At 39.9% G+C, this 142,984-nt stretch overlaps 2 protein-coding genes, 3 long non-coding RNA genes and 34 other non-coding genes across 40 annotated transcripts in view; 28 read left to right on the top strand and 11 right to left on the bottom strand.

Annotated features, from left to right (window-relative positions):
- Positions 1-16,431, top strand: part of caln1 (calneuron 1) — a 174,644-nt gene extending 158,213 nt beyond the window's left edge. For both annotated transcript variants that reach the window (XM_087283872.1, XM_087283871.1), the window contains 2 exons: positions 3,796-3,952; positions 14,254-16,431. In XM_087283872.1, coding sequence (XP_087139998.1) covers positions 3,796-3,952; positions 14,254-14,381 — 285 coding nt within the window. In that variant the 3' untranslated portion in view covers positions 14,382-16,431. The remainder of the gene's footprint in view (positions 1-3,795; positions 3,953-14,253) is intronic.
- A 17,315-nt stretch (positions 16,432-33,746) lies between these two features.
- On the bottom strand, positions 33,747-58,139 carry galnt17 (polypeptide N-acetylgalactosaminyltransferase 17). The gene is made up of 12 exons (XM_087283837.1): positions 57,577-58,139; positions 54,575-54,854; positions 52,503-52,686; positions 51,044-51,210; positions 47,074-47,248; positions 44,829-45,026; positions 41,477-41,594; positions 41,128-41,313; positions 39,628-39,765; positions 36,548-36,643; positions 34,313-34,474; positions 33,747-34,208 (listed from the first exon to the last, which is right to left on the bottom strand). Exons 1-12 carry the CDS (start codon positions 57,577-57,579, stop codon positions 34,062-34,064), a joined length of 1,854 nt encoding a protein of 617 aa, XP_087139963.1. The 5' UTR covers positions 57,580-58,139; the 3' UTR covers positions 33,747-34,061.
- LOC147833630 (uncharacterized) lies at positions 45,728-49,197 on the top strand. Its single transcript, XR_015509232.1, has 2 exons — positions 45,728-46,233; positions 46,345-49,197. It is a non-coding gene; the product is annotated as an uncharacterized LOC147833630 (long non-coding RNA).
- A 14,346-nt stretch (positions 58,140-72,485) lies between the features above and the next one.
- On the top strand, positions 72,486-72,557 carry trnae-uuc (transfer RNA glutamic acid (anticodon UUC)). Its single transcript has one exon. It is a non-coding gene; the product is annotated as a tRNA-Glu (tRNA).
- An 88-nt stretch (positions 72,558-72,645) lies between these two features.
- On the top strand, positions 72,646-72,732 carry trnay-gua (transfer RNA tyrosine (anticodon GUA)). Its single transcript is given in 2 exon segments — positions 72,646-72,682; positions 72,697-72,732. It is a non-coding gene; the product is annotated as a tRNA-Tyr (tRNA).
- An 89-nt stretch (positions 72,733-72,821) lies between these two features.
- trnae-cuc (transfer RNA glutamic acid (anticodon CUC)) lies at positions 72,822-72,893 on the bottom strand. Its single transcript has one exon. It is a non-coding gene; the product is annotated as a tRNA-Glu (tRNA).
- A 262-nt stretch (positions 72,894-73,155) lies between these two features.
- On the top strand, positions 73,156-73,228 carry trnar-acg (transfer RNA arginine (anticodon ACG)). Its single transcript has one exon. It is a non-coding gene; the product is annotated as a tRNA-Arg (tRNA).
- A 1,491-nt stretch (positions 73,229-74,719) lies between these two features.
- trnae-uuc (transfer RNA glutamic acid (anticodon UUC)) lies at positions 74,720-74,791 on the top strand. Its single transcript has one exon. It is a non-coding gene; the product is annotated as a tRNA-Glu (tRNA).
- Positions 74,792-74,879: 88 nt separating this feature from the next.
- trnay-gua (transfer RNA tyrosine (anticodon GUA)) lies at positions 74,880-74,966 on the top strand. The gene is given in 2 exon segments: positions 74,880-74,916; positions 74,931-74,966. It is a non-coding gene; the product is annotated as a tRNA-Tyr (tRNA).
- Positions 74,967-75,055: 89 nt separating this feature from the next.
- trnae-cuc (transfer RNA glutamic acid (anticodon CUC)) lies at positions 75,056-75,127 on the bottom strand. The gene has a single exon. It is a non-coding gene; the product is annotated as a tRNA-Glu (tRNA).
- Positions 75,128-75,834: 707 nt separating this feature from the next.
- LOC147840586 (uncharacterized) lies at positions 75,835-83,924 on the bottom strand. The gene is made up of 4 exons (XR_015509209.1): positions 80,100-83,924; positions 76,834-78,481; positions 76,638-76,768; positions 75,835-76,572 (listed from the first exon to the last, which is right to left on the bottom strand). It is a non-coding gene; the product is annotated as an uncharacterized LOC147840586 (long non-coding RNA).
- A 1,532-nt stretch (positions 83,925-85,456) lies between these two features.
- On the top strand, positions 85,457-85,528 carry trnae-uuc (transfer RNA glutamic acid (anticodon UUC)). The gene has a single exon. It is a non-coding gene; the product is annotated as a tRNA-Glu (tRNA).
- Positions 85,529-85,616: 88 nt separating this feature from the next.
- trnay-gua (transfer RNA tyrosine (anticodon GUA)) lies at positions 85,617-85,703 on the top strand. The gene is given in 2 exon segments: positions 85,617-85,653; positions 85,668-85,703. It is a non-coding gene; the product is annotated as a tRNA-Tyr (tRNA).
- Positions 85,704-85,792: 89 nt separating this feature from the next.
- Positions 85,793-85,864, bottom strand: trnae-cuc (transfer RNA glutamic acid (anticodon CUC)). Its single transcript has one exon. It is a non-coding gene; the product is annotated as a tRNA-Glu (tRNA).
- Positions 85,865-86,126: 262 nt separating this feature from the next.
- Positions 86,127-86,199, top strand: trnar-acg (transfer RNA arginine (anticodon ACG)). The gene has a single exon. It is a non-coding gene; the product is annotated as a tRNA-Arg (tRNA).
- A 1,651-nt stretch (positions 86,200-87,850) lies between these two features.
- trnay-gua (transfer RNA tyrosine (anticodon GUA)) lies at positions 87,851-87,937 on the top strand. Its single transcript is given in 2 exon segments — positions 87,851-87,887; positions 87,902-87,937. It is a non-coding gene; the product is annotated as a tRNA-Tyr (tRNA).
- Positions 87,938-88,360: 423 nt separating this feature from the next.
- On the top strand, positions 88,361-88,433 carry trnar-acg (transfer RNA arginine (anticodon ACG)). The gene has a single exon. It is a non-coding gene; the product is annotated as a tRNA-Arg (tRNA).
- Positions 88,434-89,923: 1,490 nt separating this feature from the next.
- trnae-uuc (transfer RNA glutamic acid (anticodon UUC)) lies at positions 89,924-89,995 on the top strand. The gene has a single exon. It is a non-coding gene; the product is annotated as a tRNA-Glu (tRNA).
- An 88-nt stretch (positions 89,996-90,083) lies between these two features.
- Positions 90,084-90,170, top strand: trnay-gua (transfer RNA tyrosine (anticodon GUA)). Its single transcript is given in 2 exon segments — positions 90,084-90,120; positions 90,135-90,170. It is a non-coding gene; the product is annotated as a tRNA-Tyr (tRNA).
- Positions 90,171-90,259: 89 nt separating this feature from the next.
- Positions 90,260-90,331, bottom strand: trnae-cuc (transfer RNA glutamic acid (anticodon CUC)). Its single transcript has one exon. It is a non-coding gene; the product is annotated as a tRNA-Glu (tRNA).
- A 262-nt stretch (positions 90,332-90,593) lies between these two features.
- trnar-acg (transfer RNA arginine (anticodon ACG)) lies at positions 90,594-90,666 on the top strand. Its single transcript has one exon. It is a non-coding gene; the product is annotated as a tRNA-Arg (tRNA).
- A 1,651-nt stretch (positions 90,667-92,317) lies between these two features.
- trnay-gua (transfer RNA tyrosine (anticodon GUA)) lies at positions 92,318-92,404 on the top strand. Its single transcript is given in 2 exon segments — positions 92,318-92,354; positions 92,369-92,404. It is a non-coding gene; the product is annotated as a tRNA-Tyr (tRNA).
- An 89-nt stretch (positions 92,405-92,493) lies between these two features.
- Positions 92,494-92,565, bottom strand: trnae-cuc (transfer RNA glutamic acid (anticodon CUC)). Its single transcript has one exon. It is a non-coding gene; the product is annotated as a tRNA-Glu (tRNA).
- Positions 92,566-92,827: 262 nt separating this feature from the next.
- On the top strand, positions 92,828-92,900 carry trnar-acg (transfer RNA arginine (anticodon ACG)). Its single transcript has one exon. It is a non-coding gene; the product is annotated as a tRNA-Arg (tRNA).
- Positions 92,901-94,551: 1,651 nt separating this feature from the next.
- On the top strand, positions 94,552-94,638 carry trnay-gua (transfer RNA tyrosine (anticodon GUA)). Its single transcript is given in 2 exon segments — positions 94,552-94,588; positions 94,603-94,638. It is a non-coding gene; the product is annotated as a tRNA-Tyr (tRNA).
- Positions 94,639-94,727: 89 nt separating this feature from the next.
- Positions 94,728-94,799, bottom strand: trnae-cuc (transfer RNA glutamic acid (anticodon CUC)). The gene has a single exon. It is a non-coding gene; the product is annotated as a tRNA-Glu (tRNA).
- Positions 94,800-95,061: 262 nt separating this feature from the next.
- trnar-acg (transfer RNA arginine (anticodon ACG)) lies at positions 95,062-95,134 on the top strand. The gene has a single exon. It is a non-coding gene; the product is annotated as a tRNA-Arg (tRNA).
- Positions 95,135-96,785: 1,651 nt separating this feature from the next.
- On the top strand, positions 96,786-96,872 carry trnay-gua (transfer RNA tyrosine (anticodon GUA)). Its single transcript is given in 2 exon segments — positions 96,786-96,822; positions 96,837-96,872. It is a non-coding gene; the product is annotated as a tRNA-Tyr (tRNA).
- Positions 96,873-96,961: 89 nt separating this feature from the next.
- Positions 96,962-97,033, bottom strand: trnae-cuc (transfer RNA glutamic acid (anticodon CUC)). The gene has a single exon. It is a non-coding gene; the product is annotated as a tRNA-Glu (tRNA).
- A 262-nt stretch (positions 97,034-97,295) lies between these two features.
- trnar-acg (transfer RNA arginine (anticodon ACG)) lies at positions 97,296-97,368 on the top strand. The gene has a single exon. It is a non-coding gene; the product is annotated as a tRNA-Arg (tRNA).
- A 1,653-nt stretch (positions 97,369-99,021) lies between these two features.
- Positions 99,022-99,108, top strand: trnay-gua (transfer RNA tyrosine (anticodon GUA)). The gene is given in 2 exon segments: positions 99,022-99,058; positions 99,073-99,108. It is a non-coding gene; the product is annotated as a tRNA-Tyr (tRNA).
- Positions 99,109-99,197: 89 nt separating this feature from the next.
- Positions 99,198-99,269, bottom strand: trnae-cuc (transfer RNA glutamic acid (anticodon CUC)). The gene has a single exon. It is a non-coding gene; the product is annotated as a tRNA-Glu (tRNA).
- Positions 99,270-99,531: 262 nt separating this feature from the next.
- Positions 99,532-99,604, top strand: trnar-acg (transfer RNA arginine (anticodon ACG)). Its single transcript has one exon. It is a non-coding gene; the product is annotated as a tRNA-Arg (tRNA).
- A 1,491-nt stretch (positions 99,605-101,095) lies between these two features.
- On the top strand, positions 101,096-101,167 carry trnae-uuc (transfer RNA glutamic acid (anticodon UUC)). Its single transcript has one exon. It is a non-coding gene; the product is annotated as a tRNA-Glu (tRNA).
- An 88-nt stretch (positions 101,168-101,255) lies between these two features.
- Positions 101,256-101,342, top strand: trnay-aua (transfer RNA tyrosine (anticodon AUA)). The gene is given in 2 exon segments: positions 101,256-101,292; positions 101,307-101,342. It is a non-coding gene; the product is annotated as a tRNA-Tyr (tRNA).
- Positions 101,343-110,248: 8,906 nt separating this feature from the next.
- On the bottom strand, positions 110,249-110,320 carry trnae-cuc (transfer RNA glutamic acid (anticodon CUC)). Its single transcript has one exon. It is a non-coding gene; the product is annotated as a tRNA-Glu (tRNA).
- Positions 110,321-110,582: 262 nt separating this feature from the next.
- Positions 110,583-110,655, top strand: trnar-acg (transfer RNA arginine (anticodon ACG)). Its single transcript has one exon. It is a non-coding gene; the product is annotated as a tRNA-Arg (tRNA).
- A 1,492-nt stretch (positions 110,656-112,147) lies between these two features.
- On the top strand, positions 112,148-112,219 carry trnae-uuc (transfer RNA glutamic acid (anticodon UUC)). Its single transcript has one exon. It is a non-coding gene; the product is annotated as a tRNA-Glu (tRNA).
- A 17,299-nt stretch (positions 112,220-129,518) lies between these two features.
- LOC147840579 (uncharacterized) lies at positions 129,519-130,817 on the top strand. The gene is made up of 3 exons (XR_015509224.1): positions 129,519-129,674; positions 129,804-129,888; positions 130,379-130,817. It is a non-coding gene; the product is annotated as an uncharacterized LOC147840579 (long non-coding RNA).
- The last annotated feature ends 12,167 nt before the right edge of the window (positions 130,818-142,984 follow it).

The raw sequence follows: 142,984 nt of genomic DNA, 5'->3' as shown, positions 1-142,984 counted from the left end.
TAAACTCCTGAATCTGATTAGACCATTTGCATATCGCTCAAAATTGATCAAAGGAAGAGTTTGAATAATTTTCCAATTTAAAGCTAAACTTTTCTGTTTTTATATTGTGTACTAAGACTGACAGAAAATTAAAAGTTTCTATTTTCTAGGTCAATATGGCTAGGAACTATACTCTCATTCTGGCATAATAATCAAGGACCTTTGCTTTACCATGACTGTAGCAGGCACAATGATATTATGGAGCACTGTTACCTATTATTATCTAAAAATGAAAATTTACTCAGCACTTACTCCGCCTCAGGTGGTTTCAAACATTTTGTGTTTCTTTTTTCATATTGTGAAGAAAGCTGTAAACCTGTTACTATTAACTATTAGGTTACAGGTTTGGAACTTAATAAAGAAAGTGAAACATGTTTGGAACAAGTAATGGGTGAGTAAATATTGACAATTTTCATTTCGGGATGAACAATCCTTTTTAACACCTCCAATTACTACAGGTTTACTCACTTTTTTTAAAGTAAAGTGTAAGGTCCAGCCAGTTATTCCAACGATGGTGTCTACTGGTGGATGAAGGTTCATTGTGTGTTTGAGCTTTTGCACTGTCCTAATGACTGAATTAGTTTGATCAGGTGTGTTTAATTAGGATTGGAACTAAATTGTACAGAGCTGCGGCCCTCCAGGAACTAATTTTGACACCGGTGAATTAGAACAATCTTAAAATAGCAATTTACTATTCAGGTAAATGCGTATTATGCCAAATTGTTCAGTCAATTTATAATGCAATGCAAGACAGCAAATTTTCAGATACATCCAAGATCAAACGATGCATATCTGACCTTCAATAATATGCATAGTATAGTGTGTGAGAGCTCTATACTGTACTGTACAAGCTAATCTGTTTACAGAATTGTTCCATACTTCTTGACACTTTTTCTTAAACAGGAAGGGGTGTGTGAAACAAAGATAGACATTTGCATTTAGTGACATGTTAAATCCCATATGTTACTACCTATAGACAACAAATCATTTGTTCTCTAAATGGTAATTTAAATAGAAGCCCTCTAGATAGGGGCACACCCTTAGCAGTAGGTCAATAGATACCAGAAGTTATAAATCTATTATTTTGATTATGTCCATTTGTGAGGGAATGATACCGTTGTACCAGTTGCATTGAGGCATTTCAAGTGATATCAAACATGATGGATAAAGCCACTTGCATTAATATCGAACATTAATACTTTGATTCATTCTTTGTGAGTTGGGTGAGGAGTGTGGGTGAAGGGAAGGCAGTGCAGGAGAGAAACGAAGGAATGAGCTTTTCCTGCATTCTCACTCCATAGTGTGCAGGCAAATGTCTCTGTGTTTATACACTCTGTTTGTATTATTCACATGTGAATGCATCAAAGTATCTGAGATTTCTTAAATCTTAGAAAAGTAAATTATTAATTTTTTATAGTCTAAATTCCCAACTTCTTTTTTGTCTTATCAAATAGGCCTGATTCAGAATAACCATGTTCAGAATAAACCATAAGCCGCTGGCTGCAGTTCGTTTAACAGCCACAGATATCGCTAATAACAACACTTTCTACTACATTCTATCCAACATTTATGAACATATTTTTGCAATATAATATTTTCTCACTATGGTCAGCTTCCTCATTCTCAGGTTTAGACACAAACATAAACTGATTTATGTGCCTATTCCACATCTTTACTACATCTTGAAACCTGAGTTGCAAAGTATTTTGCACTTCTTACTGGCTTGCTAAAATGGACTGAAATGACACGTTAGTGTGGAGGTGAGCATACTGAGGCTGTAATACTTAATGGCTTGTCAGATTTATTAGCTTGCCAGCTATTGTAATATCCTGCTGTCTCTCCGCATGAGCCTCAAAAGCAGCACATCCTGTCAAGTGTCTTTCTCCAGAGCCGCAGAACCTTAGTGAGAGCTTCCTGTTGCAAAGCTGGAGCTTTCCATTCTGTATTTCATCACTGTGCTTATGAATGTTTTAATGAAAAGTGAAAATCTGAGCTACTCGTTTTTCTTACTTTAGGAGATAGTTCATCCAAAAATGAAAATCTGCTGTTAATCTGCTGATCCTCAGGCTATCCAAGATTTAGGAGACATTTTGTTCTGTAGTAGAACATTAAGGAAGATTTTCAATTAAACTGTGGTTTATAGTGGTTCATAAAATCCGAGTCAGCATATTGGCAGAGTTTTAACATATAATTCTCATTCACATTACAACTCTTGTCCTTGTATAAACTTACCGGCCACTTTATTAGGGTGTCCTTACTAGTACTGGGTTGGACCCTCTTTTGCCTTCAGAATTGCCTTAATCCTTTGTGGCATATATTCCACAAGGTACTGGAAATATTCTTCAGAGATTTTGGTCCATATTGACATGATAGCATCATGCAGTTGCTGCAGATTTGTCAGCTGCACATCCATGATGTGAATCTCCTCTTACATCACATCCCAAAGGTGCTCTGTTGGATTGAGATCTGGTGACTGTGAAGGCCATTTGAGTACAGTTCACTCATTAGCTGTCTAATTTTTAGGGGCTGCATCCTCCGAAGGATGCAGACTTCAAATGTGAGTAGAATTATTGTTGTTGTCAGTTATTATTACTGTTGTCCTTTCTTGTTACTGTCATTATTATTATCATATATTACAAGCATTGTTGTCACTCCTTTTAAAAAAAGAAGAATGGGAAGATGGGATGTACCAAAGCATTTGCAACTTGTTCAAAGAAATGAGAAACTGCTTTTTTAATAATGTTATAACGATGTGAAGATTAAATCGGTAGTTTTGAGAATTTGAATTCTGATCTGTGATCTGAGAAAAACTTTAAAAGAATAAACTGTAAATAATTAAATGCTAGTTTAAGTTAAAATACAGTAAAAATACTGTATGCTAATATCTAAAAAATAAACACTATCAGCATTATTAACAACATTACCATTAATCCACATTTTTGAGTGAAGTTTGACTTCAAAAAATTCTGTGTTTAATTTGATCACATTTGTATCTTTATCTATAAGTATATGAATCAGATTGCTACAGTATTCACTGTACTGTTTGATTAGAGAACGCTGAATGATTTAGTGGCATATTAACATGTAACCGACTGCAACCGCACTGTACCTAATGACTGTTTGTTCTCTAACCCGACAGCTTTGCAAATAAGGCATTAAGCCGCTGCGCCACAGTTTCATTTACATTCTCCTGAAAAATCGATCTTGTGGGCTCGGGTAATTAAAGGGATGGAGCTCATAAACGCCCTCTGGATACGAGTAATAAAAATCAACTTTCAATAGTGAACATGAGTTACGGTCCTCATGACAGTTTTCCTCAGATGTCCTTCGAGTTTCTTGCAGTTAATTGTGTTATGTCCTCTTATTAAATGCCATGCGAAACTCTTCAGACTGATCAATGCACTTTTTCTCCTCAGTTACAAAGACTGTATTGATTTTTTTCTCTGCTGTTTATATCTAAGCATCGAACTGCAAAATGAATTTTAATGTAGCATTTGAAAAGTGAACATGGTTCATTAAAAAAACCCAAACCAAAATAAACATCATCAAGATCCCTGAGGTTTTGGAATTCAAAGTTGATCGAAAACTCAATAGATTCTATGTTAAAAAAAAAAAAAACAGAACAATACAATAAAATTATGCAATGAAACAGCAGTTAATATACAAATTTAATTGAGCAAAACTGAAACACAAATGCATTTTGTTCTGAGTTTGAGTTTGGTTGAGTAACTCCTGCTGTGTGATTTGTGTCTGCAGTTTGACATGCAGCGAATAACACTGGAGGAGCTGAAGCACATCCTTTTCCATGCCTTCCGAGACCACCTGACGATGAAGGACATCGAGAACATCATCATCAATGAGGAGGAGAGTCTGAACGAGAACTCCGGCAACTGTCAGACAGAGTTTGAGGGAGGTGAGCGTCAGCACTGCTTCCTTTACTTTAGCGTGTGTGTGCCAGTGTGTGTCAGTGATGCTGGAGTTATTTTAGAGTACACTGGGTTATGATGTCATCATATATGGAAGTTTCTGATATATGGAGTTCATGAATCCTATTTAACCCATCTTGAAAGGTCTCAAACTCCTTGACTACCCAGTCATACTGCATAATTTAACTGTTTAAATTCAGTTAAAATACAGTTTACAGTTTTACAAGGTGAGAGCGCAGTACTATTTGTACGGAGCCAGAGTCTTAAAAAATATTACATTTACAAAATAAATTTATGAATGCACAGCACAACTCACATTTACAAAATACAGTTTGTAATTTCAAAACACAATTCATAAATTCAACACACAATCTGTGAATTCACTAGTAAAAATCATAAATATTTTTGCCAAATTATTTGGATTTTTGTATTAAGAATCACATTTTGAATTGACGAATTTGAATTGTGTATTTGTGAAGCGCATTTTGAATTAACAAATTTGGTTTGTGTATTTGTGAATTGTGTTTTGAATTCACAAACTGGATTTGGTTATTTTTGAATCGCGTTTTAAATTTACAAATTGGATTTGCATATGTATGAATTGTGTTTTGAATTCACAAAATAAATTTGTGTATTTGTGAATAATGTTTTGAATTCATGAACTGGATTTGGTTATTTTTCAATCGCGTTTTGAATTTACGAGTTTAATTTGCATATTCATGTATTGTGTTTTGAATTCACAAATTGGATTTGTGTATTTATGAATTTACGAATTGAATTAACATATTTATGAGTTGTTTTGAATTCACAAATTGGATTTGTGTACTTTTGAATTGTGTTTTGAATTTGTGCATTGAATGTTGAAAATGTGACTTCTGTTGTGGAAGGATGAAATATATTTTGTAAATGTAATATTTTTGAGACTGATCTGGCACCATATATTTCAAGTTGTCACAAGTTACAAATATTCTAAAGCACAATATTGTTAAAAATTAAATTACAAGACCAACTCAATTTAGCAAACAGCAATGATTGCAAAGTTAATGATTAGAAAGATTACATCTGAAACCTTTCACACACACATCACTAGGCACTTTTGCCTTTCTTGCTCTTCTTCAGTCTTTTCCGTTGTTCTCTGGTTGTAGAGTTTCTTTGATATACCTCAACCCCCCAATGGATTGTCCAGAGATGTTCAATTAGGTTTGGATCAGGACTCTGGGCTGCCATTTTATTATTCTAATGTTTGTTTTCAGCTTGAAGGAGCTACTTTAGCGTTTTCTGTGTAACAAGGGCCTAATTGTCCCAAGTAAATATCGCTGCAGCCCAGAGACCTCCAAGTGGGAGGGACTTACACCACAAGTGGAATGGGTTGAGACTTGGTGTAGTAGACATTAATAAAGTACAACTTTTACTCTGTTGTGCTCGATGTAGACTATACCTATCAACACTCCCATTTTTCCTGCGAGTCTCCTGTATTTCACACCCGTATCTCCCACCACTCTGCCGTTTTGTTATTTCTCCCGGAAAACTCCCATCATTCCAATACCCCCAACCCTCAGTCTCCAAAACCCAGAAGTTGCCAACTTAGGTATAGTTTCCCATTGCCGCTTCCGCCTGCAACCTGGTCCTTGGTAGAGTTATTACTTAGTTACTTAGTTATTCTGTGTCGTGTACAAGACATTAAAAAATGAAACTTTTAGGAGGTTTGTACAGTGCAATTTGAGGTCAGGTCTTGGAGCTGGCTCCAACCTTTGTTTATGAATGTTGAAGAAGCTTTTGATTAACTTTTACAAGCACTTTGTCATGTAGCATTTTAAAAGGCATGGCTTTCAGTCCAAATTCTCTTCAATGTTCAGACACTGTTTGATGAACAGATCTTTACCTAGTTTGACACTGAACTAATGATCAATTTCTACAGGAGTGTTATACTTATTTACCATTTAGATTCTTAGCATTGTAATTGTGCACTTTTGCATTTGTCTTTTTGTGGATGGCCAACATTTTGAGGTGGCTTGAATGAGTAACTGAACTTGTAAAAAGGCAATATTCTAGAAATTAGATATAGATTCAGGGCCCTATCATACACCCGTCGCAATGTGGCGCAAGGCGCGACGCAATTGTTATTTGCTAGTTTCAGTTCGCCGCAAGAGTCGTTTTGACATTTTGACATTTTAGCTGTTTAAATAGCAATTGCATTTGCGCTCATATGTGCACTCATAGGCGTTCTGGTCTCAAAAAGCAGGCGTGTTTTGACGCGTTGCTATTTTGAAAAACTGTAATAGTCTCTTCTTTAGACCAGAACAAAGCTGGTCTAAAGTCCAGTGCAGAGTGTGCCTCGCTTACACACTGCTTAATACACACAAGATGTAGAGCAATACCCAAATATCTTTACATATGAAAAAGAATTAAAATATTAAGGATATATAAAGGATATAAATATAAAGGATAAAAAATATTACAAAACATATTATTTTCTAGCCTACATCAATTTAAAAACCACTGCCTTGAATCCTTCTTCATCTCGGGAGGCTTTTTCAGTTCATTCAATTTGCTTTTGTATAATGTTATTATTATTAGCAGTATTATTTATTATATCCATATTTATATTTGTTTAATTAAAAACAAGCTTAGATTTGTACACCTATCAGGTTTTAGACCATATGGGGCATAGCATGTGTATTAGAATATAACTCAGGTTTTTGACCACACTTCGTTATTATTGTTCATTTATTCATTTGCTGGAAATTAGAACTAAATTTAGAAATAGTTTTGAAACAAATCTTTGCGCTTAACAAGCGAAATTAATTATTTATAGGCTAATTGATGTCTGTGCATACAAGGTTTCCCTATCCATGATAGGGCGAAAGTAAAAGTGAATTATGAGATGTCTTATCTCTCATTCTCGCGATGTAGATGCTCTGCCTTTAACTGTTTTCTTGCTAGTGAAATGCTCAGTTTTTCCTCTTACACTTACTTATGTAATGTAAATAGCAAATGTGCTTATGGTGCGAAGCAACTGGCTCTTAAAGGGAATAGGGGATGAGACTCTGATTGGTTTATTCTCAAAACACACTTATAACTCATTAAGAAAATAAACTCAACCCATTTAGACCATGCACCACTTCGCAAAGTAGATTTTCCCGTCCTTAAAATAGCAAAAGTGAATTCTGACACGCCCTGAAAGCGTTTGCGCCCTGCGCTTTCCGCTTTGCGCATGGACAAATATAGAGCCCTCAGAATGGGTGACTTCTCTTGCTATGACGAAAAGGGTCTCTATTTAGCCTTCATTTGAACAACTGTTGGAGGGTTTCAGTCACTGTAGAACAGCTCACCATCCTAAAACTGTGTGAGGAATTTTGAATGTGGAAAGTGAGTTACCTTGAAAATTAGGAAATATTTTGATCTCCTCAGTATTGTAAATTATGATATATGAAGATGATGTAAAACACATGGAATATCTAATAAGATAGTATAGCATCTGAATCATTATAATCAGCCAAACATAGGCAGCTAATTTTAAAAACAGTGTTTGTACGAATGCGTAGGTGCCCTGGGCTCCTTAAGATGCACTGAGATCTAATGAAGACCGATCATTTCACTTCATAAGACCTCAGTGTATCATCAGGAGCAATGGATATTCATTTTAGATGGCCCGAGGGTAAGTAAATTAAGAGCAAATGATTTTAGGGTGAACTATTCCTTTGATGCTCTTTTACAAAATGTGACATTCACAGCCACTTGACATGAGGTGCCATTTTTAGAGGCTTATTTGGTGAATTCGAGATGCTGGTTTGAGTTTTGTGTGGGTAGCTCATCTGCAGATACAGCACGAGTGGGTGTCATCACCACATCTATAGGGTCAGCAGAGCTCGCTCTTGCATATGCTGCTTCGCATTGAGACAAACTCATAATTATCATGTGAAACTTAAGAAAATTTGTTTTTAAATGAAGCCTGTTTGATGCTTTGAGTGATCTAAAAGGTCTGTTTTCCCTTATAAAACATTCAGAATGTACAAACTGTTGCAAATAAACAAACCGTCAGAAGAATTAATGAGAAACTGGAACATAAGATTCTGGTTTTATTGGTTTAATGCATGTTATGCCCAAATTACCCATAACTCCTTAAGAGAATAAGGGTAACCCTTTTAAACCATGCGCCTGGCTCACAGAGTAAAATTGCAAAAGTGGATAGCACTCGGTGAACTATCCACTTTAGACTTTGTACTTAGATCATTAAAACAGAGCCTATGATCATTGTTCTTGTGTGACATCATTTATAGGACTTGTTCAATGGATTACAAATGGTTTAAACCACTGCTTACAGCACTGAAAAAATTATGTCAACAATTTATATAGACTGATTTTAAATGAACAAATTAAATTTAGTAATGTTCAACTCAATTTGTTTGTTTAAATTCAGCCCAAATGAATTGTTTACAACCACTTAACTTTAAAATAAAAGTTGTAAATTCAAGGAGTCACCTTTAAATATTTTTTTTCAGTGAGTCTGAATGTAAACTACTCTGATTATTGTGGTACAGGTAAATGCAACTGTTGTTTTTTATCATGCATTGTTGTGTTGTAGTTGAATGTATATATATGTAGTTGAGTCTAATGTATGCCCAGAAGTTACTTAGTGGGCATAGTGAGTTATTTCAGTGTTTAAATGTTTTAGTATGTTGGTGTATGATCCATCCTAGCACACTTTTACCATTGGGGTCAAGCAGATCCTATATGCCAAGAGTGTTAGTCTCTGTTCTACCAGCAGTAACAGATGTCCACAGCGCTAAAAAAACACTCATCCACACCTTATGTTGAGCCCTCCGTGTCTTCATGAATCATTTATGATAGCACCTGGGCCGAGCTTTAGTGTTGTCAACAGACCACACGCTGCGGCTATGTTAATGTGTCCAGAGACACAAGTAGACACTACAGTTTCTGTAGCACAACAGCTACAATACACGATGCGTACTGGAAACAGTCAGTTAAGATTAACAAGACTAACAGATTTAGCATTTGGCAATCTAACACACAGCCTAATCTTTATGCAGCTTCTCTATGGCTGATCAAAATTACATTATATTATACTAAAATTGTAATGCTGCATGGAAACCAAATTAAAGCTGCAAGCAGCACTAAAAGGGCACTTGCACATGGGGCCACGGCAACCCATTAGGAAAGCAGTGAACACTATATGCATTTCTGCAGATAAAAATAGGAGGAATATATATGTGCCACAAGTTCTGTAGCCAGCAGGTGTTAACCTGCAGATTTTGCTATGAATGTAGCCAAATATTAGTATGTAGACATGCAGTATATTGCTCAGCATAATTGAGTACACCCCATTTTGAAAATGAATAATTGTATCCATTTCTCAGTGAATTTAGGCAATGCATTTTGGTGCATTTAAACAAAACAGATTCATTAAACATATATATAAAATAACATTTTAGTGACTAAACATATTTAGACATAGAAAGATAATAAAATTTAAATCAAGCAAAATATTGAAAAAAGTACAACCTACAAATTTTCAACTAAATTTTTCTTTCTTACTTTTTCTTTTTTTTTTGTTGCTTCTTTTGATTTTTCCTCTTTTTTTTTAAATTTGTCATATTTTCTCTAACATATACATTTGGATGCACTAGTTTTTGGGCCAGTGATAAGTTATTTTGTTAGATAAGCTCCAGATTTGGCTTTAGTCCTGACTAATCTAATCTAATGTATATGCACAAATCTAATATTGTAATTCCTATCAAAACAATAATTTAAAAGATAGATTTGTGAGGGGTGTAATTATATATGCTGAGCACTGTATACAGGCCAGTTTTGGGACAAATCAGACACTAAAGATTTTTTCAACGAATTTAACATTGCAAAAGCCTTTAGATTAAACTGACCAAATTTGTTGTGGATGTAATTAAATCTATTAGAGAAATTTGAAAATTGCACAAAAATGCATTTTTAACTACTTCTAAAAGTGGTCGAAAGAAGTCAAGAACAAAACATTTCAAACCTGTTTACTTCTGTTTTCAGTATAAGCTATAAACAAGGCCTACACTTCAGAAGGACTTCTGTGCCAACATGACAGTGTAAACAGAGTAAATTTAGCAATAGTGAAGCACAAATGACAGACTTAAAGTACAAAACTTTAAAATTCATGTTAACTATGGTTTAATGGAAATGTTTTATAGTTAAAATAGTATTAAGCATAACTACACACACACACACACACACACACATATATATATATATATATATATATATATATATATATATATATATATATATATATATATATATATATATATATATATATATATATATATATATATATATATATATATATATATATATATATATATTTTTTTTTTTCTAATTAATTAAAAGAAAATAAAAAAATTAAAAGAATAAATGCCTAATGCATTAAACTAAAATAATGTGATTTCTAATCACTAATTTATCAGTGAACGCATATTTAGGCCTAATCCCAATTCTATTCCTTAGCCCTTCCCCTTACCCCTCTACCCCTCGTTTTGCACGTTCACATAAAGGGGTAGGGGTGTCCCAATTCTCTTTAGCATGAAGGAGTAGGGCTAAGGGGAAGGGCTAGACACCCCTTGAAACAGATTTTTCAGGCCCACACTTAAACCATAGGGTAAGAAAATTTCCCAGAATACACCGCCTACAACAGCAGCATGGCTGCACACGGAAGTAAAGAGATGCACAAATGAGTATTTTTTGACATTGTTACTTATTTTTACAACTAACAAGCTTATGTATTATTACATTCATAACCACATTCATGTTTTACTTTCAATGCTTAAAAAAAATAAAAACAGCTAAAATAAAAACTATTTCTAATCTATAATCCATAATCATAATTCCTGTGCAGCTGTCCCACAACATTCTGACACTCGATGACGCTACAATACCCTGTCAGAAAAGTCGAAATGGCTGGGCCTTTTTACAGTTTCTGGTATAATGTTAATGTTGTTTAGTGTGTTTACATAAAATTAGATAAATATGGCCACATTGTAAATACACAGTACAGTACAGTACAGTTACGATCTTATTTTTATATCTTTCATATCTTTTCCTTCTGTGATTTCCAGAAGATAAATACCAAAAAATAATGCAACTGGAATAACTAGCTGTCACGATCGTTGATCTCATATGAAGCAAGAGATCTTGATGACATGTTGACGTGTGCTGGAGCTGTAGTGCTGTCCCATTTCTTAGGGGTAAATCTTAAAGCCCTTCACACTCTGTTTCAAGAGCCAAGTGGAAGGGGTACAAAAATAGAATTGAGATTGGGCCTTACAATAATGGGGTTTTAAATTAGTGCTTATGTACAAGTATGTAAACTTTAAATTATACAAAATATATTCAAATACCTTCATATTTGCTTTGGTTTTATAATCAGTGCCTCACAATTAGTGTACTGTATAAAATATAACTAAAACATACTACTAATGGTTAATATACTTTAAATTTTAACTTTCGATTAAACATAAAAATCTCATACTTTATTCATACTAATTGGCCATTTGAATAAATAATGTCTGTAAGTACAGTTTTATAAATACACTAATAATTCTGCATTTGAAGTACACAACAGTGCAGATGCAAAACACTTCTTTTTACAAATGTGCTGCAGTGCTGAGACTTTTTAAAGTTCAAAACATGCTGAGCCCACTGTGAGACATTTTATCTTGACTTTTATCTTCTGCCATTTGAAAAGGCGGGAGTGAGGCAAAAATGAAAGTTCTCCTCAGCAACACACACTCAGTCAAAAGAGTACCTACGTCTGCTTATTATCCCAGCATAACCAGGCCAGAGATTGGCTGCAGGAGGCAGGACTTGCTGACTGGTGCTCTGTGCCGGAAGGAAGACTGGAGCGGAAAATGATATCATGGGGTGAGGCTGGCACACAATCTGTCTCGCTGTGTGCTCCAGAAGCACCTAATAACTAACTCTATTCTCAGCCCAGACCCCACTGTCACCCCGGACGAGCCACATGTGCTCAGGTGAACCTTCATCTCCTCTTCGCAGCTGCTCAAGAAACATTGCTTTCTTTAGATGGGTCAGATTGACAGATGAAAGGTGGTCGGCTGGAATGCAAATTGACACCTACGCATTCAGACATCAGTAGAAAATGCATTCAGATTAGCATATATGCTAATCACTGGCTTGTTTTTCTGAAGTTCTCAGGGAATAAAGCCCTGTTGGCACCGAGGATGGCAACTATTAGGATAACAATATTAGCATCTGAACAATTGCACAGTGTTGTTGCTTATTATACTGTATGCAGGATGCAGTTAAGACAAAAAAAGCGTCGGAGTGAACAAAATATTACCACCGCTCAATATTGCCTGCTTAAGCTGGATGGATGTTCGCTGTAAGGACTGGTGGGAGATGCTAGTCTTGATTAAATTCACAGATAATTATTGAAAGGAAATAGTTTTTGCGAGCACCTCACATGCACAATCAGACATGTGCACATGATTAAACTGCCAGAACACTGATAAATGCCTTTACATGCAATGCTAAATCATGGTTTCTGAAATAATCAGATGTTTGTTAGTTCTCAACTTATTTTGGCATGTAAATTCACTCAATGATTTTTAAATTCTAGTACAGTAGTTATTATCTGCCACATTGAAGGTAGATCCTGATTCATCAGCTAAAAAAATGTTCTGGAGGCCATAGGGCTCTATTTAAATGATCTAGGGCGCAAAGTCTAAAGTGTTTGGCGCAAAAGCATTAAGGGTGTGTATGAACCCACTTTTGCTATTTTAAGGATGGAAAAATACTGTCTGCACTGTGACACATGGTCTAACAGGGTTGTGCTTATTCTCTTAATGAGTTACATGTTTTGAGCACAACGTGCATTATACCAATCAGAGTTTCATCTCACATTCCCTTTAAGAGTCAGTTGTGTCATGCCTTTACTTTCACTAATAAGTAAAATGGTGTTGTATGCACTGCACTAAAGTCATCCATTATCCTACATATTGCATTTAGTTGGTATAGTGCAAAGATTTGTTTCAAAACTATTTCTAAATTCAGTTCTCATTTCCAGCAAATAAATAATTGAAGAATAATAACAAAATGTGGTAAAAAAATTTAGTTTCCTATTCTAATGCCCCATATGGTCTAAAACCCGACAGGTGGACAAATCCAGAACACCCATGAGTCCACAAAGTAGTGCAAATGGATTTGCTATTTAAAAAAACATGGCGCAAAACACGAAAATTACGGTTTCACTGGTCTAAAAATAACAACAAATTGCATCAAACACATCTTGTGCCTTACTGCACCAGATATATGAAAGGGCCCATTGTGTTTCTCCATGCCATTATTATTATTTTTATTGTTAAAGTTTGGACGCTTTTGAGCTATTTGTTATCATTATAGTCATCACCTTTGGTGTAAACAAGCTTAAAACGGAAAGTTGACCCAGAAGTTAATATTTACTCACTATTTACTTATCCACAAGTGGTTCCAAATCTTTATGAGTTTCTTTCTTCTTCTCATATTTTGAAGAAAACTGAACTAAACAAATATTATGGAAGTCAATGGTGACAGGTTTTCAGAATTCTTCAGAATATCTCAACCTCTAATTCTGAAAATGTAGCCCTATATACATGTCTGGAGGTTGCGAATTATGTAGCCAGAGGAACGTACGGCTGCATTTCGTCTTTAAAACAAACACTTCAGGGCGGTGTGATGGCGTTTCTTTTCACAACTTCCCTTTAAGCTGATTGCTTACCTCAACATGGATAAATTTTCCGCTGTTACCAGTTTGTCCAGTAGCTCACTGCGTGGATTTGAGACATGATGACGGGGTTTGAGCTGCTTTGCGAAAACAAAAACTGCAAAAAGTTGTAGCTCCTGGGACGTATGTGGCGCTCTCCAGAAATAAATATAGGGGTACACAATCAGAATGAGCCTGGATTGAAATATCTTTTTTTGTGTTCAACTGAAGAAAGAAATTCAAAAATGTTTGAAAGGAAGAGTAAATTATTTTAATTTCAGTTTATTTTTCCAATTTTTCAATTTGACCCCAAATACCAGAAACTTTTTTACATACCAGAATTTTATTTTTTTTTACATACCTTCAGAACAACCAAATGAAGTCCAGATTTTGAAGAAAAGTCACAAAATCTTGTTTCAATAAAATGAAAAGAGCCATTTTTGAAAAAAGGGAACAGTTGATTAGGGCCAAATACTATATACTCTAAACTCAAATTAAGGGTTAAACCTCTTTGCTTTTGTGTTGCAGTTCATCCCAAAAAGAAGAACCGTCAGACGTGTGTGCGCAAGAGTCTGATATGCGCCTTCGCCATGGCCTTCATCATCAGCGTCATGCTCATCGCAGCCAATCAGATGCTGCGCAACGGCATGGAGTAGCGACACCACTGTGAGCAGGGCGGAGCCTGCATGTGCATGTCTGTCCATGAAGTTTCTGGAAACTAACAAACAAAAACCAAACACCTCACTACTGAAAAAAGAGGAGCTTTTTATTCTTTTTTTATTCCTGTTCTCTCGTTACTTTTTTCATGCGGACCAAGTGACACAGGAAACGTACGGCCAGCCAAGCCAGCATGTTCTACACGGGGTCTCATCTCTCAGGCAGGGACTTTAAAGGGCTGACTTTCTGCTTTTCGTGCCACCTCTGTTCCCTAATGCAATAACACGCAGGAGTTCATAAGCACCTCTTAGACGACGTGGCTATCTCCTCCATGCTTTTTTTTCCAGCAGGGATTCGCTGATGAGCTTCTGCTTGGTTCGGGCCTGCTGTCGATGTAGGAAGGCAAAAGTAATTGGCAACTCATTACACCTTTGTGGAGGGAGAGCTACAGCATCCACTCCGGAGACTATTTATGTCTGCTCTTGTCAGAGTGCTTTTCAGGCTCTTTGGTTGGTGGGAGGCCAGGGAAGGAAGAAAGGAAGGAACGGGCGCTCGTTGTAGTCCATAATTAAATCCACAGTCATCTGCTCCAAAAAATCTATAAGCCCGACTCATAGTTTTAATCATTCTGAATGTGTTTCTGCGCTTTGATTGTGCGATCTTCCCATGTCTAATGCTTTTTTTTCTAAATTGGTTTGTAAATGAGCACAGCAATGCAACAGAAAGGAAAGTTTTGCACATTATATTATATTATATTATATTATATTATATTATATATTGGTTCTATTAAGTTGAACATTTTTATTAATCCCACTGGGGGCAATTAACATAGGGCAGTAGCATCATTACACAAAAAACACATTCAAACAAAATCACTCAAAAACAATAATAAAAAACATCCTAGAATGCTTCATAATATATATATATTTTTTTGCAGGTTAATTTGGAGAAATGTGTCTGCCAAGTGATGTAATCTAACTGTCAAAATATTACTTTCATTAGTATTTCTGTCTTGTTACTCAGTATAAATTTCACACTTCACTCTTAAAAGATACTGATCACACTTTACAATAAGATTCATTAGTTAATGTATTTACTAACATGAACTAAAAGTAAACAATACTTGTACAACATTTATTAATCACAGATGAACATTTACTAATGCATTTTTAACATCTAAATTCATGCTTGTTAACATTAATGCACCATGAGTTAACGTGAATTACCAATAAACAGCAGTATTTTCTTTAACTAATGTTAACTAACATGAACAAATACTGTAATAAATGTGTTGTTCATTGTATGTTCATGTTAATAAATGCATGAACTAACATTAACTAATACAAACTTATTGTTAAGTGTTACCAAAATATTTAGCGATTAATAAATACTTTAATAAATTTCAAATTATGTAAAGGATTATGTATTTTATTATGAATCGTAAATGTAGTGGTGTAGAAGGTGAAAATGTTATTTTAATTGTAATACTATCTAAAATCAAACAAAAGACATTGACCAAAAATAAGATGTAGCTGACATCATGTTTCTTATTTAAGTAGTTTCTTTAACAGCAATTCATTGAACACTTGCACAATTTAGGAAAACATGTGACATTATTATGAAGAACTATAATAAAAATAACTTTTCTTTCTAGTTGTCGAACTTCAAATATTTTATTGGGTAAATAAGAAATTAGAAATCATCAAAACAATCACAAGAAACCTGAAAAGTCATGTGAATTCATTGCTAATAAACAAAAAAGTGCCAAAAAGTGAAGAACACTAAGGCTGCGTCCAAAACCACCTACTACTAAGTAGATACTGCATTTAAATTTAAACGTACTACTTGGCCGTTAGAAAAGTATGTTTAATATAGTATGAATGTGAGAAGTATGAATGGAATTCAGACATACTACATCCGCCATTTTGTCACCACCTGCGTCAATTGCGTTGCTTCACTCCCATTCATGGGATAGAGCAGCGTGCATGGGATGTGCACTTCAGAATCTCATCGAAAGTAGTAAGTCATCTGGGTACTTATCGCATACTGATTTTAGCATACTATATAGTATGGAAGTATGCGGTTTCGGATGCAGCGTAAAGCTGGTCGCACATCAGAAGTGCCGTTCCACAGCGTCGCACTATGCAGCGCCATGCATTTCAGAATTCTAAACATAGGTTTCTATTAGGGTACACACACCGGCGCCGCAAGTTGGCGGCTGTTGGCGGCTGTCCATGGTTCCCAGCCACAACTCAGGACCCTGATCATATTTCTGCTGCGCCACAGAGTGCCATCTGATTAGTTTCATTTTAAATAGCATGCGAATGTGCACGTCTGGTGTGCGATACTTTCAAAAGTCATGTGCGCGCCATGTCGCGGAGCTGAGCGGCGCATCCGGTGTGTGACGCCCTTATGACATCATGTACACTCACCGGTAACTTTATTAGGTACACCTGTCCAACTGCTTGTTAACGCAAATTTCTAATCAGCCAACCACATGGCAGCAACTCAATGACATGGTGATGGTGGTGTATTACATATTATTTACTTGGCATATTATTTTCGTATTTTTTTGGCCCACTTTGGGCCCCTTAGTATCAATTGAGCATCGTGTCAACACAACTGCCTACCTGAGTGTTGTTGCTGACCATGTCCATCCCTTTATGACCACAGTGTATGCATCTTTTCATGGATACTTCCTGTAGGATAATGCGCCATGTCATAAAGCGTGAATCATCTCAGACTGGTTTCTTGAACATGAAAATGAGTTTTCTGAACTCAAATGTCCTCCACAGTCACCAGAGCTCAATCTAATAGAGCACCTGGATGGGATGTGGTGAAACGGGAGATTCGCATCTTGAATGTGCAACTGACAAATCTGCATTAACTGCGTGATGCCAATATGGGCAAAATCTCTGAGAAATATTTTCAGTACCTTGTTGAATCTATGCCATGAAGGATTAAGGCAGTTCTGAAGGTAAAAGGGGGTCCAACTAGTAGTATGGTGTATCTAACAATGTGGCCAGTGAGCGTATAACATTACATGTAACAGTAATAAAACCTCTGGAATAATAGAACATGGTCAGTTTAAATGAACTGCCACTTCTTTTTAAAATACAAAAATAAAAATTATCATTAACAGCAAAAAGAAATGCTGTACATACATCTGAAACAACATCTGACAAAAAAAAACTTTCAGTAGTATTTAAGAAAAAAGTGAAAGAACAACTGTTCTACAGTACATTTTTAACATGTTTGGCTAACAAGCTAATAATAAAGAATAAAAAATATTTTAGCTAAATTGATGACTTTTTTTGACACAACCGTAGTAGTACTCTCAGGTCTGTTAAACTTATTTTATCATAATAAAACCTACACCAAATATTTTCTGGTAAAATTAGAACAGAAAATGTCTTCATGATCAATCTGGGCCTGCTGAGTGAAGAACAAGAAGTGTTTGCTTGAGGTTTGCGCCAAAGGCTTCAAGGGTTAATCCTGCTGAAATGCACATTTTCAGCATTTCTGGCTCATATGTTTCTTAGTGGATGAGCTTGAGTTGTCTTGCTGTGTTTATATCAACAGCCATTTTACCCCCCCCCCCCCCCTCAAAAATATATATATTAATTTTACTTTACCTGGCCAATCTCTTTTTTAAACAGCGTTGAGAATGTCCTTCACTTTACCTTGAATCACAATCATGTTTATAGTTATGCATGTAGTACATATTGCATCCAACACAATATTATAGCAGTTCGTATCTTTTTTAATTTAGTGGCTAATTTGTGTATTTGTTGGATCTCATTCGTACACTTTAGTTTGATTTGCTCATCTCCAAATGATTTGGGCACACACCTCCTTTTAAAAAACTTGCAAATTAAATCGTATGAATGCATGCGAATTAGCCATTTTTCTGACAATACACAAAATAGTTACATTTCCTTGTGAATTCAGCCTAATTGCATCGTGGTCTGCAGAACATGCCTGCCCAAAAATTACAATGTGCTAATTTACTCACCCTCTGCCCATTTTTGTTGATCATTAAAGAAATATTCCAGCTGAAACTGTGGTTCATAATGATTTGTTTAATGCAAGTCAACAGCTGCTGGCGCGTTGAGAGTCAAAAAAAGAAAAACGTATACAGGCAAAATTAAATAAATATGTGACGAAACATTTATGTCTTATGAAATGAACTAAACATCCCACGAAAGAAATTGCATACAACACTGGTATAAACACTCTTGAGCTTGTTAAATGCAATCTCACGCAATTAAACATTTTGGTTTAGTGGCTTGAATTCATGTGAATTTTTACAATCTCATTCATTCATTTTGGTACAATTTGTTCACTCCCCATTAATAAAAAGGTTAGAGGTGGGATTTGGATTCTTGCTTCCTTTTAAAAAAGTTTTTTTGCCAAGATAAAACCATATGAATTTGTATGAATCAGCCACTTTTCCAACAATATGCTAAATAGTTACGTAAACCATTTCCTTGTGAAATCAGGCCTGGCAGGTTAGACCAAATGTGTTGTCTCACTGTAGAAAATGCAGGGCTCCACACAACTCAGGGTGCTTTCACACTAGCACTTTTGGTCCGCATCCGGATTTGTTTGATGCCAGAGTATGGTACATGTACCTAGTGTGAACGTTGTCTTCTGAACTCGGGTGCGCACACATGAACCGTACCCGAGTCCACCTGAAAGAGGTGGTCTTGGGGTATGATTCGTACAAACTCTGGAACGGTTCACCTCTAATATGAATGCAATCGCACAACAAACTTTAGTTTTCATAACGTTCATTCGTGTGCTTGTCTGTGTATACCTACTTTGGCGACAAGCGGGACTGACTCAGTGCAGTGATAATGTCTGCTTGTCTCCCATGCACGCTGTGCTATCCCATGATGGGATGTAGTCACGGAAGAAAGTGAACTGCTGACGGGGGGAGGAGGGTGGTTGAGGAGGGGGATCAGTAAAATGAGGTGCCGAATCAGATTTCAGAAGTTCCGGCACAAATTAAGCCCTGGTTGCAACACAAATGGAATAAGATAAGGTTACAAATTTCAGTAGATCGCACATAAAACAATCATGTTGTCCCAAACAAATCAAGAATTGTGTTGTTTCAGCTCATTTTAAATAAGTAGTTTGAGCAATCAGCAAAAATATTTTTTTGAGCCAAAGGTTTTAATTTTGTGTTATCTTGTTAACTTGTGTTTGTTTATTTCTTAACTCTCAAAATGCTAGTAACTGTTGACCTGCATTTTACAAATCACAAATGACCCCCTTTTGAAACTATATGCTCTATTAAACAAAAAGGCAGGTCATTTGTATATTGAAGAAAACAAACAATGTTTGTGATTGAGTTAAATTTAAAATTTTAAACTTTAAATTTTCATTGGCATGCATCACAGACTCAAGTCTTCAAAAAAAAAAAAAAAAAAAAAAAAAACGCCATTTATAAAATACAAAGGAATACTGGAAGACGATTGAAACTCTGTGCCTGATGCAGTTCTTCTCTTTGCGTTTCATGAATGTCAGTCTCCTCTAGACACCTGCATACGTTCTTCACCTGTTTCCCGAGGTCTGCTTCAACTTTATTATGCATGTGAATGAGCGGAAACCTGTAAATAGAGCTTTACATGTGTGTTTTCTGTTAGCATGATAGTTTTAAACAGTACATTCTGCACAGATCGCGTCAGGGCTACCGAGAGGGCGAGCGATATCAACACACCTCTGCCAGCTAGCTCTTCGTTCGCCCCCGAAAACCCTGACTAAAGCCATATTTGTCTGCACAGGTGTACTAAAGAGAACAGAGGTGCATATTCTGAAATTACAAAGGTATAATGTTAGTACGACAACCCCTTTTTCTCACTGGAATGTTGATTGACGAGTGGATATATTTCATTCTGGTACAATGGCGACACCTGGTGGCTAGTGTGTGAAAACGATTAATTCATTCATTTTGTTTGTCCTCATACTGTCCTTGTCTGATCCAGAATGTAACATAAGATTGTAGCATTCAGCTAGAGATTAAGGTGGGTTAATGAAATGATGTGTTGAATGTGAAATCTAAATATATTACTATATTTTGCGGTTGGGGGAGATTTTAGCAGTTAAAGAATGGCGTTTCAATACAGTATTATGTAATACATTCATACACAACAAATGATTTCAGATTACTTTAAAGACAATATTGTTAATGGCCTTTTAAATAATTAGGACTGCAATGTTGTGAACAAAATGTCCCAAGAATACAGATTAAACACGAGAAGGGTCTGTATGTAAAGTGGGTTGTATTTCAAATAAAGAGTTTGGTAAATAAGGGAGATACTGTATGGTGGTACATCGGATTTGACTGTAAGAAACTAAATGTATATATTTGCAGTTATTCACTTAATGACAGATCTGTACACTTTGCATGCAGAATATTTAGCTATATGTAGTTGAGATTAGCTTGTTGCAAGCTAGCCATAGGACATTTTAATATACATATTCAAATATGTACAGGACAAATGCATAAGGTTTATGCAATAAAGGATTTTTTTTAATGTTTGTGTTTTTACTGACTCCCTAGTGTAAATGTAAGACATGTTACGCCCCATTATTTATTACTGTTTTTTGTTGTTGTTACGTGTGTAAACTAAAAACCGGTGTGATTTCATGATTTAAATGGATATTATATTAATATAATATTATAATATTATTGCAACCTTAAGTTGCAATAATAAGAAATATTAAGCAAAGCTAATGTTGTTTCTGTCACATGGATGCAGGTTAAGTTATTGCTTATACACTTTGGTATATTAAAATGTCTGCTGTCAACTTCTAAAGGAGGCCACAGCAAAATGAACCACTGAGCCTCCTGGGCGAGTCATCGTACGTATGATTTTTGGTTTTAAAATTTCAACAAATTTTTTTTGGCGAAAAAAATTGCTTTTGGGCATAACAATGTAGCCTCCATAAAATGTAATTGATAAACCCCCTCCTGTCATGTAAAGCACAGATTGAGAAGCATTTACAGTACATTTACACAACACACTTTTCTTTTTACCTCATTGTGAAATTCACATGATTAAATTTTCTATAAAATTACTGTGTGCATGGAAATCTGTTGAACAATGTAGATGTTACAAATGCTCAATCAGTTCCCAAAAGTAAACGACTAATAGTGCTTATGTAAACTCCTGATGTGCTCTAATACTAAAGGAAAATCATGATCTTAAACTGTAGAATCACTATTGTTAAATCACAGTTCGTTTTTAAAACAAAATTTTTGTGTATTCGCATTCAGGATCCACATGAGGTTAAAGAACTCCCCCTTGCTTAATATTCTTGTTTTCAGTTTTAGTGAAACCAATTGACAGACTGTGGCTTTGTTTCACAGTGTGCTTTAAACATCAATACGTTTTTGGTTGAGGTCTGAATTACACATTCTTGCTGATTTTAGTATCATGACATTACCAACCTAAGTGGAATATAGAACAGAAGATGTGGTTTAATTGTTTATTATGACATTTCTCACTTGCAGTAAACAGCTTAAGGGTATGGGAGACCACTGGGGCCAAAGTGTCTCCATACCATTAGATAGTGCAACAGCTATGATGCAATACAGTTTTCAATATGACATGTCAACTTTAGCATGTTCAATTCAATTAAATTCATCTTTATTTCTATAGTGCTTTTACAATGTAGATTGTGTCAAAGCAACTTAACATAGAAGCTCTAGTTAATCAAAACTGTGTCAGTCTAGTTTTTAGAGTAAAGTTCAGTTTATTTCAGTTCAGTGTGCTTTAATTTTTACTGCTGAAAGTCCAAGGTACAAAAAGTACAAATCCATCAATGCACAGCTCTACAAGTCCCAAACCAAGCAAGCCAGCCCAGTGGTGAGGTACAAACTTTGCCTATTGACAAAAGCGAAGGAATAAACCTAGAGAGAAACCAAGCTCAGTTGGGCACGACCATTTCTCCTCTGGCCAAACTTCCTGTGCAGAGCTGCTGTCTAGGCGCCGGAGGCTGAAGAAGGTTGGAGGTCCTTTGTGGAGAAGCTTCAGGTCTCTTTAAGACTTGTCTGTTACTGGGGTTTTTCAGAAATCAGTCTCATACTCTCCACTCCTCCTTGACCGCCACAGCATCTGCTTAGGATACGGCCTGGTCTAAGTTAATGGAAAACTTGGGATACTAAAAATTCAGAAGAGCTTACCTGACAGCTTTCTAGTGATTAGGGCATAGAGATGAGCCCTTGAATGGAATGAGCTTTCTGACACCAAACAACTACCTTACATAAAGAATCATGGGTGCCTGAAGTGCCCATGAGTTATACCCTTGGAAATCCTTCATTCTCAGGGGGCCTTCCAAATGGCTAGGTTTGAGCACTTAGAATTGGAAGGACACTTCAATATAATAACCATGATTGTTTTCATGCTAAAGTGCTTTTCAGAGGGTAATGTATTGTTTTGATGTTTTTGCCCCAGTGGTCTTTTATATGAGGGTAGTGGTATAAGGATATTCTGCCTAAGCCATCAAACATCTTACACTCTCAGAAATAAAGGTAAATAAATAAAGCTGTCACTAGGGTTTTACCTTTTCAAAAGATACAAATTTGTACCTAAAAGGTCTATATTGATACTGTACCTCAAAGGTACATATTAGTACCTAAAAAGTACAAATGTGTTCCTTTTAAAATTTGTAGGTACTATTAAATACTTTTGAGGTACCAATATGGACCCTTCAAGTACAAATGTGTACCTTTTTAAAGGTACCACCCCAGTGACAGCATACCTTTATTTTTTGAGAGTGCAGGACTTTAACAACCATAAAAGATTGGAACAGAAAAAAAACATAAAAAATAAAAAAATAAAAAAGTAGTGATTTGCAAATTTACTTTGACTTACTATGAACAAACTATTTCATGTTTCATCTCGTCAACTTAATTTAATTTGTAAATATAAATTTTTTTCTGTCAGTCAGACCTGCAAAACTCCTGCAAAAAAAGTTGAGACAGGAGCAATTTAGGGCTAGTAATCAGGTAAATTTGTTAAAGTGTGATGTGATTTGAAACAGGTGATGTCAACAGGTGATTGTAATTATAATTTGGTAAAAAAGCAACATCCAAGAAAGGTCTAGTGCTTTAGGAGCAATGATGGGCAGAGGACAGTCGGCCAACAAATACAAGAGAAAATTAATGAAATGTTTAAAAAAAACAATGTTCATCAAAAAAAGATATAAAGACATTTGAATATTTCACCTTCAACAGTGCAAAACATAATTTAAAGATTCAAGTAACCTGGAGGAATTTTAGTGTATAAAGGACAAAGGCCCAAGCCTAAGCTGAACAACTGTGATCTCCGATCCCTCAGGCGGCACTGGATCAAGAATCGTCATTTATCTTTAAGCCATATCAGCACATGGGCTTAGGACTACTTTGCAAACCTTTGTCAAGTACCACAATACATAGTTACATCCACAAATGCCAGTAAAAACTGTCCAAAAGGAAGCCCTATGTTAACAGTGTCCAGAAGTGCCATTGACTTTTCTTGGCTTGAAGGCATCTGGGACGGACCCTCACACACTGGAAATGTGAACTGTGGTCAGAAGAATCAGTATTTCACATATTTTGGGGAGAAATAGATGCGGTGTGCTCCAGATCAAAGAAGAAAAGGATCATCAAGACTTTTACCAGAAACAAGTCCAAAATTCAGGGTCTATCATGGTTTGGGGTTGTGTCAAAGCCTTTGGCAAAGCACCATTAATGCTGAAAAGTACATAGAGATTTTGGAGTTTAATGGAATTTAATAATGGAAATGTATCTTAACATTCTAGTATAGACTGTACCACAAACCTGAAGCCAATATAATTTGAGTTCGGAAACTTTTAACGAGATGCAAAGCCTGGTTGTCTCGATTTTTTCTGAAAATATGAAGCCACTGCACTCAGTCACAGACATCAGCCAAATCAGAGCTCTGAGGGTGAATCACTAAGTTAATGAGCCAGTAATGAATCATGATGATCAATATTAACTGTGATGAACTATGGAGGCGTATCATCTGTTTTAATTATTTACTCCTGTACTATAAACTACAAAGTCATTATGTGTATTTGAGAGCAACGAACTGCTACAATTACTTGCTGCCTCACAGCTTACTATAAAATAATGCAAGCCTCCTATAAAACGTGCAATCTTCTACCACAAAAAAAAAATGCATAAGCCGGTGGGTCCACAGAGCAGAGCTGCCTATACCAGAGTTCTTTAATATGGAAAGATGAAAAAGAATATTTGCCCTAATTCGAGTTGTAAATGCATAATAAACAGCAGCTGAATATTTAGCAGGCTTCAAACATGTGGCGCGGCTCACATGACTGGGAGCTGTCATTCACACTGAGCCTGAAGCGGCGCAGCAGGAAAGGTTCGACTTAGAAGTGGGAGGCGCTCAAAGACTTGATTAGTATGCACAGTTGATGTCCTTTTAAGTTAGAACAGCTTTACCGTTGCTGAAGGAAGGACTGTTGTGTGCACAAGCTCAGCTGGTGCTTTTTGACACGTCAAACCACCCTCTTAGTAACCCATCAACCTTCTGTCACTGGAACAGCAGGGTTTGACACTAATCTTCAAATGACAACCTAAAATTGTTTGTGGAGAGTTGCTTTATTCTTGGGATATGCTGCTGCGTTATTGCCAACAGGTAAAGTAGTTGGTGAGGTTCTTACATTGGTGATTGTTCACTCAAAAAATGATGGTTTGTTCAAACCACTTACTTGAAATGAGCGGAAACAATACACTTCTTAATGTTTTTTAGGACAATTTAATTGTTTTGTTTAATCCACTCAAATGTGCAAAAACCCAGGAGGGATGCAAAGTCATAAGACATTAATTAAGGACGTTATTTTGACATCCAATATTGATGCCAAATGATATTGATATTTGGTTGATTTTACAACCCAGGCTCATTCTGAAAATGTATCGACATTTCTGGAGACTGCAAAATACGTTTTAGGAGGTTTAGGAGTTTTTGTTTTCGCAAATCCATGAGAGGCTGCTGTGTATGCTTTTTCAGATCTCAAATTTCTCCTGCGATTGCCATTCGTGCCTGCTGTTCTTGCGTAAATCCACCAGAGGCTACTGTTGAGTGACTGTTTGAACGACTGACTGACTGACTGGCTGACCGACCAATCAACTGACCCACCCTTCTCTTTCCCTCCTTCCACCAACATACATGGCAAGCTAACTGGACAGACTGGTTACAGCGGGAAAGCCATCCATACGGAGGTAAGCGGTCAGCTGGTAAACATGAAAAGGTCATGTCGTCATACCGCACCATATCGTTCGTTTAAAAATTGAAATGCAGCCATACGTACCTCTGAATACACAATTCGCGGTCTCCAGAAAATGTATATAGGACTACGTTTTCAGAATAAACCTATGTTGTGATTTTAGGTTCTGTTGAAAAGTGACCAAAATCCAACGTCTTAAAATTCAAATACCGACATTTATTTGTCAAGTATGGCAACGAAAATCCATGTCTGATAGACGTCATAGTGGTAACATCCACACTACCTCAAGCTGTACCATCCTGAGTCATTGATATTTTGTTGTTTTTAGGTTGGATGTTGGACATTAATGTTGGGCTGACATTGGTTTCTGACGTCAACACGATTTTCATTTCCAAACAAAATGCAACATACCCTGACACTGAGGTACAACATCAATTTGACATCATGATGATGACCTGTGCCTGCTGGGAACTAATAAGTTAACTTAATTTCAACACAAATGAATTGTGTGGAGCACAGGATTTTCTACAGTGTTATTTTTGAAGCACTGCTTAGTGAATTTTTTTACCCTTTACATTTGTTTCGTTTTTGAATGTGTGCAGCTCCAAAGTCACATGATTGCAGCTTTGTTACATCATAAGAGTTTCAAAACATTGCAAAACTCCAGTGGTTCTCAGCTGGGGGTGATCAGTGTGATCCCATGAATTATGCAGGTGTATTAAGGCTCTCTATACATGAACACGGGTCTTTTTAAAGCCGCACATTTTCGAAGTTTATCTACACACAATTGCAGTATCATGTGAACAAAACCAGAACTTTTTCAAAGGTCCTGCCAAGGTGAAGGTTTTGAGCTCAATACCAGTGTAGCTGGTGAAACTTGAAATTTTGCCTCATGATATTTTGACATCTGATTGAACCGCTTTTGCAGGCTTCTGATTGGCTAACATGTCTTTATGCTTAGGGTTATGTCACCCCCTGTTGGTTTGTTGTGTTTTGGATATTACATCATAGCATTCATTCATTCATTCATTTTCTTTTCGGCTTAGTCCCTTTATTAGTCAGGGGTCGCCATAGCAGAATGAACCACCAAATTATCCAGCACGTGTTTTACGCAAAGGATGCCCTTCCAACTGCAACCCATCTCTGCGAAACATCCATACACACTCATACACACACACAGGACAATTTAGCCGACCCAATTCACCTGTACCGCATGTCTTTGGACTGTGGGGGAAACCGGAGCACCCGGAGGAAACCCACACAGGGAAAACATGCAAACTCCACACAGAAACGCCAACTGACCCAGCCGAGGCTCGAACCAGCGACCCAGTGACCTTCTTGCTGTGAGGCGACAGCACCACCTACAGTGCCATTGATTTTTTTTTTTGAGCCTGTTTATGTGTTGACATGGCCTAAGATTGCCACCCTGGAGATAACCATAGTATTGCTGTCTTTGGTAGGGGTGTCAAACTCCAGTCCCGGAGGGCACAATTTAGCTTCAACCTTAATTAAACACACCTGATACTTCAGTCCCTCAGGCTTGTGTGAAACCTATATGTAAGTTGTTGGAGCAGGGCTGGCACTAATCTCTGCAGGACTGTAGTCCTCTAGGAACTGGAGCTTGACAGTTTAAGTTTATACCTGATCGGTTTTAGGTATTGTAAATTTCTAGGCATTTCAAAAAGACATTTGTATAATTAAAAATAAATACAGTCACCAGTTTTTACTCTTCAAAAAAAAAAAAAGAGTTTTGATCATTTTCCTAGTTAAAGCTTAAGTTCTCTGTAGTTACATTGTGTAATAAAACTGTCAGAAAATAAAAAAAATACTATTTTATAGGAAAATATAGCAAGGAACTATACTCTCATTTTGTCGCAATAGTCATAAAATGCTGCTGCTGTTTTATGTCCACACCAGGTGGAGTGATATTACGCAGTGATATTATGTTATCAAAATTCTTTTTATAAAAATTCTGAACAAAATGCTAATGCTCAAATCAATTCAATTCATCATTTTACGCTAGGCTAAAGGTGAAGATTGGCTGAACAGTGAAAATGGCTGAACGTATTAAAAAAATTTCTTCTTTATGACAAGAATGGCTGTTGTTTAATAGTTTTAGAAGAAGTTAAATGTCTCCCATCATTAACTTAAAGAATATAATAGTACCTAATATATAGTTTTTTTATATAGATATATTAAGTCTTAGATGTCTCTTGAGTGGGCGGCGTGGTGACACAGTGGGTAGCACTGTTGCCTCACAGCAAGTGAGTTCAAGCCTCGGCTGGGTCAGTTGACATTTCTGTATGGAGTTTGAATGTTCTCCCCGTTTTCGCGTGGGTTTCCTCCATGTGCTCTAATTTCCCTCACAAGTCCAAAGACATGCAATATAGGTGAATAGGGTAAGCTAAATTGTGTATGTGTGTGAATGAGAGTGTATGGGTGGTTCCCAGTGATGGGTTACAGCTGGAAGGGCATCCGCTGTGTAAAACATGTGCTGGATAAGTTGGCGGTTCATTCTGCTGTGGCAATGCCTGATTATTAAAGGGACTAAGCCGAAAAGAAAATTAATGTCTCTAGAATGTGTCTGTAAAGTTTATCCCAACCCCGTCAAAGATTGTTTATTTATTTATTTATGTATTTTTATTTTTTATTATTTTAACATGCTATAATTTCATATTTTTGAGTGGAACCAAACACTGCATGTTTCTTCAAATGTAAGTGAGCTGCAGTCCCTGAACACCTTTGCAGGTGAAAGTGGAGCTTTAACAATTGCAAGAATGAATATTTTCATATACATTTGTTTATATGGCAAAACATTTTTCTCACAAAAGAACTGAAAACTGACTCCAAAGTCACATAATAATAAGATCAGGGCCTGGTATGTGGACTTTAGGGTTTTACGATGTGAGAATAAAACGAACTCTGGAGCGGATCGATTGCAGTGAGAAAGCGAGACAATCCGAGCCCGGTTTTATTACAGTGTTTTATGGATATGTATAGGCATACGGCTATGAAGAGAGAATTATGAGTAGGGTTGGAGGTCATTCAACAGACATCCCAAGTCTCCTGGAAGTTTTGTAAGTCACCCGCAAATGCACAGAGACTCCCGGATGCCCGCAAGCGAGTGATAATCTCCTGGAAATCGCACGTCTCCCTCCCGGTCCTCAAATACGTAGCACACCCTTCTCACCCTCCCCACCGCATCCCTCTTCGCTCTTCAGACAAGTCACGCACCTTGTCAAACACCACCAAACCACCACCCCCTTTGACAGCTGTGTGGGACTCTGCAAAATAAACCGTGAAACTCTGACCAATGTGAGGAGAGTTTACTCACACTTGACTTGTTTTAGCTCTTTTGGTCCATTTAGAAACTTTGCCGTGTAAAAGCGAACCACACCAAGAGCAAAGACCAATAATGTAACAATTTTAATCAATACTAGGGAACAACTGAATTGATTCACAGTTGTGAAAGCACCCTCAGTATTTAGGCTCCCATGGTCAAGAAAGATACAAAATAGCTGGTAAACTTTTTTCCTGCTCTGCTCCTCTCCTGCTTTGGAGGCTATCTTCTCTAGCTCTACTGCTATCAGGCTATCTGTGAGGCCTACTTACTCTTTTTGTCTCTCTTTTCTCCCCCTGTCTCTCCCTCTTTCTGAGGTAACTTTATTTTATATTTATGCTGGGTACAATTATTATCATGTTTTTTATCATTTAATATTTTATCATTTTATACAGTTATTTGTAACTAATTCTGTTGTAACCATTAAGAATTATTGTCATTAAATCATCTCATTTTCAAGTATTTGGGAATTACTTTTGATTTAACACCAACACTTAATTGCTCCATATTGCAATACAATACAATCACAAAATAGCAACAATCTGCAACATATTTAGCTATTATTACAGCCCTTATTTCCACGTTTGGTATAAGATTGCAGAGGGATTGTTTGGTTAGAAATGTAGTTTTTTTTTACCATCATATTGATAAGTTTTAGTAATTCAGCAAAAACCTATTCTCAGCTGACTTGTGATTTGACTCAAATACTCTCAAAACAAAATATCTGATTGTTTCATCATGCCTATAACACTGCAAATCTTTTATTCAACATGAAAGTTCATTATTACTATTTTTAAAGTCAACTTGACATTATATACTATTTTCTGAGCTTACACTTCTGAACAAAGAGGAATCAATCTATTAGACACCTGTCTGTGAGTACTTAACATACTCTTACCGGCCACTTTGTTAGGTACACCTTTCCAACTGCTCTGAGTATATCAGTATGTGCGTATCTACTGAGATTTTCACGCACAACCATCTCTAGGGTTTACAGAGAATGGTCAAAAAATATCCAATGAGAATTTTGCGGTGACATTAAGATGGTAGGGTCAGAATTTGGCGTCAACAACAACAAAGCATGGATTCATCCTACCTTGTATCAACAGTTCAGGCTGGTGGTGGTGGTGTAATGGTGTGGGGGATATTTTCTTGGCACACTTTGGGCCCATTAGAACCAATTGAGCAATGTGTCAATGTCACAGCCTGCCTGAGTATTGTTGCTGACCATGTCCACCCCTATATGACCACAGTGTACCCATATTCTGATGGCTACTTCCAGCAGGATAACACGCCATGTCATAAAGCACAAATCATCACAGTGACATCACATGACAATGAGCTCACTGTATTCAAATGGCCTCTACAGTCACCATATCTCAATCCAATAGAACACAAGTATGGGATGTGGTGGAATGGGTGTGCAGTCAACAAATCTGCAACAACTGCGTGATGCCATTATATCAATATGGACCAAAATCTCTGAGGAATATTTCCAGTGTCTTGTTGAATCTATGCCCCTATGGAATAAAGCAGTTCTGAACACAAAAGAGGGTCCTTCCGGGACTAGTAAGGTATACCTAATAAAGTGGCTTGTGGGTTTCTATTTAGCCTCTTTAAAGCTCTATTTTGCATCCTATAAATTCAAATAGACACAAGATTATATAGCAAACACACAAAAAGTTTGCATAGTTTTGTTGTATGTAAACTTCTAGGAGGGTAATACTAAGTTTATGTCAAAGCTGTTTAAAATGCCAGCAGAGTATAAGACAGAAACTAACGCTGTCTGTTTTGTTAATATGAATTTAACTACAGAAGAAATGCTGCAAAATATGTTCAGTAATGCAATAATAATAATGCAGTAATAGCTCACTGATAGATTTTCTTTACATGAATGCATTTTTTTGCTTAAATAGGTTGAAATCTGGACTTGCAGATTTTGGCATTACTTCTCATTTATGCAGATTATATTAAAAGAAGCGGGTGAATTTTACCCTTATATTTTAAACATCATGTACATAAATGTGAATAACGTGTATTATAAGCCTCTTTGAGATATTCTGTTTATATATAAGAAACTGAGCAGCTGCAGTTCCCCATTTTATTCAAATCAGCTCTATTCAAAATGGAAGACGATATGGGTGCAACAACATCTGAGGACACCGTAGTTACATGTACAGTTTATGAGTCATTTCATGTGTTCTTATGTAACGTATGTTGACAATCCCTGACGATCCTCTCCCATATGCCTACATACTGGCCTTGTTGCTTTAGAGTGTGGTTCAAAGTAACAGTATGACTACTACAGGATCCATTTAACAGCAGAGCTCAGTTACCATAGTTACTGTTAAACTGCATATCATATAATGTCATTCTGGTGAAGGGCTACTGTAGAAAAAATATAATGCACTGACATATTTCCAGTGCAGACGGCTTATTTAAACAGAGAACAACTGACAGTGGCAACCTGAAAACAAGAAAATGGTAGAAGAAATACATTGTATAATTTAATAATAGAACGAAGTCTAAGTAAATCCATCATGATCCTGTTCTTTGAGACAGAAATTATGTTTTAGACGTTTAATTAAGGAGCAGGCTCTTGTATACATTTCTGGAGAGCTCAAATTATGTCCCCGGAGATACGTTTATTTATTTTTTTTCACAGTTTTTGTTTTTTTCACCAGAGGCTGCTGTGTATGCTTTTTCAGATCTCAAATTTTTTTCACGAGTGCCATTAGCGACTGCTGTTTTTGCATAAATTCGACAGGCTGCTGTCGACTGACTGACTGACCGACCGATACCCCAACCACCCTCATCCCTAAACCCCAAACGACAATGTTTTCAAAAACAATCCAGAAAAAGAAAAGCTCTCACGGCTGCCTGATGTTTACCACGTTTTCAGATCTTAGCATGTTCTCACTTTGCTATTTACTTTTTTTTTTTGCCTTTTGTTTTATCTGCTTTCTGGACCCATTGTTTGCCAGACTCGAACCTCGTCATCACAGTCAACTGAGTCAGCTGTTTCGAATGTTATCACTTGATTGAATGGTTATCAACTGATGGATATGGGCCATATGAGCCTTCTGCACCTTCTGATTACCTATGTGGATTGATAATAACAGCTTCTCAGTCTACCAGTAGGCACAGAAGGCCCCCTACTGGCCCATATCTAACTGCTGATAACCACTGATAACACTCATTTAATCGAGTGATACATTCGAACATTCGAAGCGGGTACACAAGTCCACCTATTTACATGACGAGCTACTAGACAAACTGGTAACAGTGGAAAAGCCCTTCACAGTTGGAAGTGTGAAAAGAGATAAACGTCATTGTCGGCATCGTAGCAGTGCGATATGGCTGTATATCGGCACTGGTGGGGGCACTAAATAATGTAAGGCCTGCGGCCTTGTGCCATCGCACGCCTCCCACCAGTGCCGATATACAGCCATATCGCACTGCTACTCGTGTGATATTGCTCATATATATAAAATGTAATACCTACGGCTCCCAATGGTACATTGAGGTCTTATGAATTGAAACCATTGGTCTGCATGTGCAAGAAACTGAACATTGTTAACAACATTATTACCGTTAATCCACAAATTTCCCGTCACATGATTTCCAGGCATATATTTTAATCCAGACGGTCATGAATGTTTTCAGTTTGCTGAGGCTTTTTGTTAAAGATAATAATGTTGTAAATAATTTTCTTTTTGGCTTAGTCTCTTTATTAATCTTGGGTAGCCACAGCAGAATGAACCGCCAACTTATCCACCATAACTTTTACACAGCAGATAATCTTCCAACTGCAACCCGTCACTGGGAAACATCCATACACACTCATTCACACACACTACGGTCAATTTTAGCATAACCAATTCACCTGTACCGCATGTCTTTGGACTTGTGGAGGACACAGGAGCACCCGCAGGAAACCCAAGCGAACACAGGGAGAACATGCAAACTTTATACAAAAATGTCAGCTGACCCAGCTGAGACTCGAAAAAGTGGCCATCTTGCTGTGAGGCAAATGTGCTGCCCATTGTGCCACTGCGTCGCCCAATTTAAGATTATTATTACTGTTTTTAATTGTATTAAGCTTTTTTTACATTTAAAGTGTCACTGAATTACATTTAATGAAGGATCGCTAAGGATCTTTCTGTTAAAAAAAATCTTTAAATGGAGTTAACTTGTTAGCAATGGTTCGGCAGCAGGACCACCCCCTCACTTCGCCTTAACCAATCACCTTCCTAAAACTTATTTAAGGCAGATCAGCCCTCTAGCACTGTTCTTCTAGTTCTCTCAAACCCACCCTCCCCCTATTTCCATGCTTACCATTAACAATCCTTATAACCCTCTCTTCCCGCTCAGGGTTAAACTGGGGGGTCCAATCACTCTACCAAAAATATTACAGAGTCAGTACCCCCACTCTGAGTCTCTGAGCATCATTATAGGACACTCGATTATCCTGCCTACCCGTTCACTATTTATAGTTTATATTTTTCGTTGCCCTTCATCCCACTGTTGTCTTACCATCCGTGTGTATTCCTACAATAAAGTCCAGCTCAACGTGTGGCATGTTCCATGCTGGTGAAAGTTCTACTAAAGGAAAATAAAACACCTACAGTACATCTTTGATGGCTTCAGGGTGAGTAAATTTAGCAGTACATTTTTTTTTGAGAACTAAAATTAATAATAGAAGCACAATAATAATAGAACAATACGATGATACATTAATGTATATTTTCAATACAACAGCTGATCATCTACAATGTTTAATGGTCATTTTGGTTTCAAAACTTCACAAGAGTCACACGATTAAACCCCGAATATCCTACTCAGCCTACAGTTAATATTCCAAATTCTTGTTAATATGATGAGCTTACTGGAGGAACTTCTTTAATGTTCTTGTAGGAACTGTCAATTTTGAAAAGATGTCTTGAGCTTCTCCAGATCTTAAATGGTGCGTCTTGTTTTTGTAACATGGAACGTAGTAAGACAGAAACTCAACAAACGCAAAAATGATCAGTACCCCTTCGGCTTGAGTTCTTCGAAACTGCTTCCACTTTCTGATTCACTGCCCTTGGTCTTGTTTCATCAGATTCTTGATGTTCCACTTCTGGCCAGTACATGAGCGCAGGATTAGAGCGTAGCCAAAGTAGACATTAGCCGGCACTACCTCGAGGCAGCGTCCTGTAGCTCGGCTGATGATTGATTCATTCTTCAGGGAACAAAAATGAAAAGAATGGTTTTACTGACTAAAAAGAATGGTTTTTACTGACTTTTTTTTTCCAACATGCTCCATTAAAAATGTAATCCTTTTACCTGTGCAAAGTGCCAAGTTTTTTGCCGTACGCTTGAGACTTTCTCGCAGTTGAGGAGCTGTGGATAGCTGCTGATTTTATCGTCCACCACACACCGAGTATCTTCGCCAGTGCTTCCCAGAGGACCCAGGAAAAGATAACCCTCCTTAGTGTAGCGACCCAGCTACAAAATAAACCACAGAGGGATAATCTGAATTTATTTCATTCAGTGATTTGGTAACTGGGTCACAGAGTCATTCAGGGGCATTTTGGCACCCTGCTCTGATGATGTTTGCCAGATCCATAATGACAATTAATGAATTTTAATTATTAGCTGGGTTGAGCTCCAGTCACATGAACTGGTCAAGATTCAATCTAAAAGTTCTGATGTCCAAGTTGACATTAAAGGGATAGTTCACCTCTGAAAAATTATTTATTACTATTTACTAACCTTTGTTCGGTTTTAAAACTTTATACATTTCTTTATTTAGAAGTTATTTGACATGTGCACTTTTTATTTGATGTTTGACGTAATCTAAACTGAAACACAAAAAGTGAGCGGTACATAGAGCCCCCTTTTTACCCAAAAGCATTTTGTTTTTATCACAGCTTTGCCAGTTAAGGTCTGCACACTGGTCCGACAGTTTCATATTCATTTTTTTAATATTCATATCCAAAAAGATTGCATATTAATGCTTTTGCTTATTAATTAATGTGAAAAAAATGCTAAATATTTCGTAGTCAATTAAAGCAGTGATGCCTTGTTCTCCTCTCTCTCTTTAAAGTAGAAAAAGAAAGAGGAATAGGCTACATCTTTTGTTCACTCAATTCTCCATTGAGGAAAAAAGAGTTCTCCTCTATATCCAAGGGCTGTGCTGGATTATTCCAAAATTTGTTATTTTTGTTATTACTTCAAGCTTTAGATGTCTATAACAGTTTATATCCTCTAAATGGGAGTTTTGTAATTGTTCAATTGTTCAGTTGTAAATATATATGTTTTATTATAATTGTTGTTAGTTATTATTACTGTTGTCCTTTCTTTATTTTTACTGTCATCATTACTATCATGACATTACTAGCATTGTTTACACTCCTTACCACTGACTGATTTCTTTTTATTTATTTATATCCATGTTACTTGCTTCATTTATTGACTGTTATTGTCACTTTTGTATGTACTCTGACCTGTACTTTGAGGTTTCTGATCTTTGACTTGTAACCCTTACCAGAACTTTGTATGGCAGGACCTGATCAAATAAATACTTATGAATGTAAATAAGATTGTATCCAGTGACCCTGATACTTATATAGTATGCCTTTTTGTTTTTACGTTGTCATTCGAAAGTGTTTTATGTTCAGATTTGAAAATCTGAAAATAAAAAATTTCAAAAGCAAGACAGTTGCTGTGTCCTATTTGCATTCAATTTATCCTTAATAGTATTGGAAAATAGAATCAGCATGTCGCAAATCATAGTATGTTGAAAAGAGTATGCCAAAGGTTCCCGTATGGTTTACTATTTCCAGTAAAATCTCAAAGTGTAGAAGCGTTCATACTCTAACCGCTAATCTTGCCTACAATACATTGCCTGTCAGACGTGAAATTGTTTAGAACTACAAGCTCGGTTAAAAAGTAAAAACAAACTACAAACATGGTGAAGTAGAGAGGCTTCGGTAAGTTGTTTGAATGACTGTTGATTAATATCTAGCCAACTGGAACATGTTTATATTGCTTTTCAGTGTTATATTTCATCTGCAACAACAATGTGAACTTATATAAAGATATGTTTGGACATTTTACTTCTGAACTACCCAAAGAGCTGAGAAGATTTCTCTAAATGAAAGACTCCCGAATGGCAGATTATTCTGCTGCTGCTTCTCGAATACGGTAGGTAATTAAATATGAAAGAAATGTGGATGATGTCGAGATGATTGACAGGTGACATAACTAAGCACCATAACAGTCTGTTAATGAGGAATTAGTATGTCATACTTTTACATTCATACTTTTAGGGCATAGTATAAGAATGTGAATTCGGACGGGCTACCTTGTTGTCATATAAACGTAGCCCAAAAATGTAAATAAAGCTGTTGTTGCTTCTTGTCGTGTCATTGCTTACTTGCAGCTGATGAACAGAATGCGGAGAACTGTGTCATGCATAAAGTCCCTCTAGACATAACCTATTTGCTGTGCGCAGACTAGAGTGGAGGTTTAGTGGAGGTCAGGTCTGTGGAGATCAGTGTATCTGTGAGGCTTTACCTGAGGGCCCCAGCCATGGCACGGGTGCAGAGTTGCTGTGTGGTTTTCCTTTATGCCCTGGTCCACACACAGATGGGTCACATTGGTATTGCGAATCTAGAACACGTTGAAAGGGTTAATCAACTTATGGCTTGTCGCACTTTTTGTTTGTTAAAAAGTTCTCACTTTGAAACCTGTTTTGATGAGCCATTTTTAACATGAGACCTAAATAACGATGCTATGCCACCTCAAAATTTGCACAACAAATTTAAATAGTGCCATACCTAATGACTTTCTGTTCACACTTTATGGTGATGGTCTGTTTGTTGAATTTTAGTTACATTGCAACTACATGCCAACTAATTCTCCTTAGATTATTAGTAGACTGGTTGGGGTTAGGGGTACTTGTACTTGCAAAGGTTCTTACAGACAGTTAAATGTCTGCTGAAGGATCAGAATCAGCAGATATAAGGCAGACAGTCTAATAATACTCAAATGGACCATCAAAGTAAATGTTACTGACTTTCTTTTTGGTTAGAATTACACGAGTAGACAGTTTGAAGAATGTTTACAGTTTTCTCTTGTATTCAGACAATAAAGGTGTTATATGTATGAATTTACATGGGCTTTTTTTAAGACAATGCTAAAAAAGAGTTCTTTCCAGAATTACTATGATTTCAAGATAGCAAGATTGGGTTCACACGAACAAGACAAGATGAGAATTTAACAAAATTTTTAAGAAGTCTTTAATCATGAAATATATAAATGGAAAAATAGTTTTCTATTTAACTTAAAAAATAACAAAATGCAAAACTGCTTAGGTGCTTTTTTTTTAATGTAATGAATGGTATATATTTTTTTCCAATTTTAATGAATTATATGCTGTAAAGGACATGCAAACACTGCTAAATATTTAAAGTTGAAGTCAAAGTTAATAAACCCCCTTAATTATTAGCCCACCTGTTAATGTTTTTCTCCAACTTCTGGTTAACAGAAAGAGGATTTTTTTCAACACATTTTTAAACATAAAAATTTTAATAACTCATTTATAATAAATGATTTATTTTATCTATGCCATGATGACATTACATAATACTTGACTAGATATTTTTCAAGACACTTCTATAAAGCTTAAAGTGACATTTAAAGGCTCAAATAGGTTAATTATGTTAACTAGGCAGGTTAGGGTAATTAAGCAAGTTATGGTATAACGATGGTTTATTCTGTGGACCAAGAGTCACCAATCTCGGTCCTGGATGGCCGGAATACAACTTGCCTCAATACACTTGCGTGGGTGTTTCAAGTATACCTAGTAAGACCTCGATTGGCTTGTTCACATGTGTTTGATTAGGGTTGGAGCTAAAACCAGCAGGACACTGGCACTCTACGAACAAGTTTGGTGACTTCTGCTGTAGACTATTGAAAAAAAAAACTAGCTTAAAGGGGCTAATAATGTTGACCTTAAAATGGTTTTTAAAAATTAAAAACTGCTTTTATTCTAACCGAAATAAAACAAACAAGATTTTTTTCCAGAAGAAAAAATAATATCAGACATACTGTGAAAAATTCCTTGCTCTGTTGCGCCCCATTCATACGGGGCTTCAGCGTCAACGCTTGACAGAAAGCGTGTCTAAAGTTGGGGCTGACACAATCCACATAGCAGCGTCAGCCAATAAAAATAGTGAGCAATAATACACTGTCTGAGCATACAGCGATCTGATTGGCTGACACTTCCGTCGGCGCTTAGTTGAGCAAGTCCCAACTTTTGCAGTGAGTAACGTTTCTGAAGCAGGCGGACAGATCCACAATGCAGTTCGGCAACGCCTGACATTACCCATTAAAAGTGAATGGGAAGTGTTGAAGCTGACGCCCGGTGTGAATGGGGCGTTAAACACTTAAAAAATAAAAGAAAATTCAAAGGGGGGGCTAATATTCTGACTTCAACTGTAGCTATAAACTTTATTGACTGGCTTCTCCCCTGTACCATTTCAACTGAGAATTCGAAACAAAAAAAAATCATGTAATTTTATTTAAAAATTTAATTTTTAATTTTTTTTTAGCAGTTCCACTTTCATTCAGCAACTTTTCACTGATTCCCTGTGACAAACTCTGAGCTACTGAAAGCAAATATGAAGTAGACCCGATAAGAGAGAGTTGTTTTAATGTAATTTGGTACCGCACGCCAAATAAAAAACTTCAGCTTTTCCCAGACAGTATAAACGTGTGTTTGGTGATGATGATGTGACGAATCTCCAGGAGTTCAGTGTGCGTGTGGTTGATTTATACTCTACAATATTTATATTAATGAAATAGGAATACTCCATGTCTTAATTCCATTTGCATTTACGATTATGACTTTAAGGATATCTGAAGTGCTATTCCATTGCATGGTTATGAACCATAATGTGTGCGGCTGCAGTTAGTCTTTGTTCTAAGTAAGACAGTCATACTGGTTTTGGTAGGACATGAGGGTGTGCAAATGATTTTTGGATGAACTAACCGTCTAACAATATAAAAGCAATTATGCGCTTCCAAAACAACCCCTTCAACAAGTGCCAGCTGTGCTATTTAGAGACGCAGCATTAGGCCCAAAGTATACTCTGGTCATCTGCATTCAGTGATGGTCCACACATTGGCCTCATGATGCAGCTTTTGTTAATAGGAGTGTCCCACACACAGATCCACATGCAATCTAATTTTACAGTCTGCATGATGGTGTGTGTGAATAGCTCAGGCTCAAGGTGAATGCCAAAACATCAAAAGATCCACCAGGTGGTACTACACATTTTAAACTATACCCTGGAGTTGAGTATAGACTGAAAACTGTGTGGACATGGCTGTCTGTGAGACCAAAAGCAGTAAAAACAGGCCTTTAGGGTGCAGACATATTAGCAAAATGTGCAGGCAAAAAAAGTGTAGTGGTCTATTGTCAGTGTTTTGACATCTGTGAACCACAGCTTAAACAGAAATCACATTAAAACAATGGTTGGTCAGCACAGCAAATCCACATGATCAAAACTATTGTAAAATCTGTGCTTTCAAAACAAATAACATCTACTTCAGAACAATGATAAACTTTAGTCATTTAATATGGCACTTACTTCTCCATAAAAGACAGTGTTGTTGTATCTTCTCATTTCTGGATAGATATTGTCGAGGTACCAGTCAAAGCTTTTGCACTGGAGTCTTTTCCTGAGTGCAAGTCTCTCCGATACATCTCCATAGTCAATGCCATGGTTCTACAGGGATAAAAAAGGTAAGTATTAAAATCTTTATTATTATGACTTGGATAAACTGTTAAAGGTGTCATACAATTCATTGATGCACTATATTAGTTTAACTTTTTATTGATGCATTTTAGTAAGTTAGTCTCTAACATGGTCGCCCATTGAAGCTAAGAAGGGCTACCCCTGGTCAGTATGTGGATGGGACACCCCATGGGAAAGCTAGGATTTTGCTGGAAGTGATGTTAGCGAGACCAGCAGGGGACGCTCAACCTGCGGTCTGTGTGGGTCCTAATGCCCTGGGTATATTGATGAGGACTCTTTACTACTCAGCGTGAGACGTCAGATTGACTTCCTGACTCTATGTGGTTGTTAAAAATCTCAGCAAAAAAAAAAAAGAGTAGGGGTTTAACCCTGGCGTCCTGGCCGACTTTGCCCACTGGCCTATGTTCATCATGCCCTCCTAACCATCCCCATATCATAATTGGCTCCTTTCCACCAATCAGCTTTGTGTGGTGTGCAGACTGGTGCATTATGACTGCCGTCGCATCATCAAGGAGGATGCTGCATGTTGGTGGTGGATGAGGAGATTCACCAAAAAAAAAAAATGTAAAAGTGCTTTGAGAGTCCAGAAAAGTGCTATTTAAATGTAAGGAATTACAGTTTTTTTATTATTTCTCACCCTGTTATTTACTTGTTTATTTTATTTTTTGGCTTTTGTCTTTGCTACGGGGCACACTGGTAACAGAGGAAAAGCTGTACATACAGAGGTAAGCGGTAGAAGGACCACTGTCATACTATCTGTAGCTTTCATTTTAAAGATGAAATGCAGCCATACCTAGCTCTGGCTACATAATTTGTGATCTCCAGAAATGTATATAGGGCTATGTTTTTTTAGAATGAGCCTATGTTGCAGAGATATATTTAAAGTATTTTGTGGGTTTAATGTATATGAAAACACAGGCAGTTATTAACATCAACTTAGGCATAAACAGACAAGTTTTAATCGAATATTTTCACTCCAGAGAAATCACGGTAAAAGCTAAGTTATATGTGCGGTTTTCAAAATAAAAGTCAGACATACGAAGTAAGTATAATAGATTAAATAAAAAATAATGGAAACATTATAATCACTGCAATCTCAGGAAAAGTTGTGGCCAATCAAACAGTCTATGGCATGCATATTCATGATTCTGTATTTTGTTCTGATCTGCCTGTTTAACATCAGGATTTTACAATTACAGGATTTGGAAGTGAACAAGAAAACAATGATGTTTAAGACTTACAGTATGTCATTTTCTATGTACTGAACTCTTATTATCAAGCTGTGCCTAGATATATCCAGAGTTTCATTCTTTGCCACCTTTTATTGCTTACCTTCATCGGTAGGTTCCATGCCAAATAGACATTAGATTTGTACTGGTCCATCCACACTTCCGCAACTCGAAGAGCATTGCGTCTTGTGTGAAAGGCAATGTTACTGTGGTAGGGCTTCTTTGTTCGAGCAATATGAGCCACTCTGGAACAAGGCAGGACTTCCATGCTGCCCCCACACAACCAAACCTGGGTTTCAAAACATATGCCAGTAAAAAAAATCAGTTCTGGCATAATTTTAAACATAAAAAGTCAAAAATACCTATCAAATGAAGGTTGTATGGAGTGAGCGTAGGTGAGGCTAAGTTGCGAATGCTCTACTTTAGCAGTGGGATGTGGGTGGCATACTAACCCTGATTCCCAGCTCTATATTTTCGCCTCCATACACATCCATCCCTGCGTCCAGTAGGCCCAAATCCCCAAAGTATTCCCGGTTTACCACAAAAGAGCAGCCTATCATTGCAGGCGTCCTAAAAAATAAACATTTTTAGCATTTTCTAATGCTGCTTTATATTTTATTGAATAATTCATAAACAAATAATGAATGTCAATACTGACAAATCTGTATAACTAAATGAAAATATTAAATATTGACAACAGTTAAAATATGTTATATCTTGTATTATTTTTGTAACCCGGTGCTACTGCACGAAACCCAGTCTGAGCAGAGATCGAACCAGCAATTCTTTTTTATGGAAGTCGGTTGCTCTAACAAGGAAGCTAAAGACCAATAGCCTCTAGCGTCTGTCGCTGGAGCACCTTTAGAGGTCGGAGGAGTGAGGTTTACCTGCACAGCACTTCACTAGCTAGCCTCTGTTACATTTTAATGCTGTATTTATATGTAAATGTGTTTACTGTTTGATGGAGAAATTACTGATATTTTATTCATCGTGTTTTTACTTCTTTATTTATTGATTTTAGTTGATGTGATATTAATTTAGATGCCACATTGATTCTTAATAGTAAGATTTTTTTAGGGTTTGTGTTTTTAGAGAATATTGTTAGCAAATTTACTTTTAAGATAATTTAACCAGTAACATGTTCATTTGAAAGTATTATTTCTGCTTTTAACTATGAGATCTGAAACTGTGGTGCTAAAACGCAGTACCAAAGCTACACAATGAGAAACAATGTTGTTGTAGAATATTGGCAAGCTGTTTGGCAGCAGAAAACCAATCAAAATCTGAACAATGCTAACCTCATTAAATATTAATATGCTTTGAACCGTTGCTGCTTTCAGCATGCACTGTATATTTTCAGCCTTACAGTGAAACTCTCTGGTGTACTTTTAGCTATTATTTTATGTTTTAATATTTTCTATAGTTTGTAAAATGACCAGTGCAGATACAGTAACCAGTCACTTTATTAGGTACACCCATTCAACTGCCTGTTAGCACAAATATCTAATCAGCCAATCACATTTAGACTCAATGCATATAAGCAGTTCGATGCATTTAGTGAGTAAACATGGTTATGGCAATCTTCTAAACGTTATATTTACAAACAAAAGTAATTTCTAAGTGCCGTTCAACATGTCAAGGTTGTTCCATTCAGACAAGTTGGTCTGAGTTTTTCAGAAACTGCTGATCTACTAGGATTTTCACACAAAGAAAATGGCTCAAATAGAGATTAACCAGTGAACAGTGGTCCCATGGGTAAAAAAGCCTTGTCGATCAGAGGTGATTAGAGGAAAATGACCAGGCTGGTTCAGCAGATAGAAAGACAGCATTTACTCAAATTACCATCTGTAGGTCTGTAGAACAACACATCAAACCTTGAAGCAGATGATCTACATCAGCGGAAGATCTGTCAAATAAGAACAGCCGATTGAGGCTACAATTCATATTTAATTCATTATCAAAGGCTGAATGTTGGAAAATGTTGGCTTGCTCTGATGAGTCTCAGTTTCTCCTGTGAAACAGCTGGTACACGGTCAGAACTTATACAACACAAAAACATGGATCAGTTATGCCTTGTGTCAGTCTTTGTACCAATTAAGCACTGTTTAAAAGCCAGAGTCTCTCTGAGTGTTTTTTTCTGTCAATAGTTATGTTTTCATCCATCTAATTTAATGCGCATTTTGAAATATTGCATAAAAAATGAAAATACCAAGATGCTCATAAATTTTGATAATGTATATAAAAACTTTTGTGCACAACTGACTAGGATAAACTTTTTGAAAAAATGTGCATAATTTACAATGGAAACACATTTACTGAATAAATTCAAGCATGCACATTAAAAAACATGTGATTTTGTTTTAATAGATTATGTCTATTATACACAATTTCCACTCATTCATTTTCCTTCGGCTTAGTCCCTTATTTATCAGGGGTCACCACAGCAGAATGAACCGCCTATTAGCTAAAATACATCATCAAATGGTTTGCTATAATTATTATTATTAATAATAATAAAATATTATTACCTCTCAGAACTGTCTTGTGTGTCTGCTCCCACAAAGTGCCACCCTCTGTTCATTGCGTTTCGTCTTCATATGAGACGCAAGTTATATATTATATAAAGGAAAAAAGCCAACAGTGGCTTCTCCTACTGCGGCAAATTCCATTTTTCTTTTCAATATTTGGCAGCTGTTTATCATGACGTGACGATTTTGTTCTCGTTGACTCATTGGATGGAAAAGACAGTTCATTTGCATAATGATTTATGTGATATACCAGCTTTGTGCATAAGTTTAATTCGTATCTCTGGATGGAAACATAGGTACTGTATATTCTTTTGACCACAGTTAATCTATCTTGTTATGGCTAGTTCCAACAGGATATCGAGGCATGTCACAAAGCTCAAATCATGGATAATTTGGATAATTAAATGCTTAATGGCTGCCACAGTCATTAGATCTCAATTCAAAAAAGCACATTTAGGATGTGGTGGTGGAACAGCAGATTTGCATGATGGATATGTATGATGCTACAATGTCAATATAGACCAAAATCTCTCTAATGAATGTTTCCAGCACTTTGTTGAATCTGTCATGATTATTTAAGGCAGTACTGAAGGCAAAAATGGATCCAATCTAATACTAGCAAGGTGTATCTAATAAAGTGGCTGGTGAATGTATATACTGTAATGGGATTTTCCACAGCTGGTCCTTCAAGTTCTGTTATTCAAACAGTAAGTTTGCAGGCTCTGAGCACTGTACTTTTCCAGCCATTATAATTATGTAAATAAAAACACAAAGGCCCAATTCCAATTCTACCCCTTAGCCCTTCCCCTTACCCCTGCCACTCGTTTTGCGCATTCACAAGAAGTGGTAGGGGTGTCCTAATTCACTTTAGCTTGAAGGCGTATGGTTAAGGAGAAGGATTAGATAGCCCTTGAAACAGAAATTTTCCAGGACCACACTCGAAACCAAGGGGTACAAAAATTTCCAAGAATACACTAGCTATAACGGCAACATGGCTGCCCACGGAAGTCAAGAGATGCACAAATTATAATCTTTGTCATTATTACCAATTTTTACAAAAACAGGCACATGTTTTAATATATTCAAAATGGTGTTCATGTTCATGCTTTTTTAAAAATACGATGGGATTGGGCCAAAAGCTAATGTTCATAAACATACAATGTGAAACCTTGCCACCTGGTCACCCATGACAAATTACTAAACCAAAGTATGAATAATGTGAATTGCAAGCGTTCAGAACGAAAGATCTAACATAATAGGTTCAGTAGGACCATACCTGATAGGTGCAGAAGTGTCCCCTTCATCCCACCACTGTTTGGGTGGGCTGATATACATACACCAGAGCTCCCAGTTATAGCCGTGGCCTGAGTTCTCATAGCGTTCCAGTTCAAACGTCTCATCTTTGATGTTATCTATGGAGGGCAAGATGATCCTCTTGTGGTTCTCCTTGATTCTAGACAGAACTGGTTCAGCCCTGACAAGGGGATGCAGAGGTTAGATCATTATAAGCAAAACTGTATAGCACACTTCTAATAACACTTCTTCAACTGTGCTGTGAAGCTAAATCTAATCCTGGCTTCAGAATGTGTTGGCTGGTTTCTCGCCTCACATCAGCCAATTAGATGGACCTACAGAGGGTACATGCATCAAGACCCTGTTTACACGTGCCATTAAAATCTGTTTCATCTGAACAGCACTAAATATAGATATTAGTGTGCATGATTCATGATCTGATTAGAGAAACTACATTAGTGGTCAGATATATACAACTTGGGCTCATTCTGAAAACGTAGCCCTATTTATATTTCTGAAGATCGCGAATGATGTAGCCAAAAGTGTGTATGGCTGCATTTTGTCTTTAAACGAATGCTATGGGGCGGTATGATGCCGTTCCTCTCCGCGCTTATCAGCTGACCGCTCACGGACGGCTTTTCCACTGTAACTAGTTTGCCCAGTAGCTCGCCATGTACGACGGCAGACTTGAGATGCAGAGAGGGGTTGACCACAACGGGCTTTGAGTGTGGCAAAGAACGGTTCCAGAAAGAAGGTGAGGTAAAAACTGAAGCCAAAAAATAAAATAAACATGTAAATAACAGAGTGAGAATGTGGTAAAATCTGAAAAACGTGGTAGAAATCAGACGAGGGCTTTTCTTTTTCTAAATTGTTTTGTTTTTTCAAAAACTGTCACTGGGTTTAGGGAAGTGGGTGCGTCAATCAGTGCTTCTGAAAACACAATTGATTGGGTTTGTAGAAGAAGAAGCAGGGTGGGTCACTCGATTGATCGGTTAGTCAGTTAGTCTCTGGTGGCCTCTGGTGGAATAAAATGAGAACAGCAGGTGAGAATGGCACTCGCGAGGGAAATTGGAGATCTAAAAAAAGCCCACACAGCGGCCTCTAGTGGATTTGCAAAAAACACAGTTCCTGGGACGTACTTGGAACTCTCCAAAAATTTATATAGCAATACGTTTTCAGATTGAGCCTGAGCTCGAAATATATGTACAACATTCTTTTAAAAGGGTTTAACCACTATTAGATGGAAATTAACCAGCTAAGCACCAGTTTTGCAAGGTGATGTCTTTAACCGGTTGTTTCCGTGAGCCAGATTAAACCAGTTTAATCCATAAAAACAAAGTATTTTTCATCAATAATCATGTCATTATTTAAAAAATAAATGAATAAATGTCCATCAGGAATGTCTAATACAGGGGTGTCCAAATTTGGTCCTGGATGGCCGATGTCCTGCATATTTTAGTTCCAACCTCAATTAAACACACCAAAACCAGCTAATCAAGCTCTTTCTATGTATACTAGAAACTTCCAGGAAGGTGTGTTGAAGCAAGTTGAAGCTAAACTATGCAGGACACCGGCCCTCCAGGACCGAGTTTGGACACCCCTGGTCTAATATAACCAATAATAAGGCATTTATCATACTAATTTTAGTTTGACACTTTTCTCTTACAGTACGTGAGGGTTTGAAAGAAAATATGTTATAATAGTGATGCATCGATTGAAAATCCTGAATGTTTTTACAAGCAAATGGGCTGATTCAGATATTGTTGATTTTGTAATTTATTTTACTTTAAGCAAGAGACCAGAATGAAAATATTAGTAGAAGAAGAACAAAATGTTTATTTGGTTAGCGCTGTAAACAAAGCAGGGCTGTGCTTATGATTGGTCAATCAGTGCATCAATAGTTTATAATTTTAGAATACTGCATACACAAAAGTAAAATTTGTTAGTATACTGGGAAGAAATCCCTTTCGTTTTCTTAATCTGACTTCCACTGACATACTTGATTAATGCACTTAAAATGTTATAGTTAAAAGCCAATCACAAGGGATAAACTTAAACATGTTACTACTAGTTGTAAACATCTACAATATCTGTCTCAGCTAAGCACTTCAGTTTAGATCACCCAAGATGGATGTTAGTACCAGTTATAAACAGTCTTGAGGAGTCGAGATGAAAATGAGACCATCTATAAGATCAGCAGCATATTGTGGCAAGTGCTCAATTCTCACCATGCAGGCGTGAATTCAACATGGGCATCAAAGAAGCCGGTCACCTCCCCAGTGGCCACTTTCCAGCCCTCGATGCGAGCCCGTATGAGCCCCTCTCTCTTCTGATTGCGCACTATTTTGATAAGACCCGGGTAGCGTTTGTTGACGTACTCCTCCAGTGGGCCTTTCAGTTGCACTGTCATGCACACGCACACACACACATGCACACACACACACACGCACACACAAATGGTAAAGAGGGGGAAATCTTGTTTCATGGTACTTGAGTGTTTGTTGCTGTGTTTAAACCACACCAGAGGGAATGTGTCTCCTACGCCAAAACTCTTCCTGTGCCTTTGATCTGTGCAATGGGGATCCACATCAACCCCCTGGAAAGCACGTTCTTGGAAAGCGATCTCTTTCCCCACGTTAAACACTGTCATCTGCATTCCAAGTGACAAACCGTGAATCACTGACATTATGAGGACAGAATTGGGTGTGCTGCTCGCCTGCCGCCTCATCTCAGCAAACGCAGGCTTTTCCCTCCGCGTTGATGGACGGCTGGCCCTCTGCCACCAGCTCATGCTAACAATGCGATGGAAATTGAACTGTCTCTCTGGGAAGGCCTGAGCACACACTTTGATACAATAGACAAGCGTGGTCATGTGCAGCGTGAGCAAAGGGTGCTTGACAAACAACTCCAGATTATCAGTGTTGACACTGCCCGCCGAATGCAACACAACGGATTAGACTCAGTCAGAATGGTTTACAAAAAATGTTTCTAGGAAACTGTTTCTATGTCTGCTAATGGTTTCAAATATGTTCAGGGTGATTTTGCAGTGCTTTTCTATGGATTTGGTTTAGTCATTTTTTTCAGATCCGTTTGAACAGGGATTCAATTCAATTCGATTCATGTTTATTTATATAGCACTTTTTACAATGTAGATTGTGTCAGCTTAACATAGTTCTAGTAAAGTCCAGATTTCAGGGATCATTTAAACAGTGCTGTCATCTGTTTGTAGTACATTTGTTGCAATGTAAACATACCCTAACACCTGGTCCTAGCTGCACACAATGCTACGATGTAATATAAGGTGATAAACGTACTCTTTACACTATGTCCTCTTAACCATCTGTGACAGCAGCATCCAAAATTTAATTTTAGAAACTATTTATGCAACACTGAGGTTGAACAACAGCATAAAATGATTACCTCAGAATAAATTTCTTGCTATACTGAAAGCATGAGTAGATATTTTACCTCAGATTGTGAAAATAAAATAATTTGCACACACAGTGCTTAATTTGAGGTGGATCTTGTTGGATCCTGTTCGGGGAAATGTCAGATATTTGTGTTTTGCTCTCCGGTATTTATTTTATTTGATCCGGCATAACTTTTGCATGGTAAATACTTGCATGTGTGTGTTTGTGTGTGTATGAGAGAGAGAGATAGAGAGAGAGAATTTGAATGAGTCCGAATGTAAAACAGCGAGCAAAGCTGTGTGGATTTTGAGCACGTAGGACCAATTGTGACCAATGGGCTTCTTACGTTTATGATTACTCTCATTGGTCGGTGATTATTGTGAGCAGCGAAAATTAATAAAGGCATAGTGGCCTATATAAATTATATTTGTATTTTTAAAAATCCAGAGGCAATCAAGCATATACTATTTTTTTAAACCACGAGTAAATTTGATATTGAGCCTGATCAAAAGAGATCTTGAGAAGATAAACTGGGCAAATGGATCAGGAAAGCGGGAGACAGAAGCAAAGCAATCTCATGTCAGCCGGAAAACATGATGGAAGAGCTAACTGTGGGCTCTTCTTGAAGATTGGACTGAGTTATTTTCACTTGGCACATAATAGTGAACTGAATGTTGTAATGATGTAAGTAAACAGTATATTGATGTTTCATACAATTTATGTTTTTAGCTACATGTTTGTTTGTTGGGGCGATGCAGTGGCGCAGTGGGTAGCACGATCATCTTACAGCAAGAAGGTCACTGGTTCGAGCCTCAGCTGGGTCAGTTGGCATTTCTGTATGGAGTTTGCATGTTCTCCTCCGGGTATCTTGGTTTTGTTCTGTTGATTTGTTATTTCAAATCTTCGTAGCTTGATATAGATAGAAATATGAAGTTCAGTAAAGTTAGCAACAGATTTTCTGATTCGTATTTTCCGGATCACTAACTCATGTCACTATTCGGTATAAGACTAGCGTTACTATTGCGAAGGCTTAAACGGAGCATTACTCATAATTTTGAGCAAAAAAAAAGACAGCTGTTAAACATAACCTGCTTTGTATTTCTGTAGACAACACAGTTTAGATCTGTTTAGGGTAAGAGGTGTGTGAATTATTGCCGTCAGTCTATCACTGAATGTGTCAGGAATATCAAAAAAAAAAACTTATCTCCGCTCCCTTAGCGCCCCTCGCACAGCTTGATCCACGCTGGCATTTCTCCTCTTGGGTTTTTGGTTTTGAAAAGGGAAAAAATTCCACCATCCCATTCAAATTTTACAGATACCAGGTGTCAGATTTGCACAATCCATATGCACAGCGCTCTGGTCTGTTTCCCCCACTCGAAAGCTTGACAGAGCCCCTGCACGTAGCTACGGTTGCTAAGCCAAGATTATTAGATGGTGGTTTTTGGGTGTGGCTTAGAGAAGGGTCAACTGTCCAAAATGTATGACTGTGACTGGATGTGCATGGATGTTTCCCAGTGATGGGTTGCAGTTGGAAGGGCATCCGCTGTGTAAAACATATGTTGGATAAGTTGGCGATCATTTCGCCATGGTGACCCCTGATTAATAAAGGGACTAAGCCGAAAAGAAAATGAATAAATTAATAAATGAATGTTTGTTTGTTTTAGTTTTTTACCCATTGTTGACCCATAACCTAATATTATAAATATACAAAATAATTAAAGGCCGTTTAAATTTGATGCTCTTTTTTGTGGTATATTTGCTTAATGACGTCATGTTCCCATAAAACTGAAATTGTGTGGCAGACGTCGGTAACAGTAACTTTTTTTTCCGTTCTGGAAAAAAACTAGTTATTTACAAGTTAAGCACTGAGCACACATACTGTATACAGCTGTCAACGTTTGAAGTGGATCAAAACCTTTCATCAAAGTTGTCCTAAAACTATTGAGCAACACGCATTCTTGTCTTTAGACTAATTTAAAATAAAGCTTTTTTGATCCACTTCAAATGTTGACTACTGTAATTGAAAATGACTCAATCCAACATATATCAATCACTCAGCATTTGCTTTTAATAATGTTAGAGAGGTTTAATATGTATCAATTAGATTATAAACCTGACCATTTTGTTGGGAGTGCAGTGCACTGTTCTGCACTTTTGAATGTCTCTGGTATTTAAATGTTTCTGCCGAGTTATTAAAACCAGGGTTTCTGCAGGTTTCACCAAGTTAAATTGAAAACTTTTTAAGACCATTATAAATAAAATTTTAGACTTATACTGGGCTAAATGCTAGAGATATTTTTCAAAGATACCAGTTAGAAAAGATTTTCAAATATATCCATTCACAAAAGCTACACCCCTTATCAAGAATATAACAAAACATAGCGGTCAATTACTTCAGTCTACAGTAATAATAATTTAATAATAAAAAAATAAAGGTCAGTATTCTCAGCAGTAACAAAATGGAGATCTTTTAAGCAAGTGTTACTCTAAGTAATTAAATGCTCTTTTTAAAAAAAAAGTTCAAATTTTATTGAGATGGATTGTTGGTGATTGTATGGGTGGTAATTGCCAGATTGGGTAGCTATACATGAACAAAGAAAAATTAAGTCCTGTTTAAAAAAAAGATTTAAAACCTATACCCCACATTTCAGTAAATTTAGGACTTTTTTAAGGCCTAAAATTTAGATTTTGAGATTTAAGAAATGTTAAGACTCAGCGGATACCCTGTAATACACGGTGTAAGACTTGCAAAATATTGTAAGTATGAAATTCTCTTGTCATTTCTCACCATCATCACTGTTGTCATCCACCAAGATGATCTCCTTTAGAAGATGTGCTGGTGTGTGGTTGACAGCTGAATGGACTGAACGCAGTATAACAGACAACGCCTCATTAACGAAGATAAAAATGATGGAAATCTGTGGCAGGTCACGGGGAAAAAAGGCCTTTTTGCATCTATAAAAACACACACAAGGACACACAGAATATCCCATTATCTGTGAAACAAACAAGCTTCTTGAATCTCCTTTGCTACACAAACAGGTGTGAAACCTTTAACTTCCTAACAGAAGGAAAGCCAATTTGCTCGCTTGGCTTATTTGCACATTTTCACCATAACAATTACATAGCCTAGTGGGGCACAAATATGACGCTTATTTATAGAACCTCGCTTGAACTCAGAAACAGTAAATGCCATTTTTCTCTGCTCAGCAAACTTGGTATATAGAAAATCTTAAGCACATTCTACTTAATGATGTTTTATTAACAATGTTCATAAGGAGCACGTTCAGATAATTAACCTAACACAAGGCAGACCACATTTAGTAATCAGCCTAATTAATCAAGGAGTAAATACATGTGCAAAAATGACTCAGCTCTGTCCCTTGACAGTTGACAGCATCCCTCCACCAACTCACTTATGCCGAGTTCAGACTGCAATATTTTAGCCCAGATTTTGACTCGTTAACAGGTTTTGACACAAATGCCTAAAAATCACAGTCAAATCGGTGCTCGTTCACGTGAGTAACACGTGATCACGTATCACACAGTGTGAATTATCATAGACCGATCTGAGAGAATTGCAAATGAGTCAATGAGAACACCCGTGAGATATTTGGCACACTAAATAACTGGAATCTCTCAGCGATTTAAAATCATGTTGTGTGAAATTTATTCCGATTAAAAATAACATAACCTACAGCCAATGAGAGAGCACCATCTACTAGTATGGGTATCTGTATGGGTGTCAGGCCAGCGGGAGGTTGGGGAGAAGTTAAAAGAGCTTATTTTTGGTCTATTTGGACAAAAAGAAATGGAGGAAAAACTAGTGTAAATTTGGCAGGTGAGCAAAATAAGTACATTTTCTACCCCACTAAAGGCTTCTTTCTCATTATGTAGTTAATAACAGAAGATATACTACGTGACCTCACGTTGTTTTCATGTCACTTCTCACATTTGTTTGGTTGAGAGACGTAGTTTGCAGACCGAGACAAAGTTTTCGGCAATTCTCCTATTGTAAAATCATGCATTATATCATTACATCTTATCTTCACCAAGAGTTACATCGGATGCAGTTAAAATTCTAAGCTTAGTGCCCTCCCTTTTGACAGCCCACCAAATACCATAACTTTCTATCTAATTAGTGTGAGCAAGTCTCATCTTTGCCCTTCAGGTAAATCAATCATAATACATCAAGAGTAACTGTAAGGTATCTAAAGGTTAAATTAAAAAAGGTCAGTGGCACTAACTTGCTGGGACGGTAGTCTGGAAGTGATCTATCCAGAGAGATTTTGTCACTCAGAAATGCATTATAGCCATATTTCTCCCTCAGGAATTTGGCCTCCTTTTCTTCCGCTGGTGTAAGTGTGGCTGGTATACCTCCTCTACCCCGGCCTCCAAAACCTTCGATGAGTCCAAGAGATTTGGACAAACCTATTCAACATAAATGACTTAGTTAGTTAAATGATTTTAATGGAACAGTTCACCCAAATAAATCTACTTACTAATTCTCCACTTGTTCAAAACCTGTTTGAGTTTCTTTCTTCTGTCGAACACAAATAAAGATTTTTTTTTAAAGAATGTTGGAAAGCAGCAGCTATGGTAGTATGTTTTATTTTTACTATAGATGTTGATTGCTGCTGGTATAGCAGAGGCCAGCCAGTGAACTGCTGTGCAGGTAAACCTCACTCCTCTGATCTCTAAAGGTGCTCTAACGACAGATGCTAGGAGCCATGGTCTTTAGCCTCCTTGTTAGAGCAACTTACTTCCATGTGGAAGGTCGCCAGTTTGATTCCAGCTTCAAGCGGGTTGGGTGGTGTAGGATCGGCAGGGTTACACTGGTGCCGTGACCCATATGGGAGAGATGTTTAGGGGGGTGAGTGTAGCAGAGGCCACCTAGTGAAGTGCTGTGCAAGTAAACCTCACTCCTCTGACCTCTAAAGGTCCTCTAGCGATTGATACTATAGGTCATGGTCGTTAGCCTCCTTGGTAGAGCACCTGACTCCCATGTGGAAGGTTGCCAGTTTGATTCCAGCTTCAAGCGGGTTGGGTGCTGTAGGATTGGCAGGCTTACACTGGTTTCCAATTATCTTCAGAATATCTTAATCACAGAATATATTTGTGTTCAACAAAAGAAATAAATGAGGAGGAATTTTACTTTTTTGGGGGGTGAACTACACATTTAATTCTATAAAAGGTCATTTTTGCGAAGAATATTGTTACATTTTCCAATATAACAGTATTTGCTGCTTTGTGCTCATTTAAAATACTTGGGTTAAAAATACCCCAACATATAACCCAACTATAACTTATTTTAGCACATAGCACATTTTGAGTTCCAAACACTTAAGCATTTTTATCCACTTAATATAGATCAGCTATGAAGTGCGCATGTGTATCTTCAAAAATGAAGTGCTGGTGAAATGGATATAAAAACACAACAGGAAGAGGTAATTTGATTAAAAAAGTAACAACAATATTATTGCCTTAGAGCTTAAATAAACATTATAACGCAAAACAACATAACATATTAACAATATAATCGCCGTGGGGTCAATTTTAACCATCACTGTTATTCAAATGTACATAACAAACCTTCAATAAAACATTCAAGCCTCCCAGTCAATGACTTTCACTAAAAATGCCTTATTTAGAATTCCCAGATATTAAAATTTGTTTAGATAAAAATAGATTAGAAAGTGGGACGTTTATACCTATAAGCGCCAGTGTGGGTCAAATTTACCCACTATAAAAAATACTTGTATTTATGAAATGCTTATGTTTGAAATTACTTACTTTTACTTTCATTTTCACTCACTGAATTAGTGGTTATAATAAATGAATAAAGTCACAATGACTAAAAGAAGGCTATTTGTAGAGCTATTAAAAACACAAAATGCATTAAATGGAGAGTCTGGAGAAATAAGTTATGTATCAGAGTATGATGGCTAAAGTTTATCCTACTAATCTAATCTTGTTATTTAAACTTGTTATCCTGAAATAACAATTTCATACGTCTAGACACATTTTGTAAACAGTGGCAAAAAACAGTGATATAGTATGTTTGTTTGTTTTTTTATCAACTTCTAAACAAAATTTGTGCCGGGTAAAATTTACCCGCACTGGCGATTTTAGGTATACAGCGACCTCCGGCAGTTGTAGTGTTAATACGGCTGCTCTGTGTCATGTAAATCATTTGACTGTTGAAATTCAAATTTTTAAATGGTTTTAAATAAATTATGAATAAATAACCCAACAAAGCACCAAATGTTTTTTAACTCAAACATTGGGTTAAATAAATACCTCAACGAGTATAACTTACCATTAAGTTGCCTGTACACCACATCTTCCAGTGATCCCAGTCTCTTTAAGAGCACATCATGAGTGATGCTGGTCTCCTGAACAGATCCATTCAGATTGGTTTGTCCTCTCGAATCGACAGCCATCTGTTGTCCAACACCTTTGGTGGTGCGTACATTGCACTTGCCCCAAAAAGTGATAAAGCCGGCCACCGTAAACACATTCAGCACCAGTAATATCTTCCATCTTCTCATCACAAAGGCCATGAACGATTTTGGTGTTCGGAATCCAGTGAAACGCATCTTGGAAGACATTTTATACACAAACTGAATTTGTGACAAGCAGGGATGTGATGGTAAGCTCTCTGTTTTATTGACAGACACAGTAGTGCTGACAGGAAATCAACAGAAGACTGAAGGGAACATGAACAGGACTCGAATAGTTACTGCATTTGAATTTGAAGCTACTTTGTGGCCAAAATGTTTGATGGATCATTGAAACTATTACCTGATCTGTCAGCATTAGTAGAGTCACTTCACTGCCATTCAAACATTCTCCCTTCTGGCCTCATGGGATAGTAAATTGATACTTCAGGAGGGACACTACAGAATCTCACTGGGAGTAGAGGGTAATTTTGGGTGGTTTCTGCCTATTGTTGCTACTCTTGGGGTAAACTGTTTTTCGTATAGTATAAGGTTACCATTTTATATCAATTTGAATACAGAGTAGGTCAACGACTACTTAACATTAAAGGACAGACCACACACCTTTTCCTAAAATTGACTAAACAGTGTTTAACAGTTTGTCCATTGTTTATTAGTTTGAGTCAACAAATGTAAATCTTGAGCAGCTTTAAATTAGCTTTAGAGTTGAGTATCGATTCAGTTGTTCTTGGTTGCAAATTCATTTCAAATTGATTCAATTTTCAATCCAGCAAGCATTTTTGTTTTTAAAACATGTCTAATATAGTATGTCTAAACATAGTCGTCTTGGCAAAAACAAGGCTAAATTTGGGCTGTCAGCAAAAATCTAATAGATGTCTAAAAATAGGCCAAAACTAGACTAGTCAACACATAACCATGAATGAATGACTACACATATAAAGTCTGTCTAATCTACCTATTTGACGACTAGTTAAGTTTTGGGCTGTTCTTAGATGTCTATTAGATTTTTTTCTGACAGCCCAAGTTTAGCCTTGTTTTAGCTAAGCTGTCTCCATTTAGATATCTATTATAAGTTTATTAAACACAAAATTGTTTGCTGGGAATTCTTGATTTAGTGCATTTAATTAATACAAATACTACAAATGCTACTTAATATTTCTAAAAATCAAGAGATTTTATTAGTTTACAAATTAAACGAAGAGCCACCTGTACCAAACTCTATTTAATTGTACACATGGGTATACTGTTTTAAATGCCTATGGTGAGTAACCAGAGCATGAAATAAAGGTGGAATCATAGCTTTCGAGAATCAAATCAAATCAACCACACTTTTAAGATCAATTATTTAAAAATAGCTTCTTTTTGCCACTGCACATACCTTTTTCCTTTTATTACATCACATTTTATATGTAATTGAAGTGTCCTATAGTACATTATCTGTATATATGTTTTCTGATCAGTCAATTGCACCAATTTCACTCTGAAATATTTGTAAATAATGGATCATTGTCTAACAAATTTGACAGATAATATATATGCCGGTGCTAATTTCTTGTTTTGTGTATCAATCCGCCCTCTCTCTCTAGTAAAGTCTTATTCGCTGTGAAATCACTGTCTGGTTTAGAAATCTGTCTGTTCAATTAAAAAATAAATTGGTGATATTCAAAAAACAGCAATAAAAATACTAGGAATAAAACAATACGAGCCCATACAGATTCTATATAAACAGGCGGTCATGAGAAGAGCAATAAATATTAGTGCTGATTCCATCAGGAAAAAGACTGAAAATGCAGATGTGCAAAACCACTATGTTGAAGCTTTTGTTTGTTCCTACCTCGATAAAACTGTTAAACTCTGCCAAGAACGATGCACCTGTAGTATATTAGCACCTGACTGCGTTCTGTGCCTTAAATATTTCATATTTATATATTTATATACCGTCTTATTTTGGAAACAATTTAGGTACTTAATTGTTTTGTTTGTTTTATTATTTTATTGTCTGCTTAGAGCAACATCGTAGCACTTTTTTGACAAATTTCCTCTCTGGGACAAAAAAAGTTTATCCTAAGAATGCTGAAGAATGCTGAAAACCAGCAACCACTGACATCCATAGTGTGAACAAAACCATACTATGGAAGTCAATGGCTGCTGGTTTCCAGCACTCTTCAATATGTCTTGTGTAACAGAAGAAAGAAACTTAAACAGGTTTGAAACAGTTAAAGGAGTAAATTTTGACAGCTTTCATTTTTAGCTGCAGACCCTTTTTGAAAAAGTCCAAATTTAACTTAAGCTAACAGTTTGACGTAGAAATAATTTTGGCTGTTTACTTACAAAGTAATATTGTAATAAGTGAGTTAATATATGACAAAATATACCCCTTTAGATTGATAATGGCCAACTGTCTGAACATTATATAGTTATACTATAATTTTCTTCAAAGAAAACTAACCATTGACCATAGTAGCTATGGATCCACAAATCCATATTATTTGTATTCCCTGCATGAAAGTCAATGGTTACAGGTTTCCAGATTTCTTCTAATATATCTTCTTTTGTGTTCAGCAGAATAAAGAAACTCAAAAAGTTTGAGGGTGATTAAATAGTAAGTCAGTTTTGACATCCCTGTTTCTAATTTCTAACCGTTTCATCTATTGTCTAAATGCATTTATTCCCATTGTAAAGACCATAAATTTTGTAACCAAAGGTTGCTCAAGGTTGGCTCTTGACAGGTTTAACAACCCAATTAACAGTCTTCTGATATTCTACAATTGATGGATCTCTTACATCCCCCAATAAGAACTGTTCCTGCAAGACTTTTCTGAAATATACTTCATTTCAGAAATGTATTATAAGCACTTACCATTTCGGATTGGTAAAACGCATCCTGCTCTTGAACATAGTGGAGTCCGCCTGTGTGCTTTCATCCGTATTCACATGTTCTTCTGTATGAAACCCACATGGGAAATATATTAACATACTTCAAAGAGTCGCAGCAAACGGTCATAAACTGCAGTCATTCATCATAAGGCGTCTGTCAGTCAAATTCAGGAGGTCTTCAGTGACAAACACGGCTCCTTCCTGGAAATAAATAATGTGAGATGTTTCGAGAGGTCAGGCTTTACGTGTGTGTTTGAAGAAGTGTGTAAGATCCCTCTACTTCAGCTCTGAGTCTCCGCAGACGCAACATCATCATCACCATCATCATCATCATCTCCAGCCGGATTCGACCACATCCAGCGCACCGTTCATTATAGTCGCTTTATTTCCGATCTGCTGTTATTTCAGACGTCAGCCGTTGATCCACGAGTAGCCTGCGTCTCGTTCTGTTCACACAGTTCTCTGCAGTTAATGTGCCCTGTTAAATGGTTTTGTCCTCATAATGCTGGATAGCGCCTCTGCTGAGCCGGCTGGAAAACGCGGAGTGGAGGAGCAGATGCGCGCGCGCGTGTGTGGGATTGAAGAACTGCTCACGCGCGCACTTGATCACTCTTCACCCACATCATTTTACAAAGCCAGGGAAGAAGGTACAGAATTTCTGGGCTTAATATAATATGAGATTAATGAATGGTACATCCAACGTTAATTAGTAAGATGCTGGAGGCACACTTTAGGGCAGATGCGCTAAATGGAGATCTCCTGGGAGAATCTCAATGTATCTTTTTGAACTAGAGGAATTACTGAGCGTATTTACATACACGGCAATACGCTGATAATAACTCACGAAAAAATAACATTGTTGTTACGTATACTGATAGCCTGTACAGGATTTTGAGCAATGAATAGCTAAATGACAATATAGGACATAAAGTTATTCCAAAATTATGCAGACTGGCCATTACACCTCTCTAATTCACCTAATAATTCAATGGACCAGAGTCTTACCACACCTAAAAGACACTGTTCAGATGTTGTATTTCAAGACATTTGTCAGGTTTTTGTTTTCAAGCTGCTCTTGTGTGGGGGATGAGTATTATTCATCTCATTTAAAAAACTTTTGTGTTTGATTGTTGAGGCTGTGAATTAACTCAAATTATTCATTTTAGTAATGTAGAATGGCAATGTGGCCAAGACTTTAATTATGCGTTTGACTGAAAATCATTGCACACCTTAGAATGTTCACTGGTCAATCAAAATCAAGCATTTAACAGCCCAGTAGTATAATATCAAATTGTTTATTTCCAGATAGAAAAGTCAAAACATACTAATTTGCATATCAACATTTAAGTTAAATCTTTAAAAAAAAAGACTGTCAGTAGGGAAACTCACAGCTAATTATCCTTTTAAGAGGCAACATTTTTATTATATAAATTTTAATTAAATAATTAAAAAAATTTAAGTTTGTATAATTTGTATTTTTCCTTTACTGCAAAACTTTCGCTTTGTCTGAATGTGCTTAAATCTTTAGTAAAGACACGCTACTGTTAGATAAAACATGTCCACTTTAATAAACAATACAAAGCAGGTAATGAATCACACACACACACAAAATCTGTTATGCTTATGTTTTTACTGTTTATGACCTTATTATTGTAAAAGAAATGAGACAACATGTTAATTTGACCATATGCATTGGGCAACTTAGGCTCATTCTGAAAACGTACCTCTATATACATTTCTAGAGACCGTTAAATATGTCACAGGAGCGATGTTTTTTTTCTTTTTTTTTTTTTTGCAGTTTTTGTTTTCACGAATCAGTGAGAGGCCGATGTGTTCGCTTTTGAGGATCTCAATATTTTCTCGCGAGTGCCATTCGTGGCTGCTGTTCTCTCGTAAAGCCACAAGCAGCCGCTGTCGACTGACCAACTGACTGACTGACTGACTGACAAACTGACCAATCGACTGACCCACCCTACCCCTTTCTTAAACCCAACTAATAGTTTTTTCAAAAGCACCGATTGATGTTTTCAGAATGAGCCTATGTTGGCATTGGCAGTTAATTAAGCATAATAGTGTTAAGAACAATCATTGATAGCTTTTGAGTGCAAAGTTTTACCTGCCGTTGGGGTAACAGTACAGTGCATATGTCGCAAATTACGTAATCAGTACAATATGCTTGCAGCCTGTTTTTTTTCTGAACATGCTATTTGAATTATTTTTGCACTAGTTAGTTTGTCCTCAATACATGCACACTGAAGATTCATCCACATCCAGGGCTCTATTTTGACGACCCATGCACATTAGGGGCGTGTCAGAATCCACTTTTGCTAATATAAGGACAGAAAAATCTACTTTGTGCCGTGGTGCATGGTCTAAAAGGGTTGAGCTAATTTTCTTAATGAGTTATAGGTGTGTTTTGAGTATATACCAATCAGAGTCTCATGTCCCATTCCCTTTAAGAGTCAGTTGCGTCGCGCCATGGCGCATTTGCTATTTACATGAAGACTTTGCAAGTGGAAAAACTGAATGCTTTACTATCAAGAAAACAACAGAGCATCTACAGCGTGAGAATGAGAGATGAGCCTTCTCATTATCTACTTTCACATTTGCTCTTGTGGATAGAGAAACCTTGTACACACAGACATTGATTAGCCTATAAACAATTAATTTTGTTTGTTAAGCGCAAAGTTTTTTTTTCAAAACTATTTCTAAATTTAGTTCTAATTTCCAGCAAATAAATAAATAAACAATAATAACGAAGTGTGGTAAAAAAACAGAGTTAAATCCAAATATACATGCTATGCCCCATATGGTCTAAAACCTGACAGGTAGGCTAAGATTGTTTTTAATAAAACAAATATAAATATGGATATAATAAATAATACTGCTAATAATGTAATATAATGTGTATTTATATAGCGCATTTATTGTGTATGGCCTTACACCCAAAGCGCTTCACAATCATGAGGGGTGGTCTCTCCACACCACCACCAGTGTGCAACATCCACATGATGCAACAGCAGCCACAGGACCACCACACACCAGCTATTGGTGAAGTGGAGAGACAGTGATAGAAGGAAGGGGGTGGTGGGGATGATCATAAGGGATGATAGAGGGACACCGGGGTTACACATGCCATAGGATTTTTCCACAGAGAGTCAGGAGCTCGGTTTAACGTCTCATACAAAAGACGGCACCCACTGACAGTGTAGTATCCCCTTCACTTTTACTGGGGCATTAGGACTCACATAGACCACAGGCTGAGCGCCCCCTGCTGGCCTCACTAACACCTCTTCCAACAGCAACCTAGTGTTCCCTAGCAGTCTCCAATCCAGGTACTGGCCAGGCTCAGCCCTGCTTAGCTTCAGTGAGTAACCAGTCTTGGGCTGCAGGGTGACATGGCTGTGGGTTGCAGGGTGGGCTGCAGGGTGACATGGCTGTGACTGTAATGTTATAATGATAACATTACAGTATACAAAAGCAAATTGTTATGAATAAACTGAATAAGCCCCCTAAGATGAAGAAGGCATGAAAGTATGGTTTTTATATTCATGTAGGCTAGAAAATAATATGTTTTGTAATATTTTAATCCTTTATATTTATATACTCTATATATACTTATGATATCCTATATATATATGTGTAGGGAATATGTTATAACTCTTCCTTTCCTCCGGGGAGAGCTGTGTGTTGTGTTAGGGAGATGGGCTGCAGTTTAGCCTCAGTTGTGTTTCCCTGTGGGAAAGATGTTGCAGTGTCATTTCTGCTGTGCAAGTGACAAAATGAAGAGAGGAGTCCATTAAAGGGAAAGCTGCTCTGTTTGGCTCAACCACGGTCTTGGTGTCCTTCTTATTCATCCTATTACACATACACAACGCAGAGACATTTTGGGGAAGCACACCAACGAAGAGGGTTACATCTTTGGTGCCATGACCCGGATCCTTGGATTTCACGTCAATTAAAGTAGGCTTTTTCCTTAAAAAAAAAAAAAAAGACAATTGATCTGAATTTCTGAGTTTTTTGTTTTTCCTATCTTTTTTTCCCACTGTTTCTCTGATAAGTAGACTAATATGTGAATTTACTGATGTAACATGTTTAAATTGATGTGTTTTTGAAAGTGTATCATTTATTGTGTGCACTGACAAGTTTTTGGGTGTATCTGAATTTAAATTGAACTAGGTTTATTTTGTTGAAAAAAAAATTGCTAATTTTTTTGTTTCTGTTTATTATTGTACATTTTTTCTCTAACAATAGAAAGTTTGCAAAGAAACCATAACACACACACACACACACACACAAAAACATAGTCAATTTTAATTGCATGCACCACACATAGTACTGCACATAGAGTGTTGCGTAGGCAGAGTCGAGAAGTGAAATATAATAATGCAAGGACACTATGATTCCACGCCTCATCGACCACCCACCTGTTCCCAAGAATCATTTAGGCAGCCTTTCCACGTCACTCCATGGTTGCCCATAAGACAGGAAAAAATTAAATTGCATGACATGAGCACTACAGTTGATATGAGTAATGTGGGTGAATCTCACTTAGATGAAAGCCCCCTACAGTCTGTCAGGCCAAAATCAACACAGCTAGCGACACACAGAGAGATTGTGACTCCCCCAGTAGTAAGCTGGCTAAAGCCAGGCACCCACACTAATGCATCTGTGCAAGTATCAGCTCATGACCAAGCCCCAGATAACCATGTCTATCCAACAAGCAACCATATTTTGCCTATTGCCACACACCCACATGTTTCATGCCAAACTTCCATGCATGACAGTGTCACACCTGTTCAGGCTTCACCAGACATGGCGATTGGAATGCAAGCTGATATGCATACTTCACCAAATATCCCATACTCAACCCCAGCAACAGTCATTTTGCCTCACACAAACCTAACCGGCCATCCACAACCCATCCAGGCTCCTCATTCCTCGTATTATGGTGTTCCAAATACCATGTACTCATCACAGTCTGACTCAGTACTGCCCCCTGCACCGCCTGTCTTTTCTGGAATAATGTTTCCTCGCAAATTGGACCCTATTCAAGCACACCAAGCTCCTCATGATCAGAAGCTGACTTTGCATTCAATCTATGCTGTTGCTTCATCTTCTTCCACTCCTGTGACAATGCCTGCATACCCTGCATCACGTATATATGCACAACAACCCAGTGTAGTGCAACAGCTTCAGACTGCACCTTCACATATCTCATATCAACAAGGCACCAACCAACATGCCTCTGTAATGACCACGTCACCACCTAGTTTTACACAAACATATCAGGTATGAAATGTTCAAGTGTTCAGTGGTGGTCTTGAATGCAAGATACTAATTGAAGACTGGATACGGGATATGCAGTATCTCCTTGAAGCAGGAGGAATGCCACCAAATTTATGCTTTGCAACGCTAGTGAGACATTTAAATGGTGAAGCCAGGAGGTTAGTCCTAAATCTCCCTCCCTCTGAGCAAACCACCAGAAGAGCTTTTGTTGAACTGCGAGCTGAGTATAGTAATATGCAGACATCTCTTGACCCATTAGCTGATTTCTATGAAAGATGTCAGCGCTCTGGCAAAACAGCTCGTTCCTATGCCATTGCCCTGGAGGCCACTTTACGTTCAGTAGAGGAAACACAGTATGGAGGACAAACATTTCCAGATCGGGATGGAAAGCTAACTCGTCAGTTCATGAGAAGATTGAGTGATGAAGAAGTTTATTATAGGCTAGCACCAATAAAACCTCAGCTCTTAAGTTTTCGTGAACTGCAAGCAGAGTTACGTAACCCTGCTCGGGAGACGAAAAAGTTCCAGTCCAAAAGGGCATATACCCAGGCTCAGTTTATGGCAGCTAGTAGTAACAGGAGTGGAGAATCCACAGGAACGGAAAAGCGAAATAAACAGAACAATGATCTGACTGAACTTACGGCCTTGGTAAAAAATTTGTTGATCAGTCAAGAAGATCAAGTCAATCGGCTGACACAGCTAGAAGCCAGATTTGCTGCATCACCACGAATGATATTTCCGCAGACCCAGAGGCCTCAAGGGAGCAGTGATACTCCAGCAAGGAGCGTTGTATGCTATCGCTGTAACAAACCAGGACACATTGCACGTCTGTGTCGGACAATAATGACTGATGAGGTCAGCCAAGCTGAAAATCAAACAGAGAAAAGCCAAGATTTAAATGCGTAAGGCCTGTGGTCATCGGGGTGACCACAGGCATTCAACAGAGTCCCCAGCAACATAAGGCGAGAATGTCCAAACTAGCTAAAACTCCGCTGGTAGGTCCTTGTAATGAAGGGGTGGTTGAGTTGAAGTAGATGGGGAGGTGTGTAAGGCTCTAATTGATTCCGGCTCTCAAGTAACTACAATTACAGGTGAGTTTTGGGGCAGACACCCAATCTTATGTACTAAGAAAGTGCAGCCATCAGAAATCCCAATTGAATGTGCCGCTGGTCAACCCGTACCTTATGTTGGGGTACTCTGTATCAACCTGAAGTTTTTGGGAAGAGCTTATGTAAATGTTCCTGCTTTTGTTGTCCCTGTAAAAGAGTACCGATCCAGTGTTCCATTGCTCATTGGGACTAATGTCATACGGGCTTTCAGAAATGATCTCCAAGCAACATATGGTAGCAAGTACCTGGCCAATATGAAGCAGACTAATCCTGAGTGGCACTCAGCACTGGTGTCCATAGGTAAAAGTGAACCTTGTGGGATTAATGGCAAAGTGGGTCAAGTACAGTATGCTGGTGATGCAATACAAATACCAGCAGGAAGAGAGCTGGATGTTGTGGGCAGAGTAATGGGTGGTCCAAAGAGGACACAATACACTGTTTTGGTGGAGAGCCAATGTTTGAAAAAAGTACCAGAAGGTATTGTCATTGCCAGACTGCTAGCTAATGTGAAAAAGGGTTATGTACCTATTCGTCTCTTGAATCTTTCGGAAAAAGTTGTGACTGTGGAGCCAAGGACCCTGCTGGCAGATGCTTTCTTGGTCAATGAGGTATTTGAAGAGGGGGATGAGGGCAAAATACTAGGCCAGAAACAGATCATGAATCGGAATCTGTGTGAAAAAAACTCAGTGACTGCAACTTGTCAAAGTCAACAACAGGTTACCAGTGCCAAAAACGAGTTTGATATGTCATGTGGAGTTGACCTTAGTGCCATCACAGTGGAAGGGCAGGAGCAGTTGGATTTACTGCAGGATTTATTGAGGAAAAATTCTGATGTCTTTTCCAAACATTCCATGGATTATGGTCATACTACTACTGTGCAACACGAGATTCCTCTGGTAGACCCAAAGCCATTTCGCCTCCCTTATCGGAAGATACCTCCCTCACAGTACCAGGAAGTTCGGAAAGCCATATCGCAGATGGAAGAGGCTAGATTTATACGCCCAAGCAAAAGCCCTTATGCATCCCCTATTGTTGTGGTATCAAAAAAGGATGGTTCCATGAGGATTTGTGTGGACTACAGAAAGCTGAATTCTTGTAGCACCAGAGACGCTTTTCCTTTACCAAGAATAGAGGACGCATTAGAAGCATTGGGTCAAGCAAGTTACTTCTCGGCTCTGAATCTTACATCTGGGTATTGGCAAGTGGAGGTGGCCGAACATGATAAGTATAAACTGCTTTCAGCACACCAATGGGGTTGTACGAGGCTAATAGGATGCCGTTTGGTCTACAAAATGCTCCCTCAACGTTCCAAAGATTGATGACTTGCTGCTTTGGTGACTTAAACTTTGAGAGCCTCCTGATCTACCTTGATGACATAATTATCTTCTCTAGAACATTCAATGAGCACCTTGAAAGATTGAAGGAAGTGTTCAACCGCCTCTGCAAACATGGGTTAAAACTAAACCCTACAAAGTGTTGTCTGCTGAGGAAAGAGGTTCAGTACCTTGGCCATGTAGTGTCATCGGAGGGTATACGGACTGATTCTGAGAAGATAAGTAAAGTCAGGGATTGGAAGCGGCCGTCAACTGCAAAGGAAGTGCTAAGGTTTCCTGGCACTGGCAGCTCCCTTGTATGCTCTGACATCTGGAGACCCTAAGTGCAGGAAAAAAGAGGGGTAAAGACATTAAAAGAGAAGCTGACTACTGCTCCTATTTTGGGCTACCCCAACTACAGTTTACCATTTTTGTTGCAAACTGATGCTTCCAGGGGTTTTGTGACATTAAAAGAGAAGCTGACTACTGCTCCCATTTTGGGCTACCCCAACTACAGTTTACCATTTTTGTTGCAAACTGATGCTTCCAGGGATGGTCTTGGGGCTGTCCTTGCCCAAATTCAAGATGATGCAGAGCGAGTGATTGCTTATGGGAGCCGGGGCTTGAGTCCACCAGAAACCCGCTACCCAGCGCACAAGTTAGAGTTCTTGGCTCTGAAGTGGGCTGTAACTAACAAATTTTATGATCATCTCTATGGACATACATTCTCTGTTTTGACTGATAACAACCCACTCAGATATGTGATGAGCACAGCCAAATTGGATGCCACAGGCCAACGTTGAGTGTCACAGCTTGCCATATTTGACTTTGACTTCCAGTATAGGCAAGGAAAGTGTAACTCTAATGCCGATGCACTGTCAAGAATGTCTAGCCAAGAATTCGCAAAAGCCCTCCAGTCCTGTCCTCAACAGATCCTTCCTCAGGGGAATAAAGAAAATAGTAGCACTGGCCAAGGGGAGCTGGAAGCAGGTGATGGTGCGGAAGATAAGGTCTAGTCCTGTATTTTAAAACACTGAATTGTAAGTCACGGCGAGGGAAGAGGTTGGAGGAAGGAAAACAAACACGGCCTCTTCTAAAAGAGTGGAGGAAGTTAGTGGTCAGAGATGGAATTCTGTACAGACAAGTTCAAGGTGGCCAGGGAAGGACTATTGATCAGTTGGTCTTGCCAGAAAAAAATGCGAGAGGTGGCTAGGACAAGTCTTCATGATGATGCTGGTCATTTAGGTTTTGAGCGCACCCTGATTTTGTTCCGTGAGTGATTTTATTGCCCAAAAATGCAATGTGATGTGAAGTCCTGGTGTGAGCAGTGTGAAAGATGTTGTTTAAGGAAGACTCCAACTGCTGGAAAGCGAGCTCCGTTGGTAAGCATTCACACTAATGCACCTATGGAACTTCTATGCATTGATTTCCTGGTCCTGGAAAAGTCTAGGGGAGGATTTGAGATCCCCACAAAAGATCAGAAGGCTGTCACAGTGGCAAAGGTGCTGTGGAAGATCTTTTTCTGTCGATTTGGTTTCCCAGCAAGACTCCATGCAGACCAGGGGCGCAATTTTGAGAGTGCAGTGGTAAAGGAACTGTGCAAGCTGATTGGAGTCACAAAGACTCATACCACCCCTTACCACCCACAGAGGAATGGGACTACGGAGAGGTTCAACAGAACTCTCATGAATATGTTGGGAACTCTTGATCCTGAGAATAAACCTCAGTGGCATGAATATGTTGATGCAATGACTCTTGCTTACAACTGTGCTCAACATGATTCAACAGGTTTCTCCCCATACTTATTGATGTATGGCAGACATCCCAGACTCGCAGTTAATCTTGTTTTTGGGTTGTCTACCACCAAAGGGCAATGTGAGTCCAGTGACTATGTCCAAAATCTGCGTGAGAGCTTGACTTTTGCATATGATCAGGCAGATAAGATGTCAAGGCATGCTAAGGATCTACAGAAGAAGCACTATGATAAAAAAGTGAAGGATTACGTGTTCGAAACTGGTGACAGAGTGATGGTCAAAGTATGTCATGTAGAAGGGAAGCAGAAGCTGGCTGATAGGTGGGAGCCCCATCCTTATGTTGTGGTAAAGAAACAGCCAGGAATTCCAGTGTATGTTGTTCAATCAGAAGATGGTGACAAGGAAAGAGTGGTCCACCGCAATCTTCTAACTCAGTGCATGTTCTTTCCAGTTGAAAAGACCTACCAAGATCAAGTAGAGTCTGAAAGTGAAGGACAGAATGAAGTGGAGTCAACTGACGATGTTTCGGATGAGGATAAGGTGGATTTGTAGAAAATAGACAAAAGAGTGGATGGTTCTGTAAACTTGTCTTCAAGCAAGGAACCTGTGGACATTGTAGAAGAAGGAGAAGAGACTGTGAGTATTTTGCAGGAAACAATAAGTGAAATGGAAAGTGGACACGAAAAGCATACACTGTTGGAAGTTCTGGAATTCAGAAAGCCAGAACGGAGATATCCTGAGCGGAAAAGACGCCCTCCAAACAGACTCTCTTTGGAGCTGCGAGTCTTCACAAGAGAAAGTGACAATGAAAAGATTGAAAGAGGAAGGAAAGTGTGGGAAAAGGCTAAAGCGAAGAAGGAGTAGATGTGCCTTAGCAACACTACATATAGACATGCACACAATACACACTCACTGAAAAGAACTTCTTAATGTGTTTATTTGACTTTATTTTACAATTTTTGGAGGGGTGAATTGAATTATGACTGTGACGCCATCAATCAAAGAGGGGGTGGGTGTAGGGAATATGTTATAACTCTTCCTTTCCTCCGGGGGGAGCTGTGTGTTGTGTTAGGGAGATGGGCTGCAGTTTGGCCTCAGTTGTGTTTCCCTGTGGGAAAGATGTTGCAGTGTCATTTCTGCTGTGCAAGTGACAAAATGAAGAGAGGAGTCCATTAAAGGGAAAGCTACTCTGTTTGGCTCAACCAGGGTCTTGGTGTCCTTCTTATTCATCCTTTTACACATACACAACGCAGAGACATTTTGGGGAAGCACACCAACGAAGAGGGTTACATATATATATATACTTAATATTTTAATTCTTTTTCATTTGTAAAGATATTTGCGTATTGCTCTACATCTTATGTGTATTAAGCAGTGTGTAAGCGAGGCGCACAACTAACACACTCTGCGCTGGACAATAGACCGGCTTTGTTCTGGTCTATTGAAAATCTATTACAGTTTCTCAAAATAGCAACACGCAAGCAATACACCTCAACTCGCCTCCCTTCTTAGACCAGAACGCCTATGGGCGCACATATGAGCGCAAACGCATTTACTATTTAAACAGTGTGGCGCAAAACGTCAAAATGGTTTCTGTATTTGTCTCTCAAAACATTTAAAGAGCCCATATTATACATGAAATAGGGTCATATTTTGGTTGTAATGGTCTCCAACAACAGTCTAATATGCATGCAAGGTCAAAAAACACTTTCATGGTCTTATAATCTGCATTTATTTTTACCTAATTATCCCAGCGACTCTTATATGAATCGTCCAGTAATTCATTTGTTCCCAAACCCCTCCTTAGCGCGAAGCTAATCTGCGCTGATTGGACCGATGACAAGTCTGTTGAGATTGGTTGACACTGACTGCTTTCAGCCAGAGACAAAGCGAAATGCCCAGCAGCTAATCAACAAAATAGATGTAGTCAGAGTGTATACACGCTCGATGGTGTGGAGTTTAGCTGCCAGTGGATGAATTTAAATACAGACGATGGACTTGAAAATACAGACAACTAACTATTTTATTGAGCAAAAACTCCCAAGAACTGGCGAGGAGATCTCCTAGCTTGTCACATTCTGCTCTTTTCACAGACACACACACACACACACACACGTATTGCCTTCGTCCTCGCGCACGCGTCCACACACACACACATTGCCCTCGTTCTCACGCACGCGTCCACACACACACACACACACACACACACGCACGGACGTAACCCTCCCCCAGATGACATTGCGGCGTGCACACACACACACACACACACATAAACCTCATCCGGACGACAACGCGTGCGCATGCACGCACGCACACGCGCACACACACACACACACACACAAATTACACTCCTCCACGGGAACGTAAACAAAGCAGCACGCGTCGCGTTGTTAACATGGCTTTGCATGCGATATGAGAATATAGCGAGCTAACCTGAGACAGTATACACGGTTACAAGTAACAAATCACAGCTAAATACATTTGCAAGCTAGAGTAAACGAGGCAACAACTTTAATCACACGTACTTACACCTGAGAAATGGAGGAAGAAACCGATCCATATCCAGTCTTTACTGATCCTTCCTTTAACAAACGAAGTATTCTTTGTAGCATGTAGTTTCCAGAAGTTTCCAACTGCTTGAAGCTGGGCTTATGCTGAGGTTTCATCTTTGGGTAGAGCCTCAATAATATCCATCTGCAGTTTGACTTCAATCGACCGGCATGTTTGTATTTGTGTGTGTTTGAGTGTCAGAGGGCGGGGTCGCAGGTTTCAAATCTCCCGAGTTTGCGCGTACATGTGAATAACTTGGTTTCGTTAGTAAGTCATGGCGAAACACCTAATGTGTTTCTTGGTGTGACTCTGGAGTCAGATCTGAGTTTCAACAGTCATGTCAAAGCAGTTAGTAAATCAGCATACTATCATCTCAAAAACATAGCAAGAATCAGATGCTTTGTTTCCAGTGAAGACTTAGAGAAACTTGTTCATGCTTTTATCAGCAGCAGGGTGGATTACTGTAATGGACTCCTCACTGGCCTTCCCAAAAAGACAGTCAGACACTTGCAGCTCATCCAGAATGCTGCAGCCAGAATTCTGACCAGAAGCAGGAAATCAGAGCACATCACACCTGTCCTCAGGTCTCTACACTGGCTGCCAGTTACATTCAGAATAGATTTTAAAGTATTATTACTGGTCTATAAATCACTAAATGGCCAAGGACCTCAATACATTACAGATATGCTCACTGAATACAAACCTAACAGATCACTCAGATCTTAAGGATCATATAAACTAGTAGTTCCAAGAGTTCAGTCTAAGCAGGGTGAATCTGCCTTCAGCCACTATGCTCCTCACTGCTGGAATCAGCTTCCAGAAATGATCAGATGTGCTCCAACATTAGGCACATTCAAATCAAGACTGAAAACACATCTGTTTAGCTGTGCCTTTACTGAATGAGCACTGTGCTGCGTCCGACAGATCGCACTATTAGGTTTTTCGTTTTCTTTTTCATTCTTTTATAACCTATTTTAACTCATTTTAATTTGTTTTTATCTGTTTTTAATAATTTTTATTGTCTGCATTTTATGTTCCTAAACTTGTCTTTTTTTTATTCCTGTTTATGTAAAGCACATTGAATTGCCACTGTGTATGAAATGTGCTATATAAATAAACTTGCCTTGCCTTGCCTTGCCTTGCCTTGCCTAATGACTCGGTATCAAGGTGACTCGTTTGAAGCACTATGAGTCGACGCTTTTATAAATGAATCAACAGTTTTAAACACTGTACTCTTACTTTTACTCTTTAAGCCTTAGCTTGATATTTCACTTCACTTAAAGCTGTGTTACACACTACATGGAGGGGCACTTTCATAAACTTATAATATGGGCTCTTTAATGTAAAAAAAAGTATTTTTACTAATTAATTGGTTAACATTTTAATTTAAACAAAAACTCCTGGCTGGCTCGCTCACAGCTTTTTGCGTTGCTGTCAGTCAGTGCACTGCAGTCGCCGTTTGCCCCAGCCGGAGCTGTTCAGTTCTACTCTGGAGTGAATCGAGTTTCTGGGGCCGCCGGCCCAGAGCCTGTGGGGTGCTCCCCTGCTTTTAAAGGCTGCCCCAACTGCTCTCATGTCTTGGTCCCGCACATACCTCAGGACTTCCAGAGGAAACCCGGACAGCCACTCTCCTGGGAAGATGCCAGTGACAGCTTGTAAACCACAATGTTTGCTGTGAGGCTAAGGCGTTCTACTGCAGCACAGATAAACACAAAGTGCCCACCTAAAACAAGATTGCAGTCAAAATGACCATCTCAGACCAGTGTGAGCAATGTTTGTAGTCTCTGTTAAATGTCTGCAAATATGCCACACAGTGCAGATGCTCATATTACTGAAAAGGAAGTTACCTGACTGAGAAAGGTATAAATAGAAATCGGAGCCTGCTCCAAATGGCCTGGTCAGCTCCAAGTGGGTGAGACTTGAGCTCCAAGTGGGCTGTACAAACCTCCTGGAGTTTTTATTCATTTAATGTCTCGTACAAGACACTGCGTCCAACCTATTATATTTGAATGTCAAACCTACCCCAATGCGAAACCCAACCTCACAGTATGCTGCTGTGTTTTATTAACCTCCAAACCTACCACAACTCTAAACCCAACCTCACAGTAACAAACCTCCATGAGGTTCTCATTTATGCAATGTCTTGTACATGGCACACAATACAACCTATTGCATATTTTATTATTATCACACCTACCCCAGCCCTTGGCGCCAACCTCACAGTAACCTGCTGCGTTTTATTCAGTTTTACACCTACCCCAGGCCTAAACACAACCTCAGAGTAACCAGTTTTTTATTTATTATTATTTTTTTTTATTACTGTCTACTACAGCCACATCAATCGCAAAGCTAGCCTACTTGTGGCATAAGTGCCTACCACTTAGTGGTCACCCAGCCAACTTGCAGTGTAATCTCCTCCACTTGTAGGTCTCTGAGCTGCAGCAACACCTAAATGCTCTGACACAAAGGCATAAAAGAAACCATGGCTTTTAACCTCCTCTTGGAGAGGTGAGAGTCTCCAGCCCTGGATCGCAGGTCTTCTATGGAGGGACTGTCGGGAATCCTGTTAGAGCATCCCATCCACACAACCTCTTGCCATAAAAACAAAGCAGAATGTGTGGTGAAGGAACTCCGGAATGACAGAGCCTTGTCCTTACTTCATGCAATGGGCTAGCAAGGTGCTGAACAGAGTGCCGGTGGCACAAAGGATAACGCTTATGACTACGGATCTGAAGATTTCAGGTTACGGAAACCAGGAAGCTGTGTATGAGAGAGTGCGTAAGTGTATGAGTGGCACTTGTGCAAGCGGAGCAGGGAAGTGCGAGCGATCAGAAAGAACTGGAGTGTGGGCCAAGACTGGGCCTCATGAGTGGCAGTTCCCATATGGTCTAGCGGTCAGGATTCCTGGTTTTCACCCAGGCGGCCCGGTTTCGACTCCCGGTTTGGGAAGGCTTGAGCGCTTTTGCTTCTGTCCTTTTCGGCCAGCAGCCGGACTGCAGCGACCCTATAGTGTGAGGTTGTGGAGCTCCCTCGTCAGCCTTCGATAGCTCAGTTGGTAGAGCGGAGGACTGTAGGTGGGATGTTGGCAATCCTTGGGTCGCTGGTTCGACTCCGGCTCGAAGGACGACTTTTGCGCTCAGAGCCGCTTTCTTCCCTTTGCGAAGACTGCATGCGCACCACAGCTCGAAGTTCACCATGGAAATGAAAAGAAAGTTCCCTGACCGGGAATCGAACCCGGGCCGCGGCGGTGAGAGCGCCGAATCCTAACCACTAGACCACCAGGGAAGGCTGGCAAAACTTGCCCTAGCCAGGTCTGCTGCAGCTCCTCAGACAAAAATTACGCCTGTAACCTCCTCCTGGAAAGGGAAAAAGTCTCAGAGCCTGGATCACAGTTCTTCCAGGGAGGGACTGTCTCATGCTCTGTGTAAGTGCATCCTATCGACACCACAACTTGCCATGATAACAAAGCACAGCATGCGTTGATGGAACTCCATGCTGACAGAGCTGTGTCCTCTTTCGAGCAACAGGCGCACTACAGACAGAGACTGGGCCAGTGGCGCAATGGATAACGCGTCTGACTACGGATCAGAAGATTCTAGGTTCGACTCCTGGCTGGCTCGCTCAGAGCTTTTTGCGTTGCTGTCAGTCAGTGCACTGCAGTCGCCGTTTGCCCCAGCCGGAGCTGTTCAGTTCTACTCTGGAGTGAATCGAGTTTCTGAAGCCGCCGGCCCAGAGCCTGTGGGGTGCTCCCCTGCTTTTAAAGGCTGCCCCAACTGCTCTCATGTCTTGGTCCCGCACATACCTCAGGACTTCCAGAGGAAACCAGGACAGCCACTCTCCTGGGAAGATGCCAGTGACAGCTTGTAAACCACAATGTTTGCTGTGAGGCTAAGGCGTTCTACTGCAGCACAGATAAACGTAGGAAAATCAGACAAGATTCAAAAACAAAGTGCCCACCTAAAACAAGATTGCAGTCAAAATGACCATCTCAGACCAGTGTGAGCAATGTTTGTAGTCTCTGTTAAATGTCTGCAAATATGCCACACAGTGCAGATGCTCATATTACTGAAAAGGAAGTTACCTGACTGAGAAAGGTATAAATAGAAATCGGAGCCTGCTCCAAATGGCCTGGTCAGCTCCAAGTGGGTGAGACTTGAGCTCCAAGTGGGCTGTACAAACCTCCTGGAGTTTTCATTCGTTTAATGTCTCGTACAAGACACTGCGTCCAACCTATTATATTTGAATGTCAAACCTACCCCAATGCGAAACCCAACCTCACAGTATGCTGCTGTGTTTTATTAACCTCCAAACCTACCACAACTCTAAACCCAACCTCACAGTAACAAACCTCCATGAGGTTCTCATTTATGCAATGTCTTGTACATGGCACAGAATACAACCTATTGCATATTTTATTATTATCACACCTACCCCAGCCCTTGGCGCCAACCTCACAGTAACCTGCTGCGTTTTATTCAGTTTTACACCTACCCCAAGCCTAAACACAACCTCAGAGTAACCAGTTTTTTATTTATTATTATTTTTTTTTATTACTGTCTACTACAGCCACATCAATCGCAAAGCTAGCCTACTTGTGGCATAAGTGCCTACCACTTAGTGGTCACCCAGCCAACTTGCAGTGTAATCTCCTCCACTTGTAGGTCTCTGAGCTGCAGCAACACCTAAATGCTCTGACACAAAGGCATAAAAGAAACCATGGCTTTTAACCTCCTCTTGGAGAGGTGAGAGTCTCCAGCCCTGGATCGCAGGTCTTCTATGGAGGGACTGTCGGGAATCCTGTTAGAGCATCCCATCCACACAACCTCTTGCCATAAAAACAAAGCAGAATGTGTGGTGAAGGAACTCCGGAATGACAGAGCCTTGTCCTTACTTCATGCAATGGGCTAGCAAGGTGCTGAACAGAGTGCCGGTGGCACAAAGGATAACGCTTATGACTACGGATCTGAAGATTTCAGGTTACGGAAACCAGGAAGCTGTGTATGAGAGAGTGCGTAAGTGTATGAGTGGCACTTGTGCAAGCGGAGCAGGGAAGTGCGAGCGATCAGAAAGAACTGGAGTGTGGGCCAAGACTGGGCCTCATGAGTGGCAGTTCCCATATGGTCTAGCGGTCAGGATTCCTGGTTTTCACCCAGGCGGCCCGGGTTCAACTCCCGGTTTGGGAAGGCTTGAGCGCTTTTGCTTCTGTCCTTTTCGGCCAGCAGCCGGACTGCAGCGACCCTATAGTGTGAGGTTGTGGAGCTCCCTCGTCAGCCTTCGATAGCTCAGTTGGTAGAGCGGAGGACTGTAGGTGGGAAGTTGGCAATCCTTAGGTCGCTGGTTCGACTCCGGCTCGAAGGATGACTTTTGCGCTCAGAGCCGCTTTCTTCCCTTTGCGAAGACTGCATGCGCACCACAGCTCGAAGTTCACCATGGAAATGAAAAGAAAGTTCCCTGACCGGGAATCGAACCCGGGCCGCGGCGGTGAGAGCGCCGAATCCTAACCACTAGACCACCAGGGAAGGCTGGCAAAACTTGCCCTAGCCAGGTGTGCTGCAGCTCCTCAGACAAAAATTACGCCTGTAACCTCCTCCTGGAAAGGGAAAAAGTCTCAGAGCCTGGATCACAGTTCTTCCAGGGAGGGACTGTCTCATGCTCTGTGTAAGTGCATCCTATCGACACCACAACTTGCCATGATAACAAAGCACAGCATGCGTTGATGGAACTCCATGCTGACAGAGCTGTGTCCTCTTTCGAGCAACAGGCGCACTACAGACAGAGACTGGGCCAGTGGCGCAATGGATAACGCGTCTGACTACTGTGGAAATATAAATTTCTAGCATCTAATTCCAAATGAACAATACTCTACGTATAACTGAAAAGTTATTTTCTTTGGTTTTTTTTAATTAAATCATTGCATGGACGTGCCATATAGGAGGGACATTTAACCTTGCCTTGCTGACTACAGACTTCATTTGTATGCTAAAGTGATGTAATTAATGGTTTCACAGCATGGCTGTATCTATTGTATTCCCTGTCTCCAGAACATCATTTGCAAATTGTTGTAATGATGTACTTATCTATTGATGAGATCAGCATGGCACCCAGACTTCATTTGCAACCATGGCACCCAGACTTCATTTGCATGCTTTGTTTTACTGTCCCCCATGACTGACCCCACCTACATGCTGTAAGATGTATAAAATGTATTATGTTTTGCTGTGGAGTTGAGAGTTTGCTTTCGATGACGCCACAGCCACGCTGAGTTTCCTCTTATTAAAAAGGATTCTGCTTTGAAGACAACCGAAAGATTCTCCCTGGTTTTTTGTGGGCTCTTAGAAGTTTACAACAGTTTTGGTGCCGTGACCCGGATAGAGACTGAAATCATCCACTTCTCAACAATTTGCAACAAAAGACTGAAATCCACCTGAAATTCAACTTGAACCTTCAAGATCAAGGAAACTTCACTTCAGACGGAATCTTCAGCTCAACTGCAATTTGAAGTCACTATCAGACCACTTCAGACTGAACCTTTTCAGTTCAACCACGATTTGGTGAGTTTCACTCTATAAAAAGAACCGCAAAACCAGCACATCTAGTTACCCTCTGCGCCGTCAGAGAAGAGTTAACAAACAGCTGTGGGTTTAGTTAGCTAAGTTATCCTCTAAATTTTATTTTAGAGAGGAATAAGTAATCCTCTGCATTGCCAGAGAAGTTTAGCATTTTTCTGCTAAAATCTGTATCCTTTGTTTTAGGCAGGGAAGTTTAGCCTTTCGTGCTAAAATCTGTAACCTCTGTTTTGACGCAGGGAAGATTAACCATACGTGTTAATATTTTGTTTTGTCTGTGTTTAGCCTTTCGTGCTAAAATCTGTTATCCTCTGTAAAGCAGGGAAGATTAACCTTACGGGTTAATATTTTTGTTTTGTTGTAAGTCTGTTATCCTCTGTAAAGCAGAGAAGATTAACCTTACGGGTTAATATTTTTGTTTTGTTGTAAGTTTGTTATCCTCTGTAAAGCAGAGAAGATTAACCTTACGTGTTAATATTTTTTGTTTTGTTGTAAGTCTGCTATCCTCTGTAAAGCAGAGAAGATTAACCTTACGTGTTAATATTTTTGTTTTGTTGTAAGTCTGCTATCCTCTGTAAAGCAGAGAAGATTAACCTTACGTGTTAATATTTTTGTTTTGTTGTAAGTCTGCTATCCTCTGTAAAGCAGAGAAGATTAACCTTACGTGTTAATATTTGTTTTGTTTTTGTTTTAGTGTGAAGTACTATCAGTTTTTTTTTCCTCTGCATTGCCAGGGAAGGTTGACTTTGTTAACATACAGTTTTTTTGTATCAGAAAAGTTTAGTGTTTTGTTTTTGTAGTAATTGAGAAACTCACAAAAATGTTTAAGAAGAACGCTAGATTGATCCCCACAAATGAAAAAGGTGGTCTTGCAACTCCGTTGTGGTCAGATAAGGAATTTAAATCATTGTTAGGAGTACAGATGGACCTAATAGTCACTGAGAAAGTTAGAAGAGAGCTAACTCAGAAATATGAGATCCATCCAGACAAGACTTGGTCTGTAGATGAATGTAAAAAAGTACTAGGTGCCAGTATCCGTAAAAACAATGTAAAAGGCATTATCTGCTGTCACAGAGAATTTGCTTTATCCTTAGCCACACAACAAGCTAAGCGCAACTCAGACCTAGAGGAACAGAACAAACAGCTCCGTGCTAGAGTAGCATCTCTGACAAAGAAACTGAACCGCAACAAAGCTTCAGAGAAAGCTGATGTAGAAGAAATCAGTGAGTCTGATAATGTTTATCCAGACTTACAAACTTTCTTTGAAACAGATGTACCTGTAGAGTCAGTGAATGTTTGTGGGGCGAAAAGGAAATCGCAGAGAATTGAGGAAATTGAAAGTGTTTCTCCCAATGCTTCTGTTGTCCAAGTTCAATCAGTTACCAAAGCCTTAGGGCCTAAAGACATTGAAAGACTGTCTCAGGGTTTACCTTCAGCCCGCATAAATTTTTCTGAGTTTAGGAGAGCACTAATCAGCAAAATGCGTCTTTATGACATGTCGTTGACAGAAGTTACACAGCTATTGTCTCAAATTCTAACAGAATCTGAATTCAACAGTTTTGAATCTGCTGTTTCTGATCTGCAACATGCCAGTAAAGATGATTTGAGAGAGGGTGTTCTGAAAACTCTTAAAAATATTATGGGGCCCAAAATAGATTGGTCTAGAGTGACTAGCTGTGCTCAAAAGAAAGATGAGTCTGTGAATGAATTCACTGAGAGGTTTTGTCAAACAGCCATAGCTTACAGTGGAATTGTTGACAACTCTGAAAGTGTTTTACATGAAAAAGGACCACTAGTTCGTATTTGGTCTGATGGCCTTGTAACAGAGTACAGGAAAGCATTACCTTTTCTAGATCTTACATGGTTTGACAATACCATCAGAAGTAATCTAGGCAAGTTAGCTGCATGGGAAAAAGATGCTGATGTCAAAGCAACAGTGAGAATAGCAGCAACTACATTTAGTTCAAAAAACCTAGACAATAGGTGGCCTAAAAGAGAAGGCAAATGCAACTACTGTGGGAAATTAAGACACTGGGAGAAAGAGTGTAGGAAAAAGATGCAGGATAGTAAAAGACATGCTATGCATAATTCTGCTCCCTCTCAGCCTGCCTACAACCCTGAAGTAGTTCAGCCATTGTCTACAGCAGCTTTAGGACAGCTTGCTCAGGCTCTTCTAAAGGCACAACAAGAACAGGAAAAAAACTAATTGTTGGGGCTGTGAGTAGCTACCTTTCCCCTGTAATCCATCACAATGACAAAAGACTGTTTGTGAAAGGTAGCATACAAGATAAAGAGATTGATTTTTTGCTTGATACAGGTGCAGAAATTACAGTAATTCCTATGCAATTGGCTAAAGATTTTAACATTCCGTACAACAAAACCAAACTTTCCTTAACAGGTGTAATAGGTGAAGATTCAATTTTGTTTGAAACCCCACCCATAGAGGTTCAATTTGGCCCAAAAACTCTGACAACAAAATTGCTATGTGCTCCATTAAATACAGGTGCAATTCTAGGCATGGATATACTAAGACAATTACATCTAACTTTAGACATGTCTTCAGAATCAGCTAGCATAAAAATGTCTTCAGTACAAGTTTCTACTGATAATGCAATCGCTCCTGAGTATGCTTTCCTACAGAATCATCCAATCTGGGCAAAAGAAAAGGATGAGTGTGGACTTTTGACAGGTGTAGAACCAGTCAAATTGACAGGAACTCCACCTCCAGTTACCAAACAATATCCTATAAGTAAGGAAGCAATACAGGGAGTGAAACCTATTATAGAAAAATTACTGAAGCAAGGAGTGATAGTTAAAACCAACAGTGCCTGTAACTCACCCGTTTGGCCTATAAAGAAAGCTAATGGAACATGGAGACTCACCATAGACTACAGAGTAGCCAATAAACATATTGATAAAATCACCCCATTAGTAGCAGATCCGTCTACAATTTGTAATGGTCTACCATTAGATTGTAAAATTTTTACAATAATTGATATGTCTAATGGATTCTTTTCTGTACCCTTGCACTCTGACAGCCAAGCATGGTTAGCTTTCACAGTTGACTATGAACAATACAAGTGGACACGGTTACCACAGGGATTTCAAAATTCCCCAACCATTTATCATCAAGCTGTCAGACGTGATTTGTGTGACCCAGAATGTCCAGTCAAAAAGTCTACCATGATTCAGTATGTCGATGATATTTTGATTGCCTCGACAGATCACGAGGTACATAAAACTGAATTGGCATCATTGTTAGACTATTTGCACAAAAAAGGACATAAATGCAGCTTTCACAAAGCTCAAATTGCTAAAAACCAAGTTACCTTTCTGGGTCAAACAATTGGTACAGGAAATAGATCCATTACACAGGATCGAGCAGCTTCAGTCAAAATAATACCTCCACCTACCACCATTAAAGCACTCAGATCATTCTTAGGAACAGCAGGTTACTGTCGACCTTGGATTGAAAATTATGCCTCAATGGCCCAGCCACTTTATGACATCTTGAAAGGTCAGTTTAAGGATTCTAATACTGTTTGTATGGAAGAAACTCAGCTTAACGCTTTCAATAATTTGAAGACCGCACTATGTCAAGCACCAGCATTGGAATTGCGCAATCAGATAGGCCTTTTGTGCTTTATGTTCATGAACACTCAGGCTTTATGACAGCATGTTTAATGCAAGATCATGGGGGCAGTTTACGCCCAATCCATTACTATTCTGGTAAACTTGACATAGTTGCTCAAGGTATGGGTCCATGTCTTAGAGCAGTACAGGCAGTTCATCTAGCTCTTCAGGCTTCAGCAGTAATGGTGCTAGGTCAGACTGTAAACGTAAGATGCCCTCACGCAGTGTCTGCACTAATGAATCAAGCAAAAGTCACTTCTGTCACCTCCTCTCGTTGGGGAAATTGGTTAACGACCCTCACAGCCCCGAATGTTGTTTTACAGCGTGCACCAATCACAAACCCATCCTCATGTTTGATGTCTGCATTGACTGAAGTTGTGTTAGAGGATGAGGGAGAAATGACTTATGATTGTGTAACGCTTACTTATACACCTACAAGTGAAGTAGCAGAAACGCCCATAGAAAATGCAGAATGGGAATTGTTCGTTGATGGTTCAGCACAAATCATTGATGGTAACAGAAGAGCAGGTTATGCGGTAACTTCCACCACTGAAGTAATAGCTACAGGCCGTCTTCCAGATCACTTTTCAGCTCAAGCTGCAGAACTAGTAGCTTTAACTAGAGCATGCACGCTAGCGTCAGGATCAGTTACAAATATCTACACTGATTCCAGATATGCTTTTGGGGTAATTCATGATTTTGGTGTCATTTGGCAAAGCAGACAGTTTTTAACTTCTGCCGGATCCCCCATTAAGCATGCTGGATTAGTGAAAGACCTGATGTTTGCTATGAAACTTCCTAAGAAATTGGCGGTGATTAAAGTGAAAGCACATCTCACAGCCAATACAATGGAAGCTAAAGGTAATGCTCTTGCTGATGTAGCTGCTAAACAGGCTTGTCATTATGCTAATGTACAAGTATGTTCAGGTAGTACAGCACAGAAAGCAATTCTACCTCCTGAATCAATCATTGATCTGTACAAAGATGTTCCTTTATATGAAGCATGGACTTGGTTAGACAAAGGAGCCACAGTGGATTCATCTGGCTGCTGGACTAAAGAGGGAAAATATGTCGCTCCCGAATCACTGTTGCCATACTTGGCTCAACAAATACACAATTTGGGTCACAGTGGTCCAGCAACCATGAATCACAGGTTCTCAAATCAATGGTGGAATCCAAAATTTAGAAACATAGCCACTGAGACAGTGAAAAGATGTGTTACATGCCAGAAAAACAATGACATGCCAGCAGCAACTACAGCAGCAACACATACCCCAGCTCCACCGGGGCCATTTCGTCATCTGCAGGTCGATTACATATCATTACCTCCCTGTAAAGGAAAAACTGATGTTTTGATAGTAATTGATAAGTTCTCGAGATGGGTTGAAGCTTATCCAACAGGACGTGCTACAGCTGCACATACTGCTAAATGTCTAATCACTGATTTCATTCCCAGATGGGGGTTACCAGATTCCATTGACTCAGATCAGGGTACACACTTCACAGGACAGGTAGTCAAGGAAGTGTCTAAAATGCTGAAGATTAAGTGGAATCTTCACTGCCCCTACAGGCCACAAGCATCAGGACAGGTTGAACGAGCTAATAGGACAATTAAAACCAGGCTAAGCAAAATGCATCAGGAAGGAGTTTCATGGGTTGAAGCACTTCCAGTGGTACTATGTAGTATGAGAGCATCACCTAACAGATCAGTAGGACTGAGCCCTCATGAGATTATTACTGGACGCCCAATGCAGATGCCAGGTGTAATTGATCTTAGAAATGCTGATGTGCACATCGTCTCAGATGCCCTGATAGCTTACTGTGAAAACCTTACCAAGTCTGTACAGAATGCCAGAGAGAGAGTTGAGTCGTGTTGGCAGAATCCACCGGAAGGTGGACACACAATCATCCCAGGTCAGTGGGTCATGATAAAATCATTCAGAAACAAGCCATTAGAGCCTAAGTGGCTTGGACCACATCAAGTGATGTTGATTACAGCAGCTGCAGTGTTGTGTCAGGGAAGAAAAACTTGGACACATGTCTCACATTGCAAAGTTGTTCCACCACCTACAGGGATAGGATAGGACACACAGAACAGTGGGGTACCCAGGGAAGAACTGATCCTTTAGGGATTGGGGGCCACCCCTGGGCGAAGACATCCCAATAGAATATCCCCCATTTATTAGTCCATCCTAACCTTACTGTTCTTTAGGTGTCATTGGAATTAAGAAATAGGGAAAGAAGGAACAACTATAGCAGAATTAGAATGAACAGAGGATACAAAACTAGTGTTTTATTTTTACCTTTTTTTATTTTTTACCTTTTTTTCTTTTATTTATTTATTTTTATTTTTTCCTTTTTTTGCAACAAATACTGTTTCGTTGCTTTTGTTTCCTTCTTATTCTGTGCAGATACAACTTGTTGTCCTGAGACCCATAGACACCAACCTTCTCACCTACAAGTCCAGTCACAACCTTCAAGAGGCCACTGCTAAACCAACCATCACAGAAGAAAACACAACGCAGAGAACCACACACAGGAACTTCAGTCATCCATCAATATGATCAAGATTGCCGTACTAGTGATCATCATTAACATCGCACAAGCCATCGACTCACGAAACAACATATTCTTAGAGCTGATGAATATGTCAAGAAATGCCTTGTTTGCTGGAAAGAACATCTGCATGCCACACCCACCTTCAGTAGGAGCAGGAATCTCCTGGGTGGCACAACCCGTGTCCAACTGTGACACGTGTACGTTCTACCAGCTATCAGAGAAAATACACACGCCACACCAAGCTCTCTACATCTGCATAACTCCGCTCCCACCACAAAGGAAGAAGATGGCTGCATTCCAGGACTCACTTGTGCACAAACATGGTGGTCAAGAACTCTTGGAGCAATAATTCCTTCTTATGGTGTGATGCAAGCCCTTGATCAATTTAGAAGCTTATCAAATTCTGTTCAGAAACTGGCCAATGATACAGCTTTTGCCCTGGGTAATATCACAAACACTCTTGCTTCACACAAGATAATGATCTTACAGAACAGAGTGGCGTTGGATTACATTCTAGCAAAGCAAGGGGGAGCTTGCACCATCATAGGCCCAGAGTGTTGCACCGGATTAATGGATCCAACCAAGAACTTGAACAAAATCCAACAAGACATACTTGATCTTTCAGTAAAATTGCACCGGATGACTGAAGACAATTCTTCATGGTTTGGAAACCTGTTAGGAAAACCCTGGCTGTGGATCAAGGAAATAGCTATTCTTCTATTGCTTTTCCTACTGTTGTACTATCTATGCATCCACAGTATCAAATGTTTTACACAACATTTGACCCACGCCCATGACGAAGAAATGACAGTTCCAACCAGAACAGAATATTATCTATAAGAAATCCATGGACTTTAACGGCATGTTTGTTCCTGTGTCAACATGTCATTTGTAAATATAGACAGTAAAAACTGAGCAAGTAGTATGCGCCTGTAACCATAATACGTTACAAGAATGAACTTTTTTTTAGTGTATAAATTTATTTATTGTGAGAGTTTTTTTTTATAACTCTCAAAGGGGGAACTGTGGAAATATAAATTTCTAGCATCTAATTCCAAATGAACAATACTCTACGTATAACTGAAAAGTTATTTTCTTTGGTTTTTTTTAATTAAATCATTGCATGGACGTGCCATATAGGAGGGACATTTAACCTTGCCTTGCTGACTACAGACTTCATTTGTATGCTAAAGTGATGTAATTAATGGTTTCACAGCATGGCTGTATCTATTGTATTCCCTGTCTCCAGAACATCATTTGCAAATTGTTGTAATGATGTACTTATCTATTGATGAGATCAGCATGGCACCCAGACTTCATTTGCAACCATGGCACCCAGACTTCATTTGCATGCTTTGTTTTACTGTCCCCCATGACTGACCCCACCTACATGCTGTAAGATGTATAAAATGTATTATGTTTTGCTGTGGAGTTGAGAGTTTGCTTTCGATGACGCCACAGCCACGCTGAGTTTCCTCTTATTAAAAAGGATTCTGCTTTGAAGACAACCGAAAGATTCTCCCTGGTTTTTTGTGGGCTCTTAGAAGTTTACAACACTACGGATCAGAAGATTCTAGGTTCGACTCCTGGCTGGCTCGCTCAGAGCTTTTTGCGTTGCTGTCAGTCAGTGCACTGCAGTCGCCGTTTGCCCCAGCCGGAGCTGTTCAGTTCTACTCTGGAGTGAATCGAGTTTCTGAAGCCGCCGGCCCAGAGCCTGTGGGGTGCTCCCCTGCTTTTAAAGGCTGCCCCAACTGCTCTCATGTCTTGGTCCCGCACATACCTCAGGACTTCCAGAGGAAACCAGGACAGCCACTCTCCTGGGAAGATGCCAGTGACAGCTTGTAAACCACAATGTTTGCTGTGAGGCTAAGGCGTTCTACTGCAGCACAGATAAACGTAGGAAAATCAGACAAGATTCAAAAACAAAGTGCCCACCTAAAACAAGATTGCAGTCAAAATGACCATCTCAGACCAGTGTGAGCAATGTTTGTAGTCTCTGTTAAATGTCTGCAAATATGCCACACAGTGCAGATGCTCATATTACTGAAAAGGAAGTTACCTGACTGAGAAAGGTATAAATAGAAATCGGAGCCTGCTCCAAATGGCCTGGTCAGCTCCAAGTGGGTGAGACTTGAGCTCCAAGTGGGCTGTACAAACCTCCTGGAGTTTTCATTCGTTTAATGTCTCGTACAAGACACTGCGTCCAACCTATTATATTTGAATGTCAAACCTACCCCAATGCGAAACCCAACCTCACAGTATGCTGCTGTGTTTTATTAACCTCCAAACCTACCACAACTCTAAACCCAACCTCACAGTAACAAACCTCCATGAGGTTCTCATTTATGCAATGTCTTGTACATGGCACACAATACAACCTATTGCATATTTTATTATTATCACACCTACCCCAGCCCTTGGCGCCAACCTCACAGTAACCTGCTGCATTTTATTCAGTTTTACACCTACCCCAAGCCTAAACACAACCTCAGAGTAACCAGTTTTTTATTTATTATTATTTTTTTTTAATTACTGTCTACTACAGCCACATCAATCGCAAAGCTAGCCTACTTGTGGCATAAGTGCCTACCACTTAGTGGTCTCCCAGCCAACTTGCAGTGTAATCTCCTCCACTTGTAGGTCTCTGAGCTGCAGCAACACCTAAATGCTCTGACACAAAGGCATAAAAGAAACCATGGCTTTTAACCTCCTCTTGGAGAGGTGAGAGTCTCCAGCCCTGGATCGCAGGTCTTCTATGGAGGGACTGTCGGGAATCCTGTTAGAGCATCCCATCCACACAACCTCTTGCCATAAAAACAAAGCAGAATGTGTGGTGAAGGAAATCCGGAATGACAGAGCCTTGTCCTTACTTCATGCAATGGGCTAGCAAGGTGCTGAACAGAGTGCCGGTGGCACAAAGGATAACGCTTATGACTACGGATCTGAAGATTCTAGGTTACGGAAACCAGGAAGCTGTGTATGAGAGAGTGCGTAAGTGTATGAGTGGCACTTGTGCAAGCGTAGCAGTGAAGTGCGAGCTATCAGAAAGAACTGGAGTGTGGGCCAAGACTGGGCCTTCTGCGTGGCAGTTCCCATATGGTCTAGCGGTCAGGATTCCTGGTTTTCACCCAGGGGGCCTGGGTTCGACTCCCGGTTTGGGAAGGCTTGAGCGCTTTTGCTTCTGTCCTTTTCGGCCAGCAGCCGGACTGCAGCGACCCTATAGTGTGAGGTTGTGGAACTCCCTCGTCAGCCTTCGATAGCTCAGTTGGTAGAGCGGAGGGCTGTAGGTGGGATGTTGGCAATCCTTAGGTCGCTGGTTCGACTCCGGCTCGAAGGACGACTTTTGCGCTCAGAGCCGCTTTCTTCCCTTTGCGAAGACTGCATGCGCACCACAGATCGAAGTTCACCATGGAAATGAAAAGAAAGTTCCCTGACCGGGAATCGAACCCGGGCCGCGGCGGTGAGAGCGCCGAATCCTAACCACTAGACCACCAGGGAAGGCAGGCAAAACTTGCCCTAGCCAGGTGTGCTGCAGCTCCTCAGACAAAAATTACGCCTGTAACCTCCTCCTGGAAAGGGAAAAAGTCTCAGAGCCTGGATCACAGTTCTTCCAGGGAGGGACTGTCTCATGCTCTGTGTAAGTGCATCCTATCGACACCACAACTTGCCTTGATAACAAAGCACAGCATGCGTTGATGGAACTCCATGCTGACAGAGCTGTGTCCTCTTTCGAGCAACAGGCGCACTACAGACAGAGACTGGGCCAGTGGCGCAATGGATAACGTGTCTGACTACGGATCAGAAAATTCTAGGTTCGACTCCTGGCTGGCTCGCTCAGAGCTTTTTGCGTTGCTGTCAGTCAGTGCACTGCAGTCGCCGTTTGCCCCAGCCGGAGCTGTTCAGTTCTACTCTGGAGTGAATCGAGTTTCTGGGGCCGCCGGCCCAGAGCCTGTGGGGTGCTCCCCTGCTTTTAAAGGCTGCCCCAACTGCTCTCATGTCTTGGTCCCGCACATACCTCAGGACTTCCAGAGGAAACCAGGACAGCCACTCTCCTGGGAAGATGCCAGTGACAGCTTGTAAACCACAATGTTTGCTGTGAGGCTAAGGCGTTCTACTGCAGCACAGATAAACATAGGAAAATCAGACAAGATTCAAAAACAAAGTGCCCACCTAAAACAAGATTGCAGTCAAAATGACCATCTCAGACCAGTGTGAGCAATGTTTGTAGTCTCTGTTAAATGTCTGCAAAAATGCCACACAGTGCAGATGCTCATATTACTGAAAAGGAAGTTACCTGACTGAGAAAGGTATAAATAGAAATTGGAGCCTGCTCCAAATGGCCTGGTCAGCTCCAAGTTGGTGAGACTTGAGCTCCAAGTGGGCTGTACAAACCTCCTGGAGTTTTCATTCGTTTAATGTCTCGTACAAGACACTGCGTCCAACCTATTATATTTGAATGTCAAACCTACCCCAATGCGAAACCCAACCTCACAGTATGCTGCTGTGTTTTATTAACCTCCAAACCTACCACAACTCTAAACCCAACCTCACAGTAACAAACCTCCATGAGGTTCTCATTTATGCAATGTCTTGTACATGGCACAGAATACAACCTATTGCATATTTTATTATTATCACACCTACCCCAGCCCTTGGCGCCAACCTCACAGTAACCTGCTGCGTTTTATTCAGTTTTACGCCTACCCCAAGCCTAAACACAACCTCAGAGTAACCAGTTTTTTATTTATTATTATTTTTTTTAATTACTGTCTACTACAGCCACATCAATCGCAAAGCTAGCCTACTTGTGGCATAAGTGCCTACCACTTAGTGGTCACCCAGCCAACTTGCAGTGTAATCTCCTCCACTTGTAGGTCTCTGAGCTGCAGCAACACCTAAATGCTCTGACACAAAGGCATAAAAGAAACCATGGCTTTTAACCTCCTCTTGGAGAGGTGAGAGTCTCCAGCCCTGGATCGCAGGTCTTCTATGGAGGGACTGTCGGGAATCCTGTTAGAGCATCCCATCCACACAACCTCTTGCCATAAAAACAAAGCAGAATGTGTGGTGAAGGAACTCCGGAATGACAGAGCCTTGTCCTTACTTCATGCAATGGGCTAGCAAGGTGCTGAACAGAGTGCCGGTGGCACAAAGGATAACGCTTATGACTACGGATCTGAAGATTTCAGGTTACGGAAACCAGGAAGCTGTGTATGAGAGAGTGCGTAAGTGTATGAGTGGCACTTGTGCAAGCGGAGCAGGGAAGTGCGAGCGATCAGAAAGAACTGGAGTGTGGGCCAAGACTGGGCCTCATGAGTGGCAGTTCCCATATGGTCTAGCGGTCAGGATTCATGGTTTTCACCCAGGCGGCCTGGGTTCGACTCCCGGTTTGGGAAGGCTTGAGCGCTTTTGCTTCTGTCCTTTTCGGCCAGCAGCCGGACTGCAGCGACCCTATAGTGTGAGGTTGTGGAACTCCCTCATCAGCCTTCGATAGCTCAGTTGGTAGAGCGGAGGACTGTAGGTGGGATGTTGGCAATCCTTAGGTCGCTGGTTCGACTCCGGCTCGAAGGATGACTTTTGTGCTCAGAGCCGCTTTCTTCCCTTTGCGAAGACGGCATGCGCACCACAGCTCGAAGTTCACCATGGAAATGAAAAGAAAGTTCCCTAACCGGGAATCGAACCCGGGCCGCGGCGGTGAGAGCGCCGAATACTAACCACTAGACCACCAGGGAAGGCTGGCAAAACTTGCCCTAGCCAGGTGTGCTGCAGCTCCTCAGACAAAAATTACGCCTGTAACCTCCTCCTGGAAAGGGAAAAAGTCTCAGAGCCTGGATCACAGTTCTTCCAGGGAGGGACTGTCTCATGCTCTGTGTAAGTGCATCCTATCGACACCACAACTTGCCATGATAACAAAGCACAGCATGCGTTGATGGAACTCCATGCTGACAGAGCTGTGTCCTCTTTCGAGCAACAGGCGCACTACAGACAGAGACTGGGCCAGTGGCGCAATGGATAACGTGTCTGACTACGGATCAGAAAATTCTAGGTTCGACTCCTGGCTGGCTCGCTCAGAGCTTTTTGCGTTGCTGTCAGTCAGTGCACTGCAGTCGCCATTTGCCCCAGCCGGAGCTGTTCAGTTCTACTCTGGAGTGAATCGAGTTTCTGGGGCCGCCGGCCCAGAGCCTGTGGGGTGCTCCCCTGCTTTTAAAGGCTGCCCCAACTGCTCTCATGTCTTGGTCCCGCACATACCTCAGGACTTCCAGAGGAAACCAGGACAGCCACTCTCCTGGGAAGATGCCAGTGACAGCTTGTAAACCACAATGTTTGCTGTGAGGCTAAGGCGTTCTACTGCAGCACAGATAAACATAGGAAAATCAGACAAGATTCAAAAACAAAGTGCCCACCTAAAACAAGATTGCAGTCAAAATGACCATCTCAGACCAGTGTGAGCAATGTTTGTAGTCTCTGTTAAATGTCTGCAAATATGCCACACAGTGCAGATGCTCATATTACTGAAAAGGAAGTTACCTGACTGAGAAAGGTATAAATAGAAATCGGAGCCTGCTCCAAATGGCCTGGTCAGCTCCAAGTGGGTGAGACTTGAGCTCCAAGTGGGCTGTACAAACCTCCTGGAGTTTTCATTCGTTTAATGTCTCGTACAAGACACTGCGTCCAACCTATTATATTTGAATGTCAAACCTACCCCAATGCGAAACCCAACCTCACAGTATGCTGCTGTGTTTTATTAACCTCCAAACCTACCACAACTCTAAACCCAACCTCACAGTAACAAACCTCCATGAGGTTCTCATTTATGCAATGTCTTGTACATGGCACAGAATACAACCTATTGCATATTTTATTATTATCACACCTACCCCAGCCCTTGGCGCCAACCTCACAGTAACCTGCTGCGTTTTATTCAGTTTTACACCTACCCCAAGCCTAAACACAACCTCAGAGTAACCAGTTTTTTATTTATTTATTTTTTTTTTATTACTGTCTACTACAGCCACATCAATCGCAAAGCTAGCCTACTTGTGGCATAAGTGCCTACCACTTAGTGGTCACCCAGCCAACTTGCAGTGTAATCTCCTCCACTTGTAAGTCTCTGAGCTGCAGCAACACCTAAATGCTCTGACACAAAGGCATAAAAGAAACCATGGCTTTTAACCTCCTCTTGGAGAGGTGAGAGTCTCCAGCCCTGGATCGCAGGTCTTCTATGGAGGGACTGTCGGGAATCCTGTTAGAGCATCCCATCCACACAACCTCTTGCCATAAAAACAAAGCAGAATGTGTGGTGAAGGAACTCCGGAATGACAGAGCCTTGTCCTTACTTCATGCAATGGGCTAGCAAGGTGCTGAACAGAGTGCCGGTGGCACAAAGGATAACGCTTATGACTACAGATCTGAAGATTCTAGGTTACGGAAACCAGGAAGCTGTGTATGAGAGAGTGCGTAAGTGTATGAGTGGCACTTGTGCAAGCGTAGCAGTGAAGTGCGAGCGATCAGAAAGAACTGGAGTGTGGGCCAAGACTGGGCCTCCTGCGTAGCAGTTACCATATGGTCTAGCGGTCAGGATTCCTGGTTTTCACCCAGGGGGCCCGGGTTCGACTCCCGGTTTGGGAAGGCTTGAGTGCTTTTGCTTCTGTCCTTTTCGGCCAGCAGCCGGACTGCAGCGACCCTATAGTGTGAGGTAGTGGAACTCCCTCGTCAGCCTTCGATAGCTCAGTTGGTAGAGCGGAGGACTGTAGGTGGGATGTTGGCAATCCTTAGGTCGCTGGTTCGACTCCGGCTCGAAGGACGACTTTTGCGCTCAGAGCCACTTTCTTCCCTTTGCGAAGACTGCATGCGCACCACAGATCGAAGTTCACCATGGAAATGAAAAGAAAGTTCCCTGACCGGGAATCGAACCCGGGCCGCGGCGGTGAGAGCGCCGAATCCTAACCACTAGACCACCAGGGAAGGCAGGCAAAACTTGCCCTAGCCAAGTGTGCTGCAGCTCCTCAGACAAAAATTACGCCTGTAACCTCCTCCTGGAAAGGGAAAAAGTCTCAGAGCCTGGATCACAGTTCTTCCAGGGAGGGACTGTCTCATGCTCTGTGTAAGTGCATCCTATCGACACCACAACTTGCCATGATAACAAAGCACAGCATGCGTTGATGGAACTCCATGCTGACAGAGCTGTGTCCTCTTTTGAGCAACAGGTGCACTACAGACAGAGACTGGGCCAGTGGCGCAATGGATAACGCGTCTGACTACGGATCAGAAGATTCTAGGTTCGACTCCTGGCTGGCTCGCTCAGAGCTTTTTGCGTTGCTGTCAGTCAGTGCACTGCAGTCGATGTTTGCCCCAGCCGGAGCTGTTCAGTTCTACTCTGGAGTGAATCGAGTTTCTGGGGCCGCCGGCCCAGAGCCTGTGGGGTGCTCCCCTGCTTTTAAAGGCTGCCCCAACTGCTCTCATGTCTTGGTCCCGCACATACCTCAGGACTTCCAGAGGAAACCAGGACAGCCACTCTCCTGGGAAGATGCCAGTGACAGCTTGTAAACCACAATGTTTGCTGTGAGGCTAAGGCGTTCTACTGCAGCACAGATAAACATAGGAAAATCAGACAAGATTCAAAAACAAAGTGCCCACCTAAAACAAGATTGCAGTCAAAATGACCATCTCAGACCAGTGTGAGCAATGTTTGTAGTCTCTGTTAAATGTCTGCAAATATGCCACACAGTGCAGATGCTCATATTACTGAAAAGGAAGTTACCTGACTGAGAAAGGTATAAATAGAAATCGGAGCCTGCTCCAAATGGCCTGGTCAGCTCCAAGTGGGTGAGACTTGAGCTCCAAGTGGGCTGTACAAACCTCCTGGAGTTTTCATTCGTTTAATGTCTCGTACAAGACACTGCGTCCAACCTATTATGTTTGAATGTCAAACCTACCCCAATGCGAAACCCAACCTCACAGTATGCTGCTGTGTTTTATTGACCTCCAAACCTACCACAACTCTAAACCCAACCTCACAGTAACAAACCTCCATGAGGTTCTCATTTATGCAATGTCTTGTACATGGCACAGAATACAACCTATTGCATATTTTATTATTATCACACCTACCCCAGCCCTTGGCGCCAACCTCACAGTAACCTGCTGCGTTTTATTCAGTTTTACACCTACCCCAAGCCTAAACACAACCTCAGAGTAACCAGTTTTTTATTTATTATTATTTTTTTTTATTACTGTCTACTACAGCCACATCAATCGCAAAGCTAGCCTACTTGTGGCATAAGTGCCTACCACTTAGTGGTCACCCAGCCAACTTGCAGTGTAATCTCCTCCACTTGTAAGTCTCTGAGCTGCAGCAACACCTAAATGCTCTGACACAAAGGCATAAAAGAAACCATGGCTTTTAACCTCCTCTTGGAGAGGTGAGAGTCTCCAGCCCTGGATCGCAGGTCTTCTATGGAGGGACTGTCGGGAATCCTGTTAGAGCATCCCATCCACACAACCTCTTGCCATAAAAACAAAGCAGAATGTGTGGTGAAGGAACTCCGGAATGACAGAGCCTTGTCCTTACTTCATGCAATGGGCTAGCAAGGTGCTGAACAGAGTGCCGGTGGCACAAAGGATAACGCTTATGACTACGGATCTGAAGATTCTAGGTTACGGAAACCAGGAAGCTGTGTATGAGAGAGTGCGTAAGTGTATGAGTGGCACTTGTGCAAGCGTAGCAGTGAAGTGCGAGCGATCAGAAAGAACTGGAGTGTGGGCCAAGACTGGGCCTCCTGCGTGGCAGTTACCATATGGTCTAGCGGTCAGGATTCCTGGTTTTTACCCAGGGGGCCCGGGTTCGACTCCCGGTTTGGGAAGGCTTGAGTGCTTTTGCTTCTGTCCTTTTCGGCCAGCAGCCGGACTGCAGCGACCCTATAGTGTGAGGTAGTGGAGCTCCCTCGTCAGCCTTCGATAGCTCAGTTGGTAGAGCGGAGGACTGTAGGTGGGATGTTGGCAATCCTTAGGTCGCTGGTTCGACTCCGGCTCGAAGGACGACTTTTGCGCTCAGAGCCACTTTCTTCCCTTTGCGAAGACTGCATGCGCACCACAGATCGAAGTTCACCATGGAAATGAAAAGAAAGTTCCCTGACCGGGAATCGAACCCGGGCCGCGGCGGTGAGAGCGCCGAATCCTAACCACTAGACCACCAGGGAAGGCAGGCAAAACTTGCCCTAGCCAAGTGTGCTGCAGCTCCTCAGACAAAAATTACGCCTGTAACCTCCTCCTGGAAAGGGAAAAAGTCTCAGAGCCTGGATCACAGTTCTTCCAGGGAGGGACTGTCTCATGCTCTGTGTAAGTGCATCCTATCGACACCACAACTTGCCATGATAACAAAGCACAGCATGCGTTGATGGAACTCCATGCTGACAGAGCTGTGTCCTCTTTTGAGCAACAGGTGCACTACAGACAGAGACTGGGCCAGTGGCGCAATGGATAACGCGTCTGACTACGGATCAGAAGATTCTAGGTTCGACTCCTGGCTGGCTCGCTCAGAGCTTTTTGCGTTGCTGTCAGTCAGTGCACTGCAGTCGATGTTTGCCCCAGCCGGAGCTGTTCAGTTCTACTCTGGAGTGAATCGAGTTTCTGGGGCCGCCGGCCCAGAGCCTGTGGGGTGCTCCCCTGCTTTTAAAGGCTGCCCCAACTGCTCTCATGTCTTGGTCCCGCACATACCTCAGGACTTCCAGAGGAAACCAGGACAGCCACTCTCCTGGGAAGATGCCAGTGACAGCTTGTAAACCACAATGTTTGCTGTGAGGCTAAGGCGTTCTACTGCAGCACAGATAAACATAGGAAAATCAGACAAGATTCAAAAACAAAGTGCCCACCTAAAACAAGATTGCAGTCAAAATGACCATCTCAGACCAGTGTGAGCAATGTTTGTAGTCTCTGTTAAATGTCTGCAAATATGCCACACAGTGCAGATGCTCATATTACTGAAAAGGAAGTTACCTGACTGAGAAAGGTATAAATAGAAATCGGAGCCTGCTCCAAATGGCCTGGTCAGCTCCAAGTGGGTGAGACTTGAGCTCCAAGTGGGCTGTACAAACCTCCTGGAGTTTTCATTCGTTTAATGTCTCGTACAAGACACTGCGTCCAACCTATTATGTTTGAATGTCAAACCTACCCCAATGCGAAACCCAACCTCACAGTATGCTGCTGTGTTTTATTGACCTCCAAACCTACCACAACTCTAAACCCAACCTCACAGTAACAAACCTCCATGAGGTTCTCATTTATGCAATGTCTTGTACATGGCACAGAATACAACCTATTGCATATTTTATTATTATCACACCTACCCCAGCCCTTGGCGCCAACCTCACAGTAACCTGCTGCGTTTTATTCAGTTTTACACCTACCCCAAGCCTAAACACAACCTCAGAGTAACCAGTTTTTTATTTATTATTATTTTTTTTTATTACTGTCTACTACAGCCACATCAATCGCAAAGCTAGCCTACTTGTGGCATAAGTGCCTACCACTTAGTGGTCACCCAGCCAACTTGCAGTGTAATCTCCTCCACTTGTAAGTCTCTGAGCTGCAGCAACACCTAAATGCTCTGACACAAAGGCATAAAAGAAACCATGGCTTTTAACCTCCTCTTGGAGAGGTGAGAGTCTCCAGCCCTGGATCGCAGGTCTTCTATGGAGGGACTGTCGGGAATCCTGTTAGAGCATCCCATCCACACAACCTCTTGCCATAAAAACAAAGCAGAATGTGTGGTGAAGGAACTCCGGAATGACAGAGCCTTGTCCTTACTTCATGCAATGGGCTAGCAAGGTGCTGAACAGAGTGCCGGTGGCACAAAGGATAACGCTTATGACTACGGATCTGAAGATTCTAGGTTACGGAAACCAGGAAGCTGTGTATGAGAGAGTGCGTAAGTGTATGAGTGGCACTTGTGCAAGCGTAGCAGTGAAGTGCGAGCGATCAGAAAGAACTGGAGTGTGGGCCAAGACTGGGCCTCCTGCGTGGCAGTTACCATATGGTCTAGCGGTCAGGATTCCTGGTTTTTACCCAGGGGGCCCGGGTTCGACTCCCGGTTTGGGAAGGCTTGAGTGCTTTTGCTTCTGTCCTTTTCGGCCAGCAGCCGGACTGCAGCGACCCTATAGTGTGAGGTAGTGGAGCTCCCTCGTCAGCCTTCGATAGCTCAGTTGGTAGAGCGGAGGACTGTAGGTGGGATGTTGGCAATCCTTAGGTCGCTGGTTCGACTCCGGCTCGAAGGACGACTTTTGCGCTCAGAGCCACTTTCTTCCCTTTGCGAAGACTGCATGCGCACCACAGATCGAAGTTCACCATGGAAATGAAAAGAAAGTTCCCTGACCGGGAATCGAACCCGGGCCGCGGCGGTGAGAGCGCCGAATCCTAACCACTAGACCACCAGGGAAGGCAGGCAAAACTTGCCCTAGCCAAGTGTGCTGCAGCTCCTTAGACAAAAATTACGCCTGTAACCTCCTCCTGGAAAGGGAAAAAGTCTCAGAGCCTGGATCACAGTTCTTCCAGGGAGGGACTGTCTCATGCTCTGTGTAAGTGCATCCTATCGACACCACAACTTGCCATGATAACAAAGCACAGCATGCGTTGATGGAACTCCATGCTGACAGAGCTGTGTCCTCTTTTGAGCAACAGGCGCACTACAGACAGAGACTGGGCCAGTGGCGCAATGGATAACGCGTCTGACTACGGATCAGAAGATTCTAGGTTCGACTCCTGGCTGGCTCGCTCAGAGCTTTTTGCGTTGCTGTCAGTCAGTGCACTGCAGTCGCCGTTTGCCCCAGCCGGAGCTGTTCAGTTCTACTCTGGAGTGAATCGAGTTTCTGGGGCCGCCGGCCCAGAGCCTGTGGGGTGCTCCCCTGCTTTTAAAGGCTGCCCCAACTGCTCTCATGTCTTGGTCCCGCACATACCTCAGGACTTCCAGAGGAAACCAGGACAGCCACTCTCCTGGGAAGATGCCAGTGACAGCTTGTAAACCACAATGTTTGCTGTGAGGCTAAGGCGTTCTACTGCAGCACAGATAAACATAGGAAAATCAGACAAGATTCAAAAACAAAGTGCCCACCTAAAACAAGATTGCAGTCAAAATGACCATCTCAGACCAGTGTGAGCAATGTTTGTAGTCTCTGTTAAATGTCTGCAAATATGCCACACAGTGCAGATGCTCATATTACTGAAAAGGAAGTTACCTGACTGAGAAAGGTATAAATAGAAATCGGAGCCTGCTCCAAATGGCCTGGTCAGCTCCAAGTGGGTGAGACTTGAGCTCCAAGTGGGCTGTACAAACCTCCTGGAGTTTTCATTCGTTTAATGTCTCGTACAAGACACTGCGTCCAACCTATTATATTTGAATGTCAAACCTACCCCAATGCGAAACCCAACCTCACAGTATGCTGCTGTGTTTTATTAACCTCCAAACCTACCACAACTCTAAACCCAACCTCACAGTAACAAACCTCCATGAGGTTCTCATTTATGCAATGTCTTGTACATGGCACAGAATACAACCTATTGCATATTTTATTATTATCACACCTACCCCAGCCCTTGGCGCCAACCTCACAGTAACCTGCTGCGTTTTATTCAGTTTTACACCTACCCCAAGCCTAAACACAACCTCAGAGTAACCAGTTTTTTATTTATTATTATTTTTTTTAATTACTGTCTACTACAGCCACATCAATCGCAAAGCTAGCCTACTTGTGGCATAAGTGCCTACCACTTAGTGGTCACCCAGCCAACTTGCAGTGTAATCTCCTCCACTTGTAGGTCTCTGAGCTGCAGCAACACCTAAATGCTCTGACACAAAGGCATAAAAGAAACCATGGCTTTTAACCTCCTCTTGGAGAGGTGAGAGTCTCCAGCCCTGGATCGCAGGTCTTCTATGGAGGGACTGTCGGGAATCCTGTTAGAGCATCCCATCCACACAACCTCTTGCCATAAAAACAAAGCAGAATGTGTGGTGAAGGAACTCCGGAATGACAGAGCCTTGTCCTTACTTCATGCAATGGGCTAGCAAGGTGCTGAACAGAGTGCCGGTGGCACAAAGGATAACGCTTATGACTACGGATCTGAAGATTTCAGGTTACGGAAACCAGGAAGCTGTGTATGAGAGAGTGCGTAAGTGTATGAGTGGCACTTGTGCAAGCGGAGCAGGGAAGTGCGAGCGATCAGAAAGAACTGGAGTGTGGGCCAAGACTGGGCCTCATGAGTGGCAGTTCCCATATGGTCTAGCGGTCAGGATTCATGGTTTTCACCCAGGCGGCCTGGGTTCGACTCCCGGTTTGGGAAGGCTTGAGCGCTTTTGCTTCTGTCCTTTTCGGCCAGCAGCCGGACTGCAGCGACCCTATAGTGTGAGGTTGTGGAGCTCCCTCGTCAGCCTTCGATAGCTCAGTTGGTAGAGCGGAGGACTGTAGGTGGGATGTTGGCAATCCTTAGGTCGCTGGTTCGACTCCGGCTCGAAGGACGACTTTTGTGCTCAGAGCCGCTTTCTTCCCTTTGCGAAGACGGCATGCGCACCACAGCTCGACGTCCACCATGGAAATGAAAAGAAAGTTCCCTAACCGGGAATCGAACCCGGGCCGCGGCGGTGAGAGCGCCGAATCCTAACCACTAGACCACCAGGGAAGGCTGGCAAAACTTGCCCTAGCCAGGTGTGCTGCAGCTCCTCAGACAAAAATTACGCCTGTAACCTCCTCCTGGAAAGGGAAAAAGTCTCAGAGCCTGGATCACAGTTCTTCCAGGGAGGGACTGTCTCATGCTCTGTGTAAGTGCATCCTATCGACACCACAACTTGCCATGATAACAAAGCACAGCATGCGTTGATGGAACTCCATGCTGACAGAGCTGTGTCCTCTTTCGAGCAACAGGCGCACTACAGACAGAGACTGGGCCAGTGGCGCAATGGATAACGTGTCTGACTACGGATCAGAAAATTCTAGGTTCGACTCCTGGCTGGCTCGCTCAGAGCTTTTTGCGTTGCTGTCAGTCAGTGCACTGCAGTCGCCGTTTGCCCCAGCCGGAGCTGTTCAGTTCTACTCTGGAGTGAATCGAGTTTCTGGGGCCGCCGGCCCAGAGCCTGTGGGGTGCTCCCCTGCTTTTAAAGGCTGCCCCAACTGCTCTCATGTCTTGGTCCCGCACATACCTCAGGACTTCCAGAGGAAACCAGGACAGCCACTCTCCTGGGAAGATGCCAGTGACAGCTTGTAAACCACAATGTTTGCTGTGAGGCTAAGGCGTTCTACTGCAGCACAGATAAACATAGGAAAATCAGACAAGATTCAAAAACAAAGTGCCCACCTAAAACAAGATTGCAGTCAAAATGACCATCTCAGACCAGTGTGAGCAATGTTTGTAGTCTCTGTTAAATGTCTGCAAATATGCCACACAGTGCAGATGCTCATATTACTGAAAAGGAAGTTACCTGACTGAGAAAGGTATAAATAGAAATCGGAGCCTGCTCCAAATGGCCTGGTCAGCTCCAAGTGGGTGAGACTTGAGCTCCAAGTGGGCTGTACAAACCTCCTGGAGTTTTCATTCGTTTAATGTCTCGTACAAGACACTGCGTCCAACCTATTATATTTGAATGTCAAACCTACCCCAATGCGAAACCCAACCTCACAGTATGCTGCTGTGTTTTATTAACCTCCAAACCTACCACAACTCTAAACCCAACCTCACAGTAACAAACCTCCATGAGGTTCTCATTTATGCAATGTCTTGTACATGGCACAGAATACAACCTATTGCATATTTTATTATTATCACACCTACCCCAGCCCTTGGCGCCAACCTCACAGTAACCTGCTGCGTTTTATTCAGTTTTACACCTACCCCAAGCCTAAACACAACCTCAGAGTAACCAGTTTTTTATTTATTATTATTTTTTTTTTAATTACTGTCTACTACAGCCACATCAATCGCAAAGCTAGCCTACTTGTGGCATAAGTGCCTACCACTTAGTGGTCACCCAGCCAACTTGCAGTGTAATCTCCGCCACTTGTAGGTCTCTGAGCTGCAGCAACACCTAAATGCTCTGACACAAAGGCATAAAAGAAACCATGGCTTTTAACCTCCTCTTGGAGAGGTGAGAGTCTCCAGCCCTGGATCGCAGGTCTTCTATGGAGGGACTGTCGGGAATCCTGTTAGAGCATCCCATCCACACAACCTCTTGCCATAAAAACAAAGCAGAATGTGTGGTGAAGGAACTCCGGAATGACAGAGCCTTGTCCTTACTTCATGCAATGGGCTAGCAAGGTGCTGAACAGAGTGCCGGTGGCACAAAGGATAACGCTTATGACTACGGATCTGAAGATTCTAGGTTACGGAAACCAGGAAGCTGTGTATGAGAGAGTGCGTAAGTGTATGAGTGGCACTTGTGCAAGCGTAGCAGTGAAGTGCGAGCGATCAGAAAGAACTGGAGTGTGGGCCAAGACTGGGCCTCCTGCGTGGCAGTTACCATATGGTCTAGCGGTCAGGATTCCTGGTTTTTACCCAGGGGGCCCGGGTTCGACTCCCGGTTTGGGAAGGCTTGAGTGCTTTTGCTTCTGTCCTTTTCGGCCAGCAGCCGGACTGCAGCGACCCTATAGTGTGAGGTAGTGGAGCTCCCTCGTCAGCCTTCGATAGCTCAGTTGGTAGAGCGGAGGACTGTAGGTGGGATGTTGGCAATCCTTAGGTCGCTGGTTCGACTCCGGCTCGAAGGACGACTTTTGCGCTCAGAGCCACTTTCTTCCCTTTGCGAAGACTGCATGCGCACCACAGATCGAAGTTCACCATGGAAATGAAAAGAAAGTTCCCTGACCGGGAATCGAACCCAGGCCGCGGCGGTGAGAGCGCCGAATCCTAACCACTAGACCACCAGGGAAGGCAGGCAAAACTTGCCCTAGCCAAGTGTGCTGCAGCTCCTTAGACAAAAATTACGCCTGTAACCTCCTCCTGGAAAGGGAAAAAGTCTCAGAGCCTGGATCACAGTTCTTCCAGGGAGGGACTGTCTCATGCTCTGTGTAAGTGCATCCTATCGACACCACAACTTGCCATGATAACAAAGCACAGCATGCGTTGATGGAACTCCATGCTGACAGAGCTGTGTCCTCTTTTGAGCAACAGGCGCACTACAGACAGAGACTGGGCCAGTGGCGCAATGGATAACGCGTCTGACTACGGATCAGAAGATTCTAGGTTCGACTCCTGGCTGGCTCGCTCAGAGCTTTTTGCGTTGCTGTCAGTCAGTGCACTGCAGTCGCCGTTTGCCCCAGCCGGAGCTGTTCAGTTCTACTCTGGAGTGAATCGAGTTTCTGGGGCCGCCGGCCCAGAGCCTGTGGGGTGCTCCCCTGCTTTTAAAGGCTGCCCCAACTGCTCTCATGTCTTGGTCCCGCACATACCTCAGGACTTCCAGAGGAAACCAGGACAGCCACTCTCCTGGGAAGATGCCAGTGACAGCTTGTAAACCACAATGTTTGCTGTGAGGCTAAGGCGTTCTACTGCAGCACAGATAAACATAGGAAAATCAGACAAGATTCAAAAACAAAGTGCCCACCTAAAACAAGATTGCAGTCAAAATGACCATCTCAGACCAGTGTGAGCAATGTTTGTAGTCTCTGTTAAATGTCTGCAAATATGCCACACAGTGCAGATGCTCATATTACTGAAAAGGAAGTTACCTGACTGAGAAAGGTATAAATAGAAATCGGAGCCTGCTCCAAATGGCCTGGTCAGCTCCAAGTGGGTGAGACTTGAGCTCCAAGTGGGCTGTACAAACCTCCTGGAGTTTTCATTCGTTTAATGTCTCGTACAAGACACTGCGTCCAACCTATTATATTTGAATGTCAAACCTACCCCAATGCGAAACCCAACCTCACAGTATGCTGCTGTGTTTTATTAACCTCCAAACCTACCACAACTCTAAACCCAACCTCACAGTAACAAACCTCCATGAGGTTCTCATTTATGCAATGTCTTGTACAAGGCACAGAATACAACCTATTGCATATTTTATTATTATCACACCTACCCCAGCCCTTGGCGCCAACCTCACAGTAACCTGCTGCGTTTTATTCAGTTTTACACCTACCCCAAGCCTAAACACAACCTCAGAGTAACCAGTTTTTTATTTATTATTATTTTTTTTTATTACTGTCTACTACAGCCACATCAATCGCAAAGCTAGCCTACTTGTGGCATAAGTGCCTACCACTTAGTGGTCACCCAGCCAACTTGCAGTGTAATCTCCTCCACTTGTAGGTCTCTGAGCTGCAGCAACACCTAAATGCTCTGACACAAAGGCATAAAAGAAACCATGGCTTTTAACCTCCTCTTGGAGAGGTGAGAGTCTCCAGCCCTGGATCGCAGGTCTTCTATGGAGGGACTGTCGGGAATCCTGTTAGAGCATCCCATCCACACAACCTCTTGCCATAAAAACAAAGCAGAATGTGTGGTGAAGGAACTCCGGAATGACAGAGCCTTGTCCTTACTTCATGCAATGGGCTAGCAAGGTGCTGAACAGAGTGCCGGTGGCACAAAGGATAACGCTTATGACTACGGATCTGAAGATTCTAGGTTACGGAAACCAGGAAGCTGTGTATGAGAGAGTGCGTAAGTGTATGAGTGGCACTTGTGCAAGCGTAGCAGTGAAGTGCAAGCGATCAGAAAGAACTGGAGTGTGGGCCAAGGCTGGGCCTCCTGCGTGGCAGTTCCCATATGGTCTAGCGGTCAGGATTCCTGGTTTTCACCCAGGCGGTCCGGGTTCGACTTCCGGTTTGGGAAGGCTTGAGCGCTTTTGCTTCTGTCCTTTTCGGCCAGCAGCCGGACTGCAGCGACCCTATAGTGTGAGGTTGTGGAGCTCCCTCGTCAGCCTTCGATAGCTCAGTTGGTAGAGCGGAGGACTGTAGGTGGGATGTTGGCAATCCTTAGGTCGCTGGTTCGACTCCGGCTCGAAGGATGACTTTTGCGCTCAGAGCCGCTTTCTTCCCTTTGCGAAGACTGCATGCGTACCACAGATCGAAGTTCACCATTGTAAGAAAATAGATGAGAACGTCTTGAAGAAAAAAATAAGTTTTATTCCAGAAAAGTAGTGTCAAAGTGGAGACAACACTTCGGATTCATCGGAGTTGGAACTGAATCCCGATCATCCTCGGTTTAAACATCTTATACTGTTTCTTCCCGCTTAACATGTTAATAAGCTTTCACTTCAAATGTAAATTAAGAATAGCAATCCCAGACCTTTCGGTATACCCGCTTAACATGTTAATAAGCTTTTGCTTTGAATGTAAATTGAGAACAACAATAAAAGTGATACTCTTCCGTTCCCAGACCTTGAGTAGACTTTCAGGTGAGAATACCAACTGTTATGATAAATGAGTTTAAACAAAATTCCTTTTGGTCAGCAGATGGTTCTTGATGGCTCGCTGCCGCTCCCATGCTATAAGAAGTAAATTATCATTCCAAAGACATTATTTAAATGCTTAAATGATTTACTTGAGGAACTCTCCTCTCTGTGATAATTAAGCTCTTTGTTAAGAAAGAAGCATGGAAGACTTGTGAAATAAAGTAGAAGTTGGGTCGAGGCAGACTTAGTTTCTTACAGTCCCCTCTCTGATGCTCTTTGGCATAGAAAAGAAGCATCAAATCTACTCTTTCACACAAATTACACCAACCTTTCTAGGCAGGTGCCAGTGGCGGCGACGCCCTGCCTTAGGTTGTTCCCCACTGGCCTTGGAAAATCTTACCCGTCTTTGGGTCGACGCCTCATGCACACTGGATTGAGCTCTATTTCATTTTGAGCTAAATTATCACCGTTTTTGTTTAAACACACTTGTTTGTTAAATTGAGATCTAGGGTTTGGAAGCTGTCATCAAGAATCATCATCACCACCAAAGGGATTGTCCAACATTGATCACTGAATTATCTGTGATTTGGCGCTTTCTACCATAACACACATACAGAATAACAAAATGCATTTGACACATAATAAGAAAGATACAAACGTACATAAAGCAATTTTAAAAGTTACATTCTAAACTAAACTAGAGTATGCAATAACCAAATCTCCACCATACATTCGTCTAGACAAAATCTTGTCCTGTATGAAAATGAAGTATTATTAATTGGACAAAAGGTCCATTGATCCAAGGTCCATGAGGAGAATTGATCCACGGTTGTTGTAATACATGTTTTCTTGTCAGAAACTATTACTCTAAGGAAATTATCATGGACTTGAGTTAAGTTGATTTCACACAATTCATAGTTTGCCTAAGGTGTTCCACACAATGGTTGTTTTTCCAAAGCATTCTGCTCACAGAATAATTTTTTTTTTTTTTTTTTTTTTTTTTTTTTTTTTTTTACAATAATGGAGAGGGCAGATGCAATCTTGTAGATAACTTGCACCGTTTCTTTTTCCTTTAGTCCCTCTTGTAGATATGCATCTGTTTGCAAAACCAGTTTCTCAGCAAGAGTTTTAAGTTTGAGTTCTTTTTGTTAAAGTTCTTTAGTGCTGATCCAGTTTGATATGCCTAAACCTGTTCCAGTGGCTCCTAGTATGTTGTCAACCAATCCTAACAGTTTTTGTCCAGATGATATTTTCTCTAAGTAATTAGTCGGGGGTTCTCTTGACAGCTGTCTTGTGGGTGAGCTGGTAGCTACAGCTCCTTGGCATATCAGGAACGCTGTTGTCAAAAGATCTTTGTACATTTCTTTCATTCTTTCTCTTTGGCATCGCTCATCCAGATCTGGGGACCATGCTGTCAGCTTTAATAGGACTGGAACATGGATCCATTGAATATTGTTGACCAGTACTCCTTTATATGGTTTCGTTACTCTGCCAGAGGGAGGTGCTGGTTGCATTTCTGGGCATTCTTGCATTATCACTGTCATTGGTAGAACCACTGTGAGGATCCATCACCACATCGCTTCTGGTTTAAGAATCCTGCCACACATATGCAGAAAAACAAAAAATATTATTTACCCCCCCCACCCCGCATAACACATCAAATCATATATACATGAAAACAAGTAGAAAAAAAAAAAACAAACAATAAAGATACAAGTTATGTATACGCTGTTATTTCCTATACAGGCTCTATAGGATTGTCTTCTGAATGTTTGTAGGGTTTCATTTGATCAATGTGGAACCATTTCTTCATCCGTTTTCTATTTTTTGTCTTATGGCTGAGCTTGTAGACTGCATCTCCACATTTATCAATTACTGTGTATGGTCCCAACCAATTAGAGGTCCATGGACCCTCATGTTGGTAGTTCTTTACCATGACCTCATCACCAAGCTCAAATTTATGCATATGCACGCTTTGGTCATAATACATCTTGTTGTATTTTTGACTGAGTCCTATTTGTTGAGCAGCGTGGTGGTGTATGGCAGGTAGAGAACTACACAGATTATTCAAAAAGGTTTCAGTTGTCCACCCTTCAATCATAGGTTTGGGGAGTTCAAAGAAAAGGTGTTCCGGTAGTCTCATTTTCCTTCCTGTCATTAATTCATAGGGGCTGTAACCTGTGCTTTTATGAACTGTTCCCCTGACTGACATTAATATACTTGGAAGGTTTTGAGCCCAATTGGGGCCATTTTCCAACACCATTTTTTTCAAGGCTGTCTTCAAAGTTCTGTTTAATCTTTCTACCCCTCCTGAAGATTGTGGGTGTTGTGCTATGTGAAGTCGATGTTTTATTCCCAGCATTTGTGCAAGATCTGTATGAATTTTTCCTGTGAAATGAGTGCCTCTATCACTTTCCAAACTCAGAGGAAGGCCAAATCTACAGAAAATTTGTTCCCAAAGTATTCGTGGTGTGGCAGAAGCTGTATCAGATTTAATCGGAAATGCCTCAATCCACTTACTGAATGTGTCAACTACCACTAATATATATCTGTATCCACCTTTTGCTGTAGGTAGAGGGCCAATATAGTCAATCTGAAGGTTTGTCCAGGGCCCTTCAGCAAGGACATAGGTCTTAATGAGCCTTTCTTTTTAACCCCTGATGGGTTCATTTGGGCGCACATTAAACAATTTGCACAGTAACTTTTTACATCTTTATCCATGCTTGGCCACCAGAACAAATTGACTATTCTGTCTTTTACTTTGGTTACACCTAAATGTCCCCCCTGATTGTGGATATGATACAAAATATCATTTCGCAATTTAGCAGGTGGAACCCACACTACAGTTTCACCATTTCTGTACATTAAGATGTCATCATGTACAATTAGCTGTGTATCATGTTGCGCAAATGGACCATCAGTAATCTTTTGTTCACTTTTTTTCAACCTGATTGCTTCTGTGATTAGAGGGTCAATCTGTTGAGCACTTTTCAGGTCTACTGGCTCTTTAATGTTAATGGTGGCAATTGATTCTTGTTCTGCGGTACCAGAAAATTTGACCCCTTCTACAGCAGCTTTCTTTGCTAACTCATCAACAATTAAATTTCCATCGCCATGTTTGTCTGTCCCTTTCTTCTGATGTGCTTTAACTTTCAACAGTGCAATCTTATGAGTGTTATTCTTTGCAGCTAACCACAAAGCTTTGATTGGTCCACAGTGAATCAGAGGCTGGCCATCAGCACTAGTAAAACCTCTCTTCTGCCAAATGGGTAGATATTCTGTAAGAGAATTAACTACAAATGCAGAATCTGAATAGATATTCAAATCTGAATTTGGAATTACCTCTAGTGCCTGTAACACTGCTGTCACTTCTGCTTTCTGAGCTGAAAAATGGGGTGGGTATTTATACAAAAAGTTCCCTTTTTCAGAATGGATTGCAAAACCTGTATGATACTGCCCATCTTGCCAATATCTAGAACCATCAACATACACATCCACAGCTCCTACATTTGCTTTTACCTCAAAGACACTTTCAGGGGGGCGGATGTGCTCGTCTTGACATGTGTGTGGGATACCTTCATACAGAAGTGTTCTAGGAAGCATTGAATTAGGCTTGTATACAGTTTTCAAATTTTTAGACCCTAAGTCTAGTGTCCACCTGCCTAGTTTTGCACTGGATACTCCCTTTACCTTACCATTTAAAAGGAGCTGTAGGGGTGTGTGCGGAGTATACAATGTAACTTCATTGAAACCATAAATGTATTCAAAATGTGACATTGCCCAGTGGACTGACAAAAGGTGTCTTGTACAAGAGTCAAAAGATTTTTCAACTGGGGAGAGTACTCGAGAAGCATAAGCAACGGGGCGCAAATTTCCCTGTACTTCTTGAAGGAGGACAGCTGAAAGAGCCTCCTCTGTTGCAGCTGTCTGTAACATAAATGGTTGTGTTCTATCTGGATTGCGTAATGCTGGAGCTTCAATCAATGCTACCTTCAATTTTTCAAAGGCTGTCTGATGATCAGGACCCCATTCTAAAGAATCTGTCTTTTTCTTCTTTTTTCCAGAAAGAAGAGTGTTCAATGGTTTTGCAATATCAGCAAAGCCTTCAATGAATTCTCTACAAAAGCCCACTAAACCTAAAAATGACCTCAAAGCTGTTACTGAAACTGGAACTGGGAGTCTCTGAATAATTTCCACTTTATGTGGATCAGGTGTACGCCCCCCTTCACTTATTTTGATTCCTAGATAGGTGACTTCTGACTGGAGTAACTGAGCTTTTTTTGGATTCAGTTTTAGTCCAGCTTCTTTCAGCAATTGAAGTAATTCTTCAAGTAGAGTGAGATGTTCTTCCCTGGTAGCTGTTTGTAACAGCAAATCATCTACATACTGAATCAAACATTCAGGCTTAGAGAATCGCTCTAGTATTTTAGCTAAACTCTGATGAAACAGAGTAGGTGAGTTCACAAAACCTTGTGGCAGAACATTCCATGTGTACTGCGTGTTTCTGAACTTAAAAGCAAACTTATACTGGCATTCTGGATGTAATGGAATTGACCAAAAACCATTAGACACATCAAGAGCTGAATAATAGCTTGCTTCAGGTAGGAGAGATGCTAACACGTCTGGAGTGGAAGCTACTACAGGTGCACACGTCTGTGTACATTTGTTAAGTTCTCTGTAGTCTATGCACAATCTCCATGAATCATCTGGTTTGCGGACAGGCCAAATTGGGGCTAATGATGGAGAAAAGCATGGTCTGATAACACCCTGTTCTAATAGAGAATCCACAGTTCGCTGTATATATGGATTTGCTTCATCTGGGTATTTATACTGCCTGAGTGAGGGTGGATCCCTCCCTTCAATCTTTACTTCCATCAGAGTAGTATCAATTCGGCCACAATCATGTTTAGATTTAGCAAACACACCTCTGTTTTTGTTCAGTAATTCTGACAGATCAGAATCTTCCACTGAAAGCAATGTATCTAAGTCATAATCCTCTGACCTCTTAATTGCATGTACAGCATGTACATCAGAAATTTCTACAACCTTATCTTCAGTCTGAGAATTACGCCAGATACAGTTGTTGCCATAGTCAATAACATAACCACGTTTGGTCATAATATCTGAACCTAGGATGCTGCGACCATCACCCGTTTTACTGAGCCAAGCTTTGTCTTTAAAATCATCTTTGCCAATTTGAAAGGATATGTTATCTGTTTGAGATGCTAGTGAAATTGTTCCATCAAAACCTTCTAATGTTACTGTATTTTCATTTTTCAGTGGGGGATTATCTGAATGAAGAATTGTTAAAGAAGCACCAGAATCCACTAACCAATCATTGCATCGGCCTCCAACAGCAATATTAACGATTGGTCTACCATAATTATCTCTTTTCAGCGGTGCGACATGTGATATGGAGGCCTCTAATCTCTATGCTGAAAATGACTTGCTTTGAGCACTCTGCTTCTCCATATGAGAACGCAGTTCCTCATTCTCCTTACTCAGTCTGTCTACTCTAGCTTGAAGTTGGTTTAAATCAATTTTTGGACTTGTTCTCTTATGGGAAGATTTACATGCCCTGGAGATGTGTCCTTCTTTCCCGCACGAGTAGCATGTTGGCAGACTATCAGGATTATAAGGAGGTGGTCTCTGCTCTATGTCTTCTTTAACATAATGACCTCTTTTCCAAGAGACCTTGCGACTATTGTTCTGATATGGCTTTTTATCATGTACTACAGACACAGGATATGTTTTTTTTTTATTAGCATTATTATTGTAAAACTGTGTCATTTTAGCCATGATATCACTGAAATCAGACTGAGGTGTTACAAGCATTGTCACAGCAGAATGGGTGGATGGATCACACTTGCTAATTAAGGCAGATTTGAAACTGATTTCATTTACATTAATGTTAGGATTGCCACTGAATGTCCTAAATGTCTCTAGTAATCGGTCTGCGAATGAAGCTGGATGCTCCCCTATTCTCATTTGAATTTCAGAAATTTTGTCCCAGTTTACTGACATAACACCTAGCACTTCAAGCAGTGCCTGTTTCCTCTCTGACTTATTTGCCGTTTTATCTTTTACTTTTTGAGTTAAAGCTCCAGATAAAGTATCAGGCAAGCACATTCTTAACAAGATACATGCATCAGCATCTGTGAATCTGTAAACCTCAGCATATTCTTCTAATTTTTTTAGAAAATCTAATGGATCTCGCTTGGCAGGATCAAAATTTTCAATATTGTTAATCACTGCCTCTAGTTCGTTTGGATTGAACCCTCTAACCATGGTAGAAGTCATGGGCTCTTCTCCTCCTTCACTAGTCCGCACAGTTGTAGTAGCATGGACTGGTGCCATAGGGAATCTAGCTGTGCATTCAGAATATTGAGAGCTAATTGACTCAGAATCTCTTTCACAGCTCTCATCTTCCTGCAGGTCTAATGCATTACACTGCATGATCCCTAACTGTGTACTATTGCTGTGTTTGTTAGTTGAGCCATTCTTTATCATAAACTGACAAGCAGCATTTGCTTCCTCCAAATCATTGAATAAGGATTCTACAGAGGACTTAAGCAAGTTATTGTTAGTTTGTAGACGAGTGATTTCATTCTGCATCCTAATCTTTTCTTCTTTCCACATTGTTTCACTTGCATAGTGGCTTTTAGTAGCTATTACTCCCAGACTGAGTTGCTCATTTTCAGCCTCTAGCTCCTCTACTCTCCGTCTAGTAACTTTGTATGATGCAAGCAAAGCTTGCAGCGCATTAGCAATTTTTCCTTTTTTGTTCTTAGGCATTTTAGGGTAATTCTCAAATTTAGAAATGGCCCATTCATATGGTTTCCCAGTATTTTTTTCTATTCCATCAAACAATCCCTGAGTGCCATGCTTCGCAATGTATTTAACAATCAATTCTTCCATTTTTTTAATTCTTATTGAATTAAAGTAACTCTGACCGTAAGTTATATATAACTTTTTAGCCCACAAATCCTCAAGCTCAGAAATAAGCTATTTTAGACATAAAACAGTGCCACAGTACGTCGGGCAAACCCACTGCTTCGGGTAACTTTAACTGTTTTAAACTTCACAAAGTCACGGTATGTCTGACTATAACAAAAACGGTGATAATTTAGCTCAAAATGAAATAGAGCTCAATCCAGTGTGCATGAGGCGTCGACCCAAAGACGGGTAAGATTTTCCAAGGCCAGTGGGGAACAACCTAAGGCAGGGCGTCGCCGCCACTGGCACCTGCCTAGAAAGGTTGGTGTAATTTGTGTGAAAGAGTAGATTTGATGCTTCTTTTCTATGCCAAAGAGCATCAGAGAGGGGACTGTAAGAAACTAAGTCTGCCTCGACCCAACTTCTACTTTATTTCACAAGTCTTCCATGCTCCGGATCAATAAAAATATTTCAGTTTTATCAGTGCCACAATACGTCGGGCAAACCCACTACTTCGGGTAATTTTAACTGATTTAAACTTCACAAAGTCACAGTACGTCGGACTCACTACACTATAAACAACTGATCTAATAAAACTCTGTTACCACTGTACGTCGGGTTAATTCAAGTACTTTAGAATTCACACAGAATTATATTAAATTATCAACAAGTTTCAGTTACTTTAGAAACTTTTCTCAACAAGCACTTTGCTTCAGTTACTTTAAAAACAATGATTCAAATACAGCTCTGCCACAGTACGTCGGGTTAATTCAATTACGCTAGAATTTAAAACAGAGTTGTACAGAATAGGCTTGTTTAATAACTCCTCCTACTAGTACTGAACAAACTATATTTTCTTCTGTCCTTAATACTTCTTTTCTAGAATCTTTTAAACGAGGGGATTATCTTGATAAAACAAGCAAAATAAAAAAAAAAACACTTTTCTTACCTCATTTGTTTTAGGAAAAATCCCGCGGTGGAAGGCTCGCCAATGTAAGAAAATAGATGAGAACGTCTTGAAGAAAAAAATAAGTTTTATTCCAGAAAAGTAGTGTCAAAGTGGAGACAACACTTCGGATTCATCGGAGTTGGAACTGAATCCCGATCATCCTCGGTTTAAACATCTTATACTGTTTCTTCCCGCTTAACATGTTAATAAGCTTTCACTTCAAATGTAAATTAAGAATAGCAATCCCAGACCTTTCGGTATACCCGCTTAACATGTTAATAAGCTTTTGCTTTGAATGTAAATTGAGAACAACAATAAAAGTGATACTCTTCCGTTCCCAGACCTTGAGTAGACTTTCAGGTGAGAATACCAACTGTTATGATAAATGAGTTTAAACAAAATTCCTTTTGGTCAGCAGATGGTTCTTGATGGCTCGCTGCCGCTCCCATGCTATAAGAAGTAAATTATCATTCCAAAGACATTATTTAAATGCTTAAATGATTTACTTGAGGAACTCTCCTCTCTGTGATAATTAAGCTCTTTGTTAAGAAAGGAGCATGGAAGACTTGTGAAATAAAGTAGAAGTTGGGTCGAGGCAGACTTAGTTTCTTACACCATGGAAATGAAAAGAAAGTTCCCTGACCGGGAATCGAACCCGGGCCGCGGCGGTGAGAGCGCCGAATCCTAACCACTAGACCACCAGGGAAGGCTGGCAAAACTTGCCCTAGCCAGGTGTGCTGCAGCTCCTCAGACAAAAATTACGCCTGTAACCTCCTCCTGGAAAGGGAAAAAGTCTCAGAGCCTGGATCACAGTTCTTCCAGGGAGGGACTGTCTCATGCTCTGTGTAAGTGCATCCTATCGACACCACAACTTGCCATGATAACAAAGCACAGCATGCGTTGATGGAACTCCATGCTGACAGAGCTGTGTCCTCTTTCGAGCAACAGGCGCACTACAGACAGAGACTGGGCCAGTGGCGCAATGGATAACGTGTCTGACTACGGATCAGAAGATTCTAGGTTCGACTCCTGGCTGGCTCGCTCAGAGCTTTTTGCGTTGCTGTCAGTCAGTGCACTGCAGTCGCCGTTTGCCCCAGCCGGAGCTGTTCAGTTCTACTCTGGAGTGAATCGAGTTTCTGGGGCCGCCGGCCCAGAGCCTGTGGGGTGCTCCCCTGCTTTTAAAGGCTGCCCCAACTGCTCTCATGTCTTGGTCCCGCACATACCTCAGGACTTCCAGAGGAAACCAGGACAGCCACTCTCCTGGGAAGATGCCAGTGACAGCTTGTAAACCACAATGTTTGCTGTGAGGCTAAGACGTTCTACTGCAGCACAGATAAACATAGGAAAATCAGACAAGATTCAAAAACAAAGTGCCCACCTAAAACAAGATTGCAGTCAAAATGACCATCTCAAACCAGTGTGAGAAATGTTTGTAGTCTCTGTTAAATGTCTGCAAATATGCCACACAGTGCAGATGCTCATATTACTGAAAAGGAAGTTACCTGACTGAGAAAGGTATAAATAGAAATCGGAGCCTGCTCCAAATGGCCTGGTCAGCTCCAAGTGGGTGAGACTTGAGCTCCAAGTGGGCTGTATAAACCTCCTGGAGTTTTCATTCGTTTAATGTCTCGTACAAGACACTGCGTCCAACCTATTATATTTGAATGTCAAACCTACCCCAATGCGAAACCCAACCTCACAGTATGCTGCTGTGTTTTATTAACCTCCAAACCTACCACAACTCTAAACCCAACCTCACAGTAACAAACTTCCATGAGGTTCTCATTTATGCAATGTCTTGTACATGGCACACAATACAACCTATTGCATATTTTATTATTATCACACCTACCCCAGCCCTTGGCGCCAACCTCACAGTAACCTGCTGCGTTTTATTCAGTTTTACACCTACCCCAAGCCTAAACACAACCTCAGAGTAACCAGTTTTTTTATTTATTATTATTATTTTTTATTACTGTCTACTACAGCCACATCAATCGCAAAACTAGCCTACTTGTGGCATAAGTGCCTACCACTTAGTGGTCACCCAGCCAACTTGCAGTGTAATCTCCTCCACTTGTAGGTCTCTGAGCTGCAGCAACACCTAAATGCTCTGACACAAAGGCATAAACGAAACCATGGCTTTTAACCTCCTCTTGGAGAGGTGAGAGTCTCCAGCCCTGGATCGCAGGTCTTCTATGGAGGGACTGTCGGGAATCCTGTTAGAGCATCCCATCCACACAACCTCTTGCCATAAAAACAAAGCAGAATGTGTGGTGAAGGAACTCCGGAATGACAGAGCCTTGTCCTTACTTCATGCAATGGGCTAGCAAGGTGCTGAACAGAGTGCCGGTGGCACAAAGGATAACGCTTATGACTACGCATCTGAAGATTCTAGGTTACGGAAACCAGGAAGCTGTGTATGAGAGAGTGCGTAAGTGTATGAGTGGCACTTGTGCAAGCGGAGCAGGGAAGTGCGAGCGATCAGAAAGAACTGGAGTGTGGGCCAAGACTGGGCCTCGTGCGTGGCAGTTCCTATATGGTCTAGCGGTCAGGATTCCTGGTTTTCACCCAGGCGGCCCGGGTTCGACTCCCGGTATGGGAATCCTTGAGCGCTTTTGCTTCTGTCCTTTTTTGCCAGCAGCCGGACTTCAGCGACCCTATAGGGTGAGGTTGTGGAGCTCCCTTGTCAGCCTTCGATAGCTCAGTTGATAAAGCGGAGGACTGTAGGTGGGATGTTGGCAATCTTTAGGTCGCTGGTTTGACTCCGGCTCGAAGGATGTCTTTTGCGCTCAGTGCCGCTTTCTTGCCTTTGCAAAGACAGCATGCGCACCAAGACACCTGGGGCCTCATGTACGAAGACTTGCGTGGAAATCTTACTAAAACATTGCGTACGCACGAAGCTGTAAATGTGCGTACGCAGAAAAAAATTCAGATGTATGAAACACTGCGTACGCCGAATTTCACGCATATTCTTTTGTACATCTGAATGAACGTGAAACTGAGCGCAACATGCACGAGCACAAAACCCCTCCCTGCCTCCTCCCCCGTATGAATATGCTAATGACTATGCTAATGGCAAAACCCAACGAAAAAGCAATGGCAAAAGCAAGCAAAAAGAGAAACTTTGAACAGAATGTGAAATGGAGGTGCTGCTTTCGGAGGTAGACCGGAGAAAAGCTGTGTTATTTGCAAGTTTGTTCTCCGGAATTAACAACAAAAGAAAAAAATAGAGTGGGAGTTTAGCTGATACGGTTAACACAGTTGGGTCTGAACATCGCACTGAGTGCATTTAAAAAAGAAATAGTGTGGTTTATAACTGAAAAATGTTGCAGAACCCTAAGCGGTCTCAGTGGCGCACCTCATAAGAAGCATGAGATCATGTACAGACATATTCAAGCGTCAACTCGGCTCGAATCCAGCATCGGATAAATTCTTTATTCTTTTTTCCCCCGCTACATATCAGATTTTGCCCACTATTTATCAAGAGAAAGACAAGTAGGAATCATCAATAAGTTTGTGCATCATATTTTATTTGCACATTTATTGAATGGAAATGTTTCTGATTCACGCATGCAAATTCATCTTCAGATAGTGTCTTTATAGCAATGTGTGTGCGGTAGATTGCTCAGATTACATTGCGACTGCTGCAATTTGCGCTTTAATGTTTAGCTGGTCAACTGTATGGTATGGAAATCTTACATACCTACTATATGAACCCGTCTCATACAGCTGCCATTGCAAGGATCAGACACTTTGTAGGGAAGAATTTAACACAACTGCCTCTAGGAGTCGCCAATGGAAATAAAACAGACACGCACAAAAAATGTGCGTACGCCTGCCAGAAAGCTGCCGTGAACCTGCGCACATTCCCACGTTCAGTTCATTGTTAGTAAATCCAAACGTGAGCGATTCTGAGCGTGAAACCTGGCGTACGCAAAGTTTTTGTGCGTACGCAGCGTTGATACATGAGGCCCCTGGTATGTTTGAATGTCAAACCTACCCCAAGCTTAAACCCAACCTCACAGTAACAAACAAGATGAGTTTTCATTTATTTAATGTCTTTTATATGGCACAGAAAACAACCTAATGTATTTTATTAAAAGGCAGCAATGATGAAAATCATTTTTTGTAAGCTGTTTGGACAGATCTGTGTGTATTGTGTGTCAAAAGCGATAATGGAGTGATATGAAGACAATAACTCTTATTTTTAAATTTCCTGATGTTTAACCAGGATCCCAAACCCCTCCCATTTTGGGGCCTACTGGAATGTGATGTAGGTTTGCAGTTTTTCCACACACCAATTTGAATGACAACCATGTATTAACATGTCTTCATAGTAGTGCGTATAACCATATCAACAAGATGCAATGTGCACAAAGCTACTTGGATTACAAGATATGTTCAGCTCTCTGTGATCATCAATCATCATTAAATGTGATCAAGAATGAGTTTTACAAGTTTAAAACATTTTTAAAAAAGCTGCGTGTCAGTACAATTATAATAGAAGACACTTCAATCCCAGTTTGTTGATGTTAAATCAGGCTTATTTCTTCCATTACCTAAACGGATATCCATACAGCAGTAGATATTAACTTGTATTCTGTCACATTTGTCATGCAAAAACAGTGCAAAGTTAAACGTGTGTGCTGTGTGTGTGCTTGCAGGAATTTTGTAATGATATTGTGTGTAACTTGATGCAGAAAGACTTGAATTAACTCCACAACAAATACATCAAATAATCATTGGGAAAATTCTTACTAGTATTTCTCACAAATGTTATGTGAGATCTGCTCCAAGACGCAGCTGAGGCGGATATTGAGGCACACTCTGACAGGCACGTGGGAATAGTGGGCAGGGTGAACTAGCATTAAAGGTGCAAGCAACGAAAACAGCTACATTAGCCGCGTTTCCACTATCGCACCTAAAGCGTGCAAGCCAGGGCGAGCCAAGGTCAGTTATGTTTCCACTGTCACTTCCAGGGCCTAATCGCGCTAAAGTGAAGCTTTCTCAGGGCCAGCGGCCGGCCTTCTTCGGCCCGCCGAATATCTTGGGCTAAAGAGGGCCAGCTGGGGCTTCGGGGCAGAGTGAGAGGAGAGGCGGGCACTAGTTTTCCAACCTCACATTAGTACATGCGCCAAGCAAATAAACAAATAAATAAATAAGAGAAAGTAAACATCTAGCCTTATAGGCTGGGGTCTTTTTGCTTATGATCGCTCTCATGTTTCCCTGTTAAATGTAAGGCTGTTGCATAAAATAATAAAGGTTTAATTCATATGTGACATTCTTTACTGTGTCCTCCTTGTTTCAATAACCCAAAATAATCTGTACACCATGTGAAAGACACAGCAGACAGTAAAGGTTTTCGAGAGTTTTAAAAGACATGTTTGTGCGCATTTCGATGCCTGTATGTGTGTGCAAGACTGGTCAAATAGCGCTCCCTTTACAGCTCTGTTGATGCCGCGAGCGGCTTTTTTCTTTTTTAATTTATTTTGGAGAATACACAATATGAATACTACAGAAGATAAAACTTAACAAATTCCGTGTTCACTTTTGTGGCTCAAAACAATAATGTCATATCTTAATAAAATAGTCTAAGTTATATTGAAATAATTTAAAGAACTACAAATATTGGATATAATAAAATCACATAAAAAAATAAACTAATAAAAATCAAACAAAAGCTAGCTATAACTGTAATAAAGGGTCTGATACATAGGGATCCATTTGCAGTCTATTTATTAAACACAGTTTAATAACGAGCACACAGTATGTACTAGCGTGCGAACTCAATCACAGTTGTATAGGGTCGATAGGCTGGCGGCTGGCATACACAGGGTGATATAGCAGGCATGGGTCAATGGCAGGCGGCAGGCAAGGCAAGGTCGAGGGACAGTCCGGGTTAGCAAGGTTCTTCTTAGTTCTTCTAAGGTATTGGAGTAAATGAGGATATCGTCAATGTACACAATGACCCACTGGTTAAGCATGTCTCGGAATACCTCATTTATGAAAGCCTGGAAGACGGAAGGACTGTTTGCTAGGCCGAAGGGCAAAACCAAATATTCATAGTGGCCGTTGGCAGTGGAAAAGTCGGGCTTTCATTCGTCACCCTGTTTTATTCTGATGAGGTTGTATGCACTGCGAAGATCAAGGTTAGTAAAGTACCTGGCTGAGCGTAATTGCTCCAAGGCTGTTGGGACCAAAGGCAGGGGATAGCAGTATTTGACTGTGATCTCGTTCAAACTTCTATAATCGATGTAGGGGCGTAAACTTCCATCCTTCTTCTCCACAAAGAAGAAGCCTGCGGATGCGGGTGACGTTGATGGTCACATATATCCTTTCTCCAGCTCCTCTTTAATGTAAGCGTTCATGGTTTCGGTTTCTCTTTGGGAGAGAGGAAAGATTCTCCCACGAGGGGGTGTTGTACCAGGCAATAACTCAATGGCGCAGTCATACTCACAGTGAGGTGGAAGCTTAATAGCCTTTGGCTTACTAAATGCCTCCGCAAGATCCTTGTACACTTCGGGTGACAATGGCATTGAGCTGGACGGGAACAATAGAACATAGGCAGTTATTCAGGCATAATTCGCTCCATTTAGTAATCTCACCCTTTTTTCAGGAAATATGGGGGTTATGGGCTTGTAACCAGGGCCATTTAAGAATAATGGTATGTTGTAGGGATTTTGTGATCAGAAACTCCATCTGTTATTTGTGGAGAGAGCCTGTTTGAACGGAGAGTTGGAGTTGCGGTAAGTTATATTTCCATCCCCTAGGGTGCGTCCGTCTATCGCCGTGATTGCTAGGGGGGAATCACAAGAGGTTAATGGAACAGCGTTGTTATTGGCAAACGTATAATCCATGAAATTGCCTGCAGCTCCTGAATCAACCAGAACGACAGTGTGAATCGTTGCATTTCCAAAACACAGAGAGACGGGTACAGTCAGAGTGTTACTGTTGCTTGAAAAGATAGAAGTTGCACTCACCGATAACGTTTTGATGGGTGGCTTATTGGGGCATTGAACCTTGGTATGACCAAAAAGACCGCAATAAAGGCATAATTTATTCTTTAAACATCTGTCACGTTCTTCACTAGATAACTGGGTTCGACCCAGTTGCATGGGTTCCACGGTGAATGAAGATGCTGGGACTGCGTCTTGAGTAGGACAGGGAAGAATAGCATGGGATGGTCTTCGTGTGCGGAGCAGATTATCTAGCCTGATGGACAGTTCGATGAGCTGATCCAGTGTTTTCCCTTCATCTCTACAGGCCATTTCAGTTTTGAGTCTGGGGTTTAAAGCTTTGCGGTAGAGGGTTTTCAAGGGATAGTCAGCCCAGCCAGTTTGTGCAGCTAATGAACGAAAGTGCAAAGCGAACTCAGCCGCAGGTTGATTTCTCTGCTGGATAGTCAAAAGTTCTTTAACTGCATTTCGACCTCCTTCCGGATGATCGAATACCACACAGAAACGTTGAATAAACTCTTTAAACGTAGGAAAAGTGGGAGTGTTATCTGGCCAGACAGCAGTAGCCCAGTCTAGAGCCTTCCCAGCGAGCAGTGAGCACACAAAGGCGATCTTGCTGTTCTCATCCGCAAACATGTGGGATTGTTTAGCGACAAACAGTTTGCATTGCAGCAGAAAACCTTTACACTTGGCTGGATTACCCGTAAACTTCTCAGGGAACGCTAGGCGGGGACTGGAACTTTGTGCATAGGTTACCGGATGTTGACTGGGAGAGTAGTTGGCGGTGGGTTGTGCTGGGATTGCAACATTCAAACCTTGTAGGGCTTTTACTAACTCCTCCGTCAGCCGGGTGAGGTGTGAAAGCTGCTGCTGATGTGTCGCTAGTATCTGGGCTTGGGTAGTGAGTTCTGTGGACAAGACCTGCAGGGCTGCGGGATCCATGTTGGGCGAAGTCTTCTGTAACGAAGGGTCTGACACAGAGGGATTCATTTGCAGTATATTTATTAAACACAGTTTAATAACGAAGACACAGTATGTACTAGTGTGCGAACTCACATCAATCACAGTTGTATAGGGTCGATAGGCTGGCAGCTGGCATACACTGGGTGATATAGCAGGCATAGGTCAGAGGCAGGCGGCTAGGATCAATGTCGATAATCAGGCTGGGTTCAAGACAGTCGGCAGGCAAGGCAAGGTCGAGGGACAATCCGAGTTAGCAACAGGGAGATCAGGCAAGGATGAGAAACGCTCAGTAATGTCAGCAGAGGCAGAACAAGACTTCGCACTGGAGTGTGTGTTTGGGCTGCTTATATGTGTGCGTGGGTAATCAGTGTGATGTGGAGCAGGTGTGTGGCAATCAGTGTCTGAGAGGGTGACGTAATGTCAGTAGTCCAGTGATGATGACCTCTGCTGGCCAGCGAGGGGAATGACTGGGACCGAGTCGGTGACAATAACAATTTAGGTACATACAATCGATAAATCAAACCGTTTTAAAGCCATATTAAACTTTCATTTTATAAAAACCTATCTGAAAAAAAGATTTTAGATATTTCCAAAAAACAATAACACCAGAGGAGGTTTAAAATGTTATTTATAAATATTTGGATACGATGATATTAATCAAATAGTGCAAACAGAGCATTTTTTGGTGAGCGAAAGCAGAAACTAGGCTGCCTTTTTTTCTGTTCTGCACAGCGCCGCTTTACAAAGGCATCGGGGAAAACTGCAAATACAAAATGTGTTCTGTGTCCTCAAACAAGTGTTTATGCTTTTATATGACGTGGTAAAATATGATAATAAAATTTACATGAAGAGCTTTATTAGTGAAAAGCTGCTGAGCGCAACAAAATATAGGATATATTTTATTACCTGCTCTTATGTGCTGAAATACTTAACACTTTCCTTAAGATCACATCCACCTATTGGTGTGATATAGGCTATAAGGAAAAATGAATACGTTCCAGGTCTCTCCGGAGCATTTGGGCTGAATGTTTAACAGCGCCTATCTAAATGAGGATGTTATAAAATACATTTTCTACTGGGTTATTAACAGAGAATTTCTGTGGTGTTATATAATGGATGGTAAGCTTCCTGCGCTGGCGAGACCACTCAATGTTCCATGCCAACAGTCGATCAGTAAATAAATATGTAACCCTTTTCTTAACCTTAAGAATTATTTTTAGATATCCTGTTCAGAAATACCTGGGTTCCCGGCAGTTGAATGGTGAATTAGCCGGTATTTTTACTCCTTTGTATTCTAAAAAAAAAAATAGTTTTAGCTGAATTAAACTATACAGTGTGTATAAATTTAAAGTTTGTTTGTTTTGTGTTCTTTAAATGAATTTGATATATAAAAAAAACACAATGAGATATCAAATTTAGATTTTAAGAAAAATAATAGCAATTTATTACAATTTTGTTTAAAGTAAAAAGAAAATAAATAAAAGAAAAGAATTAACCCTTTATCTAATTTTGAATTCACTAAATGAAGATTTACTCTTTCAGTAAAAATTAAGCACCTTAAATCAGCTAAATAAAATATGTAAACTAGCCTTACAAGTCTAAGTGTTGTTCTTTACTGACTTCTTTTGTTCTATATTTCTTATTTTTCCTTATATTTTGTTTTACACCAAATCAACAGAAGTGATAAAAAATCACATCAAAGTTAAAGTTAAGCACTTCTGCTATAACACCTGAACTCAAACACCATTAACTCAGATCGTTTCACAATTGTAAAAAACAAGATTAATAAAGTGAACCTCCAAATCTTTACAATTTAAATGGTCTCAGTCTAGTTTACAAACCTATTATAAATCAGTCACAGTCAAAACAATCACAAAGTCACTCAGTCTAAAAAAAACATTAGTATGCATACTTTAACGTTGGGGCCTAGTTTGTTGGTGCACATTCATAATTGTATTGCTTCAGAACGATCTCTCATAATGCTATGATGATGTCACTTACGTCCATCCGATGAAAACCAAACATATGATGAAATCCCACCTGCACAAAGCTGCGATTTACCGATATCCCACGTGATAATTCCATGTCCAGCGCTGAAACAGGTCCAGGGACGTTGCTAGGGTCAAAGGGGATAAGGGGCTTAGCCCGAAAGAAGTATAATATAATATATAGTATAATATTGTCACACAACACACGAACACCAGGACTACACTTCCGCATTTCCCCGGACTACATTTTCATACATGCACTGCTCCCAGACACCCATGCTCATTCATCTGCTTGATTGCACTCACCAGCTGAACCTTGTCAGAGACTGATACAAACCATACATAAACCACTCATTCACTCACCCTGGTTGCCGAGTCTTGTTTACCCGAGTGTGATATTACAACGCGTTTCCTTGTCTTGTTTCTCTGTGTTAGACCTTAGCCTTGTATCCTTGTTATTCTGTTTAGCCGCCTGCCTTACGACCTATAGCCTTTACTTTGATTGCGATTCTGGATTGTCCACACATACCAGTTTGCACCTGTATGACCACTGCTTGCCTGACGCTGAATAAACCTGCATATTGGATCTTACCTCCAGTTGTATCTGTCACTTCCACCCCAGTCGTTACAAATATAATATAATATAATATAACATAATATAATATAATATGGAGTGTATAATATCAAATATTGATATTCAATAGGCTACTATTTTTATATAATAACAATTCTATCAAAAATAGTAAAAAAATAAAAATACATATCTATATGCTAGAAATATGTTTACTTTAATTTTTTTCAGAGGGAATTTTTTTTTCAGTTTTCCTTAAAATAGGGTTGATGTGGGCATTGTAGCACTTTAAATGCATTTAATGCCTGTTTTATTCATACTTAAGCAGAAATTCCATATATGCCTCACAAAAGTAGTAGAACATTCTAGGAAATCCCTAATATGGGGGAAGGCATCCAGCTATTGCTGTAATAGAATGACAATAAGATCTGAATAAACATAAAAAGGCTTTACAGTAACTGATAATTTACACGACTGCAACAATAAATGTTTTATACAGTTGAAGTCAAAATGATTAGCCCTCCTTTGAATTTTATTTTCTTTTTTAAATATTTCTCAAATGATGTTAAACAGAGCAAGGAAATTTTCACAGTAGCCTATGTCTGATAATATTTTTCTTTTGAAGAAAGTCTTATTTGTTTTATTTCAGCTAGAATAAAAGCAGTTATACATTTTTAAAAAAACATTTTAGCGTCAAAATTATTAGCCCCATTAAGCTATATTTTTTTCCTATAGTCTACAGAACAAACCATCATTATACAATAACTTAATTATCCTACCCTGTCTTTAAAGCCTTTAAATGTGACTTTAAGCTGTATAGAAGTGTCTTAAAAAATGTCTAGTCTAATATTATTTGCTGTCATCAAAACAGAATTTGCGGAAAAACGGGGCTAATTATTCAGACTTCCACTGTATGTGTTCTTCCAACCATTTTAGGTATTTTTGAATTATAGTCAATTTATAATTCAATGCTAACTGACATAGCATGTTAAAGTAGAATATAGCTATATAATAAGCTAAACGCATGAACTGTGATTTAACTATTACAGAAACAGATGTGACTGGCTATATCATATAAATATGCCTAGATATCTATCATATCTAGAAAGCTAGTACAATTTACGTTTTTTGACTAATTTGCATGAATTTAAACTACACACATTTTATACTGTGGAAACAAATAAGCTTCATCAGTAGTTAGAACTATTCAGTTTTGTGAAAGAGTTGTATTATTACCTCATTAGCTTCAGCTCCTCAAAATAATGAATGAATTAAGTGCAGTGGCGGGATTTTTTAACACCATGTGACAACAGAGCCACTCCCACCTGCCGGTAAAAACAGGTACTGCTAAACAGCTAACGATTTATTTACCAGACACAAACGCTGCGTTAAGTGGAATGTTTGTGATGTATGTGGTAATTTTCAGTACTTAGATAACAAACGAGCTGAGTCACAGTCACTTTTACTTTCACTTTGAAGACAATGGGCCCTATCATACACCTGGCGCAGTGTGGCGCAAGGCGCGGCGCAGTAGTCTTTTGGTAGTTTCAGCTTGGCGCAAGAGTCGTTTTGAGGCGTTGCTCTACGCTGTTTAAATAGCAAATGCATTAGCGCTCATTTGTGCGCCCATAGGCGTTCTGGTCTAAAAAGGAAGGCGTTCTGAGGCGGACCATTGGCGCGTTGCTATTTTGAGAAACTATAAAAGATTTTTCATTAGACCAAAACTAACCCGGTCTAAACTCCGGCGCAGAGTTGCGCCTCGCTTACGCACTGTCTAATACGCACAAGAGAGCAATAGGCAAATATCTTTACATATGAAAAATTTTAAATATTAAGGATATATATAGGATATAATAAGAATAGATATAGGATATAAATATAAAGGATTAAAACATTACAAAACATATTATTTTCTAGCCTACATAAATATGAATTATCACTGCTTTTATGTCTTCTTCATCTCGGGAGGCTTTTTCAGTTTATTTGTGACGATTTGCTTTTGTATAATGTTATTATTATTAGCAGTATTATTTATTATATCCCTATTTATATTTGTTTTATTAAAAACAAGCTTAGATTTGCCCACCTGTCAGGTTTTAGACCATATGGGGCATGGCAGGTGTATTTGGAAATAACTCAGTATTTTGACCACACTTGGCCATTATTGTTCATTTATTCGTTTGCTAGAAATTAGAACTGAATTTAGAAATAGTTTTGAAACAAATCTTTGCGCTTAACAAACGAAATTAATTATTTATAGGCTAATTGATGTCTGTGCGTAAAGATTTCCCTATTCAAGAGCGAAAGTGAAAGTAGATCATTTATCTCTCATTCTCACGCAGTAGATGCTCTGTTTAACAGTGTTCTGTTAAAAAACTGTTACCTGTTGACTGTTTGCTTGTGAAATGCTCATTTTTTCCACTTAGACTTACTTTGCGTGCTGTAAATAGCGAATGCGCTCTTGGCGCGACGCAGCAGGCTCTTTAAGGGAATGGGAGATGAGACTCTAATTGGTTTATTCTCAAAACACACCTATAACTCATTAAGAAAATAAACTCAACCCTTTTAGACCATGCGCCTTGGCGCAAGACAGATTTCCCGTCCTTAAATTAGCAAAAACGCGTCCTGACACGCCCTGAAAGCGTTTGTGCCCTGCGTTTTGCGCTCTGCGCATGGACCGTCAAAATAGAGCCCTTAATATTACTAATATATCGCCTCCCAACTATAGCAGCTGCTTCTCACGAGGCTCCTCTTTTTTTTCTCTCGCTCTCTCGCACAGCTTACGCTATAATGTCATCTTAAAGGAACAGTAACTGACCAGAAAAATAGTACACTCTCTGAACATGTTGTGTCATAGAAATACAAAAATCAAATATTGCTGGATTAAATACTTACATACAGTTAGAAATAAACAAAACACATATTATAATCTGAGAGTATTTTAGGGGTCCCTACAAATATAATGAATGGAAACACACAGGCATGTGTGTATAGACATATAGTGTACTACTGTACAGTAATGTGTCATTTGTTTGTTTCGGTTGCCTTCATTTTACCTGTTTCGTAATGGTGCAATGGTGTGCTTTATCTGCCTGATTCCCGCTGAAGTGGGCGTGCTGTGTGACATTTGATTCGAGGGACATTCTGGGGGCTGGGTTTGCGTAACGCGCTGCGAGCTACTTGCCCGACAGTGGAAATCCGACATGATTTCGGCCTCACTGCTCAACCTCCCGGGCGATTGGCCCAGCCCGATAAAAGCCCTGGCTCACACTGGCCCGACAGTGGAAATGAGGCTATTGTGTTCAGAGCTGAAAACACCAGTGTTCTGAAATGTATAATAAATCATCTGATGAGTGTTTTGAGCTGAAACTTTACAGACACATTCTAGGGACACATAAGACGAATCTTACATCTTGAAAAGGGGGTAAAATAAGTGACCTTTAATACTGGTTTTCAAAAAGTTCAATTTGTGTAATATTCTGAGACAAAATTGGAAAAGGTGCAGGTCATGGGCTGCACAGGGGCCACATGATCTCAATTAGGTACCTTTAACTAATTAAATTTTTTGTGGAGTTTCAAATTTAAAATGAGCCTATGGTGTCACATCAGAGGACATGGATTTCAGTGACAAAATGTATCAAGTTGTTTTTTTTTTTTAATTTATGGATTTTTAATAAATGGATTTATTAATTTGTAAGAGCTGTAATTTACTGAACGATGCTTGAGACAGTCACAGCAAAGGGCAGTTTTGAGATTTGGCAAAAAAATGAAAAATTTAATAATGTAGCAGTTTTATAACAAGACGTTAATGGAAGACAATGGAAATGTTTAAAGGGGTGGTCCAGAATGTAATTTTAAGGCTTGGTTGTGTTAATAAGATGTAAAGCAATGTTTGCTCATGTTTCACTTGAAGGGAATAACGTTATTTTTTCATAAATCTCACTTTAATTATATACAGCGACTCAGCTAACATGAAAACGACTGAAATATTTCCCAGTTTCTCTAAATGGCTCGCCCTCAAGTGACTCTGATTGGTCATGTGTCAATGTGCTGTGATTCTCGGATCGGCTCCACGTCACGGCCGTACAAGCACACGCTTTTTGTGTAAACAGTCAGTCAATCTCATGCCCGCTCTCTAAAATAAAATCTGACAAGTGTCTGTAAGGAGTGAAAATGGGGTGCGGCTCCATTGAGAGAGTTTGCCATTGTGTGTGTCTACGTATGTGTATGTGTGAACTGTCTGTAGACGCGTGTAACACTGGAAACACATGTGTGCGGGACCGATGTTTATTTTTCTTTTTATCTGATGCTTGGATTCAGTTATTTTCTGTATTATACAGTGATAATGTTGAAAGAAGAATAAAGCACAAGATTTGGGATGCAACCTGTGTGAGCCTTGATTGATTTTTCTGCTGCTACACGAGTTAGGGGAGCTCTCCTGTATTTTTTTAACTCAACACGTTACACAACGCCTTTCATATATATTTGGAAAATGCAGGCGTAAGTAATATGAAGCTTTCACATATCTTTTGTGAGTTCATTATCTGAGATGTGAAATGCACAGAAAAGCTGGTGACATGCACGAGCTGGTGAAGAGTGTGTGTGTGTATGTGTGTGTTGACAGCTGTTTGACTGATAAATATGAATTTGTAGCTAAATCGTTAGCGGTGGCGAACAGCATTTCCCGTTGTTTACATCATTGCTACAACATACCATTACAGCTAGACACTGTGCATGTCATAATCAATTTTAACAAATAAAAACACTTACAGGTTGTGAGTCCACAGCTTCTGCTTGTTGGAGCTGCTCCTTCTTTGAGGCAATTTTAACCGAATAGAGCACTGAACTGGGAGAGATTCTGGAAGCTGTGTTTTGTCAAATAATGCTTGCTATGTTTTTATAATTCTCTGGAACATAATTAATATTGAACTGTTAGCACTTCTGTCTTTGCGTTGTGTCCTTTGGAAGCCCAAATATAGAAACAAAAGAAGCTCTGTGGAAATAGCAGGATGGCATTTTCTCCCTCTGCTGTAACATTACAGTGCCTCTGGCCACGCCCCTTTGCTGCACAGTGTGTGTGAGCGCGGTGAAAGTACGTTTGTGATCTCAGAGGCCCGGAAGTATTTTTTTGCAGTCCCCAAAATTCGTTCATTGTAGGCTTTGCTAAGCTAACACTGTAAAAAATCAAGGCCTCCCTTTGCATTGAACTTTGAGCAATTTACATTCAGAGTTGATGTTTATGTTCACACAGCTACATTACACATCAACTAAAGTTTAAAATATGATGTGGTAGAGGACCACCCCTTTATAACTAATTTACTGCATTTTAAATGATGACAATGTAAATTATATACATTTTTGTCATGTGTGACAGTGAAAGTGTAACATTACCTTAACATCCCACATGCTTAGACAAGCTTATACTTGCACTATTCCAGTAAATTATTATTATTATTTTTTTAGATTTGGCAAGTAGGTTGGGCTCTTATCTGATTGTCTTCATTTGTAATAAACATTGTTGCACCTCAGTAACAATCAGCATCGCATTTCAACTTAAGCCAAAGATACCAGGAGGGCATATTTATGATCCATTATCTCTCATGTATGCAATCGCTTAAACAAAATGTGTTTTGAAGGTGTATTTAATGCTGTCACCTTCAGTGTATATTATTTATAGCTATATGGGTTGCTCATGGCTTTCCTCTCTGTTGCACCTTTATATTCGTTCGGTTTAGGAGGAAATAGGTCACCCAGATAGCCCAAGGAATTTATGTGCATGGCTGCATAGCAGTAACTCAGTAGATCTCGCCACACTCGCATTATTCACTTTCTGCATGTCAAGTCCTCACACGGCTGCATCATGTAACCCTTGGTTCTTCTACAGGACTGACATTCCTGTTCTTGATTACTTGATAAACAGGAAGTGGCATAATGAGGTTGGATACCGAGATGAAAGTAAGAATGGGAGGAACCCAATGAAATCGCACTAAAAATAATTTCAGGGAGCCACACCTTTAACAACAGCGGTTTGATTAGATCGGTTGTCAGCAAGTTTATTTTAATGAGAACATGTGTATGTTCTAATGACTCATTCAACATGTATTCATGTAAATATTTGACCACATTTGCTTTCTTTATATTTGTTGTATTGATTTACTGCGAACGAGCCAGCATTACTCATGATTTCAAAAATAGAAATGCTCTTTTTCTTTTGTTTTATGCTCTATAGCTCGCAATAATCCAAGACCATTGTGATGACAGATTATGCGTAACTCAACATTAGACAAGATTTTTTTTAAGTCTTTGTGTTGAAGGCATAGAAAGCAATGTCTGGATCCATTCATTTTAATTGTTTACTACTTGACACAAAGCTTTTACAGCTCCTTGATAATTTGTTTACATATTTAAGTGGAACTTTAAAAACTATAGCTCCTAGAACTATTGGCAGATGTACTGGCAGTGTCGTGACTTTTTTTTATAGAATTTGAAGAAATTGGTTCCGACTGTACGTGTGGTAATGTTGAACTTGTGATCATATGATCTCGATTATATAATTATATGATGGGATATATGATCTCAAAGGGGTTTTATTTTGGAATTTGATTTGAAACCTTTCTTATTAAAATGGACATCATGTCAGCCCATGTTTTTTGTTTCCTGAACATGTCATGTAATTGAAAGCTTGAAGTCCATGAGAGTTGACAATTGTCCTCCAAATCAAATGGCGGTAAGGCTTGGCTTGTTGTAATTTGAAAAAAAAATCCACTACATAAGAAGCATTGCATCACTTCACTCAAGACAGATTTATTGTTGGCCAATATTTCATAGATTGTATGTAAAAATGAGAGATTGCACTAACTAATTAAAGTTTAAAAGTTTTAGATCAGGATCTTCTCAAATATGTTTGTCCAGTAGGATGTACAATGGGTTTAAAATCTGTAACTAAATTTACATCTCTAGTAATGCTGATTGCACTTTTTTATATTAAAAACTACATTGAAGTTCTTATACATTGCTGAAACAATTTCATATGCAAAATATACAGACTTGAAGTTCTTGAGCATATGAAAATATCTCAGATGTGGACATTATGTGAAGTGATGAGGAAGATGAAGACAAAATTTTGTTATAACTAAGGTGCAAGGTTTATGTATACAACAGTAAAATATGTTAATGTTTGTAATTTTGAAAAAAAATTTCAAGATTATACCAGCAATCATGTATGGTTTTTTGTGGGTATAACGTCCGGAAAGTACAGCTGTTCTCTGAGCAAAAAATATATATATATGCTTAGAGTGTGGTGAATTTATATTATTATAATTTGATCTCATTTATAGGAGCCTCAAGAACTGTGAAAACATACTTGTACATTTTTCAGAAACTTGTTAATAATACTTAATTCTGAATGGATAACATGTTTTTTTGTATGTATATTTCTTATGTCATTTGCCTATTTATTGGTTAATTATGGATATTATTGTTTGCGTGTATGATGTCTCAAGTTTGACTATTACTAGGGTTCTCTTGTATTTCCTGTTTGACCTGATATGGGTCAAAACATTGTCTAATTAAATTGTACTATGAGAGCTACATTAAGTAGTTTCTAAGTTTCGAAGTAGCTAGCTAAGTAGTTTCCTTCTGTACTTATGGGATTCCTCATTTTATAGTTGTTGCAATATATGCTTATTGTGGATATGTGCCCATCTACATTTCTGGAGAGCGCTTATTATGTAGCCAGAGGTATGTCTGGCTATTTCGTATGTAAATCATACTCTACAGAGTGGTATGACAACGACGACAGCTTCTGGTCCTTTTAGCGCTAACAGCTGACTGCTTACCTCCGCATGGACGACTTTTCCATTGTTACCAGTTTACCCAGTGGCTCGCCGCACAAGTTGGTGGACTTGGGATGGGAGCGTAGTTAACTGCAATGACAAGGTTCAAGTCTGGCAAAGAACAGTTCCAGAAACCAGGTAAAACATAAATAAACACTATTAGTTGTGTTACTGTACGTAGCGGAACCATGGTGCTATGAACATAAAAGATAAGGATGACTGTCTATTAAAAGAGGTCACCCGGAGTCCCCTTTCCTGCTCCCCAAGCACACACACACACAGGCCAAGTTGTCGAAAAAGGTTAACAGATTTATTAAACATAAATATTTCCAATATCAAAACCATGGTGGTAAGGGAACAAACGGCCAAAACAACAAACAAAACAAAGTACGCTACCTAATATTAAGCGTCTCTTAAAGCCCCGGTCAGATCACTTGATTTAGGCATGATTTCCTTGACGTAGGGTGTCACGGGGATTCGAAAACAACAAATGGGCATCGTGACACAAGATTCATTCGTTTCTTCTCGTGTAATGTGCCATAGTTCACGACAACCGATATCATGTCTGAGATGCCTCACGACACCATCGCAGCAAGTCTAGCATGTTTAATTTTTCCCCCCATCTTCACGACGAGTTCCGTCTTGTGGATGACACTGTGCAATAAGAGCTCTTCATTTCTCGGTTATATCAGTGGGTGCTGCTGTCAATGCACTTGTCAGGTAATCAAAAAATAGGCTGCATGCATATTTATACTTACTTATGGGTGCATGGGTCACCGGTGGATATGGGTTCATTTAGAAGTCCCTATATTGTTTACCTCACTGTAAAAAATGACACAGTAAATATGGCTCATTTAAACAAACAAATTTCACTTAAAAAGTTTAGTTTTGGACATTGCTTAATTTTAAACTACAAATGTTACATAAAATATTGATTTCACTGTTTACTTTATTTAATAAAGAAAAACAACTAGCAATTTTTAGTAAAGTTAGCAATAATTTGAGGTTTAGTCAATTGAACCCAATATTTTAGGATCATCCGATTACCACGTGCCGCTGTACCACAGCGCGCAATTTGAGGAGTCCATTTTGGAAAATCAGCTTGGGAGAAGGCTGTTCATCTTTTGGCAAGCTATTGCAAACGTTAAATGATATTCCTTATGCCTGCTTATAAATAATGCATGTCTAAATGTTTAGATGGCAATTTACAGTATAACGAATGGATGCTTTTAATAAATGACCATGCTTGACTCAACACAACGTGTTAACCCTGATCCGCAGGAGTGTTTGAAGCCAGGTCTGTCAGCTGATCTATTATATATCTGCTCCGGTTTGTATTTGTTAAGGTGCTTTTTACTGAGCTTTAAACGATTATCATTGTGGCCAAACACTGTTGAGCATGTGAACATGGTGGGAAATGCTGGTATACTCTCATTGTAAAAATTTCAGTACCGCCTGACTTTTGAAAACTTAAAAGTTTTATTGTATTGTTTTGTTTGTTTGTTTTTGTGTTGTTTTTTTGATTAAATTAATAATGAAAGTATATTTATAAGTAAATATAAGTAAAATTTGTTAGTTTTTTTTTAAGATCAAAGAAGAATTCAAAGGATTGACGGCTGCTGATGTGGAATCTACCGTCATTGAAAATTTCGACAATTACACAGAACAGCTTGTCCATTTATTTCACAAAAAGGAGGGAAGTGCAGGATGCAAAATCTGTGATGTGATGAAATTGCTGGAGCAGGTATTGTTTACTGAAAATTCTGCTTGCCTGTTTTAGCATTTAAATTTTAGATGTTCATTGTCTCTACCATGTAATGCATTTTAAAATATTACAATTTATTTATATATTTCTTTCTATTTGCAATCACAGTGTGGACATTCTCTGGGAGGTGGTGATATGCTGTCTGACTGTGTACCTGTCTGACAACCTTGAAAATCTGATTACACATTACGTGGTTAGTGAATGTAGTTCATTTAGTTCACTTTCAAATGACTTTTGTAGCAGGTTTTAATTGCAAACCTGAAAATACAATTAACCATGTAAAATGTCAATTTAGAAAGAGAAACTTTTTTTTATATTTGAGTGATTTTAGTCATCTTAAATTGAGTTCAACAAAAATTTTAAATTTCCTGTTTTTTAAATCACCCCAGCCAATCGAAGATGTGAGTAACATTTTTTCTTCTCTAGTAGAACAGTAAAGAAAATTTGGAACTGAAGCACCTGTGGTCTTTGATAAAATGCTAGTTAGCAGATGAAAGTTAGTGAACAAAGATCACAGTTTAAGTTAATTTTCTTTACTGTTCTACTGAAAAAAAGTTCTGACTTTCAGGTTCTGATTGTATTTTTCGGTTTCTTACTTTTTCCCCCTTTTTTACTTGGCTGTGCCTTTTTATTTCTTTATGAACTGATGCATAATATACATTTTGATTTTTGTTTTGTTTCAGGACACTTGTGGGGAAACGGACCAGCTGGACATTGGAGAGCACATACCAAAAACTGTGACCATACGCACACATACACTACGGACAATTTAGCCTACCCAATTTACCTATACCGCATGTCTTGGACTTGTGGGGAAAACCGGAGCACCCGTAGGAAACCCACATCAACACAGGGAGAACAAGCAAACTCAGCACAGAAACACCAACTGACCCAGCCAGGGCTCGAACCAGCGACCTTCTTGCTGTGAGGCAATTGTGCTGAGTGTTTGACAAGAACAGCTTTGAACGCTACTTTTCAGAATACTCTTGAAACAGTTTTTGAACTATTGTTTCTATTAAAGCAGTACATTTGTAAAAAAATTTGCATTTTTTTGAACACCAAAAAATTTTTAAGGAAATGTTTTAAGATGCATTTGTCTAATAAAGAAATTCTTTACTTTAATCCTGTTATCTGTGTTTTTTCCACCCTTTGTAATGTATAGCTAATCGTAAGTTAACTAATAAGTGACTTAGTATTTTAAAGTTGAAGAACTAAACATTTTCAGTTCAATTGGCTTAAGATTTTATAATTGGGTAAACAGAACTTTAATGGTAGAAATAACTTAAATTTGTAAACAAAAACTGCTTAAAATATTAAGTTACACCAACCAATAAATTTAAGCAAAACTATTTGCTAGAATACTTAAAAAATTAAGCATCACCAACTGAAGGTTTTTTAGGTAATATTGCTTTAAATTTAATGTGAAAATTGCTTAAAAAGAGGGATGCAAAAATGATGCACTATATTCTTAAGTAAATCTAGCATATAATTTTTTTCAGTGCATGTTACTTTAAATATTCGATCGGAATTAGCATGCACGCATGGCTTCAAAACGACATTAACACTATTTAATTCACTGTGAACAATGGCTGCTAATATGATTACCCTATTTACAATTTGCAAAGAATACTTTTCTGAAATTATATTATTAGGTGAATATCTGAATATCAGAATATAAAACCATTTTTAACTCTATGATGATATGATATGGTTCTATAAGCTTTAACTCCCTGTTCTACAATATTAAGTTGTTTATAGCGGAAAGTGTTTTATAGTGGACTTGTTTATGTGCGTCACCTCAAATGTTATTCATTATTCTTGTTTATTGATAACTGATCCACAATAGATACATAAATATTTAGTAAAAATTATAGCAAATGAAATTCGCTTCAAAAAGATATATTTTTAAAGAAAATTTGATTTTTGTTTGTATCTCCACTACTCAATTATACGGGTGGATGATTTATTTCGCTCTGAGGAAAATAAGGATTTAATGAATCCTTCACTGTAATTGAATCACAAATCTCAGTTATATATTTGCGAATTTTTAATACGTCATTATTTTAAAGATTATGTCTGAGCATGATTTTTCCTTGCTGCTTATGTGCTTTTATTATTCCGTCTCTCTCGCGACAAGTTCAATGGAAGGATTGTTTATTAAGAAACCCATGGCAAAAAATATACATTTAGAGTTGAAAGAAAATATCTTATATTTTTAATATATAATAAAAAGCATGTAACATAGCCAGAAAGAGACTCTGTGTGTGCATCAGAAAAACTGGTTAAGCCTCATGTATTGTCAAAATAAGTTGCAAAAAGAAAAGAAAACGCAGACTTTGCTAACGTTACAGAACAGACTGGGCTGTAAATCATACATGCCTATTGATCATTCAGATGATAGCTTACTTATTTTCTGATAGCACACACAATCTAAAAACTTTCTCTGTATCCAAGACATTATTATATAAGAACTTATTTGAATGCATTAGTTTACTGGATCCTTGGACTGAGAAGTTTACAGGGGTTCACTGGTTTGAGAAATGTCTGGTTGTAAAACCTGCTTCTTTTTATTTGTAAGGTAATGTTTTCGTTATTATGTTCTGATTCAAATTACTGGGGTGTGGGAGACGGAGAGGGCGCAAATCATCGAATATCAAAAAGTTACGAATTGCCGTAAGATTGCGTTGATTTAACGCAAGCCGGTGCCACAGTTTTCACTGCATCATCACTGTGACATTTATTCACATTTGACTGAATGTGGTGGACTGTTATGATTTTAGCTACTGTAGGATGCTACTGAATGATGCGTATCAGAGGGGATTTAGAAGTGGGTATAAGCTGTGTGATAAATAAGTGGTATACCGTACCTGCATCAACCTGTTCTCACGGATTGCCTGCTTATACCCTCCAATACACCATATTATCATCATTTTTGATAGCAATTTTTAAACAGCATTTACGCCCTTGTCCTTTTTTTTATAAGCCAGTTTCTGAAGCTTTGAATGCACCATTTGCTGCAATAGACACCTGACTTTTTATTTAATGAACACTTTATTTGCGACACACACTCTGCCAATGTTAAGTTTTTAAGTACCCTCATTTTAGGTTATATGTTTGCAGAAAAACTTGCACAAAAATGATAAAATATATATTTCAAATTACATGATGCATTTAGCAGGCCTAAATAAATTTTTTGCAACAGGCGTTAACACACAAATTAAACAGTTTAAAAGTTTACAAACATTTAATGTTCCTTTGATTTGACCTTTGGTGCAATAAATAATCCTGAAATATTAAAAGTGTTAAAATATTCTTTAAATGTATTTTATAACTATGAAATTTAATTACTAAACAATAAAGCATTAACTTGCCAAAAAATGATTCACTTTACCACGGTAAAATAATGCCTCCACTTAAGCAATATTAAAACCTAGTCTATATAACCACAGAAATATACATACAATAACATCAAAGTTGCATAATTATAAAATAAATAAAAAAATAAACAAGATGCGCTTATATATATGTTTTTTTATTTTTTATTTTATTTTATTTTTTTAGGGCACCGGCACACCCTGGCTACGCCCTTTTTAAAAAGGAATTATAAGTTTGATCCTATCCTAATGAGTTCCCCTAAATAATGTAGCCTAGTCATTAGTTGTCTGCAAGCATCAGTGTTTATTGAGATTAAAACAAACATTTTAAAAAACGAACATATTGAAAATTAGATTAAAAAATATATATTGTTATAGCAACCTATGTGACTGCTTTGGGAAATAACACTCGTCGTAGACGTCACAGGATGACTAATCGTGAAGGAACGTGTAATCTGGCACATTTGCTGCCCACGACCAAGTCAAGATTTTATTAAGAAAAAAAATTATAAATAAATAAAAATCACATTATCTGACATAAGCCTCTTTTACACATACAGACCTTTCCGGAAAATTACCGGCAATTTTCAGTAAAGGTCTGTATGTGTGAACCCTTTTTAAAAAAAACTTAATTCCGCCTATTTTCCGGAAAGATAAGTTGTAACATCACCGATAATTTGCTGGAATGCTGCGCTTTGTGAACGCAGAAGGAAGATTGCCGGAAAGAGTGCGTTCACGTCTAGAACGTGCTGACATAAGACTTCGAATTTAGCCAAACACTCAGACGCATTCACATTTGCGCGGTTTGTGAGAATAAAAGCCTGTTATTATTTTTCCAGACACATTAAGCTGCTAGATGTTAGTCAGATAACATTTCTATGTTCCTTCTTAAAGGTACACCAAAACACCGAAACACCAAAACACATTTTTCTTGACAGAAATTTAAAACATGGAACAATCGCTCACTTTTTCAAATGTCTAATAAGGTTGTTTAATCCCGCCTCTTTTCGCAGCTCCACACGACAGAATATCGCAAGCTCAAACTCTAAAGCTGCGGTCACATTAGAGTTTGAGCATGCGATATTCTGACGTGCGGCGCTTCGAAAAAGGGTGGGATTAAACAAGCTTATTAGACATTTTAAAAAATCGAGCGATTGCTCCATGTTTTAAATTTCTGTCTAGAAAAATGTGTTTTAATGAGATTAAAGCTGCGGTCACACTGGGCTTTTCCTCCCATAAACTTCCATTCGTACGTGCACGAGTGCGTCGATTCGGAAACCGAGGGTCATGCGTCAAGTTTCGCAAGTTGCTGCCATGCAAAGTTCAAGCTTGGTGAACTCTGACCTGCGAAATCGCACCACTTGACTGTGTGAGACCAATTGAGGATCCAAACATGACCTCTCTGGACAGAAATTAAAAACATGGAGCAATCATACGCTTTTTAAAATGTCTAATAAACTTGTTTATTCCCGCCCCTTTTTGCAGCGCCGCAGGACAGAACTTCGCATTATCAAACTCTAGTGTGACCGCAGCTTTATGATTATGAGCTTATGAGAGCTTATGATTGCTTGCAGCTGGCCCGCATTATTCAATTCATGAGCCAATATAACTACCATAAGTTCCATATGACAGACATCTTCGTTTTAAAGACAGCTCTGCTACGAATCAACAGCTACTGCTACTGTAATTACAACAACAACAACTACATCTCAAACTATACACCAACAACAATTTTATCAACAACATCAAAACCTTCCACTTCAAATTGCCTCACACATCGCATCCGCTTTGTCTTCAACCTAATTCTCCAGCAAGATCACAGTCAAAACTCAATCACTGTCCACAAACTCTGCTTAAACTCTAAAGACGCCGACGAACCAAGCCATTGCAATAACTCACTGCTCTCCTAGCGGTGCACCCGTGGTAACATATTTTGTATGCTTTAAGGGGAAGCCTCGAAAAAAAAAAAAAACTACTCCCCAACAAAGACTAAACTATTATAAATCTTTTGAAAGACGAGACTCGCATGAATAAAAAGTTATCAACCAATAGCTTACCTTTCAAGCCTCCCGCCCGTCCACAGATCCGCAACATTCCAAAGTAATTCGACAGCAAAGATCCAGGTAATCTAGTCTTTAAGCATTGGTCCGCATCATGTTCGTGCATAGAAAAACATCATGGATTGCGCTGTTATCATCCAAGCTAGTCACTGCAGCGCAACAGCATCTCTACTCATATACACTAGTATTTTTGGTTAACAAAATGGCAATTTTTTAAATATATTTTTATTATTTATAAAATAAATAAATAAATAAATGTAAAAAATAAAAATCTCTGTTAAATCTAATAGCCAGTTAACCTCTGGAAAGATTATTACCTAACCAGTGAATATTACCCAGCTATTGAATAACATTATAAACATTAAGCACAGAAGTCCAATTGTAATATCCCAGTGACTCATGTGTTGATATACAAAGTGTCATAAATAAGTTTATAATGGCAAGTCAGTTAGATGTAAAAATGGCAAAGAAACAAACTTCCCATGAATAGAAGGAGGATCTTTTTGACAAATGGATCTTTAATAGATACTTCCAGGACCATCAGACAAGCCACACCCTATATCCTCAGCTCCCCATCCATCTGCCATCCTGTGGGGGGACGAATAACCACCTCTACCATCCTTGCACATTGCAACAACAAAGCCATTGGACCATCCATTAACAAAAGGTGCTTCTATTCACAGTCGCCCATGTCCTTATTAAAGCGGCTTACATGGATATCAGCTAAAACTATTTATTATGTCTGCCGTACATGTACCATGTTGTAAAAAAAAAAATCAGATTCTCTCTTGTTTCTCATTTCAGAGACTATGACATTCGGCTGCAGAAGCTGACCCTCATTCAACCCATTACATTCTATAGACATTCCAAATATAATCACACTGTACACAAAGGATACATTTCCACTCACATAGCCCATATATTTGGTGTTGCCGCCTTTAATGAATATTTAGATGGAAGTGTATGCAAGCTCAGGCCGAGCGTCACTGCTGCGGCAGTGGTGCAGAGGGGAAAAGAAGCTCAGCTGAGCTTCTCTGCTGTTGCAGAGGTGTGGTGGAAGTCAATATTGGAAGGCAAGTACGCTTCCACGGAGGCGATTTAACTGGTGTGGCAGTGCAGGGAGTGTGTCGGTACTGAATGGCTTAAAGGAGATGTGTGTGAACTTAGGCAGAGCATCACTGCTTCGGCAGTGGTGCAGAGGGAGAATAAAGCTGGAATTATACTCGTGCCTGGCGCCACATCAGGCACCTCCGCTGACTGCGCGCGCCCCTCGCAAAACTGCCGAGGCTTTTATACTTGCCACATTCACCGTTGTGATATTCTTTAAAACGACAGGGGGCAGTCAAAAGAAACCCACCTTAAAATCAGTCGGATAAACAGAGAAGTACAAACTCATATCATAATGTCGTTCAATATTCTAAACTAATTATTTGTATTGTTTTTATAAATTATTTTAATGATTATAAGCATTTTTATAACCTTTAAGATTTTTTTTATTAAACTTTGATGCATCACTTTCTTTTTATATCTGACAGTTTTACTTTTTAAAGTTTATTACAATATTAATCACAAGAAAACATGAGTTGCTCTACTAATGTATTTTTATTATGGCAAGGATAAAAACAAAAAACAAAAAGTACACTTACTAAAAAAATACAGATGTATTACAAATACGATCCAATAACATACGTTAGTGTAAAGGCTATGACTGGTGGAAAAACATATTCAGTAATTGTGTACAGGGGTCTACACTTTTGCTATGATTTTTTTTTTTTTTTTTGGCATAAACCTTATCCCTCAGGTTTTTTTTTTTCAAATTTTTTTAACATAAACTTTCCCCCTTTCCCACTGTTGTTTTTATTTCTAGCAAATAATTAGTGGTCATCACTTGCTTTTTTCATATCTCGGACAGTTAACCTATACAATTTTGAGTTGCTCTACAATCAAATGTTTTATTATCGCATAAATAAAAGCAAAAAAAGCACACTTACTTAAAAATACTGATTATTTTAGATTTAGCCCGCTCCACAATTCATATTACTGTCTGGCTAGTTTCTGTCCTATTCTTATGCTAAAAAGGCAGTGATGGTCCAACATTCCTGACCATTATCAACAATAAAGCCCAGAGAAACAGGCCATTAGTATATCTATTCCTTTCCAGTTATTAAAAATAATTTTGTGACTTCATTATAGTTTTATAACTATTAAATTGTTTTTAATACAAAATTAAACAAATCAGTGCAAAACCTCTGACTGGTGGAAAAACATATTCTGTAATTGTGTACATTTTGCCATGGCCTCTTTTGATTTTAATAAACTTATTATTCAGGTTTTTCCAAACCTTTAAACAAAAACTTTCTCCTTTCCCATGGCTGTTGCAATTTCTAGGCAAGAATTATTGATTATCTGGTTATCTCTCTGATCACGGGTCATAAGATTTTTGTTCAGTCCTACTGTTTCAGATAAAATCACTTCAGAGTGGTTCATATTCAACTCAAATCAGTTGCGGCGCCGCGCACACTCTTCGCTCGAGTCTCAAAAAATGCCCGACGCCCCGCCAGCAGAAATCATGCCGCGCGCATCCAAAGCGAACCTCCGCAAACTCCGCGATGACATCACATTCGCTGCACACACTCAAGCAAACAAGCGGACGTGTCGAGTATAAACAAGGCTTAAGGCTCGGCGGAGCGTCTCTGCTGTTGCAGAGGTGCAGTGGTAGTCAGTATTGGAGCGTTATGAGTGCTCCCGCAGGAATGTTAAATACTGTCGGTAGTGATATGTAGAAAGTAAATAAGGGTTCAGCTAGAGCGTCACTGCAGTTGCAGTGTTGCTATGGGTGAGTGTAGCTCACACTCTTGATGCCATATTCACACAAGCCTTTTTAGTTTTTGAGATATTCTGAACTAACATCAAATTTCAATCATACAATTACCTCACCATATCTAATCTAACTTTGCAGGATGAAGAAATGCTATCTTCTTTATTAAGCAAATCAAAATAAATAAATTTTGCAAAGGACATTTTATATAAAGTTTGATATCCCCTCCCCCGCGCACCCATTCTAAACCCTCTTAGCTTTCTTACACCACAGGAGAGCAATACCACCTCAAGGAAGCCCAGCTGATCCTCTCCAGCCAACTTCCACCCACATGCATTTCTAGGTATAAGTATGACCTTTTCCCTATTCTCCCTACTATTATTACAGGAGTTGGTTACACTACCCTCTCCCCTTTTTACTTCCTTTAACTTTTCCCTCCAAACTTGAACTATGCCATACTTCTATTCACTTCCATTCACTCCAGCTCTGACCTATTTAACTGCCGCAGCAGTGATGCTCTGCCTGAGTTCCCACACATCTCCATTTAGCTATTCAGTACCGACACACTCCCTGCACTGCCACACCAGTTAAATCGCCTCCATGGAAGCGTACTTACCTTCCAATATTGACTTCCACCGCACCTCTGCAACAGCAGAGAAGCTCAGCTGAGCTTCTTTTCCCCTCTGCACCACTGCCGCAGCAGTGACGCTCTGCCAGAGCTTGCATAAACTTCCATCTAAATATTCATTAAAGGCAGCAACACCAAAGCTCCAAAAATATAAATTTATTAAAGCTTTGTGTCAGCTTTTTTTAATTTAATAAATTAATATTTTTGGAGCTTTGGTGTTGCCGCCTTTAATGAATATTTAATTTGCACATTTTGCGTAATTTGCATCTAACATACCACTACTGACACACTCCCCAGCACTGCCACAGCAGTCTAAATGCCTCCACGGAAGCGTATTTACCTGTTGTTATTATTGACAACCATTGCAGAGATGCCCCGCTCAGCTTAAATTCTCCTCTGCACCACTGACTTCCATTGCACCTCTGCAACTGTAGAGATGCTCCGCCTGGCTTACATTCTCCTCTGCACCACTGACTTCCATTGCACCTCTGCAACTGTAGAGATGCTCCGCTTAGCTTAAATTCTCTTTTGAACCTTTGCACCACTGACTTCTATTGCACCTCTGCAAATGTAGAGATGCTTAGCTTAAATTCTCTGCACCACTGATTTCCATTGCACCTCTGCAACTGCAGAGAAGCTCGGCTTAGCTTAAATTCTCTGCACCACTGACTTCTATTGCACCTCTGCAACTAAAGAGATGCTCCACCTAGCTTAAATTATTTTTTGCATCACTGACTCTATTGCACCTCAGCTGCAGCAAAGACGCTCTGCTGAGCTTGTCCTGACATTTCATCAATACAATTTTAAGAGTCTTTCTAGCAGAGCTCATACATCCTGCATTAAAATTATTACATCTGTCTCACTCTCCCGTCCAGTCACGACAGTTAAATACTGCCACGGGAGCACACATAAAATTTGCAACATCGGCAGCCAATACACCACTTCAGTTGTAGCGATCCCTCTAACCTAAACTTTTACACTCTGCACCGGTTCCATCTTTGCTCCTGTAAACCCTCTCCTGGTACCATCTTTTAAACATTCCATTCAGCATCCAGTTATGGCTTTGATCTTTATAGCCTTTTGGGGGGTTCTTTAATACGCGGCTGCTGTCCCGAGCCTATTAAGGCATCTTGGGAAGTTCTCGAGATCTACGTGAGCTCAAACTCCCCTCTCGCCTTGCAAACGGGACGGAGCCCCCAGCTCGAGGATCTTTTAAACTCAGGGCTCTTTCCTGAGACAGCATGCCAAACAAGCTTTATAAACAATCATCAGCTAAGAGTGAACTCTTGAAGTGAAGTTTCTTTATGAACTAATTTTGAGAGGATCACGTGCATATGATTGCTTGCAGCCGACCCCACATTATTTCATTTATGATTCACTAATCAGATAGTTCCTAAGCCACTATAAGTACCCCAAGTTCCTTATGACAGCCATCTCCTACTTTTCCTTTCCTAGATGGGTGGCACAGTGGCCCAGTGGTTAGCACTGTTGCCTCACAGCAATAACATCACTGGTTCTAGTCCTTACCAAGCCAGCTGACGCTTCTGTGCTAAGTTTACACGTTCTCCCCATGCTCACGTGGGTTTCCCTGGGTTGTCCGGTTTTCTTCCCACCATCAAAAAAACAAAAAAAAAAACATGCAACCTATGTTAATTGAATAATCCAAATCGGCATCATAGACATGCTCTAAGTAAATGGTTATCTCTTAAGAGCAATCACTATCAGTTCATTAGCTACTACAGCAGGGGAATTCTCAAGATTTACCTGAGCTCAAACTTCCCTCTCGCGTTGCAAACGGGAGGGAGCCCCCAGTTCGGGGATCTTATGAGCTTAGGGCTCTCTCCCGAGACAGCATGCCAAACAAGCTTTTTAAACAATCATCAGCTAAGTGTGAACTCTTGAAACCCAAAAATAAAGTTCTGCAAATAAAACAACAATTCTACCCTCTTTGTCTATCCTTTAAACAGGAGAAAAAGTGACAAAAGAAAAGGGCCTTCCTTAAGATCATTCTGCAGTAAATAAACAAATATTCAGCCACAGCTAATACATAATACTGTCCTATTACCATATTTAACAGAGTATCTCACCAGATGACTTTGAAAAGGGGTTTCGGACAGAAAGGTGGCACTGCCACACAGAGAACTTAGAGCAATCTGCTCACACACAACAGCAATGGAAAACAGGAAGAGAACTCAAGGAACAGCGCCAACAGCGTGCTTTTATAATTGGCACCTCCCCTCTTAGAGCTGCACCTGATCTCCGCTTATGTGGAGAGAGAGAAATACAGTAGACAGATAAGGGAGAATACATCACACAGAAACAATACACAAAAGCACTATAAAAATAACTTGCTCAATATCTAAAAGTTGGGTTTAAGGAAAAGGATTGGGTGGGCCAATCAGTCAGTCAGACAACAGCAAGCTGGTCAGCTGTAGTGTATATTGCACCGTCTGGTGGATTTACGCAAGAGAAATTTGTGATCATCAAAAAGCGTACAGAGCGGCCCCTAGTGAATTTGCAAAAACAAAAACTGCAAGGAAACCTACTTCTGGTTACATATTTCGCTGTTCCCAGAAATATAGACCTGGGTATGTATCTGTAATGAGTCTTGATTGAGTTCAGTTGTGGCCAAGTTTTAACAAGATCAGAACCAAGGAAAAATTAGTTAAACACTGGCATGGTTTATTAAAAACTAAAAGTATTTTATTATTAAACTAAAACACATAATGAATTTAGAAAAGCATAGAAAATGCTATACAACATTTTAAAAGTCCCCAATACATGTTTACTAATTAATGTCAAAGGAAACGGACTTAGTTTTTCCATCTCTAAACTAATTTTCAATTCCAGCTGACATCATGAATTGCTTTTATTTTACCCTTGCCCTGTTTTCAACTGTCCAATCAATTTTTGATACATCATATGAAGTTAGTTTGTCTAACTCAGGAGTGTCCAAACTCGGTCCTGGAGGGCCGGTGTCCTGCAGGTTTTAGTTCCAACCCCAATAAACACACCTGAACCAGCTAATCAAGCTCTTTCTAGGTATACTAGAAACTTCCAGGGAGGCGTGTTGAAGCTAAACTATGCTGGACACCGGCCCTCCAGGACTGAATATGGACACCCCTGGTCTAACTGAATATCCTGATTCTCACATTTTACCAATTTTGGACTGATAATTGGCTGCATTTCCTAGTGACCTCATTTAAAAAATGGTCATAACTGATGACTATTAGATTAGCTTAATTTCTGCTTCTCCACCATTTACACCCCCACTGTGAAAACAACACTGTTAAACAAACTTTCTTTTCTCATAGAAACTAAATTACACTACATAGGCTCATTCTTAAAACATAGCCCATACATTTCTGGAGATTGAGAATTATGTTGCCAGAAGTATGTATGGCTGAATTTCATCTTTAAAACAAACACTATGCCGTTCCTTTTCACACTTACCAGCTGACCACTTACCTCTGCATGGACGTATTTCTCACTGTTACCAGTTTGTTCAGCATAGCTCGCCATGTACGTTGATGAACATGAGACGCGGTCAATCAGTGTTTTTGAAAACACTATTAGTTGGGTTTAGAGAAGGAGGAGGGTGGGTCTGTCCATTGGACAGTCAGTCAGTCGACAGCTGTCTCTGGTGGATTTACCATAGAACAGCAGACAAGAATGACACTCGCGAGAGAAATTTGAGATCTGAATGTTAGAATTAGAAAGAACTTTATTGCCAGGTATGTTCACACATAAAATAAATTTGTTTTCGTAACAGAGCTCTTACAGTGCAACAGAATTACAGAGACAGGACAAAAAACAGATAATAAACATATTTCAAAAATAGAAGTAGTGAATGCTAATATAAAAATTGACAAGTGTATGTAATCACTATATATAACGTTAAATGTGCAGCTGTTATGTGCAAATTGGCATGTAGAGTGTGTTGTTAAATAAGTGTATTTGTGTATAAACAGTGTATAGTCAGAAGTAATGTTTGTTACACAATTACTATCATCAAGTGTTCATGAGATGGATTGCCTGATGAAAGAAACCGTTTCTGTGTCAGGTTGTTCTGGTGCGCAGTGCTCTTTAGCGTCGACCAGAAGGGAAAAGTTCAAAAAAGGCTGGGTGTGAGGGGTCCAGAGTGATTTAGGCAACCCTTCCGCTCGCTCTGGATAAGTACAGTTCTTGGAGAGTAAAGAGGGCTGTACCAATGATTCGCTTAGCAGTCCTAACTATTCGACATAGTCTTCAGAGGTCGGATTTGGTAGCTGGGCTAAGCCAGACAGTTTTTGACGTGCAGATGACAGATTCAATGACTGAAAAAAGCATACACAGCATCCTCTGGTGGAATTGCAAAGAACAAAAACTGCAAAAAAAGAAAATGTACAGACAGCTCCTGAGCTGAGGAA

The sequence above is a fragment of the Danio rerio genome, chromosome 15 (assembly GCF_052040795.2).
Source record: "Danio rerio strain M-AB ecotype USA chromosome 15, GRCz13ab, whole genome shotgun sequence".
NCBI classification, from domain to species: Eukaryota; Metazoa; Chordata; class Actinopteri; order Cypriniformes; family Danionidae; genus Danio; species Danio rerio.
Note: the sequence above shows the minus strand (reverse complement) of the source record. Positions and strands in the feature narration are given on the sequence as shown.

Coding starts and splice junctions, on each gene's coding strand:
- galnt17 (XM_087283837.1), bottom strand. Junction 41,595..44,828: donor GACACTTCTGCACCTATCAG/GTATGGTCCTAC, acceptor TTTATTTTTTAG/GACGCCTGCAATGATAGGCT. Junction 39,766..41,127: donor CATGGAACCTACCGATGAAG/GTAAGCAATAAA, acceptor TTATCCCTGTAG/AACCATGGCATTGACTATGG.